Below are 144,179 nucleotides of genomic sequence, written 5' to 3' on the forward strand. Positions count from 1 at the left end.
TTTTTATCAGGAGACTTGGGGGAACGCTGGGTGGAAGGAAATTTGTGGCTCCTCTCAGATTCCAGAACTTTCTGTCACCGAAATGTGAGGAAAATGTGTTTTTTTAGCCAAATTGTGAGGTTTGCAAAGGATTCTGGATAACAGAACCTGGTCAGAGCCCCACAAGTCACCCCATCTTGGATTCCCCTAGGTCTCTAGTTTTAAAAAATGCACAGGTTTGGTAGGTTTCCCTAGGTGCGGGCTGAGCTAGAAGTCAAAATCTACAGGTAGGCACTTTGCAAAAAACAGCTGTTTTCTGTCAAAAAATGGGATGTGCCCACTTTGTGTTTTGGGACATTTCCTGTCACGGGCGCTAGGACTACCCACACAAGTGAGGTATCATTTTTATAGGGAGACTTGGGGGAACGCTGGGTGGAAGGAAATTTGTGGCTCCTCTCAGATTCCAGAACTTTCTGTCACCGAAATATGAGGAAAATGTGTTTTTTTAGCCAAATTTTGAGGTTTGCAAAGGATTCTGGGTAACAGAACCTGGTCAGAGCCCCACAAGTCACCCCATCTTGGATTTTCCCAGGTCTCTAGTTTTAAAAAATGCACAGGTTTGGTAGGTTTCCCTAGGTGCCGGCTGAGCTAGAGGCCAAAATCTACAGGTAGGCACTTTGCAAAAAACAGCTCTGTTTTCTGTGATGTGTCCACGTTGTGTTTTGGGGCATATCCTGTCGCAGGCGCTAGTTCTACCCACACAAGTGAGGTACCATTTTTATCGGGAGACTTGGGGAAACGCTCGGTGGAAGGAAATTTGTAGCTCCTCTCAGATTCCAGAACTTTCTGTCACCGAAATGTGAGAAAAATTTGTTTTTTTAACCAAATTTTGAGGTGTGCAAAGGATTCTGGGTAACAGAACCTGGTCAGCGCCCCACAAGTCACCCCATCTTGGATTCCCCTAGGTCTCTAGTTTTCAAAAATGCACAGGTTTGGTAGGTTTCCCTAGGTGCCGGCCGAGCTAGAGGCCAAAATCTACAGGTAGATTTGAGGTTTGCAAAAAACAGCTCTGTTTTCTTTCAAAAAATGGGATGTGCCCACTTTGTGTTTTGGGACATTTCCTGTCACGGGCGCTAGGACTACCCACACAAGTGAGGTATCATTTTTATCGGGAGACTTGGGGGAACGCTGGGTGGAAGGAAATTTGTGGCTCCTCTCAGATTCCAGAACTTTCTGTCACCGAAATGTGAGGAAAATTTGTTTTTTTAGCCAAAGTTTGAGGTTTGCAAAGGATTCTGGGTAACAGAACCTGGTCAGAGCCCCACAAGCCACCCCATCTTGGATTCCCCTAGGTCTCTAGTTTAAAAAAATGCACAGGTTTGGTAGGTTTCCCTAGGTGCCGGCTGAGCTAGAGGCCAAAATCTACAGGTAGGCACTTTGCAAAAAACAGCTCTGTTTTCTGTGATGTGTCCACGTTGTGTTTTGGGGCATATCCTGTCGCGGGCGCTAGGCCTTTCCACACAAGTGAGGTACCATTTTTATCGGGTGACTTGGGGGAACACTGGGTGGAAGGAAATTTGTGGCTCCTCTCAGATTCCAGAACTTTCTGTCACCGAAATGTGAGGAAAATGTGTTTTTTTAACCAGAATTTGAGGTTTGCAAAGGATTCTGGGTAACAGAACCTGGTCACAGCCCCACATGTCACCCCATCTTGGATTCCCCCAGGTCTATAGTTTTCAAAAATGCACTGGTTTGGTAGGTTTCCCTAGGTGCCGGCTGAGCTAGAGGCCAAAATCTACAGGTAGGCACTTTGCAAAAAACAGCTCTGTTTTCTGTGATGTGTCCACGTTGTGTTTTGGGGCATATCCTGTCGCGGGCGCTAGGCCTACCCACACAAGTGAGGTACCATTTTTATCGGAAGACTTGGGGAAACGCTGGGTGGAAGGAAATTTGTGGCTCCTCTCAGATTCCAGAACTTTCTGTCACCGAAATGTGAGGAAAATGTGTTTTTTTAGCCAAATTTTGAGGTTTGCAAAGGATTCTGGGTAACAGAACCTGCTCAGAGCCCCACAAGCCACCCCATCTTGGATTCCCCTAGGTCTCTAGTTTAAAAAAATGCACAGGTTTGGTAGGTTTCCCTAGGTGCCGGCTGAGCTAGAGGCCAAAATCTACAGGTAGGCACTTTGCAAAAAACAGCTCTGTTTTCTGTGATGTGTCCACGTTGTGTTTTGGGGCATATCCTGTCGCGGGCGCTAGGCCGACCCACACAAGTGAGGTACCATTTTTATCGGGAGACTTGGGGGAACGCTGGGTGGAAGGAAATTTGTGGCTCCTCTCAGATTCCAGAACTTTCTGTCACCGAAATGTGAGGAAAATGTGTTTTTTTAGCCAGAATTTGAGGTTTGCAAAGGATTCTGGGTAACAGAACCTGGTCACAGCCCCACATGTCACCCCATCTTGGATTCCCCCAGGTCTATAGTTTTTAAAAATGCACTGGTTTGGTAGGTTTCCCTAGGTGCCGGCTGAGCTAGAGGCCAAAATCTACAGGTAGGCACTTTGCAAAAAACAGCTCTGTTTTCTGTCAAAAAATGGGATGTGCCTACTTTGTGTTTTGGGACATTTCCTGTCGCGGGAGCTAGGACTACCCACACAAGTGAGGTATCATTTTTATCAGGAGACTTGTGGGAACGATGTGTGGAAGGAAATTTGTGGCTCCTCTCAGATTCCAGAACTTTCTGTCACCAAAATCTGAGGAAAATGTGTTTTTTTAGCCAAATTTTGAGGTTTGCAAAGGATTCTGGGTAACAGAACCTGGTCAGAGCCCCACAAGTCACCCCATCTTGGATTTCCCCAGGTCTCTAGTTTTAAAAAATGCACTGGTTTGGTAGGTTTCCCTAGGTGCCGGCTGAGCTAGAGGCCAAAATCTACAGGTAGGCACTTTGCAAAAAACAGCTCTGTTTTCTGTGATGTGTCCACGTTGTGTTTTGGGGCATATCTCGTCTCGGGCGCTAGGCCTACCCACACAAGTGAGGTACCATTTTTATCGGGAGACTTGGGGAAACGCTGGGTGGAAGGAAATTTGTGGCTTCTCTCAGATTCCAGAACTTTCTGTCACCGAAATGTGAGGAAAATATGTTTTTTTAGCCAAATTTTGAGGTTTGCAAAGGATTCTGTGTAACAGAACCTGGTCAGAGCCCCACAAGTCACCCCATCTTGGATTCCCCTAGGTCTCTAGTTTTCAAAAATGCACAGGTTTGGTAGGTTTCCCTAGGTCCTGGCTGAGCTAGAGGCCAAAAGCTACAGGTAGGCACTTTGCAAAAAACAGCTCTGTTTTCTTTCAAAAAATGGGATGTATCCACGTTGTGTTTTGGGGCGTCCCCTGTCGCGGCCGCTAGGCCTTCCCACAGGTGAAGTATCATTTTTATCGGGAGACTTGTGGGAACGCTGGGTGGAAGGAAATTTGTGGCTCCTCTCAGATTCCAGAACTTTCTGTCACCGAAATGTGAGGAAAATGTGTTTTTTTAGCCAAAGTTTGAGGTTTGCAAAGGATTCTGGGTAACAGAACCTGGTCAGAGCCCCACAAGTCACCCCATCTTGGATTCCCCTAGGTCTCTAGTTTTCAAAAATGCACAGGTTTGGTAGGTTTCCCTAGGTGCCGGCTGAGCTAGAGGCCAAAATCTACAGGTAAGAACTTTGCAAAAAACAGCTCTGTTTTCTGTGATGTGTCCACGTTGTGTTTTGGGGCATATCCTGTCGCGAGCGCTAGGCCTACCCACACAAGTGAGGTATAATTTTTATCAGGAGACTTGGGGGAACGCTGGGTGGAAGGAAATTTGTAGCTCCTCTCAGATTCCAGAACTTTCTGTCACCGAAATGTGAGAAAAATTTGTTTTTTTAACCAAATTTTGAGGTGTGCAAAGGATTCTGGGTAACAGAACCTGGTCAGCGCCCCACAAGTCACCCCATCTTGGATTCCCCTAGGTCTCTAGTTTTCAAAAATGCACAGGTTTGGTAGGTTTCCCTAGGTGCCGGCCGAGCTAGAGGCCAAAATCTACAGGTAGATTTGAGGTTTGCAAAAAACAGCTCTGTTTTCTGTCAAAAAATGGGATGTGCCCACTTTTTGTTTTGGGACATTTCCTGTCGCGGGCGCTAGGACTACCCACACATGTGAGGTATCATTTTTATCGGGAGACTTGGGAGAACGCTGGGTGTAAGGAAATTTGTGGCTCCTCTCAGATTCCAGAACTTTCTGTCACCGAAATGTGAGGAAAATGTGTTTTTTTAGCCAAAGATTGAGGTTTGCAAATTATTCTGGGTAACAGAACCTGGTCAGAGCCCCACAAGTCACCCCATCTTGGATTCCCCTAGGTCTCTAATTTTCAAAAATGCTCAGGTTTGGTAGGTTTCCCTAGGTGCCAGCTGAGCTAGAGGCCAAAATCTACAGGTAAGCACTTTGCAAAAAACAGCTCTGTTTTCTGTGATGTGTCCACGTTGTGTTTTGGGGCATATCCTGTAGCGGGCGCTAGGCCTACCCACACAAGTGAGGTATAATTTTTATCAGGAGACTTGGGGGAACGCTGGGTGGAAGGAAATTTGTGGCTCCTCTCAGATTCCAGAACTTTCTGTCACCGAAATGTGAGAAAAATTAGTTTTTTTAACCAAATTTTGAGGTTTGCAAAGGATTCTGGGTAACAGAACCTGGTCAGAGCCCCACAAGTCACCCCATCTTGGATTCCCCTAGGTCTCTAGTTTTCAAAAATGCACAGGTTTGGTAGGTTTCCCTAGGTGCCGGCCAAGCTAGAGGCTAAAATCTACAGGTAGATTTGAGGTTTGCAAAAAACAGCTCTGTTTTCTGTGATGTGTCTACGTTGTGTTTTGGGGCATATCCTGTCGCAGGCGCTAGGCCTACCCACACAAGTGAGGTACCATTTTTATCGGGAGAGTTGGGGGAACGCTGGGTGGAAGGAAATTTGTTGCTCCTCTCAGATTCCAGAACTTTCTGTCACCGAAATGTGAGGAAAATGTGTTTTTTTAGCCAAATTGTGAGGTTTGCAAAGGATTCTGGATAACAGAACCTGGTCAGAGCCCCACAAGTCACCCCATCTTGGATTCCCCTAGGTCTCTAGTTTTAAAAAATGCACAGGTTTGGTAGGTTTCCCTAGGTGCGGGCTGAGCTAGAAGTCAAAATCTACAGGTAGGCACTTTGCAAAAAACAGCTCTGTTTTCTGTCAAAAAATGGGATGTGCCCACTTTGTGTTTTGGGACATTTCCTGTCACAGGCGCTAGGACTACCCACACAAGTGAGGTATCATTTTTATAGGGAGACTTGGGGGAACGCTGGGTGGAAGGAAATTTGTGGCTCCTCTCAGATTCCAGAACTTTCTGTCACCGAAATATGAGGAAAATTTGTTTTTTTAGCCAAATATTGAGGTTTGCAAAGGATTCTAGATAACAGAACCTGCTCAGAGCCCCACAAGCCACCCCATCTTGGATTCCCCTAGGTCTCTTGTTTAAAAAAATGCACAGGTTTGGTAGGTTTCCTTAGGTGCCGGTTGAGCTAGAGGCCAAAATCTACAGGTAGGCACTTTGCAAAAAACAGCTCTGTTTTCTGTCAAAAAATGGGATGTGCCTACTTTGTGTTTTGGGACATTTCCTGTCGCGGGCGCTAGGACTACCCACACAAGTGAGGTATCATTTTTATCAGGAGACTTGCGGGAACGATGTGTGGAAGGAAATTTGTGGCTCCTCTCAGATTCCAGAACTTTCTGTCACCGAAATCTGAGGAAAATGTGTTTTTTTAGCCAAATTTTGAGGTTTGCAAAGGATTCTGGGTAACAGAACCTGGTCAGAGCCCCACAAGTCACCCCATCTTGGATTTCCCCAGGTCTCTAGTTTTAAAAAATGCACTGGTTTGGTAGGTTTCCCTAGGTGCCGGCTGAGCTAGAGGCCAAAATCTACAGGTAGGCACTTTGCAAAAAACAGCTCTGTTTTCTGTGATGTGTCCACGTTGTGTTTTGGGGCATATCTTGTCGCGGGCGCTAGGCCTACCCACACAAGTGACGTACCATTTTTATCGGGAGACTTGGGGAAACGCTGGGTGGAAGGAAATTTGTGGCTTCTCTCAGATTCCAGAACTTTCTGTCACCGAAATGTGAGGAAAATATGTTTTTTTAGCCAAATTTTGAGGTTTGCAAAGGATTCTGTGTAACAGAACCTGGTCAGAGCCCCACAAGTCACCCCATCTTGGATTCCCCTAGGTCTCTAGTTTTCAAAAATGCACAGGTTTGGTAGGTTTCCCTAGGTGCCGGCTGAGCTAGAGGCCAAAATCTACAGGTAGGCACTTTGCAAAAAACAGCTCTGTTTTCTTTCAAAAAATGGGATGTGTCCACGTTGTGTTTTGGGGCATCTCCTGTCGCGGCCGCTAGGCCTACCCACACAAGTGAGGTATCATTTTTATCGGGAGACTTGGGGGAACGCTGGGTGGAAGGAAATTTGTGGCTCCTCTCAGATTCCAGAACTTTCTGTCACCGAAATGTGAGGAAAATGTGTTTTTTTAACCAAAGTTTGAGGTTTGCAAAGGATTCTGGGTAACAGAACCTGGTCAGAGCCCCACAAGTCACCCCATCTTGGATTCCCCTAGGTCTCTAGTTTTCAAAAATGCACAGGTTTGGTAGGTTTCCCTAGGTGCCGGCCGAGCAAGAGGACAAAATCTACAGGTAGATTTGAGGTTTGCAAAAAACAGCTCTGTTTTCTGTCAAAAAATGGGATGTGCCCACTTTGTGTTTTGGGACATTTCCTGTCGCGGGCGCTAGGACTACCCACACAAGTGAGGTATCATTTTTATTGGGAGACTTGGGGGAACGCTGGGTGGAAGGAAATTTGTGGCTCCTCTCAGATTCCAGAACTTTCTGTCACCAAAATCTGAGGAAAATTTGTTTTTTTAGCCACATTTTGAGGTTTGCAAAGGATTCTGGATAACAGAACCTGCTCAGAGCCCCACAAGCCACCCCATCTTGGATTCCCCTAGGTCTCTAGTTTAAAAAAATGCACAGGTTTGGTAGGTTTCCTTAGGTGCCGGCTGAGCTAGAGGCCAAAATCTACAGGTAGGCACTTTGCAAAAACAGCTCTGTTTTCTGTGATGTGTCCACGTTGTGTTTTGGGGCATATCCTGTCGCGGGCGCTAGGCCTACCCACACAAGTGAGGTATAATTTTTATCAGGAGACTTGGGGGAACGCTGGGTGGAAGGAAATTTGTGGCTCCTCTCAGATTCCAGAACTTTCTGTCACCGAAATGTGAGAAAAATTTAGGTAACAGAACCTGGTAACAGAACCTGGTCAGAGCCCCACAAGTCACCCCATCTTGGATTCCCCTAGGTCTCTAGTTTTCAAAAATGCACAGGTTTGGTAGGTTTCCCTAGGTGCCGGCTGAGCTAGAGGCCAAAATCTACAGGTAAGAACTTTGCAAAAAACAGCTCTGTTTTCTGTGATGTGTCCACGTTGTGTTTTGGGGCATATCCTGTCGCGGGCGCTAGGCCTACCCACACAAGTGAGGTATAATTTTTATCAGGAGACTTGGGGGAACGCTGGGTGGAAGGAAATTTGTAGCTCCTCTCTGATTCCAGAACTTTCTGTCACCGAAATGTGAGAAAAATTTTTTTTTTAACCAAATTTTGAGGTTTGCAAAGGATTCTGGGTAACAGAACCTGGTCAGGGCCCCACAAGTCACCCCATCTTGGATTCCCCTAGGTCTCTAGTTTTCAAAAATGCACAGGTTTGGTAGGTTTCCCTAGGTGCCGGCCGAGCTAGAGGCCAAAATCTACAGGTAGATATGAGGTTTGCAAAAAACAGCTCTGTTTTCTGTCAAAAAATGGGATGTGCCAACTTTTTGTTTTGGGACATTTCCTGTCGCGGGCGCTAGGACTACCCACACATGTGAGGTATCATTTTTATCAGGAGACTTGGGAGAACGCTAGGTGGAAGGAAATTTGTGGCTCCTCTCAGATTCCAGAACTTTCTGTCACCGAAATGTGAGGAAAATGTGTTTTTTTAGCCAAAGTTTGAGGTTTGCAAAGGATTCTGGGTAACAGAACCTGGTCAGAGCCCCACAAGTCACCCCATCTTGGATTCCCCTAGGTCTCTAGTTTTCAAAAATGCACAGGTTTGGTAGGTTTTCCTAGGTGCCAGCTGAGCTAGAGGCCAAAATCCACAGGTAAGCACTTTGCAAAAAACAGCTCTGTTTTCTGTGATGTGTCCACGTTGTGTTTTGGGGCATATCTTGTAGCGGGCGCTAAACCTACCCACACAAGTGAGGTATAATTTTTATCAGGAGACTTGGGGGAACGCTGGGTGGAAGGAAATTTGTGGCTCCTCTCAGATTCCAGAACTTTCTGTCACCGAAATGTGAGAAAAATTAGTGTTTTTAACCAAATTTTGAGGTTTGCAAAGGATTCTGGGTAACAGAACCTGGTCAGAGCCCCACAAGTCACCCCATCTTGGATTCCCCTAGGTCTCTAGTTTTCAAAAATGCACAGGTTTGGTAGGTTTCCCTAGGTGCCGGCCAAGCTAGAGGCTAAAATCTACAGGTAGATTTGAGGTTTGCAAAAAACAGCTCTGTTTTCCGTGATGTGTCTACGTTGTGTTTTGGGGCATATCCTGTCGCAGGCGCTAGGCCTACCCACACAAGTGAGGTACCATTTTTATCGGGAGAGTTGGGGGAACGCTGGGTGGAAGGAAATTTGTAGCTCCTCTCTGATTCCAGAACTTTCTGTCACCGAAATGTGAGAAAAATTTGTTTTTTTAACCAAATTTTGAGGTTTGCAAAGGATTCTGGGTAACAGAACCTTGTCAGGGCCCCACAAGTCACCCCATCTTGGATTCCCCTAGGTCTCTAGTTTTCAAAAATGCACAGGTTTGGTAGGTTTCCCTAGGTGCCGGCTGAGCTAGAGGCCAAAATCTACAGGTAAGAACTTTGCAAAAAACAGCTCTGTTTTCTGTGATGTGTCCACGTTGTGTTTTGGGGCATATCTTGTCGCGGGCGCTAGGCCTACCCACACAAGTGACGTACCATTTTTATCGGGAGACTTGGGGAAACGCTGGGTGGAAGGAAATTTGTGGCTTCTCTCAGATTCCAGAACTTTCTGTCACCGAAATGTGAGGAAAATATGTTTTTTTAGCCAAATTTTGAGGTTTGCAAAGGATTCTGTGTAACAGAACCTGGTCAGAGCCCCACAAGTCACCCCATCTTGGATTCCCCTAGGTCTCTAGTTTTCAAAAATGCACAGGTTTGGTAGGTTTCCCTAGGTGCCGGCTGAGCTAGAGGCCAAAATCTACAGGTAAGAACTTTGCAAAAAACAGCTCTGTTTTCTGTGATGTGTCCACGTTGTGTTTTGGGGCATATCTTGTCGCGGGCGCTAGGCCTACCCACACAAGTGACGTACCATTTTTATCGGGAGACTTGGGGAAACGCTGGGTGGAAGGAAATTTGTGGCTCCTCTCAGATTCCAGAACTTTCTGTCACCGAAATGTGAGGAAAATGTGTTTTTTTAGCCAAAGTTTGAGGTTTGCAAAGGATTCTGGGTAACAGAACCTGGTCAGAGCCCCACAAGTCACCCCATCTTGGATTCCCCTATGTCTCTAGTTTTCAAAAATGCACAGGTTTGGTAGGTTTCCCTAGGTGCCGGCCGAGCAAGAGGACAAAATCTACAGGTAGATTTGAGGTTTGCAAAAAACAGCTCTGTTTTCTGTCAAAAAATGGGATGTGCCCACTTTGTGTTTTGGGACATTTCCTGTCGCGGGCGCTAGGACTACCCACACAAGTGAGGTATCATTTTTATTGGGAGACTTGGGGGAACGCTGGGTGGAAGGAAATTTGTGGCTCCTCTCAGATTCCAGAACTTTCTGTCACCGAAATCTGAGGAAAATTTGTTTTTTTAGCCACATTTTGAGGTTTGCAAAGGATTCTGGATAACAGAACCTGCTCAGAGCCCCACAAGCCACCCCATCTTGGATTCCCCTAGGTCTCTAGTTTTCAAAAATGCACAGGTTTGGTAGGTTTCCCTAGGTGCCGGCTGAGCTAGAGGCCAAAATCTACAGGTAAGAACTTTGCAAAAAACAGCTCTGTTTTCTGTGATGTGTCCACGTTGTGTTTTGGGGCATATCCTGTCGCGGGCGCTAGGCCTACCCACACAAGTGAGGTATAATTTTTATCAGGAGACTTGGGGGAACGCTGGGTGGAAGGAAATTTGTAGCTCCTCTCAGATTCCAGAACTTTCTGTCACCGAAATGTGAGAAAAATTTGTTTTTTTTACCAAATTTTGAGGTTTGCAAAGGATTCTGGGTAACAGAACCTGGTCAGGGCCCCACAAGTCACCCCATCTTGGATTCCCCTAGGTCTCTAGTTTTCAAAAATGCACAGATTTGGTAGGTTTCCCTAGGTGCCGGCCGAGCTAGAGGCCAAAATCTACAGGTAGATTTGAGGTTTGCAAAAAACAGCTCTGTTTTCTGTCAAAAAATGGGATGTGCCCACTTTTTGTTTTGGGACATTTCCTGTCGCGGGCGCTAGGACTACCCACACATGTGAGGTATCATTTTTATCGGGAGACTTGGGAGAACGCTGGGTGGAAGGAAATTTGTGGCTCCTCTCAGATTCCAGACCTTTCTGTCACCGAAATGTGAGGAAAATGTGTTTTTTTAGCCAAAGTTTGAGGTTTGCAAAGGATTCTGGGTAACAGAACCTGGTCAGAGCCCCACAAGTCACCCCATCTTGGATTCCCCTAGGTCTCTAGTTTTCAAAAATGCACAGGTTTGGTAGGTTTCCCTAGGTGCCAGCTGAGCTAGAGGCCAAAATCTACAGGTAAGCACTTTGCAAAAAACAGCTCTGTTTTCTGTGATGTGTCCACGTTGTGTTTTGGGGCATATCCTGTAGCGGGCGCTAGGCCTACCCACACAAGTGAGGTATAATTTTTATCAGGAGACTTGGGGGAACGCTGGGTGGAAGGAAATTTGTGGCTCCTCTCAGATTCCAGAACTTTCTGTCACCGAAATGTGAGAAAAATTAGTTTTTTTAACCAAATGTTGAGGTTTGCAAAGGATTCTGGGTAACAGAACCTGGTCAGAGCCCCACAAGTCACCCCATCTTGGATTCCCCTAGGTCTCTAGTTTTCAAAAATGCACTGGTTTGGTAGGTTTCCCTAGTTGCCGGCCAAGCTAGAGGCCAAAATCTACAGGTAGATTTGAGGTTTGCAAAAAACAGCTCTGTTTTCTGTGATGTGTCTACGTTGTGTTTTGGGGCATATCCTGTCGCAGGCGCTAGGCCTACCCACACAAGTGAGGTACCATTTTTATCGGGAGACTTGGGGGAACGCTGGGTGGAAGGAAATTTGTTGCTCCTCTCAGATTCCAGAACTTTCTGTCACCGAAATGTGAGGAAAATGTGTTTTTTTAGCCAAATTGTGAGGTTTGCAAAGGATTCTGGATAACAGAACCTGGTCAGAGCCCCACAAGTCACCCCATCTTGGATTCCCCTAGGTCTCTAGTTTTCAAAAATGCACAGGTTTGGTAGGTTTCCCTAGGTGCCGGCTGAGCTAGAGGCCAAAATCTACAGGTAGGCACTTTGCAAAAAACAGCTCTGTTTTCTTTCAAAAAATGGGATGTGTCCACGTTGTGTTTTGGGGCATCTCCTGTCGCGGCCGCTAGGACTACCCACACAAGTGAGGTATCATTTTTATAGGGAGACTTGGGGGAACGCTGGGTGGAAGGAAATTTGTGGCTCCTCTCAGATTCCAGAACTTTCTGTCACCGAAATGTGAGGAAAATGTGTTTTTTTAGCCAAATATTGAGGTTTGCAAAGGATTCTAGATAACAGAACCTGCTCAGAGCCCCACAAGCCACCCCATCTTGGATTCCCCTAGGTCTCTAGTTTAAAAAAATGCACAGGTTTGGTAGGTTTCCTTAGGTGCCGGCTGAGCTAGAGGCCAAAATCTACAGGTAGGCACTTTGCAAAAAACAGCTCTGTTTTCTGTCAAAAAATGGGATGTGCCTACTTTGTGTTTTGGGACATTTCCTGTCGCGGGCGCTAGGACTACCCACACAAGTGAGGTATCATTTTTATCAGGAGACTTGCGGGAACGATGTGTGGAAGGAAATTTGTGGCTCCTCTCAGATTCCAGAACTTTCTGTCACCGAAATCTGAGGAAAATGTGTTTTTTTAGCCAAATTTTGAGGTTTGCAAAGGATTCTGGGTAACAGAACCTGGTCAGAGCCCCACAAGTCACCTCATCTTGGATTTCCCCAGGTCTCTAGTTTTAAAAAATGCACTGGTTTGGTAGGTTTCCCTAGGTGCCGGCTGAGCTAGAGGCCAAAATCTACAGGTAGGCACTTTGCAAAAAACAGCTCTGTTTTCTGTGATGTGTCCACGTTGTGTTTTGGGGCATATCTTGTCGCGGGCGCTAGGCCTACCCACACAAGTGAGGTACCATTTTTATCGGGAGACTTGGGGAAACGCTGGGTGGAAGGAAATTTGTGGCTTCTCTCAGATTCCAGAACTTTCTGTCACCGAAATGTGAGGAAAATATGTTTTTTTAGCCAAATTTTGAGGTTTGCAAAGGATTCTGTGTAACAGAACCTGGTCAGAGCCCCACAAGTCACCCCATCTTGGATTCCCCTAGGTCTCTAGTTTTCAAAAATGCACAGGTTTGGTAGGTTTCCCTAGGTGCCGGCTGAGCTAGAGGCCAAAATCTACAGGTAGGCACTTTGCAAAAAACAGCTCTGTTTTCTTTAAAAAAATGGGATGTGTCCACGTTGTGTTTTGGGGCATCTCGTGTCGCGGCCGCTAGGCCTACCCACACAAGTGAGGTATAATTTTTATCGGGAGACTTGGGGGAACGCTGGGTGGAAGGAAATTTGTGGCTCCTCTCAGATTCCAGAACTTTCTGTCACCGAAATGTGAGGAAAATGTGTTTTTTTAGCCAAAGTTTGAGGTTTGCAAAGGATTCTGGGTAACAGAACCTGGTCAGAGCCCCACAAGTCACCCCATCTTGGATTCCCCTAGGTCTCTAGTTTTCAAAAATGCACAGGTTTGGTAGGTTTCCCTAGGTGCCGGCTGAACTAGAGGCCAAAATCTACAGGTAAGCACTTTGCAAAAAACAGCTCTGTTTTCTGTGATGTGTCCACGTTGTGTTTTGGGGCATATCCTGTCGCGGGCGCTAGGCCTACCCACACAAGTGAGGTATAATTTTTATCAGGAGACTTGGGGGAACGCTGGGTGGAAGGAAATTTGTGGCTCCTCTCAGATTCCAGAACTTTCTGTCACCGAAATGTGAGAAAAATTAGTTTTTTTAACCACATTTTGAGGTTTGCAAAGGATTCTGTGTAACAGAACCTGGTCAGAGCCCCACAAGTCACCCCATCTTGGATTCCCCTAGGTCTCTAGTTTTCAAAAATGCACAGGTTTGGTAGGTTTCCCCAGGTGCCGGCCGAGCAAGAGGCCAAAATCTACAGGTAGATTTGAGGTTTGCAAAAAACAGCTCTGTTTTCTGTCAAAAAATGGGATGTGCCCACTTTGTGTTTTGGGACATTTCCTGTCGCGGGCGCTAGGACTACCCACACAAGTGAGGTATCATTTTTATTGGAAGACTTGGGGGAACGCTGGGTGGAAGAAAATTTGTGGCTCCTCTCAGATTCCAGAACTTTCTGTCACCGAAATCTGAGGAAAATTTGTTTTTTTAGCCACATTTTGAGGTTTGCAAAGGATTCTGGATAACAGAACCTGCTCAGAGCCCCACAAGCCACCCCATCTTGGATTCCCCTAGGTCTCTAGTTTTAAAAAATGCACAGGTTTGGTAGGTTTCCTTAGGTGCCGGCTGAGCTAGAGGCCAAAATCTACAGGTAGGCACTTTGCAAAAAACAGCTCTGTTTTCTGTCAAAAAATGGGATGTGCCTACTTTGTGTTTTGGGACATTTCCTGTCGCGGGCGCTAGGACTACCCACACAAGTGAGGTATCATTTTTATCAGGAGACTTGCGGGAACGATGTGTGGAAGGAAATTTGTGGCTCCTCTCAGATTCCAGAACTTTCTGTCACCGAAATCTGAGGAAAATGTGTTTTTTTAGCCAAATTTTGAGGTTTGCAAAGGATTCTGGGTAACAGAACCTGGTCAGAGCCCCACAAGTCACCCATCTTGGATTTCCCCAGGTCTCTAGTTTTAAAAAATGCACTGGTTTGGTAGGTTTCCCTAGGTGCCGGCTGAGCTAGAGGCCAAAATCTACAGGTAGGCACTTTGCAAAAAACAGCTCTGTTTTCTGTGATGTGTCCACGTTGTGTTTTGGGGCATATCTTGTCGCGGGCGCTAGGCCTACCCACACAAGTGAGGTACCATTTTTATCGGGAGACTTGGGGAAACGCTGGGTGGAAGGAAATTTGTGGCTTCTCTCAGATTCCAGAACTTTCTGTCACCGAAATGTGAGGAAAATATGTTTTTTTAGCCAAATTTTGAGGTTTGCAAAGGATTCTGTGTAACAGAACCTGGTCAGAGCCCCACAAGTCACCCCATCTTGGATTCCCCTAGGTCTCTAGTTTTCAAAAATGCACAGGTTTGGTAGGTTTCCCTAGGTGCCGGCTGAGCTAGAGGCCAAAATCTACAGGTAGGCACTTTGCAAAAAACAGCTCTGTTTTCTTTCAAAAAATGGGATGTGTCCACGTTGTGTTTTGGGGCATCTCCTGTCGCGGCCGCTAGGGCTACCCACACAAGTGAGGTATAATTTTTATCGGGAGACTTGGGGGAACGCTGGGTGGAAGGAAATTTGTGGCTCCTCTCAGATTCCAGAACTTTCTGTCACCGAAATGTGAGGAAAATGTGTTTTTTTAGCCAAAGTTTGAGGTTTGCAAAGGATTCTGGGTAACAGAACCTGGTCAGAGCCCCACAAGTCACCCCTTCTTGGATTCCCCTAGGTCTCTAGTTTTCAAAAATGCACAGGTTTGGTAGGTTTCCCTAGGTGCCGGCTGAACTAGAGGCCAAAATCTACAGGTAAGCACTTTGCAAAAAACAGCTCTGTTTTCTGTGATGTGTCCACGTTGTGTTTTGGGGCATATCCTGTCGCGGGCGCTAGGCCTACCCACACAAGTGAGGTATAATTTTTATCAGGAGACTTGGGGGAACGCTGGGTGGAAGGAAATTTGTGGCTCCTCTCAGATTCCAGAACTTTCTGTCACCGAAATGTGAGAAAAATTAGTTTTTTTAACCAAATTTTGAGGTTTGCAAAGGATTCTGGGTAACAGAACCTGGTCAGAGCCCCACAAGTCACCCCATCTTGGATTCCCCTAGGTCTCTAGTTTTCAAAAATGCACAGGTTTGGTAGGTTTCCCCAGGTGCCGGCCGAGCAAGAGGCCAAAATCTACAGGTAGATTTGAGGTTTGCAAAAAACAGCTCTGTTTTCTGTCAATAAATGGGATGTGCCCACTTTGTGTTTTGGGACATTTCCTGTCGCGGGCGCTAGGACTACCCACACAAGTGAGGTATCATTTTTATTGGAAGACTTGGGGGAACGCTGGGTGGAAGGAAATTTGTGGCTCCTCTCAGATTCCAGAACTTTCTGTCACCGAAATGTGAGGAAAATGTGTTTTTTTAGCCAAAGTTTGAGGTTTGCAAAGGATTCTGGGTAACAGAACCTGGTCAGAGCCCCACAAGTCACCCCATCTTGGATTCCCCTAGGTCTCTAGTTTTCAAAAATGCACAGGTTTGGTAGGTTTCCCTAGGTGCCGGCTGAACTAGAGGCCAAAATCTACAGGTAAGCACTTTGCAAAAAACAGCTCTGTTTTCTGTGATGTGTCCACGTTGTGTTTTGGGGCATATCCTGTCGCGGGCGCTAGGCCTACCCACACAAGTGAGGTATAATTTTTATCAGGAGACTTGGGGGAACGCTGGGTGGAAGGAAATTTGTGGCTCCTCTCAGATTCCAGAACTTTCTGTCACCGAAATGTGAGAAAAATTAGTTTTTTTAACCAAATTTTGAGGTTTGCAAAGGATTCTGGGTAACAGAACCTGGTCAGAGCCCCACAAGTCACCCCATCTTGGATTCCCCTAGGTCTCTAGTTTTCAAAAATGCACAGGTTTGGTAGGTTTCCCCAGGTGCCGGCCGAGCAAGAGGCCAAAATCTACAGGTAGATTTGAGGTTTGCAAAAAACAGCTCTGTTTTCTGTCAATAAATGGGATGTGCCCACTTTGTGTTTTGGGACATTTCCTGTCGCGGGCGCTAGGACTACCCACACAAGTGAGGTATCATTTTTATTGGAAGACTTGGGGGAACGCTGGGTGGAAGAAAATTTGTGGCTCCTCTCAGATTCCAGAACTTTCTGTCACCGAAATATGAGGAAAATTTGTTTTTTTAGCCACATTTTGAGGTTTGCAAAGGATTCTGGATAACAGAACCTGCTCAGAGCCCCACAAGCCACCCCATCTTGGATTCCCCTAGGTCTCTAGTTCAAATAAATGCACAGGTTTGGTAGGTTTCCTTAGGTGCCGGCTGAGCTAGAGGCCAAAATCTACAGGTAGGCACTTTGCAAAAAACAGCTCTGTTTTCTGTGATGTGTCCACGTTGTGTTTTGGGGCATATCCTGTCGCGGGCGCTAGGCCTACCCACACAAGTGAGGTATAATTTTTATCAGGAGACTTGGGGGAACGCTGGGTGGAAGGAAATTTGTGGCTCCTCTCAGATTCCAGAACTTTCTGTCACCGAAATGTGAGAAAAATTAGTTTTTTAAACCAAATTTTGAGGTTTGCAAAGGATTCTGGGTAACAGAACCTGGTCAGAGCCCCACAAGTCACCCCATCCTGGATTCTCCTAGGTCTCTAGTTTTCAAAAATGCACAGGTTTGGTAGGTTTCCCTAGGTGCCGGCCGAGCTAGGGGCCAAGATCTACAGGTAGATTTGAGGTTTGCAAAAAACAGCTCTGTTTTCTGTCAAAAAATGGGATGTGCCCACTTTGTGTTTTGGGACATTTCCTGTCGCGGGCGCTAGGACTACCCACACAAGTGAGGTAGCATTTTTTATTGGGAGACTTGGGGAAACGCTGGGTGGAAGGAAATTTGTGGCTCCTCTCAGATTCCAGAACTTTCTGTCACCGAAATGTGAGGAAAATGTGTTTTTTTAGCAAAAGTTTGAGGTTTGCAAAGGATTCTGGGTAACAGAACCTGGTCAGAGCCCCACAAGTCACCCCATCTTGGATTCCCCTAGGTCTCTAGTTTTCAAAAATGCACAGGTTTGGTAGGTTTCCCTAGGTGCCGGCTGAGCTAGAGGCCAAAATCTACAGGTAAGCACTTTGCAAAAAACAGCTCTGTTTTCTGTGATGTGTCCACGTTGTGTTTTGGGGCATATCCTGTCGCGGGCGCTAGGCCTACCCACACAAGTGAGGTATAATTTTTATCAGGAGACTTGGGGGAACGCTGGGTGGAAGGAAATTTGTGGCTCCTCTCAGATTCCAGAACTTTCTGTCACCGAAATGTGAGGAAAATGTGTTTTTTTTAGCCAAATTTCGAGGTTTGCAAAGGATTCTGGGTAATAGAACCTGGTCAGAGCCCCACAAGTCACCCCATCTTGGATTCCCCTAGGTCTCTAGTTTTCAAAAATGCACAGGTTTGGTAGGTTTCCCTAGGTGCCGGCTGAGCTAGAGGCCAAAATCTACAGGTAAGCACTTTGCAAAAAACAGCTCTGTTTTCTGTGATGTGTCCACGTTGTGTTTTGGGGCATATCCTGTCGCGGGCGCTAGGCCTACCCACACAAGTGAGGTATAATTTTTATCAGGAGACTTGGGGGAACGCTGGGTGGAAGGAAATTTGTGGCTCCTCTCAGATTCCAGAACTTTCTGTCACCGAAATGTGAGGAAAATGTGTTTTTTTTAGCCAAATTTCGAGGTTTGCAAAGGATTCTGGGTAATAGAACCTGGTCAGAGCCCCACAAGTCACCCCATCTTGGATTCCCCTAGGTCTCTAGTTTTCAAAAATGCACAGGTTTGGTAGGTTTCCCTAGGTGCCGGCTGAGCTAGAGGACAAAATCTACAGGTAGGCACTTTGCAAAAGACAGCTCTGTTTTCTATGATGTGTCCACGTTGTGTTTTGGGGCATATCCTGTCGCAGGCGCTAGGCCTACCCACACAAGTGAGGTACCATTTTTATCGGGAGACTTGGGGGAACGCTGGGTGGAGGGAAATTTGTTGCTCCTCTCAGATTCCAGAACTTTCTGTCACCGAAATGTGAGGAAAATGTGTTTTTTTAGCCAAATTGTGAGGTTTGCAAAGGATTCTGGATAACAGAACCTGGTCAGAGCCACACAAGTCACCCCATCTTGGATTCCCCTAGGTCTCTAGTTTTCAAAAATGCACAGGTTTGGTAGGTTTCCCTAGGTGCGGGCTGAGCTAGAAGTCAAAATCTACAGGTAGGCATTTTGCAAAAAACAGCTCTTTTTTCTGTCAAAAAATGGGATGTGCCCACTTTGTGTTTTGGGACATTTCCTGTCACGGGCGCTAGGACTACCCACACAAGTGAGGTATCATTTTTATAGGGAGACTTGGGGGAACGCTGGGTGGAAGGAAATTTGTGGCTCCTCTCAGATTCCAGAACTTTCTGTCACCGAAATATGAGGAAAATTTGTTTTTTTAGCCACATTTTGAGGTTTGCAAAGGATTCTGGATAACAGAACCTGCTCAGAGCCCCACAAGCCACCCCATCTTGGATTCCCCTAGGTCTCTAGTTTAAAAAAATGCACAGGTTTGGTAGGTTTCCTTAGGTGCCGGCTGAGCTATCAGCCAAAATCTACAGGTAGGCACTTTGCAAAAAACAGCTCTGTTTTCTGTGATGTGTCCACGTTGTGTTTTGGGGCATATCCTGTCGCGGGCGCTAGGCCTACCAACACAAGTGAGGTATAATTTTTATCAGGAGACATGGGGGAACGCTGGGTGGAAGGAAATTTGTGGCTCCTCTCAGATTCCAGAACTTTCTGTCACCGAAATGTGAGAAAAATTAGTTTTTTTAACCAAATTTTGAGGTTTGCAAAGGATTCTGGGTAACAGAACCTGGTCAGAGCCCCACAAGTCACCCCATCTTGGATTCCCCTAGGTCTCTAGTTTTAAAAAATGCACAGGTTTGGTAGGTTTCCCTAGGTGCCGGCCGAGCTAGAGGCCAAAATCTACAGGTAGATTTGAGGTTTGCAAAAAACAGCTCTGTTTTCTGTCAAAAAATGGGATGTGCCCACTTTTTGTTTTGGGACATTTCCTGTCGCGGGCGCTAGGACTACCCACACAAGTGAGGTATCATTTTTTATCGGGAGACTTGGGGAAACGTTGGGTGGAAGGAAATGTGTGTCTCCTCTCAGATTCCAGACCTTTCTGTCACCGAAATATGAGGAAAATGTGTTTTTTTAGCCAAATTTCGAGGTTTGCAAAGGATTCTGGGTAATAGAACCTGGTCAGAGCCCCACAAGTCACCCCATCTTGGATTCCCCTAGGTCTCTAGTTTTCAAAAATGCACAGGTTTGGTAGGTTTCCCTAGGTGCCGGCTGAGCTAGAGGACAAAATCTACAGGTAGGCACTTTGCAAAAGACAGCTCTGTTTTCTGTGATGTGTGCACGTTGTGTTTTGGGGCATATCCTGTCGCAGGCGCTAGGCCTACCCACACAAGTGAGGTACCATTTTTATCGGGAGACTTGGGGGAACGCTGGGTGGAAGGAAATTTGTTGCTCCTCTCAGATTCCAGAACTTTCTGTCGCCGAAATGTGCTGAAAATGTGTTTTTTTAGCCAAATTGTGAGGTTTGCAAAGGATTCTGGATAACAGAACCTGGTCAGAGCCCCACAAGTCACCCCATCTTGGATTCCCCTAGGTCTCTAGTTTTAAAAAATGCACAGGTTTGGTAGGTTTCCCTAGGTGCGGGCTGAGCTAGAAGTCAAAATCTACAGGTAGGCACTTTGCAAAAAACAGCTCTGTTTTCTGTCAAAAAATGGGATGTGCCCACTTTGTGTTTTGGGACATTTCCTGTCACGGGCGCTAGGACTACCCACACAAGTGAGGTATCATTTTTATAGGGAGACTTGGGGGAACGCTGGGTGGAAGGAAATTTGTGGCTCCTCTCAGATTCCAGAACTTTCTGTCACCGAAATATGAGGAAAATTTGTTTTTTTAGCCAAATATTGAGGTTTGCAAAGGATTCTGGATAACAGAACCTGCTCAGAGCCCCACAAGCCACCCCATCTTGGATTCCCCTAGGTCTCTAGTTTAAAAAAATGCACAGGTTTGGTAGGTTTCCTTAGGTGCCGGCTGAGCTAGAGGCCAAAATCTACAGGTAGGCACTTTGCAAAAAACAGCTCTGTTTTCTGTCAAAAAATGGGATGTGCCTACTTTGTGTTTTGGGACATTTCCTGTCGCGGGCGCTAGGACTACCCACACAAGTGAGGTATCATTTTTATCAGGAGACTTGCGGGAACGATGTGTGGAAGGAAATTTGTGGCTCCTCTCAGATTCCAGAAGTTTCTGTCACCGAAATCTGAGGAAAATGTGTTTTTTTAGCCAAATTTTGAGGTTTGCAAAGGATTCTGGGTAACAGAACCTGGTCAGAGCCCCACAAGTCACCCCATCTTGGATTTCCCCAGGTCTCTAGTTTTAAAAAATGCACTGGTTTGGTAGGTTTCCCTAGGTGCCGGCTGAGCTAGAGGCCAAAATTTACAGGTAGGCACTTTGCAAAAAACAGCTCTGTTTTCTGTGATGTGTCCACGTTGTGTTTTGGGGCATATCTTGTCGCGGGCGCTAGGCCTACCCACACAAGTGAGGTACCATTTTTATCGGGAGACTTGGGGAAACGCTGGGTGGAAGGAAATTTGTGGCTTCTCTCAGATTCCAGAACTTTCTGTCACCGAAATGTGAGGAAAATATGTTTTTTTAGCCAAATTTTGAGGTTTGCAAAGGATTCTGTGTAACAGAACCTGGTCAGAGCCCCACAAGTCACCCCATCTTGGATTCCCCTAGGTCTCTAGTTTTCAAAAATGCACAGGTTTGGTAGGTTTCCCTAGGTGCCGGCTGAGCTAGAGGCCGAAATCTACAGGTAGGCACTTTGCAAAAAACAGCTCTGTTTTCTTTCAAAAAATGGGATGTGTCCACGTTGTGTTTTGGGGCATCTCCTGTCGCGGCCGCTAGGCCTACCCACACAAGTGAGGTATCATTTTTATCGGGAGACTTGGGGGAACGCTGGGTGGAAGGAAATTTGTGGCTCCTCACAGATTGCAGAACTTTCTGTCACCGAAATGTGAGGAAAATGTGTTTTTTTAGCCAAAGTTTGAGGTTTGCAAAGGATTCTGGGTAACAGAACCTGGTCAGAGCCCCACAAGTCACCCCATCTTGGATTCCCCTAGGTCTCTAGTTTTCAAAAATGCACAGGTTTGGTAGGTTTCCCTAGGTGCCGGCTGAGCTAGAGGCCAAAATCTACAGGTAGGCACTTTGCAAAAAACAGCTCTGTTTTCTTTCAAAAAATGGGATGTGTCCACGTTGTGTTTTGGGGCATCTCCTGTCGCGGCCGCTAGGCCTACCCACACAAGTGAGGTATAATTTTTATCGGGAGACTTGGGGGAACGCTGGGTGGAAGGAAATTTGTGGCTCCTCTCAGATTCCAGAACTTTCTGTCACCGAAATGTGAGGAAAATGTGTTTTTTTAGCCAAAGTTTGAGGTTTGCAAAGGATTCTGGGTAACAGAACCTGGTCAGAGCCCCACAAGTCACCCCATCTTGGATTCCCCTAGGTCTCTAGTTTTCAAAAATGCACAGGTTTGGTAGGTTTCCCTAGGTGCCGGCTGAACTAGAGGCCAAAATCTACAGGTAAGCACTTTGCAAAAAACAGCTCTGTTTTCTGTGATGTGTCCACGTTGTGTTTTGGGGCATATCCTGTCGCGGGCGCTAGGCCTACCCACACAAGTGAGGTATAATTTTTATCAGGAGACTTGGGGGAACGCTGGGTGGAAGGAAATTTGTGGCTCCTCTCAGATTCCAGAACTTTCTGTCACCGAAATGTGAGAAAAATTAGTTTTTTTAACCAAATTTTGAGGTTTGCAAAGGATTCTGGGTAACAGAACCTGGTCAGAGCCCCACAAGTCACCCCATCTTGGATTCCCCTAGGTCTCTAGTTTTCAAAAATGCACAGGTTTGGTAGGTTTCCCCAGGTGCCGGCCGAGCAAGAGGCCAAAATCTACAGGTAGATTTGAGGTTTGCAAAAAACAGCTCTGTTTTCTGTCAAAAAATGGGATGTGCCCACTTTGTGTTTTGGGACATTTCCTGTCGCGGGCGCTAGGACTACCCACACAAGTGAGGTATCATTTTTATTGGAAGACTTGGGGAAACGCTGGGTGGAAGAAAATTTGTGGCTCCTCTCAGATTCCAGAACTTTCTGTCACCGAAATCTGAGGAAAATGTGTTTTTTTAGCCAAATTTTGAGGTTTGCAAAGGATTCTGGGTAACAGAACCTGGTCAGAGCCCCACAAGTCACCCCATCTTGGATTTCCCCAGGTCTCTAGTTTTAAAAAATGCACTGGTTTGGTAGGTTTCCCTAGGTGCCGGCTGAGCTAGAGGCCAAAATTTACAGGTAGGCACTTTGCAAAAAACAGCTCTGTTTTCTGTGATGTGTCCACGTTGTGTTTTGGGGCATATCTTGTCGCGGGCGCTAGGCCTACCCACACAAGTGAGGTACCATTTTTATCGGGAGACTTGGGGAAACGCTGGGTGGAAGGAAATTTGTGGCTTCTCTCAGATTCCAGAACTTTCTGTCACCGAAATGTGAGGAAAATATGTTTTTTTAGCCAAATTTTGAGGTTTGCAAAGGATTCTGTGTAACAGAACCTGGTCAGAGCCCCACAAGTCACCCCATCTTGGATTCCCCTAGGTCTCTAGTTTTCAAAAATGCACAGGTTTGGTAGGTTTCCCTAGGTGCCGGCTGAGCTAGAGGCCGAAATCTACAGGTAGGCACTTTGCAAAAAACAGCTCTGTTTTCTTTCAAAAAATGGGATGTGTCCACGTTGTGTTTTGGGGCATCTCCTGTCGCGGCCGCTAGGCCTACCCACACAAGTGAGGTATCATTTTTATCGGGAGACTTGGGGGAACGCTGGGTGGAAGGAAATTTGTGGCTCCTCACAGATTCCAGAACTTTCTGTCACCGAAATGTGAGGAAAATGTGTTTTTTTAGCCAAAGTTTGAGGTTTGCAAAGGATTCTGGGTAACAGAACCTGGTCAGAGCCCCACAAGTCACCCCATCTTGGATTCCCCTAGGTCTCTAGTTTTCAAAAATGCACAGGTTTGGTAGGTTTCCCTAGGTGCCGGCTGAGCTAGAGGCCAAAATCTACAGGTAGGCACTTTGCAAAAAACAGCTCTGTTTTCTTTCAAAAAATGGGATGTGTCCACGTTGTGTTTTGGGGCATCTCCTGTCGCGGCCGCTAGGCCTACCCACACAAGTGAGGTATAATTTTTATCGGGAGACTTGGGGGAACGCTGGGTGGAAGGAAATTTGTGGCTCCTCTCAGATTCCAGAACTTTCTGTCACCGAAATGTGAGGAAAATGTGTTTTTTTAGCCAAAGTTTGAGGTTTGCAAAGGATTCTGGGTAACAGAACCTGGTCAGAGCCCCACAAGTCACCCCATCTTGGATTCCCCTAGGTCTCTAGTTTTCAAAAATGCACAGGTTTGGTAGGTTTCCCTAGGTGCCGGCTGAACTAGAGGCCAAAATCTACAGGTAAGCACTTTGCAAAAAACAGCTCTGTTTTCTGTGATGTGTCCACGTTGTGTTTTGGGGCATATCCTGTCGCGGGCGCTAGGCCTACCCACACAAGTGAGGTATAATTTTTATCAGGAGACTTGGGGGAACGCTGGGTGGAAGGAAATTTGTGGCTCCTCTCAGATTCCAGAACTTTCTGTCACCGAAATGTGAGAAAAATTAGTTTTTTAAACCAAATTTTGAGGTTTGCAAAGGATTCTGGGTAACAGAACCTGGTCAGAGCCCCACAAGTCACCCCATCTTGGATTCCCCTAGGTCTCTAGTTTTCAAAAATGCACAGGTTTGGTAGGTTTCCCTAGGTGCCGGCTGAGCTAGAGGCCAAAATCTACAGGTAAGAACTTTGCAAAAAACAGCTCTGTTTTCTGTGATGTGTCCACGTTGTGTTTTGGGGCATATCCTGTCGCGGGCGCTAGGCCTACCCACACAAGTGAGGTATAATTTTTATCAGGAGACTTGGGGGAACGCTGGGTGGAAGGAAATTTGTAGCTCCTCTCAGATTCCAGAACTTTCTGTCACCGAAATGTGAGAAATTTTTTTTTTTTTTACCAAATTTTGAGGTTTGCAAAGGATTCTGGGTAACAGAACCTGGTCAGGGCCCCACAAGTCACCCCATCTTGGATTCCCCTAGGTCTCTAGTTTTCAAAAATGCACAGATTTGGTAGGTTTCCCTAGGTGCCGGCCGAGCTAGAGGCCAAAATCTACAGGTAGATTTGAGGTTTGCAAAAAACAGCTCTGTTTTCTGTCAAAAAATGGGATGTGCCCACTTTTTGTTTTGGGACATTTCCTGTCGCGGGCGCTAGGACTACCCACACATGTGAGGTATCATTTTTATCGGGAGACTTGGGAGAACGCTGGGTGGAAGGAAATTTGTGGCTCCTCTCAGATTCCAGACCTTTCTGTCACCGAAATGTGAGGAAAATGTGTTTTTTTAGCCAAAGTTTGAGGTTTGCAAAGGATTCTGGGTAACAGAACCTGGTCAGAGCCCCACAAGTCACCCCATCTTGGATTCCCCTAGGTCTCTAGTTTTCAAAAATGCACAGGTTTGGTAGGTTTCCCTAGGTGCCAGCTGAGCTAGAGGCCAAAATCTACAGGTAAGCACTTTGCAAAAAACAGCTCTGTTTTCTGTGATGTGTCCACGTTGTGTTTTGGGGCATATCCTGTAGCGGGCGCTAGGCCTACCCACACAAGTGAGGTATAATTTTTATCAGGAGACTTGGGGGAACGCTGGGTGGAAGGAAATTTGTGGCTCCTCTCAGATTCCAGAACTTTCTGTCACCGAAATGTGAGAAAAATTAGTTTTTTTAACCAAATGTTGAGGTTTGCAAAGGATTCTGGGTAACAGAACCTGGTCAGAGCCCCACAAGTCACCCCATCTTGGATTCCCCTAGGTCTCTAGTTTTCAAAAATGCACTGGTTTGGTAGGTTTCCCTAGGTGCCGGCCAAGCTAGAGGCCAAAATCTACAGGTAGATTTGAGGTTTGCAAAAAACAGCTCTGTTTTCTGTGATGTGTCTACGTTGTGTTTTGGGGCATATCCTGTCGCAGGCGCTAGGCCTACCCACACAAGTGAGGTACCATTTTTATCGGGGGACTTGGGGGAACGCTGGGTGGAAGGAAATTTGTTGCTCCTCTCAGATTCCAGAACTTTCTGTCACCGAAATGTGAGGAAAATGTGTTTTTTTAGCCAAATTGTGAGGTTTGCAAAGGATTCTGGATAACAGAACCTGGTCAGAGCCCCACAAGTCACCCCATCTTGGATTCCCCTAGGTCTCTAGTTTTCAAAAATGCACAGGTTTGGTAGGTTTCCCTAGGTGCCGGCTGAGCTAGAGGCCAAAATCTACAGGTAGGCACTTTGCAAAAAACAGCTCTGTTTTCTTTCAAAAAATGGGATGTGTCCACGTTGTGTTTTGGGGCATCTCCTGTCGCGGCCGCTAGGACTACCCACACAAGTGAGGTATCATTTTTATAGGGAGACTTGGGGGAACGCTGGGTGGAAGGAAATTTGTGGCTCCTCTCAGATTCCAGAACTTTCTGTCACCGAAATGTGAGGAAAATGTGTTTTTTTAGCCAAATATTGAGGTTTGCAAAGGATTCTAGATAACAGAACCTGCTCAGAGCCCCACAAGCCACCCCATCTTGGATTCCCCTAGGTCTCTAGTTTAAAAAAATGCACAGGTTTGGTAGGTTTCCTTAGGTGCCGGCTGAGCTAGAGGCCAAAATCTACAGGTAGGCACTTTGCAAAAAACAGCTCTGTTTTCTGTCAAAAAATGGGATGTGCCTACTTTGTGTTTTGGGACATTTCCTGTCGCGGGCGCTAGGACTACCCACACAAGTGAGGTATCATTTTTATCAGGAGACTTGCGGGAACGATGTGTGGAAGGAAATTTGTGGCTCCTCTCAGATTCCAGAACTTTCTGTCACCGAAATCTGAGGAAAATGTGTTTTTTTAGCCAAATTTTGAGGTTTGCAAAGGATTCTGGGTAACAGAACCTGGTCAGAGCCCCACAAGTCACCTCATCTTGGATTTCCCCAGGTCTCTAGTTTTAAAAAATGCACTGGTTTGGTAGGTTTCCCTAGGTGCCGGCTGAGCTAGAGGCCAAAATCTACAGGTAGGCACTTTGCAAAAAACAGCTCTGTTTTCTGTGATGTGTCCACGTTGTGTTTTGGGGCATATCTTGTCGCGGGCGCTAGGCCTACCCACACAAGTGAGGTACCATTTTTATCGGGAGACTTGGGGAAACGCTGGGTGGAAGGAAATTTGTGGCTTCTCTCAGATTCCAGAACTTTCTGTCACCGAAATGTGAGGAAAATATGTTTTTTTAGCCAAATTTTGAGGTTTGCAAAGGATTCTGTGTAACAGAACCTGGTCAGAGCCCCACAAGTCACCCCATCTTGGATTCCCCTAGGTCTCTAGTTTTCAAAAATGCACAGGTTTGGTAGGTTTCCCTAGGTGCCGGCTGAGCTAGAGGCCAAAATCTACAGGTAGGCACTTTGCAAAAAACAGCTCTGTTTTCTTTCAAAAAATGGGATGTGTCCACGTTGTGTTTTGGGGCATCTCGTGTCGCGGCCGCTAGGCCTACCCACACAAGTGAGGTATAATTTTTATCGGGAGACTTGGGGGAACGCTGGGTGGAAGGAAATTTGTGGCTCCTCTCAGATTCCAGAACTTTCTGTCACCGAAATGTGAGGAAAATGTGTTTTTTTAGCCAAAGTTTGAGGTTTGCAAAGGATTCTGGGTAACAGAACCTGGTCAGAGCCCCACAAGTCACCCCATCTTGGATTCCCCTAGGTCTCTAGTTTTCAAAAATGCACAGGTTTGGTAGGTTTCCCTAGGTGCCGGCTGAACTAGAGGCCAAAATCTACAGGTAAGCACTTTGCAAAAAACAGCTCTGTTTTCTGTGATGTGTCCACGTTGTGTTTTGGGGCATATCCTGTCGCGGGCGCTAGGCCTACCCACACAAGTGAGGTATAATTTTTATCAGGAGACTTGGGGGAACGCTGGGTGGAAGGAAATTTGTGGCTCCTCTCAGATTCCAGAACTTTCTGTCACCGAAATGTGAGAAAAATTAGTTTTTTTAACCACATTTTGAGGTTTGCAAAGGATTCTGTGTAACAGAACCTGGTCAGAGCGCCACAAGTCACCCCATCTTGGATTCCCCTAGGTCTCTAGTTTTCAAAAATGCACAGGTTTGGTAGGTTTCCCCAGGTGCCGGCCGAGCAAGAGGCCAAAATCTACAGGTAGATTTGAGGTTTGCAAAAAACAGCTCTGTTTTCTGTCAAAAAATGGGATGTGCCCACTTTGTGTTTTGGGACATTTCCTGTCGCGGGCGCTAGGACTACCCACACAAGTGAGGTATCATTTTTATTGGAAGACTTGGGGGAACGCTGGGTGGAAGAAAATTTGTGGCTCCTCTCAGATTCCAGAACTTTCTGTCACCGAAATCTGAGGAAAATTTGTTTTTTTAGCCACATTTTGAGGTTTGCAAAGGATTCTGGATAACAGAACCTGCTCAGAGCCCCACAAGCCACCCCATCTTGGATTCCCCTAGGTCTCTAGTTTAAAAAAATGCACAGGTTTGGTAGGTTTCCTTAGGTGCCGGCTGAGCTAGAGGCCAAAATCTACAGGTAGGCACTTTGCAAAAAACAGCTCTGTTTTCTGTCAAAAAATGGGATGTGCCTACTTTGTGTTTTGGGACATTTCCTGTCGCGGGCGCTAGGACTACCCACACAAGTGAGGTATCATTTTTATCAGGAGACTTGCGGGAACGATGTGTGGAAGGAAATTTGTGGCTCCTCTCAGATTCCAGAACTTTCTGTCACCGAAATCTGAGGAAAATGTGTTTTTTTAGCCAAATTTTGAGGTTTGCAAAGGATTCTGGGTAACAGAACCTGGTCAGAGCCCCACAAGTCACCCATCTTGGATTTCCCCAGGTCTCTAGTTTTAAAAAATGCACTGGTTTGGTAGGTTTCCCTAGGTGCCGGCTGAGCTAGAGGCCAAAATCTACAGGTAGGCACTTTGCAAAAAACAGCTCTGTTTTCTGTGATGTGTCCACGTTGTGTTTTGGGGCATATCTTGTCGCGGGCGCTAGGCCTACCCACACAAGTGAGGTACCATTTTTATCGGGAGACTTGGGGAAACGCTGGGTGGAAGGAAATTTGTGGCTTCTCTCAGATTCCAGAACTTTCTGTCACCGAAATGTGAGGAAAATATGTTTTTTTAGCCAAATTTTGAGGTTTGCAAAGGATTCTGTGTAACAGAACCTGGTCAGAGCCCCACAAGTCACCCCATCTTGGATTCCCCTAGGTCTCTAGTTTTCAAAAATGCACAGGTTTGGTAGGTTTCCCTAGGTGCCGGCTGAGCTAGAGGCCAAAATCTACAGGTAGGCACTTTGCAAAAAACAGCTCTGTTTTCTTTCAAAAAATGGGATGTGTCCACGTTGTGTTTTGGGGCATCTCCTGTCGCGGCCGCTAGGCCTACCCACACAAGTGAGGTATAATTTTTATCGGGAGACTTGGGGGAACGCTGGGTGGAAGGAAATTTGTGGCTCCTCTCAGATTCCAGAACTTTCTGTCACCGAAATGTGAGGAAAATGTGTTTTTTTAGCCAAAGTTTGAGGTTTGCAAAGGATTCTGGGTAACAGAACCTGGTCAGAGCCCCACAAGTCACCCCATCTTGGATTCCCCTAGGTCTCTAGTTTTCAAAAATGCACAGGTTTGGTAGGTTTCCCTAGGTGCCGGCTGAACTAGAGGCCAAAATCTACAGGTAAGCACTTTGCAAAAAACAGCTCTGTTTTCTGTGATGTGTCCACGTTGTGTTTTGGGGCATATCCTGTCGCGGGCGCTAGGCCTACCCACACAAGTGAGGTATAATTTTTATCAGGAGACTTGGGGGAACGCTGGGTGGAAGGAAATTTGTGGCTCCTCTCAGATTCCAGAACTTTCTGTCACCGAAATGTGAGAAAAATTAGTTTTTTTAACCAAATTTTGAGGTTTGCAAAGGATTCTGGGTAACAGAACCTGGTCAGAGCCCCACAAGTCACCCCATCTTGGATTCCCCTAGGTCTCTAGTTTTCAAAAATGCACAGGTTTGGTAGGTTTCCCCAGGTGCCGGCCGAGCAAGAGGCCAAAATCTACAGGTAGATTTGAGGTTTGCAAAAAACAGCTCTGTTTTCTGTCAAAAAATGGGATGTGCCCACTTTGTGTTTTGGGACATTTCCTGTCGCGGGCGCTAGGACTACCCACACAAGTGAGGTATCATTTTTATTGGAAGACTTGGGGGAACGCTGGGTGGAAGAAAATTTGTGGCTCCTCTCAGATTCCAGAACTTTCTGTCACCGAAATATGAGGAAAATTTGTTTTTTTAGCCACATTTTGAGGTTTGCAAAGGATTCTGGATAACAGAACCTGCTCAGAGCCCCACAAGCCACCCCATCTTGGATTCCCCTAGGTCTCTAGTTTAAATAAATGCACAGGTTTGGTAGGTTTCCTTAGGTGCCGGCTGAGCTAGAGGCCAAAATCTACAGGTAGGCACTTTGCAAAAAACAGCTCTGTTTTCTGTGATGTGTCCACGTTGTGTTTTGGGGCATATCCTGTCGCGGGCGCTAGGCCTACCCACACAAGTGAGGTATAATTTTTATCAGGAGACTTGGGGGAACGCTGGGTGGAAGGAAATTTGTGGCTCCTCTCAGATTCCAGAACTTTCTGTCACCGAAATGTGAGAAAAATTAGTTTTTTAAACCAAATTTTGAGGTTTGCAAAGGATTCTGGGTAACAGAACCTGGTCAGAGCCCCACAAGTCACCCCATCCTGGATTCTCCTAGGTCTCTAGTTTTCAAAAATGCACAGGTTTGGTAGGTTTCCCTAGGTGCCGGCCGAGCTAGAGGCCAAGATCTACAGGTAGATTTGAGGTTTGCAAAAAACAGCTCTGTTTTCTGTCAAAAAATGGGATGTGCCCACTTTGTGTTTTGGGACATTTCCTGTCGCGGGCGCTAGGACTACCCACACAAGTGAGGTAGCATTTTTTATCGGGAGACTTGGGGAAACGCTGGGTGGAAGGAAATTTGTGGCTCCTCTCAGATTCCAGAACTTTCTGTCACCGAAATGTGAGGAAAATGTGTTTTTTTAGCAAAAGTTTGAGGTTTGCAAAGGATTCTGGGTAACAGAACCTGGTCAGAGCCCCACAAGTCACCCCATCTTGGATTCCCCTAGGTCTCTAGTTTTCAAAAATGCACAGGTTTGGTAGGTTTCCCTAGGTGCCGGCTGAGCTAGAGGCCAAAATCTACAGGTAAGCACTTTGCAAAAAACAGCTCTGTTTTCTGTGATGTGTCCACGTTGTGTTTTGGGGCATATCCTGTCGCGGGCGCTAGGCCTACCCACACAAGTGAGGTATAATTTTTATCAGGAGACTTGGGGGAACGCTGGGTGGAAGGAAATTTGTGGCTCCTCTCAGATTCCAGAACTTTCTGTCACCGAAATGTGAGGAAAATGTGTTTTTTTTAGCCAAATTTCGAGGTTTGCAAAGGATTCTGGGTAATAGAACCTGGTCAGAGCCCCACAAGTCACCCCATCTTGGATTCCCCTAGGTCTCTAGTTTTCAAAAATGCACAGGTTTGGTAGGTTTCCCTAGGTGCCGGCTGAGCTAGAGGCCAAAATCTACAGGTAAGCACTTTGCAAAAAACAGCTCTGTTTTCTGTGATGTGTCCACGTTGTGTTTTGGGGCATATCCTGTCGCGGGCGCTAGGCCTACCCACACAAGTGAGGTATAATTTTTATCAGGAGACTTGGGGGAACGCTGGGTGGAAGGAAATTTGTGGCTCCTCTCAGATTCCAGAACTTTCTGTCACCGAAATGTGAGGAAAATGTGTTTTTTTTAGCCAAATTTCGAGGTTTGCAAAGGATTCTGGGTAATAGAACCTGGTCAGAGCCCCACAAGTCACCCCATCTTGGATTCCCCTAGGTCTCTAGTTTTCAAAAATGCACAGGTTTGGTAGGTTTCCCTAGGTGCCGGCTGAGCTAGAGGACAAAATCTACAGGTAGGCACTTTGCAAAAGACAGCTCTGTTTTCTATGATGTGTCCACGTTGTGTTTTGGGGCATATCCTGTCGCAGGCGCTAGGCCTACCCACACAAGTGAGGTACCATTTTTATCGGGAGACTTGGGGGAACGCTGGGTGGAGGGAAATTTGTTGCTCCTCTCAGATTCCAGAACTTTCTGTCACCGAAATGTGAGGAAAATGTGTTTTTTTAGCCAAATTGTGAGGTTTGCAAAGGATTCTGGATAACAGAACCTGGTCAGAGCCACACAAGTCACCCCATCTTGGATTCCCCTAGGTCTCTAGTTTTAAAAAATGCACAGGTTTGGTAGGTTTCCCTAGGTGCGGGCTGAGCTAGAAGTCAAAATCTACAGGTAGGCATTTTGCAAAAAACAGCTCTTTTTTCTGTCAAAAAATGGGATGTGCCCACTTTGTGTTTTGGGACATTTCCTGTCACGGGCGCTAGGACTACCCACACAAGTGAGGTATCATTTTTATAGGGAGACTTGGGGGAACGCTGGGTGGAAGGAAATTTGTGGCTCCTCTCAGATTCCAGAACTTTCTGTCACCGAAATATGAGGAAAATTTGTTTTTTTAGCCACATTTTGAGGTTTGCAAAGGATTCTGGATAACAGAACCTGCTCAGAGCCCCACAAGCCACCCCATCTTGGATTCCCCTAGGTCTCTAGTTTAAAAAAATGCACAGGTTTGGTAGGTTTCCTTAGGTGCCGGCTGAGCTATCAGCCAAAATCTACAGGTAGGCACTTTGCAAAAAACAGCTCTGTTTTCTGTGATGTGTCCACGTTGTGTTTTGGGGCATATCCTGTCGCGGGCGCTAGGCCTACCAACACAAGTGAGGTATAATTTTTATCAGGAGACATGGGGGAACGCTGGGTGGAAGGAAATTTGTGGCTCCTCTCAGATTCCAGAACTTTCTGTCACCGAAATGTGAGAAAAATTAGTTTTTTTAACCAAATTTTGAGGTTTGCAAAGGATTCTGGGTAACAGAACCTGGTCAGAGCCCCACAAGTCACCCCATCTTGGATTCCCCTAGGTCTCTAGTTTTAAAAAATGCACAGGTTTGGTAGGTTTCCCTAGGTGCGGGCTGAGCTAGAAGTCAAAATCTACAGGTAGGCACTTTGCAAAAAACAGCTCTGTTTTCTGTCAAAAAATGGGATGTGCCCACTTTGTGTTTTGGGACATTTCCTGTCACGGGCGCTAGGACTACCCACACAAGTGAGGTATCATTTTTATAGGGAGACTTGGGGGAACGCTGGGTGGAAGGAAATTTGTGGCTCCTCTCAGATTCCAGAACTTTCTGTCACCGAAATATGAGGAAAATTTGTTTTTTTAGCCAAATATTGAGGTTTGCAAAGGATTCTGGATAACAGAACCTGCTCAGAGCCCCACAAGCCACCCCATCTTGGATTCCCCTAGGTCTCTAGTTTAAAAAAATGCACAGGTTTGGTAGGTTTCCTTAGGTGCCGGCTGAGCTAGAGGCCAAAATCTACAGGTAGGCACTTTGCAAAAAACAGCTCTGTTTTCTGTCAAAAAATGGGATGTGCCTACTTTGTGTTTTGGGACATTTCCTGTCGCGGGCGCTAGGACTACCCACACAAGTGAGGTATCATTTTTATCAGGAGACTTGCGGGAACGATGTGTGGAAGGAAATTTGTGGCTCCTCTCAGATTCCAGAAGTTTCTGTCACCGAAATCTGAAGAAAATGTGTTTTTTTAGCCAAATTTTGAGGTTTGCAAAGGATTCTGGGTAACAGAACCTGGTCAGAGCCCCACAAGTCACCCCATCTTGGATTTCCCCAGGTCTCTAGTTTTAAAAAATGCACTGGTTTGGTAGGTTTCCCTAGGTGCCGGCTGAGCTAGAGGCCAAAATTTACAGGTAGGCACTTTGCAAAAAACAGCTCTGTTTTCTGTGATGTGTCCACGTTGTGTTTTGGGGCATATCTTGTCGCGGGCGCTAGGCCTACCCACACAAGTGAGGTACCATTTTTATCGGGAGACTTGGGGAAACGCTGGGTGGAAGGAAATTTGTGGCTTCTCTCAGATTCCAGAACTTTCTGTCACCGAAATGTGAGGAAAATATGTTTTTTTAGCCAAATTTTGAGGTTTGCAAAGGATTCTGTGTAACAGAACCTGGTCAGAGCCCCACAAGTCACCCCATCTTGGATTCCCCTAGGTCTCTAGTTTTCAAAAATGCACAGGTTTGGTAGGTTTCCCTAGGTGCCGGCTGAGCTAGAGGCCGAAATCTACAGGTAGGCACTTTGCAAAAAACAGCTCTGTTTTCTTTCAAAAAATGGGATGTGTCCATGTTGTGTTTTGGGGCATCTCCTGTCGCGGCCGCTAGGCCTACCCACACAAGTGAGGTATCATTTTTATCGGGAGACTTGGGGGAACGCTGGGTGGAAGGAAATTTGTGGCTCCTCACAGATTCCAGAACTTTCTGTCACCGAAATGTGAGGAAAATGTGTTTTTTTAGCCAAAGTTTGAGGTTTGCAAAGGATTCTGGGTAACAGAACCTGGTCAGAGCCCCACAAGTCACCCCATCTTGGATTCCCCTAGGTCTCTAGTTTTCAAAAATGCACAGGTTTGGTAGGTTTCCCTAGGTGCCGGCTGAGCTAGAGGCCAAAATCTACAGGTAGGCACTTTGCAAAAAACAGCTCTGTTTTCTTTCAAAAAATGGGATGTGTCCACGTTGTGTTTTGGGGTATCTCCTGTCGCGGCCGCTAGGCCTACCCACACAAGTGAGGTATAATTTTTATCGGGAGACTTGGGGGAACGCTGGGTGGAAGGAAATTTGTGGCTCCTCTCAGATTCCAGAACTTTCTGTCACCGAAATGTGAGGAAAATGTGTTTTTTTAGCCAAAGTTTGAGGTTTGCAAAGGATTCTGGGTAACAGAACCTGGTCAGAGCCCCACAAGTCACCCCATCTTGGATTCCCCTAGGTCTCTAGTTTTCAAAAATGCACAGGTTTGGTAGGTTTCCCTAGGTGCCGGCTGAACTAGAGGCCAAAATCTACAGGTAAGCACTTTGCAAAAAACAGCTCTGTTTTCTGTGATGTGTCCACGTTGTGTTTTGGGGCATATCCTGTCGCGGGCGCTAGGCCTACCCACACAAGTGAGGTATAATTTTTATCAGGAGACTTGGGGGAACGCTGGGTGGAAGGAAATTTGTGGCTCCTCTCAGATTCCAGAACTTTCTGTCACCGAAATGTGAGAAAAATTAGTTTTTTTAACCAAATTTTGAGGTTTGCAAAGGATTCTGGGTAACAGAACCTGGTCAGAGCCCCACAAGTCACCCCATCTTGGATTCCCCTAGGTCTCTAGTTTTCAAAAATGCACAGGTTTGGTAGGTTTCCCCAGGTGCCGGCCGAGCAAGAGGCCAAAATCTACAGGTAGATTTGAGGTTTGCAAAAAACAGCTCTGTTTTCTGTCAAAAAATGGGATGTGCCCACTTTGTGTTTTGGGACATTTCCTGTCGCGGGCGCTAGGACTACCCACACAAGTGAGGTATCATTTTTATTGGAAGACTTGGGGGAACGCTGGGTGGAAGAAAATTTGTGGCTCCTCTCAGATTCCAGAACTTTCTGTCACCGAAATATGAGGAAAATTTGTTTTTTTAGCCACATTTTGAGGTTTGCAAAGGATTCTGGATAACAGAACCTGCTCAGAGCCCCACAAGCCACCCCATCTTGGATTCCCCTAGGTCTCTAGTTTAAATAAATGCACAGGTTTGGTAGGTTTCCTTAGGTGCCGGCTGAGCTAGAGGCCAAAATCTACAGGTAGGCACTTTGCAAAAAACAGCTCTGTTTTCTGTGATGTGTCCACGTTGTGTTTTGGGGCATATCCTGTCGCGGGCGCTAGGACTACCCACACAAGTGAGGTATCATTTTTATCAGGAGACTTGCGGGAACGATGTGTGGAAGGAAATTTGTGGCTCCTCTCAGATTCCAGAAGTTTCTGTCACCGAAATCTGAGGAAAATGTGTTTTTTTAGCCAAATTTTGAGGTTTGCAAAGGATTCTGGGTAACAGAACCTGGTCAGAGCCCCACAAGTCACCCCATCTTGGATTTCCCCAGGTCTCTAGTTTTAAAAAATGCACTGGTTTGGTAGGTTTCCCTAGGTGCCGGCTGAGCTAGAGGCCAAAATTTACAGGTAGGCACTTTGCAAAAAACAGCTCTGTTTTCTGTGATGTGTCCACGTTGTGTTTTGGGGCATATCTTGTCGCGGGCGCTAGGCCTACCCACACAAGTGAGGTACCATTTTTATCGGGAGACTTGGGGAAACGCTGGGTGGAAGGAAATTTGTGGCTTCTCTCAGATTCCAGAACTTTCTGTCACCGAAATGTGAGGAAAATATGTTTTTTTAGCCAAATTTTGAGGTTTGCAAAGGATTCTGTGTAACAGAACCTGGTCAGAGCCCCACAAGTCACCCCATCTTGGATTCCCCTAGGTCTCTAGTTTTCAAAAATGCACAGGTTTGGTAGGTTTCCCTAGGTGCCGGCTGAGCTAGAGGCCGAAATCTACAGGTAGGCACTTTGCAAAAAACAGCTCTGTTTTCTTTCAAAAAATGGGATGTGTCCACGTTGTGTTTTGGGGCATCTCCTGTCGCGGCCGCTAGGCCTACCCACACAAGTGAGGTATCATTTTTATCGGGAGACTTGGGGGAACGCTGGGTGGAAGGAAATTTGTGGCTCCTCACAGATTCCAGAACTTTCTGTCACCGAAATGTGAGGAAAATGTGTTTTTTTAGCCAAAGTTTGAGGTTTGCAAAGGATTCTGGGTAACAGAACCTGGTCAGAGCCCCACAAGTCACCCCATCTTGGATTCCCCTAGGTCTCTAGTTTTCAAAAATGCACAGGTTTGGTAGGTTTCCCTAGGTGCCGGCTGAGCTAGAGGCCAAAATCTACAGGTAGGCACTTTGCAAAAAACAGCTCTGTTTTCTTTCAAAAAATGGGATGTGTCCACGTTGTGTTTTGGGGCATCTCCTGTCGCGGCCGCTAGGCCTACCCACACAAGTGAGGTATAATTTTTATCGGGAGACTTGGGGGAACGCTGGGTGGAAGGAAATTTGTGGCTCCTCTCAGATTCCAGAACTTTCTGTCACCGAAATGTGAGGAAAATGTGTTTTTTTAGCCAAAGTTTGAGGTTTGCAAAGGATTCTGGGTAACAGAACCTGGTCAGAGCCCCACAAGTCACCCCATCTTGGATTCCCCTAGGTCTCTAGTTTTCAAAAATGCACAGGTTTGGTAGGTTTCCCTAGGTGCCGGCTGAACTAGAGGCCAAAATCTACAGGTAAGCACTTTGCAAAAAACAGCTCTGTTTTCTCTGATGTGTCCACGTTGTGTTTTGGGGCATATCCTGTCGCGGGCGCTAGGCCTACCCACACAAGTGAGGTATAATTTTTATCAGGAGACTTGGGGGAACGCTGGGTGGAAGGAAATTTGTGGCTCCTCTCAGATTCCAGAACTTTCTGTCACCGAAATGTGAGAAAAATTAGTTTTTTTAACCAAATTTTGAGGTTTGCAAAGGATTCTGGGTAACAGAACCTGGTCAGAGCCCCACAAGTCACCCCATCTTGGATTCCCCTAGGTCTCTAGTTTTCAAAAATGCACAGGTTTGGTAGGTTTCCCCAGGTGCCGGCCGAGCAAGAGGCCAAAATCTACAGGTAGATTTGAGGTTTGCAAAAAACAGCTCTGTTTTCTGTCAAAAAATGGGATGTGCCCACTTTGTGTTTTGGGACATTTCCTGTCGCGGGCGCTAGGACTACCCACACAAGTGAGGTATCATTTTTATTGGAAGACTTGGGGGAACGCTGGGTGGAAGAAAATTTGTGGCTCCTCTCAGATTCCAGAACTTTCTGTCACCGAAATATGAGGAAAATTTGTTTTTTTAGCCACATTTTGAGGTTTGCAAAGGATTCTGGATAACAGAACCTGCTCAGAGCCCCACAAGCCACCCCATCTTGGATTCCCCTAGGTCTCTAGTTTAAATAAATGCACAGGTTTGGTAGGTTTCCTTAGGTGCCGGCTGAGCTAGAGGCCAAAATCTACAGGTAGGCACTTTGCAAAAAACAGCTCTGTTTTCTGTGATGTGTCCACGTTGTGTTTTGGGGCATATCCTGTCGCGGGCGCTAGGCCTACCCACACAAGTGAGGTATAATTTTTATCAGGAGACTTGGGGGAACGCTGGGTGGAAGGAAATTTGTGGCTCCTCTCAGATTCCAGAACTTTCTGTCACCGAAATGTGAGAAAAATTAGTTTTTTAAACCAAATTTTGAGGTTTGCAAAGGATTCTGGGTAACAGAACCTGGTCAGAGCCCCACAAGTCACCCCATCCTTGATTCTCCTAGGTCTCTAGTTTTCAAAAATGCACAGGTTTGGTAGGTTTCCCTAGGTGCCGGCCGAGCTAGAGGCCAAGATCTACAGGTAGATTTGAGGTTTGCAAAAAACAGCTCTGTTTTCTGTCAAAAAATGGAATGTGCCCACTTTGTGTTTTGGGACATTTCCTGTCGCGGGCGCTAGGACTACCCACACAAGTGAGGTAGCATTTTTTATCGGGAGACTTGGGGAAACGCTGGGTGGAAGGAAATTTGTGGCTCCTCTCAGATTCCAGAACTTTCTGTCACCGAAATGTGAGGAAAATGTGTTTTTTTAGCAAAAGTTTGAGGTTTGCAAAGGATTCTGGGTAACAGAACCTGGTCAGAGCCCCACAAGTCACCCCATCTTGGATTCCACTAGGTCTCTAGTTTTCAAAAATGCACAGGTTTGGTAGGTTTCCCTAGGTGCCGGCTGAGCTAGAGGCCAAAATCTACAGGTAAGTACTTTGCAAAAAACAGCTCTGTTTTCTGTGATGTGTCCACGTTGTGTTTTGGGGCATATCCTGTCGCGGGCGCTAGGCCTACCCACACAAGTGAGGTATAATTTTTATCAGGAGACTTGGGGGAACGCTGGGTGGAAGGAAATTTGTGGCTCCTCTCAGATTCCAGAACTTTCTGTCACCGAAATGTGAGGAAAATGTGTTTTTTTTAGCCAAATTTCGAGGTTTGCAAAGGATTCTGGGTAATAGAACCTGGTCAGAGCCCCACAAGTCACCCCATCTTGGATTCCCCTAGGTCTCTAGTTTTCAAAAATGCACAGGTTTGGTAGGTTTCCCTAGGTGCCGGCTGAGCTAGAGGCCAAAATCTACAGGTAAGCACTTTGCAAAAAACAGCTCTGTTTTCTGTGATGTGTCCACGTTGTGTTTTGGGGCATATCCTGTCGCGGGCGCTAGGCCTACCCACACAAGTGAGGTATAATTTTTATCAGGAGACTTGGGGGAACGCTGGGTGGAAGGAAATTTGTGGCTCCTCTCAGATTCCAGAACTTTCTGTCACCGAAATGTGAGGAAAATGTGTTTTTTTTAGCCAAATTTCGAGGTTTGCAAAGGATTCTGGGTAATAGAACCTGGTCAGAGCCCCACAAGTCACCCCATCTTGGATTCCCCTAGGTCTCTAGTTTTCAAAAATGCACAGGTTTGGTAGGTTTCCCTAGGTGCCGGCTGAGCTAGAGGACAAAATCTACAGGTAGGCACTTTGCAAAAGACAGCTCTGTTTTCTATGATGTGTCCACGTTGTGTTTTGGGGCATATCCTGTCGCAGGCGCTAGGCCTACCCACACAAGTGAGGTACCATTTTTATCGGGAGACTTGGGGGAACGCTGGGTGGAGGGAAATTTGTTGCTCCTCTCAGATTCCAGAACTTTCTGTCACCGAAATGTGAGGAAAATGTGTTTTTTTAGCCAAATTGTGAGGTTTGCAAAGGATTCTGGATAACAGAACCTGGTCAGAGCCACACAAGTCACCCCATCTTGGATTCCCCTATGTCTCTAGTTTAAAAAAATGCACAGGTTTGGTAGGTTTCCTTAGGTGCCGGCTGAGCTATCAGCCAAAATCTACAGGTAGGCACTTTGCAAAAAACAGCTCTGTTTTCTGTGATGTGTCCACATTGTGTTTTGGGGCATATCCTGTCGCGGGCGCTAGGCCTACCCACACAAGTGAGGTATAATTTTTATCAGGAGACATGGGGGAACGCTGGGTGGAAGGAAATTTGTGGCTCCTCTCAGATTCCAGAACTTTCTGTCACCGAAATGTGAGAAAAATTAGTTTTTTTAACCAAATTTTGAGGTTTGCAAATGATTCTGGGTAACAGAACCTGGTCAGAGCCCCACAAGTCAACCCATCTTGGATTCCCCTAGGTCTCTAGTTTTAAAAAATGCACAGGTTTGGTAGGTTTCCCTAGGTGCCGGCCGAGCTAGAGGCCAAAATCTACAGGTAGATTTGAGGTTTGCAAAAAACAGCTCTGTTTTCTGTCAAAAAATGGGATGTGCCCACTTTGTGTTTTGGGACATTTCCTGTCGCGGGCGCTAGGACTACCCACACAAGTGAGGTATCATTTTTTATCGGGAGACTTGGGGAAACGTTGGGTGGAAGGAAATGTGTGTCTCCTCTCAGATTCCAGACCTTTCTGTCACCGAAATATGAGGAAAATGTGTTTTTTTAGCCAAATTTCGAGGTTTGCAAAGGATTCTGGGTAATAGAACCTGGTCAGAGCCCCACAAGTCACCCCATCTTGGATTCCCCTAGGTCTCTAGTTTTCAAAAATGCACAGGTTTGGTAGGTTTCCCTAGGTGCCGGCTGAGCTAGAGGACAAAATCTACAGGTAGGCACTTTGCAAAAGACAGCTCTGTTTTCTGTGATGTGTGCACGTTGTGTTTTGGGGCATATCCTGTCGCAGGCGCTAGGCCTACCCACACAAGTGAGGTACCATTTTTATCGGGAGACTTGGGGGAACGCTGGGTGGAAGGAAATTTGTTGCTCCTCTCAGATTCCAGAACTTTCTGTCGCCGAAATGTGCTGAAAATGTGTTTTTTTAGCCAAATTGTGAGGTTTGCAAAGGATTCTGGATAACAGAACCTGGTCAGAGCCCCACAAGTCACCCCATCTTGGATTCCCCTAGGTCTCTAGTTTTAAAAAATGCACAGGTTTGGTAGGTTTCCCTAGGTGCGGGCTGAGCTAGAAGTCAAAATCTACAGGTAGGCACTTTGCAAAAAACAGCTCTGTTTTCTGTCAAAAAATGGGATGTGCCCACTTTGTGTTTTGGGACATTTCCTGTCACGGGCGCTAGGACTACCCACACAAGTGAGGTATCATTTTTATAGGGAGACTTGGGGGAACGCTGGGTGGAAGGAAATTTGTGGCTCCTCTCAGATTCCAGAACTTTCTGTCACCGAAATATGAGGAAAATTTGTTTTTTTAGCCAAATATTGAGGTTTGCAAAGGATTCTGGATAACAGAACCTGCTCAGAGCCCCACAAGCCACCCCATCTTGGATTCCCCTAGGTCTCTAGTTTAAAAAAATGCACAGGTTTGGTAGGTTTCCTTAGGTGCCGGCTGAGCTAGAGGCCAAAATCTACAGGTAGGCACTTTGCAAAAAACAGCTCTGTTTTCTGTCAAAAAATGGGATGTGCCTACTTTGTGTTTTGGGACATTTCCTGTCGCGGGCGCTAGGACTACCCACACAAGTGAGGTATCATTTTTATCAGGAGACTTGCGGGAACGATGTGTGGAAGGAAATTTGTGGCTCCTCTCAGATTCCAGAAGTTTCTGTCACCGAAATCTGAGGAAAATGTGTTTTTTTAGCCAAATTTTGAGGTTTGCAAAGGATTCTGGGTAACAGAACCTGGTCAGAGCCCCACAAGTCACCCCATCTTGGATTTCCCCAGGTCTCTAGTTTTAAAAAATGCACTGGTTTGGTAGGTTTCCCTAGGTGCCGGCTGAGCTAGAGGCCAAAATTTACAGGTAGGCACTTTGCAAAAAACAGCTCTGTTTTCTGTGATGTGTCCACGTTGTGTTTTGGGGCATATCTTGTCGCGGGCGCTAGGCCTACCCACACAAGTGAGGTACCATTTTTATCGGGAGACTTGGGGAAACGCTGGGTGGAAGGAAATTTGTGGCTTCTCTCAGATTCCAGAACTTTCTGTCACCGAAATGTGAGGAAAATATGTTTTTTTAGCCAAATTTTGAGGTTTGCAAAGGATTCTGTGTAACAGAACCTGGTCAGAGCCCCACAAGTCACCCCATCTTGGATTCCCTTAGGTCTCTAGTTTTCAAAAATGCACAGGTTTGGTAGGTTTCCCTAGGTGCCGGCTGAGCTAGAGGCCGAAATCTACAGGTAGGCACTTTGCAAAAAACAGCTCTGTTTTCTTTCAAAAAATGGGATGTGTCCACGTTGTGTTTCGGGGCATCTCCTGTCGCGGCCGCTAGGCCTACCCACACAAGTGAGGTATCATTTTTATCGGGAGACTTGGGGGAACGCTGGGTGGAAGGAAATTTGTGGCTCCTCACAGATTCCAGAACTTTCTGTCACCGAAATGTGAGGAAAATGTGTTTTTTTAGCCAAAGTTTGAGGTTTGCAAAGGATTCTGGGTAACAGAACCTGGTCAGAGCCCCACAAGTCACCCCATCTTGGATTCCCCTAGGTCTCTAGTTTTCAAAAATGCACAGGTTTGGTAGGTTTCCCTAGGTGCCGGCCGAGCAAGAGGCCAAAATCTACAGGTAGATTTGAGGTTTGCAAAAAACAGCTCTGTTTTCTGTCAAAAAATGGGATGTGCCCACTTTGTGTTTTGGGACATTTCCTGTCGCGGGCGCTAGGACTACCCACACAAGTGAGGTATCATTTTTATTGGGAGACTTGGGGGAACGCGGGGTAGAAGGAAATTTGTGGCTCCTCTCAGATTCCAGAACTTTCTGTCACCGAAATCTGAGGAAAATTTGTTTTTTTAACCACATTTTGAGGTTTGCAAAGGATTCTGGATAACAGAACCTGCTCAGAGCCCCACAAGCCACCCCATCTTGGATTCCCCTAGGTCTCTAGTTTAAAAAAATGAACAGGTTTGGTAGGTTTCCTTAGGTGCCGGCTGAGCTAGAGGCCAAAATCTACAGGTAGGCACTTTGCAAAAAACAGCTCTGTTTTCTGTGATTTGTCCACGTTGTGTTTTGGGGCATATCCTGTCGCGGGCGCTAGGCCTACCCACACAAGTGAGGTATAATTTTTATCAGGAGACTTGGGGGAACGCTGGGTGGAAGAAAATTTGTGGCTCCTCTCAGATTCCAGAACTTTCTGTCACCGAAATGTGAGAAAAATTAGTTTTTTAAACCAAATTTTGAGGTTTGCAAAGGATTCTGGGTAACAGAACCTGGTCAGAGCCCCACAAGTCACCCCATCTTGGATTCCCCTAGGTCTCTAGTTTTCAAAAATGCACAGGTTTGGTAGGTTTCCCTAGGTGCCGGCTGAGCTAGAGGCCAAAATCTACAGGTAAGAACTTTGCAAAAAACAGCTCTGTTTTCTGTGATGTGTCCACGTTGTGTTTTGGGGCATATCCTGTTGCGGGCGCTAGGCCTACCCACACAAGTGAGGTATAATTTTTATCAGGAGACTTGGGGGAACGCTGGGTGGAAGGAAATTTGTAGCTCCTCTCAGATTCCAGAACTTTCTGTCACCGAAATGTGAGAAAAATTTGTTTTTTTAACCAAATTTTGAGGTTTGCAAAGGATTCTGGGTAACAGAACCTGGTCAGGGCCCCACAAGTCAACCCATCTTGGATTCCCCTAGGTCTCTAGTTTTCAAAAATGCACAGGTTTGTTAGGTTTCCCTAGGTGCCGGCCGAGCTAGAGGCCAAAATCTACAGGTAGATTTGAGGTTTGCAAAAAACAGCTCTGTTTTCTGTCAAAAAATGGGATGTGCCCACTTTTTGTTTTGGGACATTTCCTGTCGCGGGCGCTAGGACTACCCACACATGTGAGGTATCATTTTTATCGGGAGACTTGGGAGAACGCTGGGTGGAAGGAAATTTGTGGCTCCTCTCAGATTCCAGACCTTTCTGTCACCGAAATGTGAGGAAAATGTGTTTTTTTAGCCAAAGTTTGAGGTTTGCAAAGGATTCTGGGTAACAGAACCTGGTCAGAGCCCCACAAGTCACCCCATCTTGGATTCCCCTAGGTCTCTAGTTTTAAAAAATGCACAGGTTTGGTAGGTTTCCCTAGGTGCCAGCTGAGCTAGAGGCCAAAATCTACAGGTAAGCACTTTGCAAAAAACAGCTCTGTTTTCTGTGATGTGTCCACGTTGTGTTTTGGGGCATATCCTGTAGCGGGCGCTAGGCCTACCCACACAAGTGAGGTATAATTTTTATCAGGAGACTTGGGGGAACGCTGGGTGGAAGGAAATTTGTGGCTCCTCTCAGATTCCAGAACTTTCAGTCACCGAAATGTGAGAAAAATTAGTTTTTTTAACCAAATTTTGAGGTTTGCAAAGGATTCTGGGTAACAGAACCTGGTCAGAGCCCCACAAGTCACCCCATCTTGGATTCCCCTAGGTCTCTAGTTTTCAAAAATGCACTGGTTTGGTAGGTTTCCCTAGGTGCCGGCCAAGCTAGAGGCCAAAATCTACAGGTAGATTTGAGGTTTGCAAAAAACAGCTCTGTTTTCTGTGATGTGTCTACGTTGTGTTTTGGGGCATATCCTGTCGCAGGCGCTAGGCCTACCCACACAAGTGAGGTACCATTTTTATCGGGAGACTTGGGGGAACGCTGGGTGGAAGGAAATTTGTTGCTCCTCTCAGATTCCAGAACTTTCTGTCACCGAAATGTGAGGAAAATGTGTTTTTTTAGCCAAATTGTGAGGTTTGCAAAGGATTCTGGATAACAGAACCTGCTCAGAGCCCCACAAGCCACCCCATCTTGGATTCCCCTAGGTCTCTAGTTTAAAAAAATGGACAGGTTTGGTATGTTGCCTTAGGTGCCGGCTGAGCTAGAGGCCAAAATCTACAGGTAGGCACTTTGCAAAAAACAGCTCTGTTTTCTTTCAAAAAATGGGATGTGTCCACGTTGTGTTTTGGGGCATCTCCTGTCGCGGCCGCTAGGCCTACCCACACAAGTGAGGTATCATTTTTATAGGGAGACTTGGGGGAACGCTGGGTGGAAGGAAATTTGTGGCTCCTCTCAGATTCCAGAACTTTCTGTCACCGAAATGTGAGGAAAATGTGTTTTTTTAGCCAAATATTGAGGTTTGCAAAGGATTCTAGATAACAGAACCTGCTCAGAGCCCCACAAGCCACCCCATCTTGGATTCCCCTAGGTCTCTAGTTTAAAAAAATGGACAGGTTTGGTATGTTGCCTTAGGTGCCGGCTGAGCTAGAGGCCAAAATCTACAGGTAGGCACTTTGCAAAAAACAGCTCTGTTTTCTGTCAAAAAATGGGATGTGCCTACTTTGTGTTTTGGGACATTTCCTGTCGCGGGCGCTAGGACTACCCACACAAGTGAGGTATAATTTTTTATCGGGAGACTTGGGGAAACGCTGGGTGGAAGGAAATTTGTGGCTCCTCTCAGATTCCAGAACTTTCTGTCACCGAAATGTGAGGAAAATTTGTTTTTTTTAGCCAAATTTCGAGGTTTGCAAAGGATTCTGGGTAATAGAACCTGGTCAGAGCCCCACAAGTCACCCCATCTTGGATTCCCCTAGGTCTCTAGTTTTAAAAAATGCACAGGTTTGGTAGGTTTCCCTAGGTGCCGGCTGAGCTAGAGGACAAAATCTACAGGTAGGCACTTTGCAAAAGACAGCTCTGTTTTCTGTGATGTGTGCACGTTGTGTTTTGGGGCATATCCTGTCGCAGGCACTAGGCCTACCCACACAAGTGAGGTACCATTTTTATCGGGAGACTTGGGGGAACGCTGGGTGGAAGGAAATTTGTTGCTCCTCTCAGATTCCAGAACTTTCTGTCACCGAAATATGAGGAAAATGTGTTTTTTTAGCCAAATTGTGAGGTTTGCAAAGGATTCTGGATAACAGAACCTGGTCAGAGCCCCACAAGTCACCCCATCTTGGATTCCCCTAGGTCTCTAGTTTTAAAAAATGCACAGGTTTGGTAGGTTTCCCAGGTGCGGGCTGAGCTAGAAGTCAAAATCTACAGGTAGGCACTTTGCAAAAAACAGCTCTGTTTTCTGTCAAAAAATGGGATGTGCCCACTTTGTGTTTTGGGACATTTCCTGTCACGGGCGCTAGGACTACCCACACAAGTGAGGTATCATTTTTATAGGGAGACTTGAGGGAACGCTGGGTGGAAGGAAATTTGTGGCTCCTCTCAGATTCCAGAACTTTCTGTCACCGAAATATGAGGAAAATTTGTTTTTTTAGCCACATTTTGAGGTTTGCAAAGGATTCTGGATAACAGAACCTGCTCAGAGCCCCACAAGCCACCCCATCTTGGATTCCCCTAGGTCTCTAGTTTAAAAAAATGCACAGGTTTGGTAGGTTTCCTTAGGTGCCGGCTGAGCTAGAGGCCAAAATCTACAGGTAGGCACTTTGCAAAAAACAGCTCTGTTTTCTGTCAAAAAATGGGATGTGCCTACTTTGTGTTTTGGGACATTTCCTGTCGCGGGCGCTAGGACTACCCACACAAGTGAGGTATCATTTTTATCAGGAGACTTGCGGGAACGATGTGTGGAAGGAAATTTGTGGCTCCTCTCAGATTCCAGAACTTTCTGTCACCGAAATCTGAGGAAAATGTGTTTTTTTAGCCAAATTTTGAGGTTTGCAAAGGATTCTGGGTAACAGAACCTGGTCAGAGCCCCACAAGTCACCCCATCTTGGATTTCCCCAGGTCTCTAGTTTTAAAAAATGCACAGGTTTGGTAGGTTTCCCTAGGTGCCGGCTGAGCTAGAGGCCAAAATCTACAGGTAGGCACTTTGCAAAAAGCAGCTCAGTTTTCTGTGATGTGTCCACGTTGTGTTTTGGGGCATATCATGTCGCAGGCGCTAGTCCTACCCACACAAGTGAGGTACCATTTTTATCGGGAGACTTGGGGAAACGCTGGGTGGAAGGAAATTTGTGGCTTCTCTCAGATTCCAGAACTTTCTGTCACCGAAATGTGAGGAAAATGTGTTTTTTTAGCCAAATTTTGAGGTTTGCAAAGGATTCTGTGTAACAGAACCTGGTCAGAGCCCCACAAGTCACCCCATCTTGGATTCCCCTAGGTCTCTAGTTTTCAAAAATGCACAGGTTTGGTAGGTTTCCCTAGGTGCCGGCTGAGCTAGAGGCCAAAATCTACAGGTAGGCACTTTGCAAAAAACAGCTCTGTTTTCTTTCAAAAAATGGGATGTGCCCACTTTGTGTTTTGGGACATTTCCTGTCACGGGCGCTAGGACTACCCACACAAGTGAGGTATCATTTTTATCGGGAGACTTGGGGGAACGCTGGGTGGAAGGAAATTTGTGGCTCCTCTCAGATTCCAGAACTTTCTGTCACCGAAATGTGAGGAAAATTTGTTTTTTTAGCCAAAGTTTGAGGTTTGCAAAGGATTCTGGGTAACAGAACCTGGTCAGAGCCCCACAAGCCACCCCATCTTGGATTCCCCTAGGTCTCTAGTTTAAAAAAATGCACAGGTTTGGTAGGTTTCCCTAGGTGCCGGCTGAGCTAGAGGGCAAAATCTACAGGTAGGCACTTTGCAAAAAACAGCTCTGTTTTCTGTGATGTGTCCACGTTGTGTTTTGGGGCATATCCTGTCGCGGGGGCTAGGCCTACCCACACAAGTGAGGTACCATTTTTATCGGGAGACTTGGGGGAACGCTGGATGGAAGGAAATTTGTGGCTCCTCTCAGATTCCAGAACTTTCTGTCACCGAAATGTGAGGAAAATGTGTTTTTTTAGCGAGAATTTGAGGTTTGCAAAGGATTCTGGGTAACAGAACCTGGTCACAGCCCCACATGTCACCCCATCTTGGATTCCCCCAGGTCTATAGTTTTCAAAAATGCACTGGTTTGGTAGGTTTCCCTAGGTGCCGGCTGAGCTAGAGGCCAAAATCTACAGGTAGGCACTTTGCAAAAAACAGCTCTGTTTTCTGTGATGTGTCCACGTTGTGTTTTGGGGCATATCCTGTCGCGGGCGCTAGGCCTACCCACACAAGTGAGGTACCATTTTTATCGGGAGACTTGGGGGAACGCTGGGTGGAAGGAAATTTGTTGCTCCTCTCAGATTCCAGAACTTTCTGTCACCGAAATGTGAGGAAAATGCGTTTTTTAGCCAAATTGTGAGGTTTGCAAAGGATTCTGGATAACAGAACCTGGTCAGAGCCCCACAAGTCACCCCATCTTGGATTCCCCTAGGTCTCTAGTTTTAAAAAATGCCCAGGTTTGGTAGGTTTCCCTAGGTGCGGGCTGAGCTAGAAGTAAAATCTACAGGTAGGCACTTTGCAAAAAACAGCTCTGTTTTCTGTCAAAAAATGGGATGTGCCCACTTTGTGTTTTGGGACATTTCCTGTCACGGGCGCTAGGACTACCCACACAAGTGAGGTATAATTTTTATAGGGAGACTTGGGGGAACGCTGGGTGGAAGGAAATTTGTGGCTCCTCTCAGATTCCAGAACTTTCTGTCACCGAAATATGAGGAAAATTTGTTTTTTTAGCCAAATATTGAGGTTTGCAAAGGATTCTGGATAACAGAACCTGCTCAGAGCCCCACAAGCCACCCCATCTTGGATTCCCCTAGGTCTCTAGTTTAAAAAAATGCACAGGTTTGGTAGGTTTCCCTAGGTGCCGGCTGAGCTAGAGGCCAAAATCTACAGGTAGGCACTTTGCAAAAAACAGCTATGTTTTCTGTGATGTGTCCACGTTGTGTTTTGGGGCATATCCTGTCGCGGGCGCTAGGCCTACCCACACAAGTGAGGTACCATTTTTATCGGGAGACTTGGGGGAACGCTGGGTGGAAGGAAATTTGTGGCTCCTCTCAGATTCCAGAACTTTCTGTCACCGAAATGTGAGGAAAATGTGTTTTTTTAGCCTGAATTTGAGGTTTGCAAAGGATTCTGTGTAACAGAACCTGGTCACAGCCCCACATGTCACCCCATCTTGGATTCCCCCAGGTCTATAGTTTTCAAAAATGCACTGGTTTGGTAGGTTTCCCTAGGTGCCGGCTGAGCTAGAGGCCAAAATCTACAGGTAGGCACTTTGCAAAAAACAGCTCTGTTTTCTGTGATGTGTCCACGTTGTGTTTTGGGGCATATCCTGTCGCGGGCGCTAGGCCTACCCACACAAGTGAGGTACCATTTTCATCGGAAGACTTGGGGAAACGCTGGGTGGAAGGAAATTTGTGGCTCCTCTCAGATTCCAGAACTTTCTGTCACCGAAATGTGAGGAAAATGTGTTTTTTTAGCCAAATTTTGAGGTTTGCAAAGGATTCTGGGTAACAGAACCTGGTCACAGCCCCACATGTCACCCCATCTTGGATTCCCCTAGGTCTCTAGTTTAAAAAAATGCACTGGTTTGGTAGGTTTCCCTAGGTGCCGGCTGAGCTAGAGGCCAAAATCTACAGGTAGGCACTTTGCAAAAAACAGCTCTGTTTTCTTTCAAAAAATGGGATGTGCCCACTTTGTGTTTTGGGACATTTCCTGTCACGGGCGCTAGGACTACCCACACAAGTGAGGTATCATTTTTATCGGGAGACTTGGGGGAACGCTGGGTGGAAGGAAATTTGTGGCTCCTCTCAGATTCCAGAACTTTCTGTCACCGAAATGTGAGGAAAATTTGTTTTTTTAGCCAAAGTTTGAGGTTTGCAAAGGATTCTGGGTAACAGAACCTGGTCAGAGCCCCACAAGCCACCCCATCTTGGATTCCCCTAGGTCTCTAGTTTAAAAAAATGCACAGGTTTGGTAGGTTTCCCTAGGTGCCGGCTGAGCTAGAGGCCAAAATCTACAGGTAGGCACTTTGCAAAAAACAGCTCTGTTTTCTGTGATGTGTCCACGTTGTGTTTTGGGGCATATCCTGTCGCGGGCGCTAGGCCTACCCACACAAGTGAGGTACCATTTTTATCGGGAGACTTGGGGGAACGCTGGGTGGAAGGAAATTTGTGGCTCCTCTCAGATTCCAGAACTTTCTGTCACCGAAATGTGAGGAAAATGTGTTTTTTTAGCCAGAATTTGAGGTTTGCAAAGGATTCTGGGTAACAGAACCTGGTCACAGCCCCACATGTCACCCCATCTTGGATTCCCCCAGGTCTATAGTTTTCAAAAATGCACTGGTTTGGTAGGTTTCCCTAGGTGCCGGCTGAGCTAGAGGCCAAAATCTACAGGTAGGCACTTTGCAAAAAACAGCTCTGTTTTCTGTGATGTGTCCACGTTGTGTTTTGGGGCATATCCTGTCGCGGGCGCTAGGCCTACCCACACAAGTGAGGTACCATTTTTATCGGGAGACTTGGGGGAACGCTGGGTGGAAGGAAATTTGTTGCTCCTCTCAGATTCCAGAACTTTCTGTCACCGAAATGTGAGGAAAATGTGTTTTTTTAGCCAAATTGTGAGGTTTGCAAAGGATTCTGGATAACAGACCCTGGTCAGAGCCCCACAAGTCACCCCATCTTGGATTCCCCTAGGTCTCTAGTTTTAAAAAATGCACAGGTTTGGTAGGTTTCCCTAGGTGCGGGCTGAGCTAGAAGTAAAATCTACAGGTAGGCACTTTGCAAAAAACAGCTCTGTTTTCTGTCAAAAAATGGGATGTGCCCACTTTGTGTTTTGGGACATTTCCTGTCACGGGCGCTAGGACTACCCACACAAGTGAGGTATAATTTTTATAGGGAGACTTGGGGGAACGCTGGGTGGAAGGAAATTTGTGGCTCCTCTCAGATTCCAGAACTTTCTGTCACCGAAATATGAGGAAAATTTGTTTTTTTAGCCAAATATTGAGGTTTGCAAAGGATTCTGGATAACAGAACCTGCGCAGAGCCCCACAAGCCACCCCGTCTTGGATTCCCCTAGGTCTCTAGTTTAAAAAAATGCACAGGTTTGGTAGGTTTCCCTAGGTGCCGGCTGAGCTAGAGGCCAAAATCTACAGGTAGGCACTTTGCAAAAAACAGCTCTGTTTTCTGTGATGTGTCCACGTTGTGTTTTGGGGCATATCCTGTCGCGGGCGCTAGGCCTACCCACACAAGTGAGGTAGCATTTTTATCGGGAGACTTGGGGGAACGCTGGGTGGAAGGAAATTTGTGGCTCCTCTCAGATTCCAGAACTTTCTGTCACCGAAATGTGAGGAAAATGTGTTTTTTTAGCCAGAATTTGAGGTTTGCAAAGGATTCTGGGTAACAGAACCTGGTCACAGCCCCACATGTCACCCCATCTTGGATTCCCCCAGGTCTATAGTTTTCAAAAATGCACTGGTTTGGTAGGTTTCCCTAGGTGCCGGCTGAGCTAGAGGCCAAAATCTACAGGTAGGCACTTTGCAAAAAACAGCTCTGTTTTCTGTGATGTGTCCACGTTGTGTTTTGGGGCATATCCTGTAGCGGGCGCTAGGCCTACCCACACAAGTGAGGTACCATTTTTATCGGGAGACTTGGGGGAACGCTGGGTGGAAGGAAATTTGTGGCTCCTCTCAGATTCCAGAACTTTCTGTCACCGAAATGTGAGGAAAATGTATTTGTTTAGCCAGAATTTGAGGTTTGCAAAGGATTCTGGGTAACAGAACCTGGTCACAGCCCCACATGTCACCCCATCTTGGATTCCCCCAGGTCTATAGTTTTCATAAATGCACTGGTTTGGTAGGTTTCCCTAGGTGCCGGCTGAGCTAGAGGCCAAAATCTACAGGTAGGCACTTTGCAAAAAACAGCTCTGTTTTCTGTCAAAAAATGGGATGTGCCCACTTTGTGTTTTGGGACATTTCCTGTCACGGGCGCTAGGACTACCCACACAAGTGAGGTATAATTTTTATAGGGAGACTTGGGGGAACGCTGGGTGGAAGGAAATTTGTGGCTCCTCTCAGATTCCAGAACTTTCTGTCACCGAAATATGAGGAAAATTTGTTTTTTTAGCCAAATATTGAGGTTTGCAAAGGATTCTGGATAACAGAACCTGCTCAGAGCCCCACAAGCCACCCCATCTTGGATTCCCCTAGGTCTCTAGTTTAAAAAAATGCACAGGTTTGGTAGGTTTCCTTAGGTGCCGGCAGAGCTAGAGGCCAAAATCTACAGGTAGGCACTTTGCAAAAAACAGCTCTGTTTTCTGTCAAAAAATGGGATGTGCCTACTTTGTGTTTTGGGACATTTCCTGTCGCGGGCGCTAGGACTACCCACACAAGTGAGGTATCATTTTTATCAGGAGACTTGCGGGAACGATGTGTGGAAGGAAATTTGTGGCTCCTCTCAGATTCCAGAACTTTCTGTCACCGAAATCTGAGGAAAATGTGTTTTTTTAGCCAAATTTTGAGGTTTGCAAAGGATTCTGGGTAACAGAACCTGGTCACAGCCCCACATGTCACCCTATCTTGGATTCCCCCAGGTCTATAGTTTTCAAAAATGCACTGGTTTGGTAGGTTTCCCTATGTGCCGGCTGAGCTAGAGGCCAAAATCTACAGGTAGGCACTTTGCAAAAAACAGCTCTGTTTTCTGTGATGTGTCCACGTTGTGTTTTGGGGCATATCCTGTCGCAGGCGCTAGTCCTACCCACACAAGTGAGGTACCATTTTTATCGGGAGACATGGGGAAACGCTGGGTGGAAGGAAATTTATGGCTTCTCTCAGATTCCAGAATTCACCGAAATGTGAGGAAAATGTGTTTTTTTAGCCAAATTTTGAGGTTTGCAAAGGATTCTGTGTAACAGAACCTGGTCAGAGCCCCACAAGTCACCCCATCTTGGATTCCCCTAGGTCTCTAGTTTTCAAAAATGCACAGGTTTGGTAGGTTTCCCTAGGTGCCGGCTGAGCTAGAGGCCAAAATCTACAATTAGGCACTTTGCAAAAAACAGCTCTGTTTTCTTTCAAAAAATGGGATGTGCCCACTTTGTGTTTTGGGACATTTCCTGTCACGGGCGCTAGGACTACCCACACAAGTGAGGTATCATTTTTATCGGGAGACTTGGGGGAACGCTGGGTGGAAGGAAATTTGTGGCTCCTCTCAGATTCCAGAACTTTCTGTCACCGAAATGTGAGGAAAATTTGTTTTTTTAGCCAAAGTTTGAGGTTTGCAAAGGATTCTGGGTAACAGAACCTGGTCAGAGCCCCACAAGCCACCCCATCTTGGATTCCCCTAGGTCTCTAGTTTAAAAAATGCACAGGTTTGGTAGGTTTGCCTAGGTGCCGGCTGAGCTAGAGGCCAAAATCTACAGGTAGGCACTTTGCAAAAAACAGCTCTGTTTTCTGTGATGTGTCCACGTTGTGTTTTGGGGCATATCCTGTCGCGGGCGCTAGGCCTACCCACACAAGTGAGGTACCATTTTGATCGGGAGACTTGGGGGAACGCTGGGTGGAAGGAAATTTGTGGCTCCTCTCAGATTCCAGAACTTTCTGTCACCGAAATGTGAGGAAAATGTGTTTTTTTAGCCAGAATTTGAGGTTTGCAAAGGATTCTGGGTAACAGAACCTGGTCACATCCCCACATGTCACCCCATCTTGGATTCCCCCAGGTCTATAGTTTTCAAAAATGCACTGGTTTGGTAAGTTTCCCTAGGTGCCGGCTGAGCTAGAGGCCAAAATCTACAGGTAGGCACTTTGCAAAAAACAGCTCTGTTTTCTGTGATGTGTCCACGTTGTGTTTTGGGGCATATCCTGTCGCGGGCGCTAGGCCTACCCACACAAGTGAGGTACCATTTTTATCGGAAGACTTGGGGAAACGCTGGGTGGAAGGAAATTTGTGGCTCCTCTCAGATTCCAGAACTTTCTGTCACCGAAATGTGAGGAAAATGTGTTTTTTTAGCCAAATTTTGAGGTTTGCAAAGGATTCTGGGTAACCGAACCTGCTCAGAGCCCCACAAGCCACCCCATCTTGGATTCCCCTAGGTCTCTAGTTTAAAAAAATGCACAGGTTTGGTAGGTTTCCCTAGGTGCCGGCTGAGCTAGAGGCCAAAATCTACAGGTAGGCACTTTGCAAAAAACAGCTCTGTTTTCTGTGATGTGTCCACGTTGTGTTTTGGTGCATATCCTGTCGCGGGCGCTAGGCCTACCCACACAAGTGAGGTACCATTTTTATCGGGAGACTTGGGGGAACGCTGGGTGGAAGGAAATTTGTGGCTCCTCTCAGATTCCAGAACTTTCTGTCACCGAAATGTGAGGAAAATGTGTTTTTTTAGCCAGAATTTGAGGTTTGCAAAGGATTCTGGGTAACAGAACCTGGTCACAGCCCCACATGTCACTCCATCTTGGATTCCCCCAGGTCTCTAGTTTTTAAAAATGCACTGGTTTGGTAGGTTTCCCTAGGTGCCGGCTGAGCTAGAGGCCAAAATCTACAGGTAGGCACTTTGCAAAAAACAGCTCTGTTTTCTGTGATGTGTCCACGTTGTGTTTTGGGGCATATCCTGTCGCGGGCGCTAAGCCTACCCACACAAGTGAGGTACCATTTGTATCGGAAGACTTGGGGAAACGCTGGGTGGAAGGAAATTTGTGGCTCCTCTCAGATTCCAGAACTTTCTGTCACCGAAATGTGAGAAAAATTAGTTTTTTTAGCCAAATTTTGAGGTTTGCAAAGGATTCTGGGTAACAGAACCTGGTCAGAGCCCCACAAGTCACCCTATCTTGGATTCCCCTAGGTCTCTAGTTTTCAAAAATGCACAGGTTTGGTAGGTTTCCCTAGGTGCCGGCTGAGCTAGAGGCCAAAATCTACAGGTAGGCACTTTGCAAAAAACAGCTCTGTTTTCTGTCAAAAAATGGGATGTGCCTACTTTGTGTTTTGGGACATTTCCTGTCGTGGGAGCTAGGACTACCCACACAAGTGAGGTATCATTTTTATCAGGAGACTTGCGGGAACGATGTGTGGAAGGAAATTTGTGGCTCCTCTCAGATTCCAGAACTTTCTGTCACCGAAATTTGAGGAAAATGTGTTTTTTTAGCCAAATTTTGAGGTTTGCAAAGGATTCTGGGTAACAGAACCTGGTCAGAGCCCCACAAGTCACCCCATCTTGGATTTCCCCAGGTCTCTAGTTTTAAAAAATGCACTGGTTTGGTAGGTTTCCCTAGGTGCCGGCTGAGCTAGAGGCCAAAATCTACAGGTAGGCACTTTGCAAGAAACAGCTCTGTTTTCTGTGATGTGTCTACGTTGTGTTTTGGGGCATATCTTGTCGCGGGCGCTAGGCCTACCCACACAAGTGAGGTGCCATTTTTATCGGGAGTCTTGGGGAAACGCTGGGTGGAAGGAAATTTGTGGCTTCTCTCAGATTCCAGAACTTTCTGTCACCGAAATGTGAGGAAAATATGTTTTTTTAGCCAAATTTTGAGGTTTGCAAAGGATTCTGTGTAACAGAACCTGGTCAGAGCCCCACAAGTCACCTCATCTTGGATTCCCCTAGGTCTCTAGTTTTAAAAAATGCACAGGTTTGGTAGGTTTCCCTAGGTGCCGGCTGAGCTAGAGGCCAAAAGCTACAGGTAGGCACTTTGCAAAAAACAGCTCTGTTTTCTTTCAAAAAATGGGATGTGTCCACGTTGTGTTTTGGGGCGCATGCTGTCGCGGCCGCTAGGCCTACCCACACAGGTGAGGTATCATTTTTATCGGGAGACTTGTGGGAACGCTGGGTGGAAGGAAATTTGTGGCTCCTCTCAGATTCCAGAACTTTCTGTCACCGAAATGTGAGGAAAATGTGTTTTTTTAGCCAAAGTTTGAGGTTTGCAAAGGATTCTGGGTAACAGAACCTGGTCAGGGCCCCACAAGTCACCCCATCTTGGATTCCCCTAGGTCTCTAGTTTTCAAAAATGCACAGGTTTGGTAGGTTTCCCTAGGTGCCGGCCGAGCTAGAGGCCAAAATCTACAGGTAGATTTGAGGTTTGCAAAAAACAGCTCTGTTTTCTGTCAAAAAATGGGATGTGCCCACTTTTTGTTTTGGGACATTTCCTGTCGCGGGCGCTAGGACTACCCACACATGTGAGGTATCATTTTTATTGGGAGACTTGGGAGAACGCTGGGTGGAAGGAAATTTGTGGCTCCTCTCAGATTCCAGAACTTTCTGTCACCGAAATGTGAGGAAAATGTATTTTTTTTAACCAAATTTTGAGGTTTGCAAAGGATTCTGGGTAACAGAACCTGGTCAGAGCCCCACAAGTCACCCCATCTTGGATTCCCCTAGGTCTCTAGTTTTCAGAAATGCACAGGTTTGGTAGGTTTCCCTAGGTGCCAGCTGAGCTAGAGGCCAAAATCTAAAGGTAAGCACTTTGCAAAAAACAGCTCTGTTTTCTGTGATGTGTCCACGTTGTGTTTTGGGGCATATCCTGTAGCGGGCGCTAGGCCTACCCACACAAGTGAGGTATAATTTTTATCAGGAGACTTGGGGGAACGCTGGGTGGAAGGAAATTTGTGGCTCCTCTCAGATTCCAGAACTTTCTGTCACCGAAATGTGAGAAAAATTATTTTTTTTAACCAAATTTTGAGGTTTGCAAACGATTCTGGGTAACAGAACCTGGTCAGAGCCCCACAAGTCACCCCATCTTGGATTCCACTAGGTCTCTAGTTTTAAAAAATGAACAGGTTTGGTAGGTTTCCCTAGGTGCCGGCCGAGCTAGAGGCCAAAATCTAAAGGTAGATTTGAGGTTTGCAAAAAACAGCTCTGTTTTCTGTGATGTGTCTACGTTGTGTTTTGGGGCATATCCTGTCGCAGGCGCTAGGCCTACCCACACAAGTGAGGTACCATTTTTATCGGGAGACTTGGGGGAACGCTGGGTGGAAGGAAATTTGTTGCTCCTCTCAGATTCCAGAACTTTCTGTCACCGAAATGTGAGGAAAATGTGTTTTTTTAGCCAAATTGTGAGGTTTGCAAAGGATTCTGGATAACAGAACCTGGTCAGAGCCCCACAAGTCACCCCATCTTGGATTCCCCTAGGTCTCTAGTTTTAAAAAATGCACAGGTTTGGTAGGTTTCCCTAGGTGCGGGCTGAGCTAGAAGTCAAAATCTACAGGTAGGCACTTTGCAAAAAACAGCTCTGTTTTCTGTCAAAAAATGGGATGTGCCCACTTTGTGTTTTGGGACATTTCCTGTCACGGGCGCTAGGACTACCCACACAAGTGAGGTATCATTTTTATAGGGAGACTTGGGGGAACGCTGGGTGGAAGGAAATTTGTGGCTCCTCTCAGATTCCAGAACTTTCTGTCACCGAAATATGAGGAAAATTTGTTTTTTTAGCCAAATATTGAGGTTTGCAAAGGATTCTAGATAACAGAACCTGCTCAGAGCCCCACAAGCCACCCCATCTTGTATTCCCCTAGGTCTCTAGTTTAAAAAAATGCACAGGTTTGGTAGGTTTCCTTAGGTGCCGGCTGAGCTAGAGGCCAAAATCTACAGGTAGATTTGAGGTTTGCAAAAAACAGCTCTGTTTTCTGTCAAAAAATGGGATGTGCCCACTTTGTGTTTTGGGACATTTCCTGTCACGGGCGCTAGGACTACCCACACAAGTGAGGTATCATTTTTATAGGGAGACTTGAGGGAAAGCTGGGTGGAAGGAAATTTGTGGCTCCTCTCAGATTCCAGAACTTTCTGTCACCGAAATATGAGGAAAATTTGTTTTTTTAGCCACATTTTGAGGTTTGCAAAGGATTCTGGATAACAGAACCTGCTCAGAGCCCCACAAGCCACCCCATCTTGGATTCCCCTAGGTCTCTAGTTTAAAAAAATGCACAGGTTTGGTAGGTTTCCTTAGGTGCCGGCTGAGCTAGAGGCCAAAATCTACAGGTAGGCACTTTGCAAAAAACAGCTCTGTTTTCTGTCAAAAAATGGGATGTGCCTACTTTGTGTTTTGGGACATTTCCTGTCGCGGGCGCTAGGACTACCCACACAAGTGAGGTATCATTTTTATCAGGAGACTTGCGGGAACGATGTGTGGAAGGAAATTTGTGGCTCCTCTCAGATTCCAGAACTTTCTGTCACCGAAATCTGAGGAAAATGTGTTTTTTTAGCCAAATTTTGAGGTTTGCAAAGGATTCTGGGTAACAGAACCTGGTCAGAGCCCCACAAGTCACCCCATCTTGGATTTCCCCAGGTCTCTAGTTTTAAAAAATGCACAGGTTTGGTAGGTTTCCCTAGGTGCCGGCTGAGCTAGAGGCCAAAATCTACAGGTAGGCACTTTGCAAAAAGCAGCTCAGTTTTCTGTGATGTGTCCACGTTGTGTTTTGGGGCATATCATGTCGCAGGCGCTAGTCCTACCCACACAAGTGAGGTACCATTTTTATCGGGAGACTGGGGAAACGCTGGGTGGAAGGAAATTTGTGGCTTCTCTCAGATTCCAGAACTTTCTGTCACCGAAATGTGAGGAAAATGTGTTTTTTTAGCCAAATTTTGAGGTTTGCAAAGGATTCTGTGTAACAGAACCTGGTCAGAGCCCCACAAGTCACCCCATCTTGGATTCCCCTAGGTCTCTAGTTTTCAAAAATGCACAGGTTTGGTAGGTTTCCCTAGGTGCCGGCTGAGCTAGAGGCCAAAATCTACAGGTAGGCACTTTGCAAAAAACAGCTCTGTTTTCTTTCAAAAAATGGGATGTGCCCACTTTGTGTTTTGGGACATTTCCTGTCACGGGCGCTAGGACTACCCACACAAGTGAGGTATCATTTTTATCGGGAAACTTGGGGGAACGCTGGGTGGAAGGAAATTTGTGGCTCCTCTCAGATTCCAGAACTTTCTGTCACCGAAATGTGAGGAAAATTTGTTTTTTTAGCCAAAGTTTGAGATTTGCAAAGGATTCTGGGTAACAGAACCTGGTCAGAGCCCCACAAGCCACCCCATCTTGGATTCCCCTAGGTCTCTAGTTTAAAAAAATGCACAGGTTTGGTAGGTTTCCCTAGGTGCCGGCTGAGCTAGAGGGCAAAATCTACAGGTAGGCACTTTGCAAAAAACAGCTCTGTTTTCTGTGATGTGTCCACGTTGTGTTTTGGGGCATATCCTGTCGCGGGCGCTAGGCCTACCCACACAAGTGAGGTACCATTTTTATCGGGAGACTTGGGGGAACGCTGGGTGGAAGGAAATTTGTGGCTCCTCTCAGATTCCAGAACTTTCTGTCACCGAAATGTGAGGAAAATGTGTTTTTTTAGCCAGAATTTGAGGTTTGCAAAGGATTCTGGGTAACAGAACCTGGTCACAGCCCCACATGTCACCCCATCTTGGATTCCCCCAGGTCTATAGTTTTCAAAAATGCACTGGTTTGGTAGGTTTCCCTAGGTGCCGGCTGAGCTAGAGGCCAAAATCTACAGGTAGGCACTTTGCAAAAAACAGCTCTGTTTTCTGTGATGTGTCCACGTTGTGTTTTGGGGCATATCCTGTCGCGGGCGCTAGGCCTACCCACACAAGTGAGGTACCATTTTTATCGGGAGACTTGGGGGAACGCTGGGTGGAAGGAAATTTGTTGCTCCTCTCAGATTCCAGAACTTTCTGTCACCGAAATGTGAGGAAAATGCGTTTTTTAGCCAAATTGTGAGGTTTGCAAAGGATTCTGGATAACAGAACCTGGTCAGAGCCCCACAAGTCACCCCATCTTGGATTCCCCTAGGTCTCTAGTTTAAAAAAATGCACAGGTTTGGTAGGTTTCCCTAGGTGCGGGCTGAGCTAGAAGTAAAATCTACAGGTAGGCACTTTGCAAAAAACAGCTCTGTTTTCTGTCAAAAAATGGGATGTGCCCACTTTGTGTTTTGGGACATTTCCTGTCACGGGCGCTAGGACTACCCACACAAGTGAGGTATAATTTTTATAGGGAGACTTGGGGGAACGCTGGGTGGAAGGAAATTTGTGGCTCCTCTCAGATTCCAGAACTTTCTGTCACCGAAATATGAGGAAAATTTGTTTTTTTAGCCAAATATTGAGGTTTGCAAAGGATTCTGGATAACAGAACCTGCTCAGAGCCCCACAAGCCACCCCATCTTGGATTCCCCTAGGTCTCTAGTTTAAAAAAATGCACAGGTTTGGTAGGTTTCCCTAGGTGCCGGCTGAGCTAGAGGCCAAAATCTACAGGTAGGCACTTTGCAAAAAACAGCTCTGTTTTCTGTGATGTGTCCACGTTGTGTTTTGGGGCATATCCTGTCGCGGGCGCTAGGCCTACCCACACAAGTGAGGTACCATTTTTATCGGGAGACTTGGGGGAACGCTGGGTGGAAGGAAATTTGTGGCTCCTCTCAGATTCCAGAACTTTCTGTCACCGAAATGTGAGGAAAATGTGTTTTTTTAGCCAGAATTTGAGGTTTGCAAAGGATTCTGTGTAACAGAACCTGGTCACAGCCCCACATGTCACCCCATCTTGGATTCCCCCAGGTCTATAGTTTTCAAAAATGCACTGGTTTGATAGGTTTCCCTAGGTGCCGGCTGAGCTAGAGGCCAAAATCTACAGGTAGGCACTTTGCAAAAAACAGCTCTGTTTTCTGTGATGTGTCCACGTTGTGTTTTGGGGCATATCCTGTCGCGGGCGCTAGGCCTACCCACACAAGTGAGGTACCATTTTCATCGGAAGACTTGGGGAAACGCTGGGTGGAAGGAAATTTGTGGCTCCTCTCAGATTCCAGAACTTTCTGTCACCGAAATGTGAGGAAAATGTGTTTTTTTAGCCAAATTTTGAGGTTTGCAAAGGATTCTGGGTAACAGAACCTGGTCACAGCCCCACATATCACCCCATCTTGGATTCCCCTAGGTCTCTAGTTTAAAAAAATGCACTGGTTTGGTAGGTTTCCCTAGGTGCCGGCTGAGCTAGAGGCCAAAATCTACAGGTAGGCACTTTGCAAAAAACAGCTCTGTTTTCTTTCAAAAAATGGGATGTGCCCACTTTGTGTTTTGGGACATTTCCTGTCACGGGCGCTAGGACTACCCACACAAGTGAGGTATCATTTTTATCGGGAGACTTGGGGGAACGCTGGGTGGAAGGAAATTTGTGGCTCCTCTCAGATTCCAGAACTTTCTGTCACCGAAATGTGAGGAAAATTTGTTTTTTTAGCCAAAGTTTGAGGTTTGCAAAGGATTCTGGGTAACAGAACCTGGTCAGAGCCCCACAAGCCACCCCATCTTGGATTCCCCTAGGTCTCTAGTTTAAAAAAATGCACAGGTTTGGTAGGTTTCCCTAGGTGCCGGCTGAGCTAGAGGCCAAAATCTACAGGTAGGCACTTTGCAAAAAACAGCTCTGTTTTCTGTGATGTGTCCACGTTGTGTTTTGGGGCATATCCTGTCGCGGGCGCTAGGCCTACCCACACAAGTGAGGTACCATTTTTATCGGGAGACTTGGGGGAACGCTGGGTGGAAGGAAATTTGTGGCTCCTCTCAGATTCCAGAACTTTCTGTCACCGAAATGTGAGGAAAATGTGTTTTTTTAGCCAGAATTTGAGGTTTGCAAAGGATTCTGGGTAACCGAACCTGCTCAGAGCCCCACAAGCCACCCCATCTTGGATTCCCCTAGGTCTCTAGTTTAAAAAAATGCACAGGTTTGGTAGGTTTCCCTAGGTGCCGGCTGAGCTAGAGGCCAAAATCTACAGGTAGGCACTTTGCAAAAAACAGCTCTGTTTTCTGTGATGTGTCCACGTTGTGTTTTGGTGCATATCCTGTCGCGGGCGCTAGGCCTACCCACACAAGTGAGGTACCATTTTTATCGGGAGACTTGGGGGAACGCTGGGTGGAAGGAAATTTGTGGCTCCTCTCAGATTCCAGAACTTTCTGTCACCGAAATGTGAGGAAAATGTGTTTTTTTAGCCAGAATTTGAGGTTTGCAAAGGATTCTGGGTAACAGAACCTGGTCACAGCCCCACATGTCACTCCATCTTGGATTCCCCCAGGTCTCTAGTTTTTAAAAATGCACTGGTTTGGTAGGTTTCCCTAGGTGCCGGCTGAGCTAGAGGCCAAAATCTACAGGTAGGCACTTTGCAAAAAACAGCTCTGTTTTCTGTGATGTGTCCACGTTGTGTTTTGGGGCATATCCTGTCGCGGGCGCTAAGCCTACCCACACAAGTGAGGTACCATTTGTATCGGAAGACTTGGGGAAACGCTGGGTGGAAGGAAATTTGTGGCTCCTCTCAGATTCCAGAACTTTCTGTCACCGAAATGTGAGAAAAATTAGTTTTTTTAGCCAAATTTTGAGGTTTGCAAAGGATTCTGGGTAACAGAACCTGGTCAGAGCCCCACAAGTCACCCTATCTTGGATTCCCCTAGGTCTCTAGTTTTCAAAAATGCACAGGTTTGGTAGGTTTCCCTAGGTGCCGGCTGAGCTAGAGGCCAAAATCTACAGGTAGGCACTTTGCAAAAAACAGCTCTGTTTTCTGTCAAAAAATGGGATGTGCCTACTTTGTGTTTTGGGACATTTCCTGTCGCGGGAGCTAGGACTACCCACACAAGTGAGGTATCATTTTTATCAGGAGACTTGCGGGAACGATGTGTGGAAGGAAATTTGTGGCTCCTCTCAGATTCCAGAACTTTCTGTCACCGAAATTTGAGGAAAATGTGTTTTTTTAGCCAAATTTTGAGGTTTGCAAAGGATTCTGGGTAACAGAACCTGGTCAGAGCCCCACAAGTCACCCCATCTTGGATTCCCCCAGGTCTATAGTTTTCAAAAATGCACTGGTTTGGTAGGTTTCCCTAGGTGCCGGCTGAGCTAGAGGCCAAAATCTACAGGTAGGCACTTTGCAAAAAACAGCTCTGTTTTCTTTCAAAAAATGGGATGTGCCCACTTTGTGTTTTGGGACATTTCCTGTCACGGGCGCTAGGACTACCCACACAAGTGAGGTATCATTTTTATCGGGAGACTTGGGGGAACGCTGGGTGGAAGGAAATTTGTGGCTCCTCTCAGATTCCAGAACTTTCTGTCACCGAAATGTGAGGAAAATTTGTTTTTTTAGCCAAAGTTTGAGGTTTGCAAAGGATTCTGGGTAACAGAACCTGGTCAGAGCCCCACAAGCCACCCCATCTTGGATTCCCCTAGGTCTCTAGTTTAAAAAAATGCACAGGTTTGGTAGGTTTCCCTAGGTGCCGGCTGAGCTAGAGGCCAAAATCTACAGGTAGGCACTTTGCAAAAAACAGCTCTGTTTTCTGTGATGTGTCCACGTTGTGTTTTGGGGCATATCCTGTCGCGGGCGCTAGGCCTACCCACACAAGTGAGGTACCATTTTTATCGGGAGACTTGGGGGAACGCTGGGTGGAAGGAAATTTGTGGCTCCTCTCAGATTCCAGAACTTTCTGTCACCGAAATGTGAGGAAAATGTGTTTTTTTAGCCAGAATTTGAGGTTTGCAAAGGATTCTGGGTAACAGAACCTGGTCACAGCCCCACATGTCACCCCATCTTGGATTCCCCCAGGTCTATAGTTTTAAAAAATGCACTGGTTTGGTAGGTTTCCCTAGGTGCCGGCTGAGCTAGAGGCCAAAATCTACAGGTAGGCACTTTGCAAAAAACAGCTCTGTTTTCTGTGATGTGTCCACGTTGTGTTTTGGGGCATATCCTGTCGCGGGCGCTAGGCCTACCCACACAAGTGAGGTACCATTTTTATCGGGAGACTTGGGGGAACGCTGGGTGGAAGGAAATTTGTTGCTCCTCTCAGATTCCAGAACTTTCTGTCACCGAAATGTGAGGAAAATGCGTTTTTTAGCCAAATTGTGAGGTTTGCAAAGGATTCTGGATAACAGAACCTGGTCAGAGCCCCACAAGTCACCCCATCTTGGATTCCCCTAGGTCTCTAGTTTTAAAAAATGCACAGGTTTGGTAGGTTTCCCTAGGTGCGGGCTGAGCTAGAAGTAAAATCTACAGGTAGGCACTTTGCAAAAAACAGCTCTGTTTTCTGTCAAAAAATGGGATGTGCCCACTTTGTGTTTTGGGACATTTCCTGTCACGGGCGCTAGGACTACCCACACAAGTGAGGTATAATTTTTATAGGGAGACTTGGGGGAACGCTGGGTGGAAGGAAATTTGTGGCTCCTCTCAGATTCCAGAACTTTCTGTCACCGAAATATGAGGAAAATTTGTTTTTTTAGCCAAATATTGAGGTTTGCAAAGGATTCTGGATAACAGAACCTGCTCAGAGCCCCACAAGCCACCCCATCTTGGATTCCCCTAGGTCTCTAGTTTAAATAAATGCACAGGTTTGGTAGGTTTCCCTAGGTGCCGGCTGAGCTAGAGGCCAAAATCTACAGGTAGGCACTTTGCAAAAAACAGCTCTGTTTTCTGTGATGTGTCCACGTTGTGTTTTGGGGCATATCCTGTCGCGGGCGCTAGGCCTACCCACACAAGTGAGGTACCATTTTTATCGGGAGACTTGGGGGAACGCTGGGTGGAAGGAAATTTGTGGCTCCTCTCAGATTCCAGAACTTTCTGTCACCGAAATGTGAGGAAAATGTGTTTTTTTAGCCAGAATTTGAGGTTTGCAAAGGATTCTGTGTAACAGAACCTGGTCACAGCCCCACATGTCACCCCATCTTGGATTCCCCCAGGTCTATAGTTTTCAAAAATGCACTGGTTTGGTAGGTTTCCCTAGGTGCCGGCTGAGCTAGAGGCCAAAATCTACAGGTAGGCACTTTGCAAAAAACAGCTCTGTTTTCTGTGATGTGTCCACGTTGTGTTTTGGGGCATATCCTGTCGCGGGCGCTAGGCCTACCCACACAAGTGAGGTACCATTTTCATCGGAAGACTTGGGGAAACGCTGGGTGGAAGGAAATTTGTGGCTCCTCTCAGATTCCAGAACTTTCTGTCACCGAAATGTGAGGAAAATGTGTTTTTTTAGCCAAATTTTGAGGTTTGCAAAGGATTCTGGGTAACAGAACCTGGTCACAGCCCCACATGTCACCCCATCTTGGATTCCCCTAGGTCTCTAGTTTAAAAAAATGCACTGGTTTGGTAGGTTTCCCTAGGTGCCGGCTGAGCTAGAGGCCAAAATCTACAGGTAGGCACTTTGCAAAAAACAGCTCTGTTTTCTTTCAAAAAATGGGATGTGCCCACTTTGTGTTTTGGGACATTTCCTGTCACGGGCGCTAGGACTACCCACACAAGTGAGGTATCATTTTTATCGGGAGACTTGGGGGAACGCTGGGTGGAAGGAAATTTGTGGCTCCTCTCAGATTCCAGAACTTTCTGTCACCGAAATGTGAGGAAAATTTGTTTTTTTAGCCAAAGTTTGAGGTTTGCAAAGGATTCTGGGTAACAGAACCTGGTCAGAGCCCCACAAGCCACCCCATCTTGGATTCCCCTAGGTCTCTAGTTTAAAAAAATGCACAGGTTTGGTAGGTTTCCCTAGGTGCCGGCTGAGCTAGAGGCCAAAATCTACAGGTAGGCACTTTGCAAAAAACAGCTCTGTTTTCTGTGATGTGTCCACGTTGTGTTTTGGGGCATATCCTGTCGCGGGCGCTAGGCCTACCCACACAAGTGAGGTACCATTTTTATCGGGAGACTTGGGGGAACGCTGGGTGGAAGGAAATTTGTGGCTCCTCTCAGATTCCAGAACTTTCTGTCACCGAAATGTGAGGAAAATGTGTTTTTTTAGCCAGAATTTGAGGTTTGCAAAGGATTCTGGGTAACCGAACCTGCTCAGAGCCCCACAAGCCACCCCATCTTGGATTCCCCTAGGTCTCTAGTTTAAAAAAATGCACAGGTTTGGTAGGTTTCCCTAGGTGCCGGCTGAGCTAGAGGCCAAAATCTACAGGTAGGCACTTTGCAAAAAACAGCTCTGTTTTCTGTGATGTGTCCACGTTGTGTTTTGGTGCATATCCTGTCGCGGGCGCTAGGCCTACCCACACAAGTGAGGTACCATTTTTATCGGGAGACTTGGGGGAACGCTGGGTGGAAGGAAATTTGTGGCTCCTCTCAGATTCCAGAACTTTCTGTCACCGAAATGTGAGGAAAATGTGTTTTTTTAGCCAGAATTTGAGGTTTGCAAAGGATTCTGGGTAACAGAACCTGGTCACAGCCCCACATGTCACTCCATCTTGGATTCCCCCAGGTCTCTAGTTTTTAAAAATGCACTGGTTTGGTAGGTTTCCCTAGGTGCCGGCTGAGCTAGAGGCCAAAATCTACAGGTAGGCACTTTGCAAAAAACAGCTCTGTTTTCTGTGATGTGTCCACGTTGTGTTTTGGGGCATATCCTGTCGCGGGCGCTAAGCCTACCCACACAAGTGAGGTACCATTTGTATCGGAAGACTTGGGGAAACGCTGGGTGGAAGGAAATTTGTGGCTCCTCTCAGATTCCAGAACTTTCTGTCACCGAAATGTGAGAAAAATTAGTTTTTTTAGCCAAATTTTGAGGTTTGCAAAGGATTCTGGGTAACAGAACCTGGTCAGAGCCCCACAAGTCACCCTATCTTGGATTCCCCTAGGTCTCTAGTTTTCAAAAATGCACAGGTTTGGTAGGTTTCCCTAGGTGCCGGCTGAGCTAGAGGCCAAAATCTACAGGTAGGCACTTTGCAAAAAACAGCTCTGTTTTCTGTCAAAAAATGGGATGTGCCTACTTTGTGTTTTGGGACATTTCCTGTCGCGGGAGCTAGGACTACCCACACAAGTGAGGTATCATTTTTATCAGGAGACTTGCGGGAACGATGTGTGGAAGGAAATTTGTGGCTCCTCTCAGATTCCAGAACTTTCTGTCACCGAAATTTGAGGAAAATGTGTTTTTTTAGCCAAATTTTGAGGTTTGCAAAGGATTCTGGGTAACAGAACCTGGTCAGAGCCCCACAAGTCACCCCATCTTGGATTTCCCCAGGTCTCTAGTTTTAAAAAATGCACTGGTTTGGTAGGTTTCCCTAGGTGCCGGCTGAGCTAGAGGCCAAAATCTACAGGTAGTCACTTTGCAAGAAACAGCTCTGTTTTCTGTGATGTGTCCACGTTGTGTTTTGGGGCATATCTTGTCGCGGGCGCTAGGCCTACCCACACAAGTGAGGTACCATTTTTATCGGGAGTCTTGGGGAAACGCTGGGTGGAAGGAAATTTGTGGCTTCTCTCAGATTCCAGAACTTTCTGTCACCGAAATGTGAGGAAAATATGTTTTTTTAGCCAAATTTTGAGGTTTGCAAAGGATTCTGTGTAACAGAACCTGGTCAGAGCCCCACAAGTCACCTCATCTTGGATTCCCCTAGGTCTCTAGTTTTAAAAAATGCACAGGTTTGGTAGGTTTCCCTAGGTGCCGGCCGAGCTAGAGGCCAAAATCTACAGGTAGATTTGAGGTTTGCAAAAAACAGCTCTGTTTTCTGTCAAAAAATGGGATGTGCCCACTTTTTGTTTTGGGACATTTCCTGTCGCGGGCGCTAGGACTACCCACACATGTGAGGTATCATTTTTATTGGGAGACTTGGGAGAACGCTGGGTGGAAGGAAATTTGTGGCTCCTCTCAGATTCCAGAACTTTCTGTCACCGAAATGTGAGGAAAATGTGTTTTTTTAGCCAAAGTTTGAGGTTTGCAAAGGATTCTGGGTAACAGAACCTGGTCAGAGCCCCACAAGTCACCCCATCTTGGATTCCCCTAGGTCTCTAGTTTTCAAAAATGCACAGGTTTGGTAGGTTTCCCTAGGTGCCAGCTGAGCTAGAGGCCAAAATCTAAAGGTAAGCACTTTGCAAAAAACAGCTCTGTTTTCTGTGATGTGTCCACGTTGTGTTTTGGGGCATATCCTGTAGCGGGCGCTAGGCCTACCCACACAAGTGAGGTATAATTTTTATCAGGAGACTTGGGGGAACGCTGGGTGGAAGGAAATTTGTGGCTCCTCTCAGATTCCAGAACTTTCTGTCACCGAAATGTGAGAAAAATTATTTTTTTTAACCAAATTTTGAGGTTTGCAAACGATTCTGGGTAACAGAACCTGGTCAGAGCCCCACAAGTCACCCCATCTTGGATTCCACTAGGTCTCTAGTTTTCAAAAATGCACAGGTTTGGTAGGTTTCCCTAGGTGCCGGCCGAGCTAGAGGCCAAAATCTACAGGTAGATTTGAGGTTTGCAAAAAACAGCTCTGTTTTCTGTGATGTGTCTACGTTGTGTTTTGGGGCATATCCTGTCGCAGGCGCTAGGCCTACCCACACAAGTGAGGTACCATTTTTATCGGGAGACTTGGGGGAACGCTGGGTGGAAGGAAATTTGTTGCTCCTCTCAGATTCCAGAACTTTCTGTCACCGAAATGTGAGGAAAATGTGTTTTTTTAGCCAAATTGTGAGGTTTGCAAAGGATTCTGGATAACAGAACCTGGTCAGAGCCCCACAAGTCACCCCATCTTGGATTCCCCTAGGTCTCTAGTTTTAAAAAATGCACAGGTTTGGTAGGTTTCCCTAGGTGCGGGCTGAGCTAGAAGTCAAAATCTACAGGTAGGCACTTTGCAAAAAACAGCTCTGTTTTCTGTCAAAAAATGGGATGTGCCCACTTTGTGTTTTGGGACATTTCCTGTCACGGGCGCTAGGACTACCCACACAAGTGAGGTATCATTTTTATAGGGAGACTTGGGGGAACGCTGGGTGGAAGGAAATTTGTGGCTCCTCTCAGATTCCAGAACTTTCTGTCACCGAAATATGAGGAAAATTTGTTTTTTTAGCCAAATATTGAGGTTTGCAAAGGATTCTAGATAACAGAACCTGCTCAGAGCCCCACAAGCCACCCCATCTTGTATTCCCCTAGGTCTCTAGTTTAAAAAAATGCACAGGTTTGGTAGGTTTCCTTAGGTGCCGGCTGAGCTAGAGGCCAAAATCTACAGGTAGATTTGAGGTTTGCAAAAAACAGCTCTGTTTTCTGTCAAAAAATGGGATGTGCCCACTTTGTGTTTTGGGACATTTCCTGTCACGGGCGCTAGGACTACCCACACAAGTGAGGTATCATTTTTATAGGGAGACTTGAGGGAAAGCTGGGTGGAAGGAAATTTGTGGCTCCTCTCAGATTCCAGAACTTTCTGTCACCGAAATATGAGGAAAATTTGTTTTTTTAGCCACATTTTGAGGTTTGCAAAGGATTCTGGATAACAGAACCTGCTCAGAGCCCCACAAGCCACCCCATCTTGGATTCCCCTAGGTCTCTAGTTTAAAAAAATGCACAGGTTTGGTAGGTTTCCTTAGGTGCCGGCTGAGCTAGAGGCCAAAATCTACAGGTAGGCACTTTGCAAAAAACAGCTCTGTTTTCTGTCAAAAAATGGGATGTGCCTACTTTGTGTTTTGGGACATTTCCTGTCGCGGGCGCTAGGACTACCCACACAAGTGAGGTATCATTTTTATCAGGAGACTTGCGGGAACGATGTGTGGAAGGAAATTTGTGGCTCCTCTCAGATTCCAGAACTTTCTGTCACCGAAATCTGAGGAAAATGTGTTTTTTTAGCCAAATTTTGAGGTTTGCAAAGGATTCTGGGTAACAGAACCTGGTCAGAGCCCCACAAGTCACCCCATCTTGGATTTCCCCAGGTCTCTAGTTTTAAAAAATGCACAGGTTTGGTAGGTTTCCCTAGGTGCCGGCTGAGCTAGAGGCCAAAATCTACAGGTAGGCACTTTGCAAAAAGCAGCTCAGTTTTCTGTGATGTGTCCACGTTGTGTTTTGGGGCATATCATGTCGCAGGCGCTAGTCCTACCCACACAAGTGAGGTACCATTTTTATCGGGAGACTTGGGGAAACGCTGGGTGGAAGGAAATTTGTGGCTTCTCTCAGATTCCAGAACTTTCTGTCACCGAAATGTGAGGAAAATGTGTTTTTTTAGCCAAATTTTGAGGTTTGCAAAGGATTCTGTGTAACAGAACCTGGTCAGAGCCCCACAAGTCACCCCATCTTGGATTCCCCTAGGTCTCTAGTTTTCAAAAATGCACAGGTTTGGTAGGTTTCCCTAGGTGCCGGCTGAGCTAGAGGCCAAAATCTACAGGTAGGCACTTTGCAAAAAACAGCTCTGTTTTCTTTCAAAAAATGGGATGTGCCCACTTTGTGTTTTGGGACATTTCCTGTCACGGGCGCTAGGACTACCCACACAAGTGAGGTATCATTTTTATCGGGAGACTTGGGGGAACGCTGGGTGGAAGGAAATTTGTGGCTCCTCTCAGATTCCAGAACTTTCTGTCACTGAAATGTGAGGAAAATTTGTTTTTTTAGCCAAAGTTTGAGGTTTGCAAAGGATTCTGGGTAACAGAACCTGGTCAGAGCCCCACAAGCCACCCCATCTTGGATTCCCCTAGGTCTCTAGTTTAAAAAAATGCACAGGTTTGGTAGGTTTCCCTAGGTGCCGGCTGAGCTAGAGGGCAAAATCTACAGGTAGGCACTTTGCAAAAAACAGCTCTGTTTTCTGTGATGTGTCCACGTTGTGTTTTGGGGCATATCCTGTCGCGGGCGCTAGGCCTACCCACACAAGTGAGGTACCATTTTTATCGGGAGACTTGGGGGAACGCTGGGTGGAAGGAAATTTGTGGCTCCTCTCAGATTCCAGAACTTTCTGTCACCGAAATGTGAGGAAAATGTGTTTTTTTAGCCAGAATTTGAGGTTTGCAAAGGATTCTGGGTAACAGAACCTGGTCACAGCCCCACATGTCACCCCATCTTGGATTCCCCCAGGTCTATAGTTTTCAAAAATGCACTGGTTTGGTAGGTTTCCCTAGGTGCCGGCTGAGCTAGAGGCCAAAATCTACAGGTAGGCACTTTGCAAAAAACAGCTCTGTTTTCTGTGATGTGTCCACGTTGTGTTTTGGGGCATATCCTGTCGCGGGCGCTAGGCCTACCCACACAAGTGAGGTACCATTTTTATCGGGAGACTTGGGGGAACGCTGGGTGGAAGGAAATTTGTTGCTCCTCTCAGATTCCAGAACTTTCTGTCACCGAAATGTGAGGAAAATGCGTTTTTTAGCCAAATTGTGAGGTTTGCAAAGGATTCTGGATAACAGAACCTGGTCAGAGCCCCACAAGTCACCCCATCTTGGATTCCCCTAGGTCTCTAGTTTTAAAAAATGCACAGGTTTGGTAGGTTTCCCTAGGTGCGGGCTGAGCTAGAAGTAAAATCTACAGGTAGGCACTTTGCAAAAAACAGCTCTGTTTTCTGTCAAAAAATGGGATGTGCCCACTTTGTGTTTTGGGACATTTCCTGTCACGGGCGCTAGGACTACCCACACAAGTGAGGTATAATTTTTATAGGGAGACTTGGGGGAACGCTGGGTGGAAGGAAATTTGTGGCTCCTCTCAGATTCCAGAACTTTCTGTCACCGAAATATGAGGAAAATTTGTTTTTTTATCCAAATATTGAAGTTTTCAAAGGATTCTGGATAACAGAACCTGCTCAGAGCCCCACAAGCCACCCCATATTGGATTCCCCTAGGTCTCTAGTTTAAAAAAATGCACAGGTTTGGTAGGTTTCCCTGGGTGCCGGCTGAGCTAGAGGCCAAAATCTACAGGTAGGCACTTTGCAAAAAACAGCTCTGTTTTCTGTGATGTGTCCACGTTGTGTTTTGGGGCATATCCTGTCGCGGGCGCTAGGCCTACCCACACAAGTGAGGTACCATTTTTATCGGGAGACTTGGGGGAACGCTGGGTGGAAGGAAATTTGTGGCTCCTCTCAGATTCCAGAACTTTCTGTCACCGAAATGTGAGGAAAATGTGTTTTTTTAGCCAGAATTTGAGGTTTGCAAAGGATTCTGTGTAACAGAACCTGGTCACAGCCCCACATGTCACCCCATCTTGGATTCCCCCAGGTCTATAGTTTTCAAAAATGCACTGGTTTGGTAGGTTTCCCTAGGTGCCGGCTGAGCTAGAGGCCAAAATCTACAGGTAGGCACTTTGCAAAAAACAGCTCTGTTTTCTGTGATGTGTCCACGTTGTGTTTTGGGGCATATCCTGTCGCGGGCGCTAGGCCTACCCACACAAGTGAGGTACCATTTTCATCGGAAGACTTGGGGAAACGCTGGGTGGAAGGAAATTTGTGGCTCCTCTCAGATTCCAGAACTTTCTGTCACCGAAATGTGAGGAAAATGTGTTTTTTTAGCCAAATTTTGAGGTTTGCAAAGGATTCTGGGTAACAGAACCTGGTCACAGCCCCACATGTCACCCCATCTTGGATTCCCCTAGGTCTCTAGTTTAAAAAAATGCACTGGTTTGGTAGGTTTCCCTAGGTGCCGGCTGAGCTAGAGGCCAAAATCTACAGGTAGGCACTTTGCAAAAAACAGCTCTGTTTTCTTTCAAAAAATGGGATGTGCCCACTTTGTGTTTTGGGACATTTCCTGTCACGGGCGCTAGGACTACCCACACAAGTGAGGTATCATTTTTATCGGGAGACTTGGGGGAACGCTGGGTGGAAGGAAATTTGTGGCTCCTCTCAGATTCCAGAACTTTCTGTCACCGAAATGTGAGGAAAATTTGTTTTTTTAGCCAAAGTTTGAGGTTTGCAAAGGATTCTGGGTAACAGAACCTGGTCAGAGCCCCACAAGCCACCCCATCTTGGATTCCCCTAGGTCTCTAGTTTAAAAAAATGCACAGGTTTGGTAGGTTTCCCTAGGTGCCGGCTGAGCTAGAGGCCAAAATCTACAGGTAGGCACTTTGCAAAAAACAGCTCTGTTTTCTGTGATGTGTCCACGTTGTGTTTTGGGGCATATCCTGTCGCGGGCGCTAGGCCTACCCACACAAGTGAGGTACCATTTTTATCGGGAGACTTGGGGGAACGCTGGGTGGAAGGAAATTTGTGGCTCCTCTCAGATTCCAGAACTTTCTGTCACCGAAATGTGAGGAAAATGTGTTTTTTTAGCCAGAATTTGAGGTTTGCAAAGGATTCTGGGTAACAGAACCTGGTCACAGCCCCACATGTCACCCCATCTTGGATTCCCCCAGGTCTATAGTTTTCAAAAATGCACTGGTTTGGTAGGTTTCCCTAGGTGCCGGCTGAGCTAGAGGCCAAAATCTACAGGTAGGCACTTTGCAAAAAACAGCTCTGTTTTCTGTGATGTGTCCACGTTGTGTTTTGGGGCATATCCTGTCTCGGGCCCTAGGCCTACCCACACAAGTGAGGTACCATTTTTATCGGGAGACTTGGGGGAACGCTGGGTGGAAGGAAATTTGTTGCTCCTCTCAGATTCCAGAACTTTCTGTCACCGAAATGTGAGGAAAATGTGTTTTTTTAGCCAAATTGTGAGGTTTGCAAAGGATTCTGGATAACAGAACCTGGTCAGAGCCCCACAAGTCACCCCATCTTGGATTCCCCTAGGTCTCTAGTTTTAAAAAATGCACAGGTTTGGTAGGTTTCCCTAGGTGCGGGCTGAGCTAGAAGTAAAATCTACAGGTAGGCACTTTGCAAAAAACAGCTCTGTTTTCTGTCAAAAAATGGGATGTGCCCACTTTGTGTTTTGGGACATTTCCTGTCACGGGCGCTAGGACTACCCACACAAGTGAGGTATAATTTTTATAGGGAGACTTGGGGGAACGCTGGGTGGAAGGAAATTTGTGGCTCCTCTCAGATTCCAGAACTTTCTGTCACCGAAATATGAGGAAAATTTGTTTTTTTAGCCAAATATTGAGGTTTGCAAAGGATTCTGGATAACAGAACCTGCTCAGAGCCCCACAAGCCACCCCATCTTGGATTCCCCTAGGTCTCTAGTTTAAAAAAATGCACAGGTTTGGTAGGTTTCCCTAGGTGCCGGCTGAGCTAGAGGCCAAAATCTACAGGTAGGCACTTTGCAAAAAACAGCTCTGTTTTCTGTGATGTGTCCACGTTGTGTTTTGGGGCATATCCTGTCGCGGGCGCTAGGCCTACCCACACAAGTGAGGTACCATTTTTATCGGGAGACTTGGGGGAACGCTGGGTGGAAGGAAATTTGTGGCTCCTCTCAGATTCCAGAACTTTCTGTCACCGAAATGTGAGGAAAATGTGTTTTTTTAGCCAGAATTTGAGGTTTGCAAAGGATTCTGGGTAACAGAACCTGGTCACAGCCCCACATGTCACCCCATCTTGGATTCCCCCAGGTCTATAGTTTTCAAAAATGCACTGGTTTGGTAGGTTTCCCTAGGTGCCGGCTGAGCTAGAGGCCAAAATCTACAGGTAGGCACTTTGCAAAAAACAGCTCTGTTTTCTGTGATGTGTCCACGTTGTGTTTTGGGGCATATCCTGTAGCGGGCGCTAGGCCTACCCACACAAGTGAGGTACCATTTTTATCGGGAGACTTGGGGGAACGCTGGGTGGAAGGAAATTTGTGGCTCCTCTCAGATTCCAGAACTTTCTGTCACCGAAATGTGAGGAAAATGTATTTTTTTAGCCAGAATTTGAGGTTTGCAAAGGATTCTGGGTAACAGAACCTGGTCACAGCCCCACATGTCACCCCATCTTGGATTCCCCCAGGTCTATAGTTTTCAAAAATGCACTGGTTTGGTAGGTTTCCCTAGGTGCCGGCTGAGCTAGAGGCCAAAATCTACAGGTAGGCACTTTGCAAAAAACAGCTCTGTTTTCTGTCAAAAAATGGGATGTGCCCACTTTGTGTTTTGGGACATTTCCTGTCACGGGCGCTAGGACTACCCACACAAGTGAGGTATAATTTTTATAGGGAGACTTGGGGGAACGCTGGGTGGAAGGAAATTTGTGGCTCCTCTCAGATTCCAGAACTTTCTGTCACCGAAATATGAGGAAAATTTGTTTTTTTAGCCAAATATTGAGGTTTGCAAAGGATTCTGGATAACAGAACCTGCTCAGAGCCCCACAAGCCACCCCATCTTGGATTCCCCTAGGTCTCTAGTTTAAAAAAATGCACAGGTTTGGTAGGTTTCCTTAGGTGCCGGCAGAGCTAGAGGCCAAAATCTACAGGTAGGCACTTTGCAAAAAACAGCTCTGTTTTCTGTCAAAAAATGGGATGTGCCTACTTTGTGTTTTGGGACATTTCCTGTCGCGGGCGCTAGGACTACCCACACAAGTGAGGTATCATTTTTATCAGGAGACTTGCGGGAACGATGTGTGGAAGGAAATTTGTGGCTCCTCTCAGATTCCAGAACTTTCTGTCACCGAAATCTGAGGAAAATGTGTTTTTTTAGCCAAATTTTGAGGTTTGCAAAGGATTCTGGGTAACAGAACCTGGTCACAGCCCCACATGTCACCCCATCTTGGATTCCCCCAGGTCTATAGTTTTCAAAAATGCACTGGTTTGGTAGGTTTCCCTATGTGCCGGCTGAGCTAGAGGCCAAAATCTACAGGTAGGCACTTTGCAAAAAACAGCTCTGTTTTCTGTGATGTGTCCACGTTGTGTTTTGGGGCATATCCTGTCGCAGGCGCTAGTCCTACCCACACAAGTGAGGTACCATTTTTATCGGGAGACTTGGGGAAACGCTGGGTGGAAGGAAATTTATGGCTTCTCTCAGATTCCAGAACTTTCTGTCACCGAAATGTGAGGAAAATGTGTTTTTTTAGCCAAATTTTGAGGTTTGCAAAGGATTCTGTGTAACAGAACCTGGTCAGAGCCCCACAAGTCACCCCATCTTGGATTCCCCTAGGTCTCTAGTTTTCAAAAATGCACAGGTTTGGTAGGTTTCCCTAGGTGCCGGCTGAGCTAGAGGCCAAAATCTACAGGTAGGCACTTTGCAAAAAACAGCTCTGTTTTCTTTCAAAAAATGGGATGTGCCCACTTTGTGTTTTGGGACATTTCCTGTCACGGGCGCTAGGACTACCCACACAAGTGAGGTATCATTTTTATCGGGAGACTTGGGGGAACGCTGGGTGGAAGGAAATTTGTGGCTCCTCTCAGATTCCAGAACTTTCTGTCACCGAAATGTGAGGAAAATTTGTTTTTTTAGCCAAAGTTTGAGGTTTGCAAAGGATTCTGGGTAACAGAACCTGGTCAGAGCCCCACAAGCCACCCCATCTTGGATTCCCCTAGGTCTCTAGTTTAAAAAAATGCACAGGTTTGGTAGGTTTGCCTAGGTGCCGGCTGAGCTAGAGGCCAAAATCTACAGGTAGGCACTTTGCAAAAAACAGCTCTGTTTTCTGTGATGTGTCCACGTTGTGTTTTGGGGCATATCCTGTCGCGGGCGCTAGGCCTACCCACACAAGTGAGGTACCATTTTGATCGGGAGACTTGGGGGAACGCTGGGTGGAAGGAAATTTGTGGCTCCTCTCAGATTCCAGAACTTTCTGTCACCGAAATGTGAGGAAAATGTGTTTTTTTAGCCAGAATTTGAGGTTTGCAAAGGATTCTGGGTAACAGAACCTGGTCACATCCCCACATGTCACCCCATCTTGGATTCCCCCAGGTCTATAGTTTTCAAAAATGCACTGGTTTGGTAAGTTTCCCTAGGTGCCGGCTGAGCTAGAGGCCAAAATCTACAGGTAGGCACTTTGCAAAAAACAGCTCTGTTTTCTGTGATGTGTCCACGTTGTGTTTTGGGGCATATCCTGTCGCGGGCGCCAAGCCTACCCACACAAGTGAGGTACCATTTTTATCGGAAGACTTGGGGAAACGCTGGGTGGAAGGAAATTTGTGGCTCCTCTCAGATTCCAGAACTTTCTGTCACCGAAATGTGAGGAAAATGTGTTTTTTTATCCAAATTTTGAGGTTTGCAAAGGATTCTGGGTAACAGAACCTGCTCAGAGCCCCACAAGCCACCCCATCTTGGATTCCCCTAGGTCTCTAGTTTAAAAAAATGCACAGGTTTGGTAGGTTTCCCTAGGTGCCGGCTGAGCTAGAGGCCAAAATCTACAGGTAGGCACTTTGCAAAAAACAGCTCTGTTTTCTGTGATGTGTCCACGTTGTGTTTTGGTGCATATCCTGTCGCGGGCGCTAGGCCTACCCACACAAGTGAGGTACCATTTTTATCGGGAGACTTGGGGGAACGCTGGGTGGAAGGAAATTTGTGGCTCCTCTCAGATTCCAGAACTTTCTGTCACCGAAATGTGAGGAAAATGTGTTTTTTTAGCCAGAATTTGAGGTTTGCAAAGGATTCTGGGTAACAGAACCTGGTCACAGCCCCACATGTCACTCCATCTTGGATTCCCCCAGGTCTCTAGTTTTTAAAAATGCACTGGTTTGGTAGGTTTCCCTAGGTGCCGGCTGAGCTAGAGGCCAAAATCTACAGGTAGGCACTTTGCAAAAAACAGCTCTGTTTTCTGTGATGTGTCCACGTTGTGTTTTGGGGCATATCCTGTCGCGGGCGCTAAGCCTACCCACACAAGTGAGGTACCATTTGTATCGGAAGACTTGGGGAAACGCTGGGTGGAAGGAAATTTGTGGCTCCTCTCAGATTCCAGAACTTTCTGTCACCGAAATGTGAGAAAAATTAGTTTTTTTAGCCAAATTTTGAGGTTTGCAAAGGATTCTGGGTAACAGAACCTGGTCAGAGCCCCACAAGTCACCCTATTTTGGATTCCCCTAGGTCTCTAGTTTTCAAAAATGCACAGGTTTGGTAGGTTTCCCTAGGTGCCGGCTGAGCTAGAGGCCAAAATCTACAGGTAGGCACTTTGCAAAAAACAGCTCTGTTTTCTGTCAAAAAATGGGATGTGCCTACTTTGTGTTTTGGGACATTTCCTGTCGCGGGAGCTAGGACTACCCACACAAGTGAGGTATCATTTTTATCAGGAGACTTGCGGGAACGATGTGTGGAAGGAAATTTGTGGCTCCTCTCAGATTCCAGAACTTTCTGTCACCGAAATCTGAGGAAAATGTGTTTTTTTAGCCAAATTTTGAGGTTTGCAAAGGATTCTGGGTAACAGAACCTGGTCAGAGCCCCACAAGTCACCCCATCTTGGATTTCCCCAGGTCTCTAGTTTTAAAAAATGCACTGGTTTGGTAGGTTTCCCTAGGTGCCGGCTGAGCTAGAGGCCAAAATCTACAGGTAGGCACTTTGCAAGAAACAGCTCTGTTTTCTGTGATGTGTCCACGTTGTGTTTTGGGGCATATCTTGTCGCGGGCGCTAGGCCTACCCACACAAGTGAGGTACCATTTTTATCGGGAGTCTTGGGGAAACGCTGGGTGGAAGGAAATTTGTGGCTTCTCTCAGATTCCAGAACTTTCTGTCACCGAAATGTGAGGAAAATATGTTTTTTTAGCCAAATTTTGAGGTTTGCAAAGGATTCTGTGTAACAGAACCTGGTCAGAGCCCCACAAGTCACCTCATCTTGGATTCCCCTAGGTCTCTAGTTTTCAAAAATGCACAGGTTTGGTAGGTTTCCCTAGGTGCCGGCTGAGCTAGAGGCCAAAAGCTACAGGTAGGCACTTTGCAAAAAACAGCTCTGTTTTCTTTCAAAAAATGGGATGTGTCCACGTTGTGTTTTGGGGCGCATGCTGTCGCGGCCGCTAGGCCTACCCACACAGGTGAGGTATCATTTTTATCGGGAGACTTGTGGGAACGCTGGGTGGAAGGAAATTTGTGGCTCCTCTCAGATTCCAGAACTTTCTGTCACCGAAATGTGAGGAAAATGTGTTTTTTTAGCCAAAGTTTGAGGTTTGCAAAGGATTCTGGGTAACAGAACCTGGTCAGGGCCCCACAAGTCACCCCATCTTGGATTCCCCTAGGTCTCTAGTTTTCAAAAATGCACAGGTTTGGTAGGTTTCCCTAGGTGCCGGCCGAGCTAGAGGCCAAAATCTACAGGTAGATTTGAGGTTTGCAAAAAACAGCTCTGTTTTCTGTCAAAAAATGGGATGTGCCCACTTTTTGTTTTGGGACATTTCCTGTCGTGGGCGCTAGGACTACCCACACATGTGAGGTATCATTTTTATCGGGAGACTTGGGAGAACGCTGGGTGGAAGGAAATTTGTGGCTCCTCTCAGATTCCAGAACTTTCTGTCACCGAAATGTGAGGAAAATGTGTTTTTTTAGCCAAAGTTTGAGGTTTGCAAAGGATTCTGGGTAACAGAACCTGGTCAGAGCCCCACAAGTCACCCAATCTTGGATTCCCCTAGGTCTCTAGTTTTCAAAAATGCACAGGTTTGGTAGGTTTCCCTAGGTGCCAGCTGAGCTAGAGGCCAAAATCTACAGGTAAGCACTTTGCAAAAAACAGCTCTGTTTTCTGTGATGTGTCCACGTTGTGTTTTGGGGCATATCCTGTAGCGGGCGCTAGGCCTACCCACACAAGTGAGGTATAATTTTTATCAGGAGACTTGGGGGAACGCTGGGTGGAAGGAAATTTGTGGCTCCTCTCAGATTCCAGAACTTTCTGTCACCGAAATGTGAGAAAAATTAGTTTTTTTAACCAAATTTTGAGGTTTGCAAAGGATTCTGGGTAACAGAACCTGGTCAGAGCCCCACAAGTCACCACATCTTGGACTCCCCTAGGTCTCTAGTTTTCAAAAATGCACAGGTTTGGTAGGTTTCCCTAGGTGCCGGCCGAGCTAGAGGCCAAAATCTACAGGTAGGCACTTTGCAAAAAACAGCTCTGTTTTCTGTGATGTGTCCACGTTGTGTTTTGGGGCATATCCTGTCGCGGGCGCTAAGCCTACCCACACAAGTGAGGTACCATTTTTATCGGAAGACTTGGGGAAACGCTGGGTGGAAGGAAATTTGTGGCTCCTCTCAGATTCCAGAACTTTCTGTCACCGAAATGTGAGAAAAATTAGTTTTTTTAGCCAAATTTTGAGGTTTGCAAAGGATTCTGGGTAACAGAACCTGGTCAGAGCCCCACAAGTCACCCTATCTTGGATTCCCCTAGGTCTCTAGTTTTCAAAAATGCACAGGTTTGGTAGGTTTCCCTAGGTGCCGGCTGAGCTAGAGGCCAAAATCTACAGGTAGGCACTTTGCAAAAAACAGCTCTGTTTTCTGTCAAAAAATGGGATGTGCCTACTTTGTGTTTTGGGACATTTCCTGTCGCGGGAGCTAGGACTACCCACACAAGTGAGGTATCATTTTTATCAGGAGACTTGCGGGAACGATGTGTGGAAGGAAATTTGTGGCTCCTCTCAGATTCCAGAACTTTCTGTCACCGAAATTTGAGGAAAATGTGTTTTTTTAGCCAAATTTTGAGGTTTGCAAAGGATTCTGGGTAACAGAACCTGGTCAGAGCCCCACAAGTCACCCCATCTTGGATTTCCCCAGGTCTCTAGTTTTAAAAAATGCACTGGTTTGGTAGGTTTCCCTAGGTGCCGGCTGAGCTAGAGGCCAAAATCTACAGGTAGGCACTTTGCAAGAAACAGCTCTGTTTTCTGTGATGTGTCCACGTTGTGTTTTGGGGCATATCTTGTCGCGGGCGCTAGGCCTACCCACACAAGTGAGGTACCATTTTTATCGGGAGTCTTGGGGAAACGCTGGGTGGAAGGAAATTTGTGGCTTCTCTCAGATTCCAGAACTTTCTGTCACCGAAATGTGAGGAAAATATGTTTTTTTAGCCAAATTTTGAGGTTTGCAAAGGATTCTGTGTAACAGAACCTGGTCAGAGCCCCACAAGTCACCTCATCTTGGATTCCCCTAGGTCTCTAGTTTTAAAAAATGCACAGGTTTGGTAGGTTTCCCTAGGTGCCGGCTGAGCTAGAGGCCAAAAGCTACAGGTAGGCACTTTTCAAAAAACAGCTCTGTTTTCTTTCAAAAAATGGGATGTGTCCACGTTGTGTTTTGGGGCGCATCCTGTTGCGGCCGCTAGGCCTACCCACACAGGTGAGGTATCATTTTTATCGGGAGACTTGTGGGAACGCTGGGTAGAAGGAAATTTGTGGCTCCTCTCCGATTCCAGAACTTTCTGTCACCGAAATGTGAGGAAAATGTGTTTTTTTAGCCAAAGTTTGAGGTTTGCAAAGGATTCTGCGTAACAGAACCTGGTCAGAGCCCCACAAGTCACCCCATCTTGGATTCCCCTAGGTCTCTAGTTTTCAAAAATGCACAGGTTTGGTAGGTTTCCCTAGGTGCCGGCTGAGCTAGAGGCCAAAATCTACAGGTAAGCACTTTGCAAAAACAGCTCTGTTTTCTGTGATGTGTCCACGTTGTGTTTTGGGGCATATCCTGTCGCGGGCGCTAGGCCTACCCACACAAGTGAGGTATAATTTTTATCAGGAGACTTGGGGGAACGCTGGGTGGAAGGAAATTTGTAGCTCCTCTCAGATTCCAGAACTTTGTCACCGAAATGTGAGAAAAATTAGTTTTTTTAACCAAATTTTGAGGTTTGCAAAGGATTCTGGGTAACAGAACCTGGTCAGGGCCCCACAAGTCACCCCATCTTGGATTCCCCTAGGTCTCTAGTTTTCAAAAATGCACAGGTTTGGTAGGTTTCCCTAGGTGCCGGCCGAGCTAGAGGCCAAAATCTACAGGTAGATTTGAGGTTTGCAAAAAACAGCTCTGTTTTCTGTCAAAAAATGGGATGTGCCCACTTTTTGTTTTGGGACATTTCCTGTCGCGGGCGCTAGGACTACCCACACATGTGAGGTATCATTTTTATCGGGAGACTTGGGAGAACGCTGGGTGGAAGGAAATTTGTGGCTCCTCTCAGATTCCAGAACTTTCTGTCACCGAAATGTGAGGAAAATGTGTTTTTTTAGCCAAAGTTTGAGGTTTGCAAAGGATTCTGGGTAACAGAACCTGGTCAGAGCCCCACAAGTCACCCCATCTTGGATTCCCCTAGGTCTCTAGTTTTCAAAAATGCACAGGTTTGGTAGGTTTCCCTAGGTGCCAGCTGAGCTAGAGGCCAAAATCTAAAGGTAAGCACTTTGCAAAAAACAGCTCTGTTTTCTGTGATGTGTCCACGTTGTGTTTTGGGGCATATCCTGTAGCGGGCGCTAGGCCTACCCACACAAGTGAGGTATAATTTTTATCAGGAGACTTGGGGGAACGCTGGGTGGAAGGAAATTTGTGGCTCCTCTCAGATTCCAGAACTTTCTGTCACCGAAATGTGAGAAAAATTATTTTTTTTAACCAAATTTTGAGGTTTGCAAACGATTCTGGGTAACAGAACCTGGTCAGAGCCCCACAAGTCACCCCATCTTGGATTCCACTAGGTCTCTAGTTTTCAAAAATGCACAGGTTTGGTAGGTTTCCCTAGGTGCCGGCCGAGCTAGAGGCCAAAATCTACAGGTAGATTTGAGGTTTGCAAAAAACAGCTCTGTTTTCTGTGATGTGTCTACGTTGTGTTTTGGGGCATATCCTGTCGCAGGCGCTAGGCCTACCCACACAAGTGAGGTACCATTTTTATCGGGAGACTTGGGGGAACGCTGGGTGGAAGGAAATTTGTTGCTCCTCTCAGATTCCAGAACTTTCTGTCACCGAAATGTGAGGAAAATGTGTTTTTTTAGCCAAATTGTGAGGTTTGCAAAGGATTCTGGATAACAGAACCTGGTCAGAGCCCCACAAGTCACCCCATCTTGGATTCCCCTAGGTCTCTAGTTTTAAAAAATGCACAGGTTTGGTAGGTTTCCCTAGGTGCGGGCTGAGCTAGAAGTCAAAATCTACAGGTAGGCACTTTGCAAAAAACAGCTCTGTTTTCTGTCAAAAAATGGGATGTGCCCACTTTGTGTTTTGGGACATTTCCTGTCACGGGCGCTAGGACTACCCACACAAGTGAGGTATCATTTTTATAGGGAGACTTGGGGGAACGCTGGGTGGAAGGAAATTTGTGGCTCCTCTCAGATTCCAGAACTTTCTGTCACCGAAATATGAGGAAAATTTGTTTTTTTAGCCAAATATTGAGGTTTGCAAAGGATTCTAGATAACAGAACCTGCTCAGAGCCCCACAAGCCACCCCATCTTGTATTCCCCTAGGTCTCTAGTTTAAAAAAATGCACAGGTTTGGTAGGTTTCCTTAGGTGCCGGCTGAGCTAGAGGCCAAAATCTACAGGTAGGCACTTTGCAAAAAACAGCTCTGTTTTCTGTCAAAAAATGGGATGGGCCTACTTTGTGTTTTGGGACATTTCCTGTCGCGGGCGCTAGGACTACCCACACAAGTGAGGTATCATTTTTATCAGGAGACTTGCGGGAACGATGTGTGGAAGGAAATTTGTGGCTCCTCTCAGATTCCAGAACTTTCTGTCACCGAAATCTGAGGAAAATGTGTTTTTTTAGCCAAATTTTGAGGTTTGCAAAGGATTCTGGGTAACAGAACCTGGTCAGAGCCCCACAAGTCTCCCCATCTTGGATTTCCCCAGGTCTCTAGTTTTAAAAAATGCACTGGTTTGGTAGGTTTCCCTAGGTGCCGGTTGAGCTAGAGGCCAAAATCTACAGGTAGGCACTTTGCAAAAAACAGCTCTGTTTTCTGTGATGTGTCCACGTTGTGTTTTTGGGCATATCTTGTCGCGGGCGCTAGGCCTACCCACACAAGTGAGGTACCATTTTTATCGGGAGACTTGGGGAAACGCTGGGTGGAAGGAAATTTGTGGCTTCTCTCAGATTCCAGAACTTTCTGTCACCGAAATGTGAGGAAAATATGTTTTTTTAGCCAAATTTTGAGGTTTGCAAAGGATTCTGTGTAACAGAACCTGGTCAGAGCCCCACAAGCCACCCCATCTTGGATTCCCCTGGTCTCTAGTTTAAAAAAATGCACAGGTTTGGTAGGTTTCCTTAGGTGCCGGCTGAGCTAGAGGCCAAAATCTACAGGTAGGCACTTTGCAAAAAACAGCTATGTTTTCTGTGATGTGTCCACGTTGTGTTTTGGGGCATATCCTGTCGCGGGCGCTAGGCCTACCCACACAAGTGAGGTATAATTTTTATCAGGAGACTTGGGGGAAAGCTGGGTGGAAGGAAATTTGTGGCTCCTCTCAGATTCCATAACTTTCTGTCACCGAAATGTGAGAAAAATTAGTTTTTTTAACCAAATTTTGAGGTTTGCAAAGGATTCTGGGTAACAGAACCTGGTCAGAGCCCCACAAGTCACCCCATCTTGGATTCCCCTAGGTCTCTAGTTTTAAAAAATGCACAGGTTTGGTAGGTTTCCCTAGGTGCCGGCCGAGCTAGAGGCCAAAATCTACAGGTAGATTTGAGGTTTGCAAAAAACAGCCCTGTTTTCTGTCAAAAAATGGGATGTGCCCACTTTGTGTTTTGGGACCTTTCCTGTCGCGGGCGCTAGGACTACCCACACAAGTGAGGTATCATTTTTTATCGGGAGACTTGGGGAAACGCTGGATGGAAGGAAATTTGTGGCTCCTCTCAGATTCCAGACCTTTCTGTCACCGAAATATGAGGAAAATGTGTTTTTTTTAGCCAAATTTCGAGGTTTGCAAAGGATTCTGGGTAATAGAACCTGGTCAGAGCCCCACAAGTCACCCCATCTTGGATTCCCCTAGGTCTCTAGTTTTCAAAAATGCACAGGTTTGGTAGGTTTCCCTAGGTGCCGGCTGAGCTAGAGGACAAAATCTACAGGTAGGCACTTTGCAAAAGACAGCTCTGTTTTCTGTGATGTGTCCACGTTGTGTTTTGGGGCATATCCTGTCGCAGGCGCTAGGCCTACCCACACAAGTGAGGTGCCATTTTTATCGGGAGACTTGGGGGAACGCTGGGTGGAAGGAAATTTGTTGCTCCTCTCAGATTCCAGAACTTTCTGTCACCGAAATGTGAGGAAAATGTGTTTTTTTAGCCAAATTGTGAGGTTTGCAAAGGATTCTGGATAACAGAACCTGGTCAGAGCCCCACAAGTCACCCCGTCTTGGATTCCCCTAGGTCTCTAGTTTTAAAAAATGCACAGGTTTGGTAGGTTTCCCTAGGTGCGGACTGAGCTAGAAGTCAAAATCTACAGGTAGGCACTTTGCAAAAAACAGCTCTGTTTTCTGTCAAAAAATGGGATGTGCCCACTTTGTGTTTTGGGACATTTCCTGTCACGGGCGCTAGGACTACCCACACAAGTGAGGTATCATTTGTATAGGGAGACTTGGGGGAACGCTGGGTGGAAGGAAATTTGTGGCTCCTCTCAGATTCCAGAACTTTCTGTCACCGAAATATGAGGAAAATTTGTTTTTTTAGCCACATTTTGAGGTTTGCAAAGGATTCTGGATAACAGAACCTGCTCAGAGCCCCACAAGCCACCCCATCTTGGATTCCCCTAGGTCTCTAGTTTAAAAAAATGCACAGGTTTGGTAGGTTTCCCTCGGTGCCGGCTGAGCTAGAGGCCAAAATCTACAGGTAGGCACTTTGCAAAAAACAGCTCTGTTTTCTGTGATGTGTCCATGTTGTGTTTTGGGGCATATCCTGTCGCGGGCGCTAGGCCTACCCACACAAGTGAGGTACCATTTCTATCGGGAGACTTGGGGGAATGCTGGGTGGGTGGAAATTTGTGGCACCTCTCAGATTCCAGAACTTTCTGTCACCGAAATCTGAGTAAAATATGTTTTTTTAGCCAACTTTTGAGGTTTGCAAAGGATTCTGTGTAGCAGAACCTGGTCAGAGCCCCACAAGTCACCCCATCGTGGATTCCCCTAGGTCTCTAGTTTTAAAAAATGCAAAGGTTTGGTAGGTTTCCCTAGGTGCCGGCTGAGCTAGAGGCCAAAATCTACAGGTAGGCACTTTGCAAAAAACAGCTCTGTTTTCTGTGATGTGTCCACGTTGTGTTTTGGGGCATATTCTGTTGCGGGCGCTAGGCCTACCCACACAAGTGAGGTACCATTTTTATCGGGAGACTTGGGGGAACGCTGGGTGGAAGGAAAATTGTTGCTCCTCTCAGATTCCAGGACTTTCTGTCACCGAAATGTGAGGAAAATGTGTTTTTTTAGCCAAATTTTGAGGTTTGAAAAGGATTCTGGATAACAGAACCTGGTCAGAGCACCACAAGTCACCCCATCTTGGATTCCCCTAGGTCTCTAGTTTTAAAAAGTGCACAGGTTTGGTAGGTTTCCCTAGGTGCCGGCTGAGCTAGAGGTCAAAATCTACAGGTAGGCACTTTGCACAAAACAGCTCTGTTTTCTGTCAAAAAATGGGATGTGCTCACTTTGTGTTTTGGGACATTTCCTGTCACGGGCGCTAGGACTACCCACACAAGTGAGGTATCATTTTTATAGGGAGACTTGGGGGAACGCTGGGTGGAAGGATATTTGTGGCTCCTCTCAGATTCCAGAACTTTCTGTCACCGAAATATGAGGAAAATTTTTTTTTTAGCCAAATTTTGAGGTTTGCAAAGGATTCTGGATAACAGAACCTGGTCAGAGCCCCACAAGTCACCCCATCTTGGATTCCCCTAGGTCTCTAGTTTTAAAAAATGCAAAGGTTTGGTAGGTTTCCCTAGGTGCCGGCTGAGCTAGAGGCCAAAATCTACAGGTAGGCACTTTGCAAAAAACAGCTCTGTTTTCTGTGATGTGTCCACGTTGTGTTTTGGGGCATATCCTGTCGCGGGCGCTAGGCCTACCCACACAAGTGAGGTACCATTTTTATCGGGAGACTTGTGGGAACGCTGAGTGGAAGGAAATTTGTTGCTCCTCTCAGATTCCAGAACTTTATGTCACCGAAATGTGAGGAAAATGTGTTTTTTTAGCCAAATTTTGAGGTTTGCATAGGATTCGGGGTAACAGAACCTGGTCAGAGCTCCACAAGTCACCCCATCTTGGATTCCCCTAGGTCTCTAGTTTTCAAAAATGCACAGGTTTCGTAGGTTTCCCTAGGTGCCGGCTGAGCTAGAGGCCAGAATCTACAGGTAGGCACTTTGCAAAAAACAGCTCTGTTTTCTGTGGTGTGTTCACGTTGTGTTTTGGGGCATATCCTGTCGCGGCCGCTAGGTCTACCCACACAAGTGAGGTATCATTTTTATCGGGAGACTTGGGGGAACATAGGATAGCAAAACAAGTGTTATTTCCCCTTGTCTTTCTCTACATTTTTCCCTTCCAAATGTAAGACAGTGTGTAAAAAAGACATCTATTTGAGAAATGCCCTGTAATTCACATGCTAGTATGGGCACCCCGGAATTCAGAGATGTGCAAATAACCACTGCTTCTCAACACCTTATCTTGTGCCCATTTTGGAAATACAAAGGTTTTCTTGATAGCTATTTTTTACTCTTTATATTTCAGCAAATGAATTGCTGTATACCCGGTATAGAATGAAAACCCACTGCAGGGTGCAGGTCATTTATTGGCTCTGGGTACCTAGAGTTCTTGATGAACCTACAAGCCCTATATATCCCCGCAACCAGAAGAGTCCAGCAGACGTAACGGTATATTGCTTTCGAAAATCTGACATTGCAGGAAAAAGTTACAGAGTAAAACGTAGAGAAACATTTATGCTTTTTTCACCTCAATTTCAATATTTTTCTTTTCAGTTGTTATTTTCTGTAGGAAACCCTTGTAGGATCTACACAAATTACCCCTTGCTGAATTCAGAATGTTGTCTACTTTTCAGAAATGTTGCGGTTTCTGGGATCCAGTATTGGTTTCATGCCCATTTCTGTCACTGACTGGAAGGAGGCTGAAAGCACAAAAAATCGTAAACATGGGGTATGTCCCAGTAAAATGCCAAAATTGTGTTGAAAAATTGGGTTTCTCATTCAAGTCTGCCTGTTCCTGAAAGCTGGGAAGCTGATGATTTTAGCACCGCAAACCCTTTGTTGATGCCCTTTTCAGGGAAAAAACCACAAGCCTTCTTCTGCAGCCCCTTTTTCCCTTTTTTTTAATAAAAAAACGAAATTTTCTCTGTATTTTGGCTAATTTCTTAGCCTCCTTCTGGGGAACCCACAAAGTCTGGGTACCTCTAGAATCCCTAGGATGTTGGAAAAAAAGGACACAAATTTGGCTTGGCTCGCTTATGTGGACAAAAAGATATGAGGGCCTAAGCGCGAACTGCCCCAAATAGCCAAAAAAAGGCTTGGCACAGGAGGGGGAAAAGGCCTGGCAGCGAAGGGGTTAATAACGATGTTTGCTTTTGAAGTGGTCCTTTTCGTATATAGAGTAAGGTGGTATTGAGGTGTTTATTTTCTTTCCCTTTTAGTGTTTTTTTAAAAAAAAATTAGAGGATGCACCTGTATTTTGGAGAGAAAAAAAATGTAGCACAGTTTTATTTGTGATGTCAATATGCATTAAGTTACATAATAACTTTGCTAGCTTTCATTTGCTTCCATACCTACTGTGTTTGTATTATTTAGTGGCTTGTTGAAGTGTTGCAGTCTTCTTTAATAGGTTTGCTATCTTGCAGAGGGACGATATCCTACTCTTACTCTTTTTTTAATGCAGCATTTTGTTGTGCCTTTTGATGGCCTTTTTTATACATTTTGCTAATTGAAAAAAGTATTTCTATTTGTTAATGGTTCATAAGTTCATAAGTTCAATTTGATATGTTGGTAAGAGGATAGTTTGATTTTTATCTGCACCATGTGTTGGAGTCTGGTTATTAGTAGAGATAAGTACACACCTACCAATAATTCCCCAATCCAATGCTCAGCCTCTAGAAGCTTGACAACGAACACGTAGGCTTAACTTAAGAGACAAGTATGTAAAGCATTTACACCGATACAGTGAATAAGTAAGACACAACACACAATCAAAATCCCACATCAATTTATAATTTATCCTTAAAATGACACCAAAACAACAAAAATACAATATAGGGAACCAGAGATACACATTTTTGAAAATTAAATTAAAAATGTAATTTCTAGTGCTTAGAAATCAATAGTATCAACCAGGGACATCTGGTCGCGCTTGACAGGGACAAAGTCAAAGTATGATGCTGCCTGCAACTCAGCCCTCCTCGGGTACACTGAGTGGGAGGCCTCAGTCAAAATGTTACCTTCACACTTGAGACTTTTCGGGAGCTTTTTTCTCTCAAAATTGGATAGTCCTCTCCAGTAAGTCAGTTTTAATGCAATGTCATTGTGCTGCTTTTCTTTGAGTCCCTAGTCAAATCCTGGAAGTCAGGAGCTTCGTAGCTTTCAGCAGACAAACCTGAAATTCAGGCCGCTTTGTGGTTGAAGGTATTCGACTTGACTCACAACATTGGTTCGGTCCACTTATGTTTCCAAAAATTGTCCCAGACTTCTTGAACTTCTCCCAGAAGTTCCTCTTGAGGGGTCAAAGTGTTCAAAACGCAAATTCAAGGGTCTAGATGCTCTGAGATGGTGCTTGGCAGTTTAGGACTACAATTCCCACAATGTACCTGACCCAATCCTTAAATTTCCTCTGGATGCACTCCAGGCTGGGAACTTCTGTGATAGTTAGTGCTATCATGTTGCTTTCAGGGAGTCCACTCCTGAGACCTTTTTGAAGCAAAGCAAAGTTGTTAAAACTGTTGTTCCAGTGTACGACAGGAGGGGTACTTCAGAGTACAGTCGTTGATGTGTAGACCAGGGTCCCAGCAGGGCAGTCTTTCATGTTCTTGTGGTTTTAGCCAGCAGATCTGAGTTTCAATGCAGCTCAGCCATATTTATTCAGTTATCTTGGGAGACAAGCAGGGGGGCACCCCTGTCTAATGAGCTACATGGTGCCACCCTAAAGCATGACAGGTTCCTCCAAAGTGTGTCATTTTCTTGCCCCATAAAGCACTGCACTTTAAAATCCAAAATGGAAGATTTTCCTACAGAGGACCAAGACCTGGTTAAAAGTAACCTACTGGTGTGGCTCACTTCTACTAACACTGCCCCTACAGACCATCAGCAAATTCCTTTCCCGGGCATGTTATCTATCTGTGGGCTACAGGATGAGAGGACAGGCCTGGATGGCATTTCTTTCTGCCCTGCTCCCTTTGAAGGCCATTTTTATTTAGCCACCCCTTCCTGCTCTTGGCTCCCCAGCTACAGACCTCCCCATCAGATAACCTCTGCTCAGTGCAGGCCATATTACCTCATCAAAGCAACCTGGCTAATTCTGTTAAGGCTGACCAATCAGGTGAGGCCACTAACAAGTTGAATTGTGGCTTACAGGAAAGAAAGTCATGTAACTAATTTTCTGTATTAGTTATTATACATTCAACAGTGGCAAGTTATTGGATTCATCATTAGCAATCTTTTGAGTCCTTTCATGACTCATGTAACTCCTTCCTAGCAACACCTATGTGAAATATTTACATGTTATTCTATAGAGCTAAGTATCTACAATGAGGAAAAATAAAGGGGCAGTTTTTTTATTCACAGGGCATATAAAACATATTTTATAATGTCCCTGCTTCTAGCTACATAGCACCCCACCCCTGGGACACCTAGGGGAGACCTTAGCGGTGACATATGCCATGTCAGCCTGCACTAGCAGCCTGATGCTCAAGTGAGACTCTGCCCACACCAGGTGCAGGCAGAGTCCCTGTTACTGTCCATGAACAGATATGCCACCACTAAGGCCGCCCCCTCTAGCCCAGGGGGCAGGATGCACTGTCCCATGAGTAAGGACATTTTTGCAAGAGCACATATGCCTCCATGCTGGCATCTAAAATGCGATGCCAGTCCGAGTAACCGGCGGTCCTTTGGATAATATCGGCTGCCATCTGACCACTGCTCAGATGTCCAGCTCTGCAATGGCCCAGCCAAATTCTATTGCGTTTGGTATCAAACACTAAGGCCCATATTTATACTTTTTGACGCAAAACGGCGCTAACGCAGTTTTGCGTCAAAAAAATTAGCGCCGGCTAATGCCATTCTGAAGCGCCATGCGGGTGCCGTATTTATTGAATGACGTTAGCCGGCGTTAGCCGCCGGCGCCGTCCTGTGTGCGTTAAAAAATAACACGTACACCAGGCAGCGCCGGCGTAGGGGGATATGGGGCTTGGGCGTCAAGAAATGGGGCAAGTCAGGTTGAGGCAATTTTTTCGCCTCAACCCGATTTGCGCCATTTTTTTTTCACTCCTAACCCCCATAGAAATGACTCCTGTCTTAGCAATGACAGGAGTCATGCCCCCTTGCCCAATGGCCATGCCCAGGGGACTTCTGTCCCCTGGGCATGGTCATTGGGCATAGTGGCATGTAGGGGGGCACAAATCAGGCCCCCCTATGCCACAAAAAATGTTTTTTAAAAAACTTACCTGAACTTACCTTAATGTCCCTGGGATGGGTCCCTCCAGCCTTGGGTGTCCTCCTGGGGTGGGTAAGGGTGACAGGGGGGGTCCCTGGGGGCATGGGAGGGCACCTCTGGGCTCCTTCAGAGCCCACAGGTCCCTTAACGCCTGCCTTTTGCAGGCGCTAAAAAACGGCGCAAAAGCGGCCGTACGTCATTTTTTTTGACCCGCCCACTCCCGGGCGTGAATTTTGCCCGGGAGTATAAATCCGACGCACATGCCTCGGAGTCGATTTTTTAGACGGGAACGCCTACCTTGCACATAATTAACGCAAAGTAGGTGTCCACGCTAAAAAATGACGCAAACTCCATGGACTTTGGCGCTAGACGCGTCTAACGCCAAAGTATAAATATGGAGTTAGTTTTGCGTCGGAATTGCGTAAAAAAAAAAAACGCAATTCCGGCGCAAACAGAGTATAAATATGCCCCTAAGCTTTTTAACCCAGACCATGATGCTCAAGTTTAGGATTGAAAACCAGATTCCCAGGTGGCACCCTTAGAGGGTGCCCACCAAGTTACCCCGTTCATTGCTGTTTTGGAGGGCTCTCCCGAGCTACTGCCACCACAAACAGAAGTCTGACTATAAGAATTTAAGACAAAGGGCCTGAGAAGGAAGGAGGCCACACCTCCTCCCATCCAGGTTGGTTAGTGAGAAATGCATCAGGGGGTGAGCCTCAAATGCTTCACCCACCTCTGATCTGCAAGTAGCTGTCCCCCAAGAGGAGGACAAAGCCCTACCTGCCCTACTCGGATGAGCAGGTGGGAAATTAGTTATGCAAGAGGCCTGTACCTCCATCAAACTAGCCATACCTTTGAGGTGGGTTAGGTGATCTGCATAGTCAAGGAAGGGTCTTGCCATGTTGGTAGACCCTAAGAGTAGTGGGTTCTGGGTAAAACAGTACCATACTCCCACAGGAAGTCATCACTTTAAGGGCGGACTAGCTGCAGGGACAGTAGCCCATTGTCCACTGTCTCTCACACCTTTAAACACCCCCTAAACCAGGATTTAAGGGGCTTCCCTGGCACCAGAACTCAGATCTTAACTGGAAAAGAAGAAAGAAGCACAAAGAGAGTCTGCATCAACAAAAAGACTTGGACTCCAGCTGGAAAGTTATTTATTTATCAGAATGAACTAATATGTCACTTGATCTACTTTTAATATTGAATGTATGCCTAATTTTTCATTTTGCATGATATCATATTGGACAGATGAAGTGATGCTTCTCTAATAAAAAAAAACAATAGTGCTTATTTAAAGTTCCTTAGATAGCAGGTTATCCTGTGGTATAAGCCTCTAAATGACCATGTTGATAATCTGACAAATATTGACACAAAATGCACACTGTTTAAATAAATATTTTGAAGGTGGGTGGTCAACACCCATGAGCAAGGTGAGTTTCAGTAGGCAGACTTTTATCTTTTGGATTAATGTAATTGTGCCAATTCAGATCTTCAAAGAAATTCTAGAATCATTTTGCCATAAATCATTCTGTAAGAGACACTGTATGGCACCAGTATTTCAAAATTGCCTTGAAGAGATAAGCTCATAAATTTGTTCAGAGCGAAGGAAATTCATTTTGCTGGCTTCTCCCTTGTGAGTGTTTGTAACCTGTCAACATATGAATGAATGCTGCAACTACACCTCCTCTGTGATTGTTAAGCATGTCTTCATCACTTTGGCTACAGTTTAGGGCCTGATTACATGTTTGGCTGTCAATGCACCACCATTGTGGCGGCAGTCCGACCGCCATCGGCTTCTCGATCGGAACACTGTACTATGATGTTGGCAGGCCTATAAAGCAAAGACCACCGCGGTCCTGCCAATGCAGGGCAAACAGGTCAGCAGAGCCAGTGTTTCTGATGCACTCATTATGATGTTGCACACCGCCAATGTGACCATGGTGGTCCAACCACTATATCCAAGCTGGCTGGAATGGAGACCATAAAGGAAGAAACTCACCTGCAGGCAGTGTAACATATTCTGTGTCACCATGGAGCCCATCACACACATCCTGCCGCTGGTAATTGAAGGTGCTCAAAATACACGCAACTTATGGTAAGTACACACAACTACCTGTGTCATTAATCTCAACAACAGATTATCGCGCCGTCAACCACATGATATGGGCCCATGCTACTGGCACCAAGTACATGTGTTATTGTGTCCACATTCAGAGCCATTCACAGAGAAGGACACAGTCACAGCCACAAAATACCCCCTTTAGGCAGGTCACTGACACTACACTGCAACACTCCACAAAAACACACGTCTGACCGTCTGAGACACAGGGACACCTAAGTGTACTCAATATTGTGTTGTGTCACACAACAGCAACAATACGTCAACATCACATCTATCAATACAATGGACACCGTCACATTGCACACATTGCACAAACTGTTGTTAGATTGAACACACATATGTATAGGTGTGTCACCCACATGATTAAAAACACTGCTTCATTGACACAGCCCTGTAATGGACCCACTCATCTCCAACTTTGCAACACAATGAAAGGAAAATGAGATGCACAATAGCTTGAGAGACAAATATCCAAGGTTCTGTATACAAACAATACCTGCATTGTAGGGATGAGACATCAGGAACACTAATGGAAGGATGATGTCCTGGGACTCATTACACCTTGCACACATCCCTAAAACAACATTTGCACAGGAACTGGTCTTTCAGATCTCACAGGGACAGACAGTAGTAGAGCCACGAACATGCCTATCTGCATAATGTAAGAGTGGAAGTCAAGAAAGCAAATACAACAGCAACAGCAACAGCATTGGCCATATGTATATATAAAGTAGCTGCAAGCTACACATATCAAAATGGGCACATGCATAGTCAAATGTCAAGTAAGCTTGCATAGTTGAATGCCCTCCATGTGTGGACAAACAAAATTCAACTTCCACACATTAGACAAATGTACAATCCATATCAGGGGACAGGTCTAACACCATACATGCTGACATTGGACAATACAAGATAAAAATACTCACCATACCAAGCATACCACAATCCAATGACACCCCAATTGCATTAACACCCACATATCCATACAGACAACATCTACCTTTGTCTTGAGTGACACCAGCACTGCCCACAAACTCAGATGTTTCAAACAGCAGCAAATAGATGAGCAGTCAGGGTGAAACACACACAACTGCAAGACTACAGCACAAGTTACTCAAGAACAACATAAAGGGAGAAAAGGAATTGAAGAGCAAATGTGTACCCCAAAAAAAACAACAACTCTTGAGTGAATTTTCTCCAAATTATTTAAAACAAAGGCCATTGGCCTGACAATTGGCCATCACTGTGCCCACACTTGATTCCAATCATTGCCAGGGAACCTCTATAGGAAGGGGCATCAGGGAGGCAGACAGGCATCACATGGATCGTCCTTGAGTGGGGTAGGTTCAGATGTGGGATGGATGGGTTGGTGTTGGGAGGGGGATCTTTCACTTTTTAGGGGTGGGCTCCTTCTTTTGGGGGAGGAGTATGTGTGCTTGCAGGATCTCAGGTGTGACAGGGAAGGACTTCAATATGAAAGGGATGGTTTGGGAGGTGGGTAGGGGCCTCTTGGGTGCTAGAGGGGGCTGGATGGAACAGGGGAAAGGGCAAGCTCAAAAGGGCAACTCTCACTGGAAAAACAAGGAAGGTCTGCAGAAGGGGTTGGTGGTTTGATGGCTTAGGGAGTTGTCTTGTTTATGGGTGTGAGGTATGCTTGTTTTGGTCCATGGGTTGCATATGTGAATGTGAGCATTTTCTCATCATGGGGGTTGGGAGGTGGATGTGTTAGGTGATGGATTGGTGAATGTGTGTGTGTCTGTTGGAGTGGTGTCTGCAGGTATGCTGATGTGGTGGATGTGTCTGTGTGTGTTGTGTTGGTGTCTGGGTGTGTGGTGAGTGTTGTGGATGTTTCACTGGCTGTTGTGGTGTCTGTGGGTATGCTGCATGTGGTATTTGGGTCAGCGGGGGTGGAGGGTGTGCCTGGTGAAGTGGTAGCTGATGTGGCATTTGTGGTTGTGTGTTGAGTGCCGGTGTGTCATGTGGTGTTTGTGCCGATGTGCTGTTTGGGTGTGTACAGATGTGTCTGTGTATTTGGGACAGGTGGGGGAATAGGGGATTTGGACTGGTAAGCGGAAGGTGGAGGCGGAGGAATGTGGGGGGTGACTGGCTGCCATTCTCAGATCTCAGATACCTGCAATTGCATGGCTGAAGTTGTGCAATCACATTAACTATTGAACAAGTAGAATACCACATCATCATCAATGATTTGTCTCACAGAGCATACCCCAGTTACCTGGTGCACACAATAGGAGGCCGATGCCAACTTTATTCCCACAGATCCCACACAAGGTCATGCAGCCATCTATTTGTCACATACACATTAATACAGAAATATGAAATGAAACTCCTAAAACCTTCCATTTTGCTGACAACAGTACAGTAGCCTGGAGATGGTGACATGGAAATACTCATGTCACACTGGAAACATTTCAACAATGCACACTTCACCATGTTCAATTTGTGGTAATTCAGTCATGGAGCTAGTACTAATATTGCTCAGATATGCTACACATTTCGCATGGATCTGCACACTGTAGACAAAATGTACAAATTATCATGGAGAAATGTTCCTAAAATCCACAGCACAATGAATCAGCAAGCCTCAGGGAACTCGCCACTAATTTCTAGTGCCCCTTACAATGTCATTGTCTGATTGCATCTGTATTCACCATTAGTCTTTTATATGCTGGAGATGCCCTGAGGTTTGCCATCAATTGTAGAATGCCCTCAACATGTTGCCCACTGGGAAGCTACAATACTGTCTCCATGTTGGTCCTCCTGACCCAGATGTCTGTGGTTGAATGGCTGTACCCTACCACATATGATTCCAACATAACTGTGAGTCACTTTATGATGCATGCCAACAGCCAGATAACAAACCTTACCCATTACACATGTGCAGATCATTTTTCATATGGTGCCACATCAATGGCATGGAAATGCACATTGTGTGTAAAAACTCTAGTCCTAACTGGTGACACATTTCTGTTTGTGGCACCATATAAAATGTGGGCCAGTAGCACATGTTTAATTCAAAACACAGGTTCTAATGCACATATATGTGAAGGAATACAGGAATCATCCCAAAACCATGTATGAAACAGCAGTGTATACATTCTGTCAAAAGAGGAAGGGACACATGCTAACATGAATGTTGTCAAGAGTCATGGCACATAAATCATGTCAATGGACATTCCTGACTTATCAAGGGAAACTATTGATCTACAGCTGACCCAAAGAACAATGTATTCTCTGTCACATGTACAATGGGCATCTTCACATTATAGAGAGTGGTAAGGCACCAGCACTTGTCGCACACTGAAAACAAGTGGCCACTGAGGGGTCAGATGCCAATTTACTCATTTGACCAGACACATGGCTGAGGACAGTGATCCAACACTTCTTTTTCTTTGGCCTGAAACACTGAGGAGTATTTGTCTGAAGCATAGGATTAACACCTACAATAACAACAAACATTACTTGATTGATCAATGTTGTTAGAAATGGGGTCTCTGGTTGGCAGTCAGTTTGCACTCTGGCCAATCAGGGACTCCCACGATAGTCAGGGAAAAGGAGATACACACTTAGACAACCCCTGCTCACCCCTTGGTAGCTTGGCACAACCAGTCAGAATTATCTCAAAGGCAATGTGTAAAGTATTTGTACCAACTCACACAGTAACACTACAAAATGGACACTACACCAGTTTAGAAAAATATCCAATATTTATATAAATCAAACAAGAACAAAACAACCAAAATCCAACATTCACAAATCAAGATATGAATTTTCAAAAAATAAAATCTTACTCCATAGAAAACAAAAGAAATGTACCTGGTTTGCGTACTAAATAAGCCGCACAGATGAGAGTGCATCGGAAAAGTGAGGGACGCATTGATTTCCAGACAGGTTCATGTTTATTTTGATGCCCAGTGATGATGCGCCCCAGCAAAAGTCATAGAGAAAATTGTCAAAAAACAACTGACCCATCCCATCTGGATTCCGCAGAAACCACAGCACCGAAACCACCCTCATTGCTGCCACCGATGATTTCAGGACCATGCTTGACAACGGTGAAGCCGTGGCCCTCATTCTCAGGCGCATTCAACACCATCTGCTACCACACCCTACGCACACACCTCAATGATGCAGGGATTCGCAACAGAGCCTTGGACTGGATCACCTCCTTTCTCACTGGCAGAACTCAGAGAGTCTGCGTCCCTCCATTCAACTCTGAAGCCACCAAATCATTTGTGGCATACCCCAGGGATCGTCCCTCAGCCCGACCCTCTTTAATGTCCACATGGCGCCGCTCGCAAGTATTGCCCGATCTCAAAACCTCAACATCTCATGCACCAATGTCCCCCGGCTGATCTTCTCTCTCACCAAGGACCCTGCCACTGCCAAAACCACCCTCCATGATGGAATGAAGACCATCGTCAAATGGATGAAGAACAGCTGCCTGAAACTGACAAAACTGAGGTCCTCATCTTCGGCTCCACTCCCTCCGCATGGGACGACTCCTGGTGGCCTGCCACACTGGGAACCGCACCGACACCCACCGACCACACATGCATGCTGGACTCATCTCTATCAGTGAACCAGTAAGTCACTGCTGTCTCTTCCTCCTGCTTCAACACCGTCCGCATGCTTCAGAAGACTTACAAATGGATCCCCACTGAAACGAGAAGGACGGTCACCCAAGCCCTCGTAAGCAGCAACCTCGACTATGGCAATGCCCTCTAGGCAGGAATCACACCCAAGCTTCACAAAATACTGCAACACATGCAGAATGCCTCCACACACCTCATCCTGGAGAGACCTGCACTGGCTCCCTGTCAACAAGAGAATCATGTTTAAACTCCTCACCCATGCTCACAAGGCACTACACAACACCGGACCAGAATACCTCAACAGATGGCTCTCCTTCTACACCCCGACCCGACAGCTTCACTCCGCTGACCTTGCCCTCACCACCATAGCACGCATCCACAGAACGACTACAGGTGGCAGATCGTTCTCTCACCTCGCTGCCAAGACGTGGAACACTCTTTCCACCCACCAGTGACAGACACAAGACCTACTTACCTTCAGGAGACACCTCAAGACTTGGCTGTTTGATCAGTAGCAGCCCCCCCATCAGCGTCTTGAGACCTGTAGGGGTGAGTAGTGCGCTTTACAAATGCTGTTGTTGATTGATGCATGTAAAATCCGGCTGCACTGAGCTGGAAGTCACGCTGCGTGGAGTTTGTTTCATTTTCAGCAGCTGCAAGCGGGTGTTGTGTCATTTCACCAGCCGTGAAGCAGGTGATGTGTTTATTTCCCAGCTGCGATGCAGGCGGTGCATCAAAATGTTCCCTGCACAGCGTTTGTGTGTGGATTTCTCTCCTCATTCTACCAGCTTCACCTTTCAAAGGCCCAGGGACATGGGAATACACAAGCAGACACAGAATGGTTTAAGCAAGAAAATGCAAGAAAAGTGGCATTTTTAAACTGACAATTTAAAAAACAACTTTACCAAAAGATGTAAAAATTGTGATTTCAGAGACACCAAACGTCCAGCTCAATCTGCTCCCAAAGTGAACTGAAATTAAAAGACACTTAAAGGCAGCCCCCATCTTAACCCATGAGGGAGATAAGCCTTGCAAAAGTAAAAAACAGATTTGGCAGTATTTCACTTTTAGGACATGTAAAACACATCAGTACATATCCCACCTTTAACATACACTGACCCTGCCCATGGGACTGCCTAGGGCCTACAATTTGGCAGTTTAAAACTGCACACATAGACACTGCAGTGGCAGGTCTGATCCATGTTTACAGAGCTACTTATGTGGGTGGCACAACCAGTGCTGCAAGCCCACTAGTAGCATTTGATTTCCAAGTCCTGGGCACCTTTAATGGACTTTACTAGGGACTTTCTAGTAAATCAAATATGCCAATAATGGAAAAGCCAATTACATATACAACTTACATAGGCATCACTTGCACTTTAGCACTGGTCAGCAGTGGTAAGGTGCCCAGAGTACCAAAAACAGGAAAAACAAGTCAAGCACACAGTCACAACATAGGAAGGAGAGGCAAAAAAGTCAGGGGAGACGACGCCAAGGATGTCAGGTCACATACATGTGTTGTCCCTTGAGAGAAAATAGGTTGTGGATTTTACACAGTTGTGTCCAAGGTCCCTGTGCCAATAGACAAGGCACATCAGTATGCACCACATTACATACCTACACAAACAGTTAGTCATCTACTGTTTCACACAGGCCTCATCTCTAATCATCAGGCAGAGATGTTACATTGACATCGAAGACCTCACACTTACTGCCCCCCCTTGCGCCTTGAGACCCTAGCGGGTGACCAGTCACACTCTACAAGTATTATGATTGATTGATTGAGATGTCAGAGCTTAATTTATTAACTTAGCAATGTAACAGGCAGGAATATGCCCTATACTCACCCCATGTGCCTGCTGTGTTTCCCACAAACACCCATCAAGGTCCAGGTATGCGACCACCGGAATGTGGCTCTTTAGGGGGGGTCATGGTCCAGTGTGCTCCCTGTCAATTTTGGGAGGACAGCCCCAGCTAGACCTCCGTGATGTTCTGGGCCCAGCATCTCAGGTCCTCACTACTCTTGTGACAGTGGGCGCTCCACCAGCTGTGGAACCCCAGGGTCTTCCGGGAGATGGCTCTCCATATCTCCTTCTTCTGATGGGTGTTTACCTGTATGGATGCAAGAGACAAATCAAGCAATTACAGTCACAAATGGTTTCCCAAAAGGTTGTGTCACACACATGTCAGAAACACCAAGCAAAAAATTGTAAATTTGTCAACACACCACAAGTGTAAAGCAGATGCAGACTAATCCACTATCCTGCTCATGGCCTGAAATGACTAAGCCAACCTTACTCACATCGGGTAGCCCATGAGCCAGCAACATGTACTGCAATGTGAGCCACAATGAAACACTACACACCTATGTTGCTTCTGAAGGGTATACTCCTTAGCCCTTACCAGACCAATACATTTACAATCTGCGAGATTGACTCACTGAATACAGTGCCTACAGCCAACTTCCATAGTACAGTCTTCACTCTTACATTTGAGTGATAATGAAGGGGCTAGCTTGGTGCATACTGGCAGTGTCTTCCTTGTGCATGTGTGTTCATGTGGATTTGTCAAATGCAGTCTCATGCCACTTCAAGGTAGGTTACTGTGGTATGTACCTGTACCACAGAAAACTGCTTTGGACCTATGTGTCTAAACTACAGAGATGGCATCCAACATACAAAGGTATACATTGTTCAATGTAAGGTATGTAACAAAGCTACTGAGTCACTTGTCATGGCCTCCAAGTAATCAATACACTATCTTTACTGTGGGTCTGACATTTGTGCAATAAGCCTGTACAGGACAAATATGACTTCTATGAAGGTGATAACAGAGCTGTGGGAGTAAGGGACGAGTCATGAGACAAGGAGACACATTGACAATGATTCACAATGCGGTTTTGGACTATTTCTATGATGCACCTCTAAACCCATTCCTAATCGAGTCAGTGGACTGAGGCATTCAGGGCAAGTGTTGCAACTAGAGAGTCATATTGGCCACATGATAGGTTCTGCTGGTGTACAGGGAGTGGGCATAGTGTCACAGCTGCATAGTCACAAAGACTCTCCCCCAGTCTGGATTATGTACCCTACTGGGAGATAAATTTGACAGGCCCTGGTCTCTGCAGGCTGAGCATACAGAACCTACGTCACTCACAGTTCCATCACTTCCATGCATGACAGTACATCATGTGGTCATCATTAATGTGGTTTGTGTGGCAACATGAAGGGCAAAGTGAGTCATGATATGCCTTCCAGACAACAGTTTTGCAAGGCCAGATGTGGGTTGAAAGATCGGTGGCACACATTGCTTACAAGATCCTTAAATGACTCAGACAAGATGCATACACAGCTCATGCTGTCATGCACATACATGTTGGATGACAGTAACAGTAAAGTCCCCTTGCCTAGCGAAGTGCATCAAACACAATGAGGCTCTAGGGCCCCACAAAACGTCACATAACACAATGTTAATGAACACAACGTATAGTACTGGTCACCAATACCTGTACCGTGTACATCCCATTGATTCCACACAGACTGCAACAACAGGCACACAACTGGTGCACAGAGTCACATTGTAGCCTGTCAGGAGGGAAAGTATGGTGCTAAACAGAGTCAATTGTGCACATGAGGTACTGACCTGATCCTCTGGTGAGCCAAAGATCTCTCCGACAGGGGAAAGACCTCATTCACAACCCTCTCCAGCTCCTCTGGAGAGAAGGCAAGGTCATCACCACAACTGACACAACCACTGGGCCGTGACTGCCACAGGCAACAACATTAATGTATGGGTGTTCTCGCCATGGTTTGAACTGTGTACCATGCAGACGAGTTCTGCCAGCGGTCGTGGGCAGTTCCTAATGGCCAGTGCAGTAGGTCAGGCATCCGTCATTTTGGCGGTCTGAAATACTGTATATGGCTTTGTAAACTGCATCACATCTACTAGATACGTATTTTGGATCATCACAAACATCCTTATTAGGATTTGTTATGTAGATCCTACTACACAACCACCAGTATAGTGTTTTACAGGGCACAAATAGCATATGATGGCTGTGCATGGTCAACTACCACCAAAGGTATTTTTGACGGTCAGAAAACACAGTCAAATTTGGAGGAGCAATTGTATAGCAGATAGTTAGGTTTCACCCAAATCCATGTTGTGGACACTTGTGTTGACAAACATGGTCACATATGACCGATGCGTACTTGTCAGCTGAGTTGTGTACTGGTTGTCATGTCTATCCAGTCATAAATGCGTTGTTATGTGATATTGTTGGCATGCATCATGTATGGTGCTGTAGACACACTGACTAATGTTACAAATCATGTCTTGCCACACATTGGTTCCCTGGGAGAGGGAGGATATGACAATCTTCTGTCTACTGTCCACTACCGGACCTTGAGACCATGGAGGAACGCCATGTCACCCAGTTTTACCACTGGATAGGCAAACAATACTGGACTTATACTGTCAGTTAGAGCTAGATCTGATGCCAGCTAACGGTAATCCAACCTGCATACCACCCATTGTACAAGTCATATCAGTATTGTACTTCCTGGCCACAGGGTCCTTCTAACATACAGTGGCCCTATCTGCTTGTATGTCCCAGCCTATTTCTGGTATTGGAGGATTTCCTCTCAGCAATGTGCAACACATTGACAGCTATACCAGGTTCCCCCGATGTGAGGATTTAGCCAATGTGAAGGCTGACTGTTATAGTTTTGACCACCTCCCCCATGTGCTGTGGGCTATTAATGGCACACACGTGGGCTAGATGCCACCGCAGGCCACTGAACAAGTCTATTGCAACTGAAAGAACTTCCAATCCATCAAAGTGCAAGTTATCTGTTTGGAAGATCTCTACATCTCTAATGTGATCTATTTTCTGACAAGAGAACACTGTGCTGGTGTTTAGAGTTACAGAACAGGGGGTGCTGGGAGTTGCAGTTAGGTCACTCCTTCTACCACACACACTTGACAAATGTTCTCTCCCCATCCCTCAGGTGATTAGACTTCATTAGTGAGTTGACAAACAGATGTATATGGGCAAATGAACACTGAGGGGGTTATTCCAACTTTGGAGGAAGTGGTAATCCGTCCCAAAAGTGACGGTAAAGTGACGGATATACCACCAGCCGTATTACAAGTCCATTATATCCTATGGAACTCGTAATACGGCTGGTGGTAAATCCGTCACATTTGGGACGGATTACCACCTCCTCCAAAGTTGGAATAACCCCCTGAGTTCCTGAAATAGGGCCTTCTGGGAATTGCAGTCAGGCCACTTCTCTAGCCTCCCAACACTTGACAACTACTGTGTATTACACATCTGTAGGCAGGCTGTATTTATGTTTGAGCGCACATTTTCAGTTTGGGACATACCATGGATTGTGGAATGTGTTTTTGTTAGTTTGAGATTTTCAGGCCCCATTGGGACATATGGCATGTGATGGGTCTTGGTAGTTGTGATCTTGGGTCCAATGATACACATTGGGAGTGTTAAAACTCAGATACTCTGTATATTGAATGTTAGTGAGGTACATGTACAAGACACTGGCAAGAGGTAGGTTGTGAGCATGCATGACATTGCATTTTTGTGACATTTTTTGTGTTGGATCTCCTTTCCCTGGGTAGTCCTGTCAACTTCTCAGGATGCAGGATGACCAAAACCTTCTCCTTCCAGGGAAAGAGCATTCATGGGGCATTGGGAAGGGCCACCGTCAGACTTCTTGGCCCGCAGCTGGGGTCTGGAGATCAGGGATGGAACCTTGCCCCTGAGGTCATTCCACATTTCCTAAAGTCGTCCTTTGTGCACAGGATGGTGGCTACAGCATTCACTCTTTTGAGGATCATGTCCCACATTTCAATTTTCCCACTGGGAAGAACAATTGTGTCTCTACTTTAATGATTTAATCTACCATGACCCCTAACTCAACTTCAGAAAAACAGGGATTTTTTTATGTGATATAGTGGGAAAAAAAAGAAAAAGGTGACAAGGACTCACTCAACAGGGGAAGTGCAATAGAGTGTGAACGGTCAATAGTTTGTGCAAGGTGTTCTTTTGGATGGTGAAATAAAGGGATGCCTAATCTATGTACTCTACAATAAAAGATGCTCTGACTTCGTTGCCTTCCAGTGGAAAGGCAAAGGATTGTAGTCTGTGAAAAGGTGTGTTTTATAGCTTTACAGTTGTGTCCACTTTGCCAATGACTGTCAGATGTGTCATTTTTTAATTCATCCAATGTGCAGTTGTCTGTTACTTTGCTGACCGTGGACAGCGTGGTCAACTGCCATTGTCAAACCACCACGAGGAGAATGCCAAGGCAAATGTATGATTGTAATATGCTTGTTCGTTGGCCGCGGTGCTGATGGTGCTGGACGTCAGACCACCTATATCCAAGCCACTGCATCACCGGTAGTCTGCCTTTTTTGCTTGGTGGTCAGCAATTCTGCCTCTATAACTCATAATATGGCGGTCTGGTGGACCACCAGCATGGCAGTCTTTTCAGAACCACCAACATGATGGTCTGGCGAACCAACTGCAAAACTCGTAATGATGCTCTTAGTAAGATTTAACACAGTGCAGCTTTGTGTCAAAAGGAGAAAGAACAGCACCACCTTTACTGAGATATAGTGCTGCCACACTCTCCTCTCATGTTAGCACAAAATTGGCTGCTTTGCACTATACACATGCACTTGGATCATATTGCAAGGGTGTCTTCATGATGTCTAAAGTAGGTTTTCTACTGAAAAGGTACCTTTCTAGTACACAATAATATGTGCAGATATAATAAAAAGGTTTTTTAACCTTGTATGCCTGCACACCAGCAACATGTAAACAGAAGTGTTTTGAGAAAAGACAGCTTTCCTCGTTATGCCTTCCTCAAGGAAGTGTTATTTTCCAACCTAAATCCCTCCACTTTTTTCAGAAGATGGGGTGTTGCATCAAGAACCAATGGTGGGCCATGCGTTGTAGCAGGGGAACACCCAAGTACCACCTATAGTACACCCACCCATAGTACACCCCCTTGAAGCTAAGGAGTACAGGGTAGCGCATAATGCTACTTTGTGTTACTTTTGGCTACTTTCAAGTGAAAAAGGGATTTGCACTGGAAAGATAATACCAAAGCAACACTTTGCAGCAGGTTATGTCACTTTTATGACACGATGCTAGCGCAAAGTGTTATTAAGGGTCTGATTTAGAACTTGGCGGATGGGTTACACCATCACAAAGGTAACTGCTATCCCACCTGCTGAAATCTAAATCCCATTATATTCAATGTGATTTAGATTTCGGCAGACAGCATTACCATCAGAGTAACCTCTTAGCCAACATATAAATTAGATCCTAAGGGGCATATTTATACTTTTTCACACAGAACTGCGCTAAAGCAATTTTGCGTGAAAACGTATAGTGCCGGCTAGCATCATTCCAAGACGCCTCCAAGGTGTCATATTACTGGAATAACGGTAGCCGGCGGTAAGGCCCAGCTAGAGTCATGAAAAAGGACACTAACCGGGTGGGGGAGATGTAGGGAGTACAGGATGTTGTGTGTGAAAGGATTACTAGCATAATGTTTTCCGTAAAACCCCCATGGACATGACTCCTGTCTTAATAAAGACAAAAGTCATGCCCACCACCCCAATGGCCATGCCCAGGGGGCATATGTCCCCTAGGCAGGCATGGCCATCGGGCCCAGTGCCATGAAGGGGAGCCCAATTTAGGTCCCCTATGGCAACATAAACAATACTTAGGTGTACTTACCTTACTTACCCGGGATGGGGTTCCCCCATCCTCTGGTGTGCGTGGGGGTGTCCCTGGGGCTGGGGAAGGGCACCTGTGGGCCCATTCGATGGTCTCTGACCATGGAAATAGGCGCACAGGTCCCCTAACGCCTGCCCTGAACCAGGCGTTAAATAATGGTGCTAAGCAAGCTCAGTGACATTATTTAAGGTCCCCTTACCCCTGAGCTTTATTTTAGCACGGGGCGATAAATATCGCGCTCAGGCCATATCGTCATTTTTTGCCCAGGAACGCCTATCTTGTATCTCATTGACGAAAGGTAGTTTCCCGCTGGCAAAAAAATACTTTAACTCACAAACTTTAGCGCTAGACAGGTCTAGCGCCAAATTGTAAATTTGGAGTTAGGTTTGCGTCAAATTTTCGTTAAAAAATGACGCAAATTCTTCGCAAAGCAAATATAAGTCTAGGCCTAAATTTGCTCCTAAATGCTGTACAATTAGAAACGGGGAGAACAATGCAATCAACATTTTGAAAACATGGCAATAATTGCGTTATCTTTTAAGTGATTTAACTCTTCAATCGATTGAGTGAATGTCCATTTTGACATCTAATCATTTTCGTTGCACCACAATTCTGTTTACATTATTATTCCGTTTAGCCACAGTACGCAAAACATGCTATTTCTGAACTACCTGCCAGTGTATTTTTACTTAATAATGGCGATGAATAGAAATACATTCTGTTAGTTCAGGCGACAACTTCGGCGTGAACACTTCATTTTTGTTCATAAACTCAGCATTCAGCTGAAGAAGAACTTGTAGAGCATTTTTTTGCTTTTAATAAAAATAGCAAACTCAGCTGCAAGGTTAAATGTTACGTCAGCCTTCAGCAGCTACTTTTTGATGTGCTTCACGCTAGAAGCCAGACACAAGTCTTCCCTGCGTTGCATTATTTAAACCTTTCTCAGAGCCAAGGCATTTTGATGGTATGTGTAAGGCAGCAATATTCTGCTTGTTGGTCTCTCTTCTCCCTAGAGGTTGTTTTTACGCAAAATGTTCAATCAAACTGCGGCAGAATGAACTGCAGGTGATAGGAACTGCTGTGCTTTCTGTATGATACCAATATAGTGCTTTTGAACTCTGTTACAGCGTGCCTCTGCATATATCACAAGCAGGCCTCAAACAAACTGTTTAGTAGGAGGTTTACAGATATACATACACTAGAATGAAACGTTTCAAGTAAACGTAAAACGTCATTTATTAAAGCACATTGCTGATGTATAATTCATGAATTCATGTTCCGGATACAGAAGGTTGAATGATGGCAAATGTCATGCCTGTAAAATTTCAGACATCCAATTGTTTTACTTTTGATGAAAATTCATAACAACTGCACTGTCTACTGCTAAATGGCAAGAGACAGGCAAAGTGCACAGTTTATTCTCCATTACAAGAATGTGTCATGCTTCACTATAGACTTGCCTTTTGAGTAACTACAACCATTTGTTCCCTTAGTAATTGATGTTTGCTGCCTCATCTGCATATAAGAAATAACATTGCTGGGCTACTGGTACATGCATCAGCTGTAGGCATCTCAAGGTGGAAAGCTATTTGATATCAACAATTTTCTTTTCTATATGAACCATAAATCCTCTTTTTCTCTTCTCTTCTCTTGTTCAGAGCAACAGTGCAGGTGTAGAGATTCCCTGGTACTAAGGTGCCCTGGAAGATCAATCCAGTCCCCTTAAGCCCTACTTAAAGTACCGGAAGTGCTATCCTCTACCAATCACGCTCAGGCAAACACCTTCATCTAATGTAACTAATTAAATAACCCCGCACCCTTATCACCACTGTTAGGACAACTCTTCCAGGCCATTTCACAAAGGTAAAGTTACCTTTGTGAATTGGGCCTTCCCATTTTTCAATCTGAAAAGAAAATACTTCTACCCTGCCACCATACTTACCTAACCTCAGTAGTACCTTCTCCTCATCCTTTCATTCACTGCAAAGAAGCATTGACAATGTCAATTGATCAAGGGTGTAACTGAAAGAACTACTCCAGTCATTGATGACTTCGGTACTCAATAAGTCATTATAGATGCACACTGCCAATCATCCTTGCACTCATACATCCAGTACTTAATTTACAAAAGAATGAGTGCTGCGCCTGAAACTGTGCTGTGAAGCCAGTAACCTCTGCCAATAAATGTTGGTGCACTAAATACCAAGGCTGCATTGTCTTGATTTTAACTCATGCCACTTTAATCCACCACCAGCCATTCCGTGACCCTTTATCACATTCTTGTTGGACCTTGCATTCTCCCTATGTGACAGGTTTTCCACCCTTCCCTTTCTGCTGCTATTTGTATGTTTTCCCTCTCTTGCTGTAGGTCAATATCTATAGAACAAAACTAAGTACTGCCCCTAAAAAATGAGTGCACAGACATCCATTCATTCACCCACTGTTTTATACTTACATACCCCACTTACTCATCCACAATAAAACAGTCACAGTAGTTTAGCTAACCAAATAAAATGAGAATAAACTCGTTTAAAATTGATAACAAAATCAAACTTGGCAGGTAGCCTCTGTTTTGCAATGGTATTGTCAATAGCATAACATTGTTTAAAGTTCCAAAATATCTGTCATCTTTAGAGCAAAGTATTGGCCATCTTGGAATGGTAAACAATGATACATCGTGCACAATACCAGAATGGCTGCCAGTAAACATTACACTGCGATGCCAAATTTGAACGGTAAAATGCATAGGCTAACCATCCTGTACTGATCCAATTCAGCCAACTTAGTTATTCTAAATATGGTGGCTGTTAGACCTGCCAGCCTTAGGGTGGTCTTCCCCCCAATTTTTTGCCTCTCCTCCTCCATTTTGCTGAACTTTTTTTTGTTGGTCTTAAGACTCTGAGGGCCAGATGTAGGAAGCCGTTTGCATGGCGCAAACTGCGAAAATCGCAGTTTGCGCCATGAAAACAGCCTTCTGCGATGCACATTCACAATTTGCAAGTCAGTACCGACTCGCAAATTGTGAATGCGACTCGCAAATAGGAAGGGGTGTTCCCTTCCTATTTGTGACTCGCATCGCAATGCAGAATTGCTTTGTGACCGCGAATGCGGTCGCAAAGCAATTCGCAGTTACCACCAGTGTCACACTGGTGGTAACTCATTCGCAAAAGGGAAGGGGTCCCCATGGGACCCCTTCCCCTTTGTGAATGTGGGCAAAAAGGTTTTTTCAGAGCATGCAGTGGTCCAATGGACCACTGCCTACACTGAAAAAACGAAACCAAATGGTTTTGTTGTTTTTTTTATTTTGCAACTCGTTTTCCTTTAAGCAAAAAGGGCTGCAAAATAAATTTAAAAAACTGCTTTATTTAAAAAGCAGTCACGGACATGGAGGTCTGCTGACTTCAGCAGGCCACCATCCCTGTGAGTGCAGGGACTTGCTATGGGGTCGCAAAATGCGACCCACCTCATTAATATTAATGAGGTGGGTTTTTGCAACCCCATAGCGAGTCGCAGACGGTGTCTGAAACACCGTTCTGCATCAGAATTTGCGATTCGGAAATTGCGAGTCGCACCGACTCGCAATTTCCGAATCGCAAATTTGGACCTTGCTACATCTGGCCCTGAGTACTTTACCACTCTAACCAGTGCAAAAGTGCTTGTGCTCACTCCCCTAAAACATAGTTAAATAGGCTTATACCCAATTGTCATAATTCATTAAGCTGCAAGTCTCTTGTACAGTGGTACACCATATACCCATGGCCTGTAAATGAAATGCTACTACTGAGCCTGCAACATTTATTGTGCCACTCACTTAAGTAGAACATTAAAGCATGATCAAGGCCTGCCAATGCAGCCTGAAAGCAATTTTAAACTGATATGTCAACTTGACATTTAAACCCTTTTGCCAAGCCTTTAACTCCACTTTTATTTCAAATAAGTCACCCAAGGTAGGCCCTAATAGCCCAATAGGCAGGGCGCTGTGTAATTTAAAGGTTAGACATGTACTTTTAAGGTTTACATATCCTGGCTGTGAAAAGCTCTTAAATTTGTTTTCCACCACTCTGAGGCCAGTCCCTTCCATGGGACACTATTGGGGAGTTCTTATTACATTTAATACATTATAATTTCCAATTGGGAACCTGTAACTATATCATTTTTGATGTCTATGAACCTGTAATGATAAACTCTCTTTAATGGAAAACTCAGATTTTTGGTAACAGTTTTGAAAATTGCATTTTTATACAGTGGGTATTTTTCTGTCTTTTATGTCTGCAACGTGTCGTGGGTTACATGACTGAGTGTAACTGCTATTAGACTTTCTGAACCCCTCCCAGAATCTCACTCAATAGTGGGATTAGTTGTGCCTCAATGGGTGATCTACTGGCAGTACTGAGGGGAGGACCTTGGCAGAACCCCACTTGCAACTGAATAGGGTGTGCTCTGCCTTTATACTAACACCCCCACCTTGTCAGTGCAGCCAGATTGGAGCTAAGGTAGGGCATCAGGAAATTCTATGCCACTGTCTGAAAGCTTCTGCCACCTTCCAGAAGGAGGGCACCAGGGTTTGAAATAGGGAATTCTAACAAAGTAGGAGGGCAAAATGTATAATTTAAATTCAATGCATATCCATGGAATATGAAGTGTCAATTAAGCCACATAGATGGCTCTGACATAAAATTATGTAGAAAGCCAGTCATCACATATCTGGCCATTTCATATGTCTTTAATTACAAGTATTCTCCTATTGAACAAGGACTTAGCCAAAACATTTTGTTCCAAATGTGGGGACTTCATCAGGTCAAAACATAATCTTCTTAGCAAAATGCAGCCTTTTTTTGTTGTTTTGATATCAAATAATTTGGTAAAATGTACTTTATTGTTCTAAATTGCTTTGGGATTTTTCTTGTGTTGTGTTTTCACTTTATTATTGTTTGTATGCTGCATAAATACTTTACACATGAGTAACGCATGACTGCTTTTTGCAACAGTCTACCCAGGGCTAAACGCAGGTTAATTTAGTGACTTATCGTGGTTCACCCCGCAAGGGATTGTGGCTGTTACTTGACCAGGGCTCACACCCCAATAAACGAACAGCCCAATTTCTCACATTAGTGACAGAGGTGGGTCAGAACGTGTGTTTGTGCAATACCGTACAGTGATTTGTGTTACACAAAAGTCCTGTGTAAATAACTTGACATCAGAATGACCCCGTTTAAATACTTCCTTAGTTTGTCTTTTTCTCCCTTTTCTAAATTTTATGTGCCATACTGTTCATTTTTACCATGGATATAGATGCCTACAACCTTGACAATCTCAATAAGGCTCAGCTGCTGAAACTCTGCAAATGGAAGGGACTGAAAGCACACTAGAAGGATAGCAAGCTAGATGTCTAGGTAGCCCTCATGGACTTTAAGGAGGTGCAAAGATGGCAGGCCACGGAGGAGGATGAGGTGGAGGACAGTGAGTGGAGGGAGCACAAGCAGAGAAGGAGCAGAGAGAGGATCCAGTTGAATAATCTGAACTTCCAGGAGAGCCCAACTGGACCCCAGCAGATTACCTGAATGCTTGGGATAGAACAGAGAGCAGTGTGTCTGCCAGGGGTCTTACCCAGAGGAGCTGGTGGATAAGAAGGAGGATAGGAAACCCAAACTGGTGCTGGACAAACTAAGGATGAAAGAGGAAAGGGTGATCCACAAGCTCAAAATCAAGGAACTGTACATACAAACCAGGCAAGTGGAAACCAGAAGTAATGGTGGCAGCACACTGACAGGGATATTGATAAATAGTTTTCAGCTTATGAAGTGGCCGGGAGAGTAGACAAGGTCCCAGAGGAATACTGAGGTGGTAGTTTATGGAGATACATGCCCACGGTGGGGAGGGACAAATTCCTGACACTAAAGGTAGAGGGCCAGACCAAGTATGCCCCCATGAAGGCCATTTTTCTTTCTAAATTTGGGCTGACCCAAGAGTGATGCAGACAAAGATTCAGAGACAGCCACAAACTCCCGAACCAGTCCTGGGTAGACTTCTTAGATTATGCCTGCAAGGCACTGAGGGGCTGTGTGAGGGGCAGCAAGGTAGATGATTTCAATGGGCTATAAGGTTCCCCAGATATTCATGTCCATCGATTTGCTTATAAATAGACCAGTAAATTATGGGATATGTTGACACATGCTGGATCATGAAACACGCCACAGACAGAACAACAAAACTTATGGGATCTACTACCCATCACTGGCCAGCACCCCTGTGGGACCTGTAGTGTCTATCACCTAGCAAAACCGACTAAAGAGATAGTGTTAGACAACACACGCACCTGGACACTGAAGAGCTATACAAACTGCACTGCTAAGAATTGTATTTACAAAATAACATATTCATGTGGTCTCAGGAACATTGGCATGATCATTAGATCTGTAAAAGTTTGTATAAACAAACATCGAAGTAGCATAAGATGCAGAAATATAACCATAAAGATGAGCACACATTTTTGAGATATGAATCACACCCCAGATGATGTAAACTGGGTTATCTTGGAAACACAGCGTAGCCCAAGCAAGAATGTTTTGCTCTACAGAGAGCAAAACTGGTTGTTTCATCTGCAAATTCACATCACTGGCCTCAATGACAACATTTCTTCGAGTGAACTGGAGCAGCGCTGATCTTTTGAGGTATAGTTGACACCCCACCCCATGATATCCCTCTCTATACTTTGCACAACATTAAAATCAGCAACATTCCTTGCCTGTTTGGTAAGGGCCTGCTTTTCCACACTCAAATAAGGAATGGTGCGGGTTAGCTGCCATCCTTTTTAGATTAGTTTTTTTTTTTTTCATAGAATTTCTATGTTGGGTTATTTATTCTCTTTTTCCTCTGAAATTACTGTGAAACAGGAGATCCCAATATGTCTTCTCTGCCTTGGTGCTACATATTAGCTTTATGGGTGCATACTCCATTGACCATCCACTCCAAGGTATCTCTCTTCTGTACATTGCACAACATTCAATTTGGCAACATTTCTTGCCTGTTTGATATAATCCTTCTCACAAGTACCATGTGCCTGGACATCTTTTCTATATTTTATGTTTGAGTCTTATAGCACTTCAAGGCTGCTCTATTAATTTTTGCCTTCTCTTTGATATTACTGTGAAATGAGACACTGCAATATGGCAAACCCATTTTCCTTGCCTTGTTGCAAAAAGTTAGCTTCACAAATGCCCATTCTTGTGGCTCTGCCCACTGACCCGAACGGCTCTGCCCACTGACCCGAACGTGTGGCGCACACAGTTACATCTTAAGCCGGGACCTCCCTTTCTCAGTTACCTGTTGGACAGCAGAGAGGGGATGGTCGCCGGCATTTGACCATGCATGATGCCATAAGTACTTTTCTCATCTTCCTGTCTGGAATGCCTTTTTCTGTTGGAGTTGATGCTGACCTTGACATTATTTCTTTGACTTTCACAAAAACTGCAATGCTTTTTTTCCTGCAACCCCTCAGGGGCATATACTATTTTCTCACAGAGTTAAAAATTATATATGATTTATGAACTCCCATTCAGTATATATAGACACAGTGGGTTTGCAGTGACTTTCATTATATTTTTAGTATGTGTTTCATCCTGTCTATAATTTTGGATGGCACCATAAACAGGATCTGTTTGCCACATCACAACGCCTTGCATCTTTATCATGATATCCTAATGAAGATGCTTATTTAATGTCACACGTTCTATGTTTGTATAGCCCACTGCAGGCATTAAAGGTTGCACTTTCCTTTAGGATTGTGTACCAGTTAATACGCTATTGCACTACTGTGTGGGAATACGTATACCAATAATGGTTATGTGTATAGACTTGTTCCTTCTCTTTTTTACAGGATGGACTTTCCCTCATTTGACTAGTTTACAAGAGGTATTAGTTTCACCACACTTTCTAGGTGGTTTTCGGATTCGGACCCTGAGCAATTTAGACCAAGGTCCTGATCTTAAATTGCCTTAGATCATGCATGGCTACTCTGTTAGCAAGATACATGTTCACTTCCACTCAAATTAATCCCTTGAGATACAAAGGAACATTAGATCATTCACAGTTTCACATTGTTTTTAGACATGACAAGGTAACCATCATAATAAACTAGTCATTAGGTTGCCCTTAGTGATTTTTATACTTTCCCTCTCAAATCTATGCATTCAGTACCCTCACTTCAGGCTCATCATGGTAAACACATCTTAAAAGATCTTCCACAAAGAGCCCCCTTGAAGCCTCTGTTAGGAATTGCATGGCGGCCCTAAGGAGGAGCTGCCGAATGATGAAGCATGCCACCCAATTGTGTGGGTTAGGGCTTTTGCTCCTGAATATTCATATTCCTCCAACCTTTCTTGGGATGGGTGTGATACCAATGGTATTCCCATCATATGAATTTAGGAACTGCATACTCTTTGTACAATGATTCATACAAGGGTACTGTAAATGCTGGACCTTAATAGTTCCTAGTCCCTCTCTTTTTGTAGGTAGCCAGGAAAAATAACCCAGACAGCTGCCAAGACAGAGAAAGATAATGGACATGAGCCTACTGTGGAGGATATTGAATCCCTTGGTGACCTGCATGAGCTTGTTCAATAGCAAGGACATTGGGGTTCCACCAGGGAAGTTCTTTTAAGGTATAGAGAGAGTGCCCAACCCTGGAGGCCATGATGCAACAGGCTGAAGCCCAGACTTCTGGTGATACCGCTGGAAATCACTCCATCTATTGGGAGAATGACCTCCTAAATAGTGAGCCTAAGGCACATGTGCATGTGGCAATATGGTCACTGGTAGTTCCCCAGTCCTAACATCTTTGGCAGGCTTGTCCCCCACTTTTTTATTCGCCCTGGATGAGAATTTCATCAGATACTATCTGTAGAACTTGCTTGACCTGCAAGGCCTGTGGCAATACAGGAAAAAAACCTGAAGGTCCCCTGAATCTCCAATCTGTCACTGGCATCCCCTTTGAAGGAGTGGGCATCAACATTATTGGGTCCCTTTACACCAAGGCAGCGTCTGGCAACAGGTGAATCCAGGTCTTGGTGGACCATGCAACATAATCCCCAGATTCAATACGTCTGAGGACTACAACTGCACCTGCAGTAGCTAGGGCCTTAATGAGGATTTTTACAGAGTGGGTTTTCTCAAAAAGTGGTTTATGACAGGGGACACCAACTTTTTATCTATCTTGCTACATGCAGTCAGTGTTGACAAATGAGTTATTTAGTAGTTTTCCACATACTATCATCCACAAGCAATGAGCTTGTTGAAAGGTTCAACAAGACCCTGAAGGTCAAGAGCTGGAAGTGGGAGGTCCTCCTATCATGCCTGTTTTTTGCTTACAGGGAAGTGCCACAGAAGGGGGATGGATTTAGCCCCTTTGAACTTCTGCATGGTCATCCTGTGCGGGGACCTCTCAGTCTGATTAGGAAACAGTGGGAGCAAACTCCCAAGAAGCTTCCCCAGGATGTGGTTAGCTACTTTCTAGCCCTCAGGAACCACATGGTCAAGTACTGGAAGAAGGTTCTGAGAAATTTGAGGCCAGTCAGGAGGTGATGAGGCAGTGGTATGACCAGAAGGCATTCCTGTGGAATTGCAGCCAGGGCAACAAGTATGGGTGGAAGAGCCAGTAGAGCCCAGGGCCTCCGTGACCGTTGGACTCAACTTTATGAGATATTTGAGAGAAATGAAAATCCATCTACTTGGTGGCTCTCAAGACCCCCAAGACACCCCCCAAAGGATCCTCCATATCAACAGTCTTAAACTGAGGTCTTAGGTCACCATGTTGTTGGCGACAGATGACGGGGAGGAGGAGGAGAGTGAACCTCTCCTTGACCTCTTGTCATCAAAAGAAAAAAATGGGTCAGTGAGTGGTGTAGTTTGATTCTCTGTTTACCCTCTTTCCTGGGCTTACACATCTGTGCACTTATGACATAGATACAGGAGACAGACTCTGTGTCAAAAACAAAGTTCACAGGCTGTCAAACAAAGAGACGGCCAGCATCAAAGAGGAAGTCTCTAAGAGGGTTAGCCCTCCTGTAGCCCTTGGACGTGCCCTGTGGTGCTGGTACCAAAAGCTGCCCTACCTGCTGCCACCTCAGAACTCCGGATCTCTGTGGGCTATAGGGGATTAAAATCAGCCACTAAGACTGATGCTCATTCCATTCCTAGAGCTGATGAGCTCATAGATTGGTTAGGGGCTGCCATGTTATGGAGCACTCTGATCTTAGGCTACTGGCATTTTGCCCTAATTAGAGAGACTAAGAAGAGGCCACTTTCAGTTTAAAGTGTTGCCCTTTGAATTGAAAAATGCTTATGCCACCTTCCAGAGGCTGGGAAAACAGGTTTTGGCTAGGGTGGAGCCTTTCATTGCTGCTTAATTAAATGACATCGCTTTCTAAGTAGCAGCTGGAAGGACCACCTCTTTCACCTCCAGGAAGTGCTTCAGACCTGACTATCAGGGCCACTAAGTATAAGATAGGGCATGGGTGTGAGGTGCAATTGGGACAACTGGTGGGGCAGAGGTAAGGTGTAGGCCTCACTAGGCCAAAATACAGACCACTTTGGCCTAGTAGTCACCAAAACCTGAAACAGAAGTGAGGATCTTTCTGAGTTGTAAAAATTAAAAACTGTAAAACTAAACTTTGTACTTGTATAGCACACTACTCACCCGTTAGGGTCTCAAGGTGCTGAATGCATACCACTGTGGAACCCCTCTTGGATTTTCCCTGTGAGGAACCCACTCCTAGACAGCCCAAGGGTGAAACGAAGTGCCATTGTGGAGATCAAGCAAGCTATTGCCCAGAGGGGGACCCATTAATTTATTTAGGCACTGAGACAGGAATTATCTGGTCCAAAGGAATTGAGCCCAAGACCCTCTGAGGTGGGAATTGAACGCTGGTCCCAGACCAGATCTCTGCATCAGGGTCTGCTGCTCTAACCATTGTGCCACATTTCTCCACATGCTAGTGCCAGAAGTTTGTCAAGGGATATGCACCATTGTTGCACTCTCAAATACGTTGCCTTCTAAGAAGCAGTCAAAAAAGGTGATCTGGACAGAGGCTTGCCAGAAAGCCTTTCACTCCTTAAAACAGGCCATGCCTCTTGTGCTCAAAGCCCCTGCCTTTTCCAAGAAGTTCATAGTTCACACAGATGCCTCAGAGAATGGCAGAGGGACAGTCCTATCACACCTAAATGAGTAAATCCGTGGGCTAATGGTTACAGTTAGAAGATTCTTTTCCTACCAGCTATAGGTTCTAGTCCAGGTGTGTCTGTTGTCATTTCCCTTCTCTAATTTCTTTTAAACTTAAACAAATTAAGGTTCAGTCTGAAAGGTGATCTCACTCATTTCAAATGACAAATACACTTTTCTTTTTGATTTGTGCTAAAATATCTCATTCATCAAAGCCCAAAACACTTCTCACCTGCCCTCCCACTTTGTCTCTCAAGTTCTCTCTCTGTCAACCTCTTTTAATTGCTCTCCCTCTCTCTCAATCTCTCACTTTCTGTGTGTGTGTCTCTCTCTCTTATATCCTGTAATAGAATGGAGGAGAGAGAGAGGGAGAGAGATTGTTATTTCATTGGTCTCGCCATACAATGACTTCAAGGAGTCAGATTAGCAAGATTTTTAGTACGAATGTTATAGTTACTTTTGGATGCAGAGCAGAACAGAGTCACTTCTAACCTAATGGGCAAGCTCTTGTTTGTCAGTCAGTAGAATGAAGGTTCAAATACAAGTATTTCTCTGCAGTGTGTTTGCTTATTTACTAGTGTTTTGTCTGTTCTTCCTAGTGATAGAATGTTCATGTTTCCTTTAGCTCACATGTGGGTTGAATGTCATAGGTATGACTAGAAAATGATTTTCAGCAAGTCTTGTGTGACCTCTTGGTTAAGATCCCTGACCCACACACTGACAGTTGAGGGTTCTACTCCAGAGGTGATTGCCATCATTTCCTTTCATCAATTCCTTTTAAACTTCAAAAGTTTAAGGTTGTTACTGAAAGGTGATCTCACCCATTTTAAATGATAAATACACTATTCTTTTTAATTTGTCCTAAAATATCTCATTTTACGTATATTATTTATGTCACCCATCATAGCCTAAATAAACTTCTCTCTCCCTCTTTCAAGTTCTCTATGTCAATCTCTTTTCCTTAATTTCTCTCCCTTTCTCTCAATCTCTCAATTTCTGACTCTCTATCACTATCTCTCCCATCCCCTAATAGGACAGTGGGGGGTGGAGGGAGAGATAGAGAGATTGCTATTGCAATGGTCTCTTCTTAGAATGACTTCAAAAAGTCAGACTAGCAAGATGTTTGATACAAATGTTACGGTTATGTTTGGATGCAGAGCAGAACAGAGTCACTTCTGGTCTAATGGTCAAGTTCTTGTAATGTCACTCGGTAGACTAGAGGTTCAAATTCTAGAATTGTTTGACAGTTAGTGTTTTGACTGTTAAACCTTCCTAGTAATGGAACATTAGTGTTTCTTTCCTCTCACAAGTGTGAGCTGCATACCATAGGTATGTCTGAAAGAGTAAGTCATTGAGTCACCTGTGGCCTAATGTTTAAGGTCACAAACCCTCACCCTAAAACCTACAGGTTCTGGTACAGCTGTAAATGAGGTTATGTTCATTCTTTAATTTCTTTTACATTTTGAAAGATTCAGGTTCTTACTGGAAGGTGTTTTCACCCATTTTACAGGATAAATACACTATTCCTTTTAGTGTGTCCTAAAATATATCATTTTACGTATATAATTTATGTCATCCATGAAAGCCTAAACAACTTTTCTCTCTCCCTCTCAAGCTCTCTCTGTCAATCTCTTTTCCTTAATTTCTCTCCCTTTCTCACAATCTCTCACTTTCTGATTCTCTCTCTCTCTTCCATCCTCTATAATGGGATGGCAAGAGAGAGAGAGAGAGAGAGAGAGAGAGAGAGAGAGAGAGAGAGAGGGAGAGCTAGAGAGAGAGAGAGAGAGAGAAAGAGATTGTTATTGCAATGGTTTCTTCATATAATACCTTCAAGGAGTCAAACTAACAAGATGTGTAGTACGAATGCAATAGTTTGGATGCAGAGCAGAACAGAGTCACTTCTGCCTTAATGGTTTGGTTCTTGTACTGTCACTCCGTAGGCTGAAGGTTGAAATCCTAGTATCTCTCAGCAGTGTGTTTGCTTATTTACTAATGTTTTGACTGTTAAAACATCCTAGTAAAAGAACAATCATGTTTCTTTTCTCCCACATTTGTGGCTTTCATGTCATATTTATGTCTGGAAGTAGCACATTAAGGAGTTACCTGAGGCCTAAAGGTTAAGGTCAGAGACACTCACTTGAAAAGTTGAGGGTTCTTCTCTGGCTGTGGTCTTTTCCCTTCTTCAAAAGTTGAAGTTTCATACTAAAAGGTGATCTCACTAATTTTAAATGACAAATGCACTTTTCTTTTTAATTTGTCCTAAAATATCTCCTTCTACTTATATCATTCACCAAAGCCTCAATAATGCCTCACCCGCTCGCTCTCCCTCTCTCTCAAGTTCTCTTTGTCAATCTCTTTCTCTTAATTTCTGTCCCTCGCTTTCAGTCTCTCACTTTCTGTGTCTCTCTCTTTCTCGCTATAATGGAACGGAAGAGAGAAAGATTGTTATTTCAATGGTCTCTCCATACAGTGAGTTCAAGGAGTTAGACTAGCAAGATGTTTGGTATGAATGTTATAGTTACGTTTGGAGGGAGGACAGGACAGAGAGCCAGATGTATCAAGCTCCCGGTTTGCATTTCTTAAATAGCTAATTTTAAGAAATCAATACTTTAGAAATGCAAAATGGGCTGTCTGAAAATTGTGAGTCAGTAATAGCGTTTTTTTTAAATTTGCAATCTCAATTTGCGAGTTGCAACTACCGAATCGCAAAAAATAGCGAATCGATTTTTGCAAATCGCAAATTATGAAAATGGCAACCTGGATCAGCCTGATGACATTACAACCAGGAAGTGAGTCCATGCTGTTTCCAGAAGCCCCACCTACAGGAGCAGGCAAATGGACCCAGACAAGCACCAGAGAGGCAGTCTTGAGAGCCAGCCAGGACCAAACAGAATTATGGCTACTGATGGGAATGTGAAGGAGAAAGGAGACAGGAAGCGCAAACTCAAATTCAGTGAGCAGCAATTGGAGGTGCTCAACAAGGAGGTGGTCAGGAACCACAACAAACTTTTTGGAAAAAACTCACTACAGGTTCTGAATGTGAGAAGAGGAAACTGTGGTCAGACATCCTAACCAAAATATACAAAGTGGGTTTTGTGCAGCGCTCCATCGAGAAGATACGCAAGCGATGGTACGACTTGCTTTAACATGCCAAAGAGAGGGTAGCAAGCAGGCTGAAGGAGGCAAGGAGCACCGGAACAAGACCACCCACCCAGACACCGTCTACACCAATGGAAGACATGGTGGAGTCCACACTGCTTCCTGAAGCTGTCAGTGGTGTCACTGACACTGACACCTCGGCACACCCAGCACCAGCAAAGGTAAGGGCAGTAATGATGTGTTTCCCCATATGTGCATCTACAAATACCCTTTAGAAAATAGCAATGGCACTATGCAGTGTGATAAGTAGTCCATGCCACATCTTACATAGAACACCCCTATGCCTTATGTGAGTGGTAGGCCACAACCCTAAAGTGCAACAACCACAGAAATAGCAAGGTAGTGTAAAAACAAACAGAGAAACAACACAAAAGACTCTCAATGATACTATGCCAGTGTAAATTTAATACTATTACGCAACTATTTCATCCAAGAATGACATGCTGCATGATGTTGTTGCAGATGTTCCGGACCCTGACACAGCAGAAGGTGGAAATGTGGGGGATGGTGAAACTCAGCCATAGTCGAACTCAAACACCAGTGAGTCCTTCATACAAGCTCCAACTAGACGCAGGGCAAGAGTCCTCCCTCTCCCTGAGTATACCCTGTACTCTGATGAAATGCCAGATGAAGTATCCACACCACCCCCTGAGGCTACAAGCACTGACAGATGGCAGTCCCTGCCCCAGCATCAGTCCACTTCCCTTAGGAGGTGTTTTGCGAAGCAGGCAGACAGTGCACAGAGGAAGGTGAGGGCCCATCACTGTTTGGTGGCCTTGAGGCTTCCATGCTGAAAGTGCAGCCCTGCAATGTAAACACAGGCAGTTGGTGTCAATCGATCATAACACGGGTGCAATGCACAGGCAGTTTGAGTTTCACAATGACAACATGGGATCAATGCACAAGCAGGTGGATGCACTCAATGAAAACATGGGATCAATGCACAAGCAATTCGAGTCTCTCAATGAAAACATGTGCAAGCTGCATGAGTGACAGCAAACGGCAGGAGAAAATGCAAAAGAGATGACAAACTCCATTAGGGAAATCTGCACTGTGATGCAGCAGGAGAATGTCAGCCACTGTGGGTGCCATCACCAATTGATGGGGAGGTTAGATGGGTTCTGCAGATCTGTCAATTGACTCACAACCACAACTGCTTTGGTATCATGATGTGCTGTGGGCATACAAGTGGATATAGCACATTGCAGTCGGGACGTTGCACAAAGATTGGTGCAAATCACCAATATTTTGGAGACAATGCAGTTAGCACAGAGTGCTACAAACAGTGAACTGGGTGGTGGGGATAGTGAGGAGCTCTCTAGCCTCAGCAGTCTCACAGGCCCTGTGATGGATCCAGGACTTCGCAGTACCAGACACAGTACTGTCTTGGAATCCGTAACAAGAGGTGCCACCGAGACCACTGAGCACTCAAGTGGAGTGCGTGGATGTAGGAAGTAATGTTGAGAGGTATAGGGGACTTGCATATCAGGTAGCAAAGCAGTGATGCTATGATGCTAATAGAGTGGCACTGCAACTAGGACTTGTTTGTGTATTGTATTGTATTGTATTGTAATAGTATTTATATAGCGCTTACTACCCCTGACGAGGCGTCAAAGCACTTTTTGGCGAGTAGCACGCTACTCCGGAACCCAACAAGAATTAGTAATGGATTAGTATCTGGAAATATGAGTACAGTTTTAGTATTATAATGAGTTAATTTGAGCCGCGGCTATGAGAGTTTGTTAGTTAGATTGACTGGAGTAATGGAGGGGGGGAGGAGGAAAGAAATCTAGAAATGTTAATTGGGAGTATATTCCTCATTTACTCATCCCAAAGGCTTGGGATGAGTAAAGGGGGATGGAGGGCGTAAGAGTCTGTGGAAGGGTTAAGGAGATCATAGTAGCAGGGTGAGATAAATTAGGGAGAATTTAGTAGGGTTGTTTGGGAGGTCATGGTAGTAGAGTGAGGTTTGGTGAGTTAGATGTGGAAGTAGAGGGAAGAGCTTAGGCAGAGTTATTTAGGAGATGAAAGTAGTAGAATGGATTTGGAATGAGTCAGAGTGGGAATAGAGGATAGATTGATAGAGACATGACATATGATGATGGGTAGATAAGTGTGATAAGATGAAAACAGGGATTCATAGATGTCTAGTATAACAACCCACCCAGGAGCCATGCAATGACCCACGAACATGCCAAGCACAGAACAAAATACACACATACATACATATATATATATACATACACACTTACACACACACATACATACACACATGAATACACACACATATGCACACATATATGTACATACAATACATAATTAGAACCATGGGTAAATATACTTAGTCAAACAGGTTTAAAGAGTGTGTGTGTATTTGATTGTTATGACATAGTAGCAATATATATTTTCTCAAGAACTATACATAACTAGACATTGACACATAATCAGAAAACATAATTATCAACATAGGCATTTGCAGTCCATAGTGTTATGAAGGAAAGAGCCAACCCTTGAGTAGTTTTCTGAAGACAAGAAAGTTATCTGTGGCTCTTATAGTTGGGGGTAATTAATTCCATAGTTTGGCTGCTTGAATGGAGAAGGATGTGCCACCTATAGTCTTTTTCTTGAATGGTGGTGTTCTAAGGCGGAGTGCCAATCTTGAGCGGAGGTTTCTTTGTTGGATGTATTTGGTTATTTTGTTTCTGATAAAAAGCGGTCCTGTTCCATGTATAGCTTTGTGGGTGATACAAAGCAGCTTGAAAGTGCATCTTCTGGCAATGGGGAACCAGTGTAGTGATCTCAAGGAAGGGGAGATGTGGGCTTGTAGCTTTACATGTAATAGTAGCCTGGCAGCGGAGTTCTGAATACGTTGTAGTTTTTTCATAATAGATAGAGATGATCCATGGTAGAGGCCATTGGCATAATCCAGTTTGGATAGTACAAGCGAGATAATAGCTTGCACCTTGTGTGGGAATCCGAGGTGGGGGAAGATGCGTCGTAGAGTCTTCAAGGTGATGAAGCTTGTTCGTGCTAATTTGTCCACTTGGGCATTCATAGTTAACTTGGAATCCATGATGATTCCAAGGTTTTTAACTTCCTTGGTCCGAGATCATCAGGCCAGACGCACAGAGGGTCATAACTTTTCCAGTCACCACATATGAGTATTTCTGTTTTGGAGGTATTTAGTTTGAGATGGCTCAAGGTCATTCACTGATCAACAACGGCTCTGAGGCAACTGAAGATTTCTGAGTTTTCAATGTTTTTGGGGCATTCTAATTTAAGTAGTATTTGTGTGTCCTCTGCATACTTGTAGCATGTGTAATGGAAATCATTGATCAGTTCTGGTAATTATATCACGTAGATGTTGAAAAGCAAAGGTGAGATGATTGATCCTTGGGGGACCCCTGCTTTTGTGAGGTAGGGTTTGGACGAGAAGAGGGGCGAGTAGATGATATTAGATCTTTTTTGAAGGTAGGAAGCAATCCAGTCAAGAGCAGTCCCTTGTATGCCGGCTTCGTGGAGTCTTTGAATTAGGGTGTCATGGTCAACCATATCAAAGGCAGCTGAGAGAGCTAAGAGAAGTAGTGCAGCAACTGCATTGCGGTCGACTGTGTTTTTAAGACCATCTCAGATTGCTATGAGTGCCGATTCAGTGCCTCTTCCTCGGCGGAATCCAGTTTGGAAGTCTGAAAGTATAGAATTGTCTTCAATTAATTGTGACATCTGGGCGAATGCTGCTCTTTCTATCAATTTGCCCAGAAAAGGTCAATTTGTGATTGGTCTGTAGTTGTTGGGGTCTTGCGGGTCTAGGTTTGTTTTCTTTAATAACGGTCATCTGTATACCTTTTTTAAGGTCTACAGGAAAAGTTCCTGTAGTTAAAGAGTTGTTGATGATTCTTCTTACAGGTGTGGCAGCAGAAGTAGATGGAAGAATGTTCTTGAAGATTTGTGGTGGGCAAGGGTCAGAAGGGCAACCGGAAGGTCTGCTTGCTTTGACCAAATCCATAAATTCAACGTGGGATATTGGTTGGAAGGACTGTAGAGGCTTGGTTGGTTTATTCTTAGAGGGTATTTTAGGAAAGGGTTTGGTACTGATGGTTTTCTTCTGTTTTAAATAGGAGTCCAATGTGTCTGCCTTGGTTGTGTAGTGAGTTGACAATTTGTTTGTGAAATCTTGAGTAGTAGGATGACGTCCTTCCATGCATGTAGGTTTTCGAAATTCATACAGAATTTTATAAAATTCGTTGGTTGTAGATTGAGCATTTTGAATTCTGTCTGAGTAGTACCTTTTTTTTAGCTTTTTTGATTGATGATTTATATATTCTGTTAAGTTTGTGTAGCTGAAATTTGTCTTGACTGTTGTTTGTTTTAAGCCAGGTCTGCTTCAACTGTCTAATTTGTTGCTTTATCTTTTTAAGTTCTGTGTTTCTCCAAGGTGTTAGTTTTCTTTTGTCATGTTTAGTTTTTCTGAGTGGTATTAGGATATCAAAAGCTTCCTGTAGAATTAATTGTATCTAGATCTGTGTTGGCTGTTAGTTGTGTTTCTAAGTCATCAAAACTGAGTTTGCTCCATGGTCGATAGGTGCATGTATGTAAGTAGTTGTGGGGTGTGTTGATTTGTGGAGTTTTGTGTCGGAAAGTTATCAAAAGGTGGTCTGACCAGGTGATTGGCATGATGCTATGAACGGTAACTATTCAGGCTTAGCAAAAATGACATCTAGGATATGTCCAGCAATATGTGTGGGATTGTGTACAATCTGATGTAGATTCAATGCGACTAGGCCAGTGGTGATAGCTTTTGGATGGGGCATATTGGTTTTGTCAAACCAAATGTTTAGATCCCAAAGAATGCAAAGGTTGGAGTATAGTGTAATAAGGTTTGAGACTGTATCTAGAAAAGCATCTGGGAATGTGGAGTTGTTAGGTGGAGGTCTGTAGAGGATTAGAAAGTTATAGGAGGAAGTTGGAGTAGGGTGGCATCTGGTGAGGAGGGCTTCACAACCTTGTATGGAAATGTTGTATGTTTTTCTGAGTTTATTGCCTGTTTGAATATAATAGCTAGTCCACCTCCTGTCTTGCCTATATGGTTTTGTGTGATGGTTTGATAGCCCGGGGGAAGGGTTCCGTGCAACACTGGGGACATGTCATCTCCCAACCAGGATTCTGTTATGAATAGTAAGTCAGGTTGTGTGTCTGTGAGCAGGTCACAGATGTGGTGCTTGTTTTCTGAGAGTCATTGAGCATTTATGAGCTGGCAGTTTAGAAAAGGTGTGTTAGTGGTAGTGTTGTTTTGTTTAGGAGAAGGGTAAGTAGTATAATATGGGCTTGAACCAGGAGTGTTGTTAGTTGTGATAACTGTGTGAGGCTCACCATAATCTTTCTTTTTAATATAGTGTTCCTCTTCTAGAAGGTTAAGGAGGCATTTTGTTGGGTCTGTGTGTGTGGGTGGTGGACTTGGTGGCAGAGAGAGACATGAAGAGTGTTCTGTTTTTTTAAGGTAGTCTTATTATGTAATAGACAATGGGATGCGAGGTTGTTCAGAGTGGCATGCTGTTCTTTCGTTTGTGTCTATTTAGGGTGGATGGAGTATGGGTTAAGGGTGGTGGAGGAGAATGTGGATCATGATGTAAGGCTATAAATTGTGCAATGGAGGAGAGGCAAGTGAATGAAAGTTGCTGGGTTGGGGTGCTTGTGGTAGGTGTTTGTGAAGAGTGAGAAAGTAGGGGTAAAGATAGGACAGGACTTGTATTCTTTGTGTAGTTCTGAGGTTGGGAGTGGGTGTAATGAAAGTTTGTGTTGATTGGATGTTCTGATGTTTGTGGTCTGTATTGTTTTTGTGGAATAGTGAGAAGGGATATTTATGATGTTGTTTTTGGTGAGGGATTTGTATGTGAGATAGTGCTGGTGAGTGGAATTAGAGTGTTAGATGGGGTGTTGATGTGTTTTGGAGATGAATGTGCGAGGTGTGTGAGAGGCGATGGATGTGTGTCAGGGGAGTTAGTGTTAGTTGTGATGACTGGAAGAGGTAATATCTGTGGTGGAGTGAAGTGTGGGGATTGTATGGTTGTGTGTAATTGGTGAAGGGAGGGGAAGGGTGTTTGTAGATGGTCTGTTGGAAGGCTGGGTTTGGGCATTTTTATGATGAAAGGTGGTCTGTGTGGAGGAAACAGAGGATAGTGTTGTTGATTACTATGAACAGGGAGTGTGTTTCTGGAAGGCTGAGACTGAGAGAAATACATAATGTGGTTTTGTGGGTGATGGCAGGTTGCGTTAGTGGGAGTAGACAGAGTAGTGTTTGTTGTGAGAATGCAGGTGTTTGACTGTTGTAGTTGTGGCGGATATGTGTATATGTGTTGTATAATGGGTATTGTGTTGGGTGATGGGACATTGCAATCTGTCTGCGGTCAATTTGTGATGCATGAGTTGGATGTCTTTGCATATAATGTGTTTGCATATTGATGGATGTGTAGGGACTGAACTCAATCCTGGTCAATGGTGAATTGGACAGCATTTCTGGCCCTAGACCCTAGTCCCCAGTCCCTACCTGTCCGGAACAGGCCCAAACAGTCAACTGCCCTTGTCCTTTCCACCCTTTGCCTTGATGTCCGGGCTGAGACATCCTGAGTCCTAGGCTTAAATAGCCCTACTGGCCAATAGGGACCTGGTCCTAACCCTAACCAATCCAATTTCAAACCCTGATTCAAACAACTAATGGGAGACCCAGCCCTAATCACCAATTATAGCCCTAATCCTGACCACCAATCACAGCCCCAGCCCTAGAACCAACAGCCAATCAGAATCTCAGCCCTATCCACCAATCACAGCCCTAGAACCAACAGCCAATCAGAATCTCAGCCCTATCCACCAATCACAGCTCTAGAACGAACAGCCAATAAGATTCTCAGCCCTATTCACCAATCACAGCCCTAGAGCCAACAGCCAATCTGAATCTCAGCCCTATCCACCAATCACAGCCCTAGAACCAACAGCCAATCAGATTCTTAGCCCTATCCACCAATCATAGCCCCAGCCCTGGAGCCATCAACCAATGGAAAGACCAGCTCCCAACAACCTATCACAACAACATATGCAACAACCAATAGGAACTTATGTAAGGAACAAGTTAACTGATGTCCAGTCCCTGTGGCCAGGGAGGAGGCAGCTGCTGCTCTATTCAGAATCTCCTTGGATACAGACAGGCTGAATCCACACTTCCAAGCTAGCAGAGTCTACTTTCCAGGTAAGGGAGAGATTGTTTAAAAACAAAACCCAGAATACTGCTGGTCTCACACTCAGAAATGTGGCTTTTTTTAAGGCAAAAAACAGGGGGAGCAGACAGTTTCTAAACACAATTTAAATCACAGAAACAGATAAAAACAGTCTCCTAAAACACACTCTGCAAGATGTATGTAGCCTTTTTACTTAGAAAAGGGGGGGGGGGGGGGTTATGGAGGCATGTGCCACAAACCAGCAAGGTAATTCACACAATCACGGCAAAAACTAATTAAAAAAAATCACCACTTTAAAAAGGCCAGGCCCCCTGAAACACAGAGAGTCCACAGTAAAACAGGCACAGGTAGCTGAAATAAACACTTTTGAACAAATAATACTATTTACTCAGAAAAGTCTGGCGGCTCCTTACCTAGGTCTTTTTGCAATCCTTGAACATTGGGCTGTATTAGGACACAGGGAAGATGCTCAGGCTCACAAAATGGAGGTGGCTGTCTTGGGCTTCCCTCCACAAACGTAAGGGGCCAGAGCAGGTGTGGGGAGGAGGGCTCAGGTTCACAGGGACTCAGAGAGCCAATGCATAGTGCATATCTATGTCCTAATCACACATATATTACCTGAAGTTAAGGCAATAAAGATGCTACCTACAGCAATACATACAATTAGACATGGTGTTGTCATTACTTAAATCAGAAATAGTTGCGCGTGATCTCAGCACGTCTATGTCTGTCCTCTGCTGCACTGCTTCTGTCTGTTGGCTGAAGGGGTGGCAAGGGATCATCATCCTCATCTGAGTCAGGCTCGGTGGGTTCCACAGGTATTCCCCTCGTTGTTGCAATGTTGTGCAACATGGCGTAAGTAGTCACTATTTTGCATGTGGTTTCAGGGCTGTATTGTAGTGCACCACCACTCTTGTGTAGGCATCTGAAACAGCTCTTCAGCAGGCCAAAGGTCCTCTCAACAATGCTGCTGGTCATCCTGTGAGAAGCATTGTACCTCCTTTTGGCTGGAGTTGCAGGATTCAGATAGGGCATCAGTATGACGGACCACACGGCCTAGGCACTGTCTTCTAGGATGACATTAGAGTAAAATGAGTGATTGTAATCCATGACATCACATAGACATCAAGGCGACATTGTCAACTATAACATTACCAAGTAGGTATCCTTCACCAAACTCCCCAGCAAGTAGTCTCTTGTACATTCTACTGTGCTGAAAGATGTAGGAGTCATGAGTGCTACCTGGGTATCTGGCCACGAGATCGTTATAATGTTGGAGGCATTGCTAATTACTTGTATGTTCATGGAATCTGTACTTTTTCGGTTCGGATAAACATACTCTGTGGTCGATGGTGGACAGATAGCTACATGTGTCTCATCGATGGCACCTACTACATGTGGGAATTGGGCAATCTGGTAGAAACTGAATTTTGTTTGTAGTAATTACTGTGGAGTGTTGGGAAATCTTATGTGCTGTTGAATTGTGCTCAGCATGGCATTGAGAAATGCATTAAAGAAGCATGAGAGAACACTCTGTGAGACACCTCCTGCTGCTAGTATGACCCCTTGATAGCTCCCTGAGGCTAATAGGTGCAGGGAGCATAATACCTGACATGGGTGGTTATGCTATTGGTCCTGTGTGTGTTTCGCTGCAGTAGGGGTTGTAGATCAGCTATCAGGTCAAGTATCATGGCTGAGCTTAACCTATACTTATCATATATCTCTTCCTCTGTCTGGTCAAAAACTGTAATGCCACTCTAAACAGGAGCTCCTATCTCCTCCTCCGTCTCCTCAAACCTGCCAGGATCCTCATTCTCCTCGCCATCATGTAGAGTGCAGCCATTGTGGAAAAGAGGCTGAGTCATTCTAGGCCTCTTTATATAGGTTGCTCCTGTTTACCACCAGATTTCACTTTGTGGTAATTTGCACGTGCAAAAAGCCATTCTGTGAATAATCGCAAATTGTGAATTTGTGATACATTGCATTGAAAATTCACGTTGCTATTTGCGATTCGCACACTGCGATTCGCAAATTCACATCTATATTTGCAAATCACAGTATCTGATTTGCATTTACTCGTCACAGTTGCAAGGAATCATTATTTTAGTGATTCCTTCTATTTGTACAGTGAATCCCTTTCATACATCCTGAAAGGCGATTTTGCATTTGCAAATGGTGGAATTTACTGATTCGCACTGTTTGCAAATGCAAAATCCTTTGATACATCTGGCCCAGAGTCACTTCTAACCTAATGGTCAAGTTCTTGTACCGTCCCTCAGTAGGTTGAAAGTTTCAAATCCTAGTGTCCCTTGGCAGGGTATTTACTTATTTTCTAGTGCTTTCCCTGTTAAACCTCACAGACCCTCACCATGGAAGTTGAGAGTTTTACTCCAGATATGTAAGAGATCATTCTCCTTCTTTAATTTATTTTAAACTTCAAAGTTTTATCTGTCAGTCTCTCCTAATTTATATCCCTCTGTTTCAATCTCTCCCTTACTGTCCCTCTCTCTTTCATCTCATAATAGGATGGAAGAAAGATAGAGAGAAAAAGAGATTGTTATTGCAATGGCCTTGCCATTCAATGACTTCAAGGAGTCAGACTAGCAAGAGGTTTAGTGCAAATTTATAGTTACATTTGGATGCAGCGGAGAGTCAGTTCTAACCTACTGGTCAATTTCTTGTACTGTCACTCGGTAGATTGAAGGTTTAAATCCTAGGATCCCTTGGCCGTGTGTTCACTTATTTACTAGTGTTTTGACTGTTAAGCCTTTCTAGTGATGGAAATTCACATTTCTTTCTGCTCACATGTGAGGGTTGCAAGTCATAGGTATGCTGAAAACCTGTAGGCAAATGGTTAGGTTCACAGACTCTCTCACTGAAAGTTGAGGGTTTTACTCCAGGTGTGTGTGCAATTATTCCCCTCATTTAATTTCTTTTAAACTTCAAAAGTTTAAGGTTCATACTTAAAGGTGATCTCAGTCATTTTCAGTGACAATACTTTTCTTCTTAATTTGTCTGAAAATATCTCATTCTACATATATCATTCATCAAAGCCTAAAAACCTTCTTTCCCTCTCTCTTTATCTTTCTCAAGTTCCCTCTGTCAATCTCTTTCTCTTAATTTCTCTCCCATTCATCCAATCTCTCACTTTCTGTCTTTCTCTCTCTCACAAAGTGCCCCCTTTTTAGATGATCACTATTAGAAATGGGGTTTCTAATTGGCAGAGGTATACACCCTTGTCCCAATAGGGACCACAATCCTAGTCAGGGTAAGCTACAACACAGTCCTAATTGTCCTTTGCCCACCCTCTGGTACCTTGGCACTGAGTAGTCTGGCTTAATTTAGAAGGCAATGTATAAAGTATTTGTGCAATAAATCATACAGTAACACAGTGAAGACACCACAAAAATACACCACACAGTATTGGAAAAATCGATAATATTTATTTGAATAACATAAGATCAAAACAACCAAAGATCCAATAAGCACAAGTTGGAATATCACTTTTAAAAGGTTTAAAAAACTCTCAATCCTTAGAAATCAATAGTATTTTCTTGGTTACACACAGTAGCTGGGATGCATCAAAAATAATGAATCATGGAGACCACAGAGGAGGATTTGCATGGAAACATAAGGTGTAGCCTCATATTTTCTTGTGCAGCACTGAAAATGCATTATTACTTTCCACACTGCAAGAGGTTGCGTCATGTTTCGGATATGCAGTCTTGGTTCCTCACTGCGATGCAGGGATATTTTGGTGCCCAGGAATGATCCTTTAAAAATCCCAGATGCATTGGAAGAAGGAGCAAGCACTGCGTCAGTCCGGTAGGTGATGCGTAGAATTTTCCATCGCAAGGCAGCAGCTGCATCGAATTTCCAGTTGGGAAGTCAGTGCTGCATTGTTCTGGTTGGTGGTGTGGTGATTTCTCAGCTGCGGTGGAGGCTTTGCCTTTCAAGTAGGGGACACCAAAGAGTAGTTTTGAAGTGCACAAGTGCCCCTTTTTACCCAGTCCTGTCGGCCAGGATCTCTGTGGGGGGGTTATCAGTCCTCTGTGTGAGGGCAGGCCACTGGCCTTTGATATGTAAGTGTGAACTCTTTACCGTTCCTGCCCAGGGAGAACAACTCAGTATGCAGATGAATGCAGATGTGACTGTGTTTATGGTTGTCTGGGTGGAATGCACAAGGGGAGTTGGCAACCAGCACAGACCAGACGTGCATTGTAGACAGGCTATAAGGCACAGATGGCAGTAAGTACAGAGAAATGCCCACTTTCTAAAAGTGGCATTTCTAAAATAGCAATATTGGAAGCAGGATTTTCTATTACCATTCTGACAATACCAAACAAGACATGGCTACTCCTTCCATATTGCAATATACCACTTAAGCGTATTTGAGGGCACTTCTAATAGGAGCAGGTCTCACAGTAGTAGAAAATACATTTATGAGGTTTTCACTACTAGTACATGTACAACACATAAGTACATGTCCTGCCTTTTACCTACATAGTACCCTGCCCTATGGGCTACCTAGGGCCTACTTTAGGGGTGACCTATATGTAGAAAAGGGGTGTTTAAGGCTTGGCAAGTAGTTTTAGATGCCAAGTCGAAGTGGCAGTGAAACTGCACACACAGGCCTTCTGATGGCAGGATTCAGACATAGTTAAGGTGCTACTTATGTGGGTGGCACAATCAGTACTGCAGGCCCACAGGTATAATTTAATTTACAGGCCCTGGGCACAAGTATTGCACTTTACTAGGGACTTACAGGTAAATTAAATATGCCAATTGGGTAGGGACCAATGTTACCATGTTTAAGGGAGAGAGCATATGCACTTGAGCACTGGACAGCAGTGGTAAAGGCTAGAGAGTCATAAAACTAGCAAAAACAGTATCAGAAAAATGGAGGGAGGAAGGCAAAAAGTTGGGGGATGGACACCCTAAGTCTGTCAGGTCTAACAGTCACCCCCATTTTTTGCTGCCAGATGATGTGGTTTTTGACCTTTTAGTGTACTGTGGCCAGCTAACCAGGTCCCACTACCATTGCTCTTTCCCTTAAAGTATATGTTGAAATGCATGGGTCAGTTGGCAAGCACCTTACCACCCCTGTAAGCCCTGAGTAAATGATACTCAGGGCATGGGTGGTAAAGAGGGTACCATGGCTGAAGAGCTGACTGTGCCACCCTGAGTTCCCCAAGTAAAAAGAAAGACTGCAGAGCTGCCATGTCAGCCTGCATGAGCAGTCTGCTGCTTGAGTGAGACTCTTCCCATACCAGGTGCGGGCAGGGTCCCTGTTACGGCCCATGGACAGGCCAGTCACCCCTAAGACAGGACCCCATGATATCCAATGGACCTCCAGTTTCTCGGGCTGGCATCGCATTTTAGATGCCGGTACAGGGCATATGTGCTCCTACACATATACCGTCCCTCATGGAGCAGTGCACCCTGCCCCCTGGGCTCAAGGGGTCCTGTCTTAGGGGTGACTGGCCTGTCCATGGGCCGTAACAGGGACCCTGCCCGCACCTGGTATGGGAAGAGTCTCACTCAAGCAGCAGACTGCTCATGCAGGCTGACATGGCAGCTCTGCAGTCTTTCTTTTTACTTGGGGAACTCAGGGTGGCACAGTCAGCTCTTCAGCCATGGTACCCTCTTTACCACCCTTGCCCTGAGTATCATTTACTCAGGGCTTACAGGGGTGGTAAGGTGCTTGCCAACTGACCCATGCATTTCAACATATACTTTAAGGGAAAGAGCAATGGTAGTGGGACCTGGTTAGCTGGCCACAGTACACTAAAAGGTCAAAAACCACATCATCTGGCAGCAAAAAATGGGGGTGACTGTTAGACCTGACAGACTTAGGGTGTCCATCCCCCAACTTTTTGCCTTCCTCCCTCCATTTTTCTGATACTGTTTTTGCTAGTTTTATGACTCTCTAGCCTTTACCACTGCTGTCCAGTGCTCAAGTGCATATGCTCTCTCCCTTGAACATGGTAACATTGGTCCCTACCCAATTGGCATATTTAATTTACCTGTAAGTCCCTAGAATAGTGGGTTCTGGTTAGAAAGTGACATAGACCCCACAGGAAGTCATCATTGCAGGAGCTGACTAGCCACAGGGACAGTAGCCCTTTGGCCACTGTATCTCACACTCTTTAACACCCCCTAAACCAGGATTTAGGGGGCTCTCCTCACAAGAAGAAAGAAGAGACATCTACACCAACAACAGGACCTGAAATCCCACCCCACCATGAAGAAGAGGACACAGAATGACCTACAGAGACCAGTACTGGAACTGAGTGCCCGACATATGCTAAAGGTGAAAACTCATTGGTCCCAACCAGAGGGATTTCTGTTGACACGAATACTCCAGGGAAGACTCACGTGGCTTACAGCACCAGCCCCCTGTAAATCACAGGATTAAAGAAGTGCTGATGTCAAAGACAGGCTATAAGTACCTGAACCCAAAGGAATTTAGGGGGTTATTCTAACTTTGGAGGAGGTGTTAATCCGTCCCAAAAGTGACGGAAAAGTGACGGATTTACCACCAGCCGTATTACGAGTCCATTATATCCTATGGAACTCGTAATACGGCTGGTGGTATATCTGTCACTTTACCGTCACTTTTGGGACGGATTAACACTCCTCCAAAGTTAGAATAACCCCCTTAGTGTCTAGCATCTAAGGTGTGGCGATGAGGCCTGTGCCAAGATTCAAGCCTCTACTCTTCACCAAGTGGCCTCCAGGCACCAGAAAGGCCATGAACCACACTTGCAGCTACCACGGCTTGCCTGCATGGAAACCGACAGCCACACGATGTTCACCGATTCCAGGGCACCCCCCCAGGAAACAGGCCAATGTCGCCAGTGACCCCTCTCTGCAGTCTGAAGGATGTGACTTTGACTGAGGCAGAAAAACATCTTTGGCATGACCAGCCCGGTGATTAACAGCTAGGAGCTACTTCTGCACCCAGAGCCACTGGATGAGGTGGTGAAGATCAAAGCTTTGATCCCTGGTTCTGGCCCCCCAAAGACCTCTATATCCGAAGGGTAGAGTGTGAGTCCACTTACAAGTCCAGTTTTTCAAAGAGTGCAAAACGTGCCAGCCACTGTGAACTGTTCAGATCGAAAGACAGCCAAGTCATCTCTGACACCAGAATCCCTGGGTAAGGTAACAAAAGTCGGAGTGTTGAATCTTGGTTTAGGTCCTACAGAGCCTTCAGTTCCCATGGGTTCATTGGAACTCACCCTTCAAGTACCAGAGTGCACACTGCTATTTTCCCCATTGACTTCAATGGAAGCCCTTTAAATCTGCAAAGTACTGTATTTTCTAAAGACTTATAAAATCACAATTCTGGTTGCTGAAAAGCTAAAAAAATTATTTTGGTGTCTAAATTAAGAATAAAATGTAATTTATTTTTCTAAATTGGTGTTGAATTTCTGTTGAGGCGTGTCATTTACTTAACGTTCAAGTTGATCATGTGAACTGCTTTACACATATTTGTAGCCTGCTTGCTTTTCGCCACACAAGCACGACTGAGCTAGGGCTTGCTGAGAGTGAATCCGAGGCCCACTAGTGCATATTGTGTTGGTACTCCATGGTAAAACTACCTAGTCATACCATATAATTCCATCATCTTGCTACACTGGTGACAGATCGGTATGGATCTTGAACTTGTCTTTCACTGAGAGATAAGTATGTTTTTGAGTACAAGAGAAATCCTCAATTGACTTGTACACTCAAAAAGTATTTTTGGGAGGTTTTTTCTAAAAAGCAGGGTGATTGGAATTGCAAGGCCATGTGTTACATCCCTATTCCAATAGGCCATACATATTTACAAAAGAATTCTCAGATGTGCTAAGGTAGTTAGGTAAAACAGTTTTCAAAAGTTTAAAAAGTTCCCAGCTCCTTAGGTAAACTAGTGCACAATGGAGAGTGTCCTGAACCTAGATCAGCCTATCATCTCCATCCTCAGGATCAATGATCTGAGGACAATATGCAAAGCTAGGATCATCAGCTTTAGAGCTACTGCCAAGAGAGGAGACCTTGTAGAGGCCCTCACCTCTTTTGATAAGGAAAGAAACAGAGAAGAGGCATCCTCTGCAGAACCAGAGTATGTAGGAGAGAAGGGGAGACCCTAATGTCCCCAAATGAATAGTCTCAACATGTAGTGCAGGAGATGACATAGACAAATGGTTTGCTGAATTTGAGAGATGCTGTAGAATGAGGAAGATTTGTGCACAGCACTGGGGATCTCTACTTTGGGAGTTATTCCTAGTGAAGGGCAGAGATAGGCTTCTAACCCTATCTGAGGTAGTGGTTGAGTCCTATCCCATAAGAAATAGATCCTCATGAAGAGTTTAGACTCACCACAACGGAGTACAGGATCAAGTTTAGGGACACCTGAAAAAGGCCAAGACCAAACCTGAGTGAACTTTGTAGACTCCTCTGTCAAAGCATTAGAGGGCTGGATATAGGGCAATAAAGTTGACATTTATGAACAGCTACATAATATTTGATGAAAGAGCATATCCTGCCTAATTGTTACACAGAGAAATTGCGACTGCATTTGGTAGTTTCTGAGTTGTCTTCTCCCAGAGGGCTGGTAAAAATAGCTGACAAATGGGTTAGGTCCAGTGTAACCCAGACAAAATCCCAAGGTGGAAGTGACTCTAAGAAGGGTGAACAAACTTCTCACCAGGGGAAGGGAAATGGCACTAACAAGGTTAAAACAGCAGAGTCCCCACCATGCCCCCAAAAAACTCCAAGGAGAGTGGGTCCTGAGACTCTTCCCAGACCAAAGTAAAAGGGATATCAGGATAAGTACTGGGATTTCAAGAAGGCTGGGGAATCCTTTGACTGTGGTCAGCCAGGGCATAAGAGAGGTGAATCAGTTTGTACCAAGAAGTCCCACACTTAGGGGCAGTCCAAGGGCATTGTTAGTGTAGAGTTGGGAGTAGCAGTGTACTCTGGAGAGGCCTGAGATTACACTGAGGCTACCTTGGTTTCCCTGTGTGGGGTGGACATTGAACCCTTGCCTGTCTCATCTTCTAACTTGGAAAAGTATAGATAGTGGCCAAGAATCAATGGGATTGAGGTAGAGGCTCCGAGCGATACAGGTGCCAGTGTCACTATGGTAACAGCCAAACAGTTCAAAGTGATCTTTGGTGAGAATCACCTTACTTTTAATCCTGATAAGGAGACTAGGTCACATCCAATGGCTTTTGTGAATCTAGAGTGGAGAGAAGTAACTGGTCCAAAGAAGGTGGTGTGTCTCCTGCCATCCCAGTAGAAAGTCTGTTGAGAAATGATTTGGAAACTTCTGTCTGGGCAGAAGTTGAGAATAAGGTGCATGTAGAAATGCTTGGTCTTCGTTGGTAGGTGTATGTGACAACAAGGGCACAGGTAGAATGTCAGGGCAAAGCTAAGGAACTGGAGCCTGAATCTATGATCCAGCACCTTAAGAGCAAGAGGAAGGGTCCTGGAGACTAAAATTGTGTGAACTCTTTATTGGTCGACCTGTTTTGGGGAGGTTGTCACCATAGAATTACCCTGTTGAAGTTGCAATTTCCCCCTGATGAGGGAGTGCTGGGTGCCCCAAATTTCAAGGCCTATTGTAAAGCAAAGCAATTACAATTGTTGGCATACTGGTTGGCTGGTCAAAATCTGGGAGAAATTCATTATACCACGATTATGCTAAGGAAGGGCCTACTCCCCCGTTTGCTTTGCCCAGCCCCACCCAAGCTACCAATAGCCACTACTCTGCTGCTATGTGTGGCCTGGTATCCTGAAAAATAGCACTGAGATATACTGTCTCACCTCTCCCATATACACCAAATATGCCATTATGTGGTCTCCCCACTCCCTCAGGTACTATAACAGCCGCCATGTTATGTATCTGGGACCAGGAAGGCATCTGCACCCTGGATGACTTGTTCGAGGATGGCATGTTAATATCACAATCAGACTTTGTGCAGGCACATGGCATGACTGAGACTTTGTTCTTCACCCATGCTAAAATCCTTGGCTATGTTCGCAAACACCTGCCGCCTGCAGGCTTAGAAATGGAAAAACACAAATTCCTCCAATCTTTTCATACCATGGGACACGGCAAACACCTCACATGCCTGCTATACCGCACACTCCGTACACACCTCAAAACCTCATTGGATCCACTAAAAATTAAAGGGCCATGGACATCGGGCAAGACATTACACCTAAGGAGTGGATCTTTTTGCTACAATACCCAAAGAAAGTTTCCTGCAATTCCAGATTTTAAACTACTACAATTCTTTTTTTTTCATCAAGCATATCTTATACCGCTTAGGCTCCATACAATCTACCCTTCAGCGCTGGCCCAATTTCCTCGATGTCACACTAATGATGCTGACCTTACACACATGCTATCGACATGTTCCTCACTTTCAGGATACTGGTCTAGTATAGTGGAGTCATTGATGGACCTAACAGGCGTCACGCTAGAGCAAACACCAGATCAATATATATTAGACTTATATCCCAGACCTGAGGTTCCAAAGTCACTCAGACTTTGTGCAGGCACATGGCGTGCCTGAGACTTTGTTCTTCATCCATGCTAAAATCCTTGGCTATGTTTTCAAACACCGGCCGCCTGCAGGCTTAGAAATGGAAATACACAAATTCCTCCAATCCTTTCATACCATGGGACACGGCAAACACCTCACCTGCCTGCTATACCGCACACTCCGTACACACCTCAAAACCTCATTGGATCCACTAAAAATTAAAGGTCCATGGACATCGGGCAAGACATTACACCTAAGGAGTGGATCTTTTTGCTACAATACCCAAAGAAAGTTTCCTGCAATTCCAGATTTTAAACTACTACAATTCTTTTTTTTTCATCAAGCATATCTTACACCACATAGGCTCCATACAATCTACCCTTCAGCGCTGGCCCAATTTCCTCAATGTCACACTAATGATGCTGACCTTACACACATGCTATCGACATGTTCCTCACTCTCAGGATACTGGTCTAGCATAGTGGAGTCATTAATGGACCTAACAGGCATCACACTAGAGCAAACACCAGATCAATATATATTAGACTTATATCCCAGACCCGAGGCTCCAAAGTCACTTGCTTCATATTCTTGGTTTTGCTTTTAGAGAAACAACTACTAATTAAGCATTGGAAATCATTCCGGGCTCCTCCAGCTCACATATTGGAGGGAGGAGGTATTACACTGGGGTCAGGCAGAGGGCATGGCACTCCGCCATGAGGAATATAGATAGCTATGATGGAAATTAATATCAATGGAGTGGGACCCCTTATTAATTTTGTGCACAAGACAGAGATGAGGAGATGAAGTATTCAGGGCAACTAAATCCCTCTAGGGAAACTCCGGGTCATTGCAATTGCTTAAACCCATAACTCTTTTGCCGAGTAGCTTGCTGAACTTCACACCGTTTCCAATCCCCCCACACCAATGTGACATTACTACAACTTAGCCTTCTATTCGCAGCCTCTGAAGTCTCCACTGTCCCCAGAGATGCTCATTTCTTCTTACGCCTATTGAGATTAATGACCCATACATTGGTCAGCTACAAATTGTACATAAATTTCAAATTTTTGTATGGGGGAGGGAATGGGACGGTTCTACAGACCACAACAATGTTGGACTGTAATGTTGACGTTTTATCTTTATTATATATACTTTACACAAATACTGTATTACTAATGTAGCCTCTTTCTAGCCTTGTTACCCCCACTTTTGGCCTGTTTGTGAGAATATGTCAGGGAGTTTTTACTGTTTCACTGGGATCCTGCTAGCCATGACCCCAGTGCTCATAGTGAAAACCCTATTTGCCAGTGTGTTTTATATGTCCGACTGGGACCCTGCTAGACATGACCTGTATGTAGCTTCACAATGGTAACTCCGAATATGGCCATTTAACATGTCTAAGATCATGGAATTGTCCCCCCATGCCAAATTTGGTATTGGGGTGCCAATCCCATGCATCCACGGGGCTCCAGCATGGACCACGGGTACTGCCAAACTAGCTCTCTGGGGTTTTCACTGCAGCTACCGCTACTGCCAACCCACAGATAGGCTACTGCCCTCCTGGGGTCTGGGCAGCCCAGTCCCAGGAAGGCAGAACAAAGGCTTTCCTCTGAGAGAGGGTGTTACACCTTCTCCCTTTGGAAATAGGTGTTAAGGGCTGGGTAGGAGTAGCCTCCCCCAGCCTCTGGGAATGCTTTGAAGGGAACTGATGGCTTCCTCCTTGCATATGCCAGTCTACACCAGTGCAGTGATCCCCCAGCCCCTGCTCTGGCGTGAAACTAGACAAAGGAAAGGGGAGTGACCACTCCCCTGTCCATCACCACCCCATGTGTGGTGCCTGGAGCTCATCCAGTGTGTCTCAGACCTCTGCCATCTTGAATGCGGAGGTGTGAGGCCACAATGGAGGCCTCTGAGTGGCCAGTGCCAGCAGGTGATGTCAGAGACCCCTCCTGATAGGTGCTTACCTGGTTAGGTGGCCAATCCTCCTCTGAGGGTTATTTAGGGTCTCTCCTGTGGGTTTATCTTCAGATAACAAATGCAAGAGCTCACCAGAATTCCACTGCATCTCTCTCTTCGACTTCTGCCAAGGATCGACTGCTGAGTGCTCCAGGACACCTGCAAAACCGCAACAAAGTTTCAAGACGACTACCAGCAACATTGTAGCACCTAATCCTACCGGCTTTCTTGACTCTTTCCTGGTAGTGCATGCTCTGGGGGCTGCCTGCCTTCACCCTGCACTGGAAGCCAAGAAGAAATCTCCCGTGGGTCGACAGAATAACGCAGGCACCAAACTTCTGCATCACCAGTCCTCTAGCTCCCCTCTCATCTTGACCCAGACATCTACTGCAGGTGGGAGAGGATCCCAGGCACCAGGCAGCAACACTGACATGGTGCCTGCACAAGGTGCATCAAGGAAGAGCAAGGAGGCACCACCAGCAGTCTTGGAAGGGCAAGGAGGCACCTCCAGCTGCAGGAGGGAAGGTGAAGGAGGCACCACCAGCAGTGTCTAGGAAGGGCAAAGAGGCACCACCAGCTGCAGGAGGGAACGGCAGGGGCAATCCCCGGCTGCCGAAAGGAAGGGCAATGGGCCTGCAGGGAAGAAGGACAGGAGGCCTCTTGCTAGGCCTCATTCTGAGCCTCCACCACCAACTATGGTGGTTGAGCCATCCAAGGCTGCAGGGAAGGGCTGGAGCCTCCCCCCACCACTGCCAGCACTGACACCAGCACCAGCACCACCACCAGCACCACTGCCAGCAGCAGCAGCCCCAGTGGGCAGCCGTCTGAAGGCTGCAGGGGAAGGGCTGGAGCCTCCCCGACCACTGCTAGCGCCACCACCAGCACCACTGCCAGCAGCAGCAGCCCCAGTGGGCAGCTGTCCGAGGCTGCAGGGGATGGGCTGGAGCCTCCCCCCCCCACTGCTAGCACCGACACGAGCCCCACCACTGAGCAGCCGTCACCACCAGCGGACAGTGTGTAGTCCTGCCTCCATGGGCTGCTGTGCGTCCTAACCCCTGCAAATCCTGTGGGTCTGACATCCAGGTGAGAGACTGCGACCTTGCACTCCACACCATCTACATCACAGGGCACAATGCCCCCTCCAGAAACAATTGAAGAAGCCATGCACTCACCCTTTCCTTCCCAGGATGAAGCACACTAGGCACAAGGCCCCCTCCAGAACCAGTGGAAGAAGCCATCCACTCACCCCATCCTTCCCAGGATGAAGAACACTGGGCACAAGGCCCCCTTCAGAACCACTGGAGAAGCCATCCACTCGCCCCATCCTTCCCAGGATGAAGCACACTGGGCACAAGGACCCCTCCAGAACCAGAGGAGAAGCCATCCACTTGAGAGACTGTGGCCTTGCACTCCCTATGACCAAGCTGTGGGAAACCCACCCACTTGAGTGACTGTGGCCTTGCACTCCCTAGGACCAAGCAGTGGGCAAACTATCCACTTGAGAGACTGTGGCCTTGCACTCCCCAGGACTAAGCAGTGGGCAGACCACCGACTTGAGAGACTTTGGCCTTGCACTCCCTAGGACCATACAGAGGGCATGTAGCCCCCTCCTGGGCCAGAGGTGTTGTACCATCTTCCGGCTGAGGTGCCCCCCCATTCCCCATCCCACTGAGGTGCCTGTGTATTTTCGACCTAATGCCCCTGCAGTGTTCTCTCCGTGTTGTTGCAGGAGTGAGGTGGGGCCTTGGCCTATGTGATGTGGCCCTGTGCCCCATGGACATTGAGGACTGGGCAGTGTCCCTACATTTGCAAATATGTATATACATTTATCATATTACACTCACTTTCTTCAAATCATTTTGTCCTTGCATTATTCCTGAGGCATACGGGGTGGATATGTAATGTTACTGCATCTGGGTGTGTGTATGGTGTTGGGGTGGGGTATTGTGTTTTGCGTGTGTGTGTGTCACTCTCTTTTTCCTCCCCTCCTCCCTGTGTGCTAGGCCGCAGTACTCACTGTGGTTGTCTTCGTCGGCATTGGTGTTCATAATGCAGGAAAACTTAGACAAGCATGGGAAATATGTGCAACTCGGGCTCCATGCATTGTGGTTGTTCCTTGAGTCTCCACAGGTGAGTCCTTTGACTTCTGCGTTCTGTTTCTGCCCTCTTTGGTAACGCTCCGGAAAAGGTGGCGGATAGGCCTGTCATAATAGTGTGGGCGATACATTGTCTTCCGCCTGGCTCTTGGTGGTTACCGACGTGGTGCTTGTTGATACCGCTGTGGCGGTCGGTGTGCTAAAGTGGCTGTCTGTCTGAGCGGTTTCCAAGTGGTCAGAATTCCATTTTTTTTACCACTGGCCTGTTGGCAGTATTACCGCCGCTTTATCACTGACCACCAGGGTTGTAATGAGGGCCTAAGTGACTTAGATGGTTGAGTGTTGGATGATGATACACAGAAGGACTTTTTGGTCTTTATGGATTTTGAATTGGATAGGACAATCCCTAATTCTTTTAGACCTAAATCAAAATACATCCCCAACACTCCCCTTGATAACATTGATACCTTCCATGAGGTTGTGGTTGGGGATCTTTTAAGAATATGGAAAGAAAGTCAAAATCACTATGCGAGAAATTTGAGCGGGTCTCAGAAACTAGCCTTGGAAACATTGACACATGACCCTACTATTGTTATCAAGCCCTGTGATAAAGGAGGCAATGTAGTTCCATGGGATGTTCAAAGGTACATACAGGAGGCGAATAAGCAACTAAGCAAGGTAAAAGATTATGAGATATCGAGGTATCAAGATTACAAAGTATCTGTTGTACAATATCATAGTCTTTTGAGTGAATGGAGAGGCCTCTTGAGTACTGAAGAATTTCAGTTCTTGTATATCCAGAAACCTGTGGGGACTTGCTTTTAGATGCTTCCCAAGATTCATAAGAAGAGGGTTACTCATCCGGGCAGACCTATTATTTCACCTAATGAAAGTCTTTTAGAATCTACTACTATGTATTAAATTTTTTATCTGTTACCGTGCGGTCTAAACTTATCCTCCTATTGTAGAGACAGTGCTGATTTCATGGCTAAAATTGAGAATATATGCTGGCAGCCCACATATCTGATGGTGATTATTGATGGGGTTTTATTGTATACATGTATTGACAATGCATTAGGGATTGTGGCCTGTTGGTTTTTCTTTCGTGACAAGGCTATTTTCTTATATGATCACACAATGATGTTTTTGGATATGTTAAAGTTTTGTTTGGAGAACAATTCTTTTCTATTAAATGATCAGTGGTATAGACAAGTCACTAGTACTGCGATGGGCAGTTGCTTTGCTCCAAGTTTTGCAGGTATCTTTATGGGGTTGTGGAATGAGCAACATATGTGGACAGAGGAGAACATTAGATGGACTAAACATATAATACTTTGGACCAGGTACATTGAAGATTTCTTTGTGATATTGGATGGTCCAAAGAGTCAGTTGCTAGGATTCCTGGAATATATTTCACATAATGAGTTAAGTCTGGCATTCACGAAGTAGATACATAGTATGGAAATAGATTTTTTGGATGTACATGTGGAGATAAAAGGTGATAAAGTATGCACTTCTCTTTTCCTGAAGAAAACAGAAGGTAATAGTTTATTACATGCGAATAGTCACCATCCCATTAATCTTAAATGGCGTATCCCCTATGGAGAGCTCCTGAGAGCCAAACGCAACTGCAGTATTGTGGAGGCATTTGTGAAAGAAGAGAAACCTATGCTAGACAATTTTAGAGCTAGAGGTTAACCTGGGCATGTATTAAAGGCTGCAAAAGAGCGAGTGAAAACGCAAAGTAGACAAGACCTTTTCACCCAGAGAATTAACATTAAAGATGTAGACTAGGCAGTAAGATTAATTACTACTTACAACTCGGAATCAGTTAAGACTAAGAGACTGCTCACAAAATGCTGGTATTTGGTTAGGTCTGATCCTTTTATTGGGAAGAAGATCTCACAATATCCACTGATCACTTATCACAAATCCAAGTCTTTGAGAGATATGCTAGTGCAGAGTAATTTATGTATGAAAACTAAACAGGAAGGTTGGCTATCAGAACAGAGAGTTTTCCACAAATGTGGCAAGTGTAAAGCATGCAGAGGTAGCAAAAATGTAAAAACTTTTGTATTACCAAATAGATAGAGTAATAGAATTGATAAATTCATTACATGTAATAGCGATTTTTGTGTTTATGTCCTCACTTGCCCATGTGGTTTAATACATGTGGGAAGTACTATCTTTCCTGTAAAAAAGTGAGTTCTTGAACATCTGAGGGCAATAAAGAATTATGATCAGTATCACACTGTAGCAAGACATTGGAAAGCAAAGCATCTTCAAAACACTGACTTGCTCTCATTTATTGGCATTGATAGGGTACTGCTTTCTGCTAGAGGTGGCGACAGGGAGAAGAGGTTACGTGTTATGGAATCAGAATATATCGTCCATCTTAATAGCAAGACCCTGAACGGGTTTAATGTGCATGAAGAGCTTTAGGTATACGTATGTTGAGTCTCAAACGTTTAGTAAAAATCAGATGTGTTTTGCACTTAATCATTTGTGTTTGGTTTTCTCTATGAAAATTATTGTGGGCACTGGGCCAATGAAAATTCAAAAGAAGATATGGGAAAAGTTCTTTGGATTCATCATATCTAGAATTCACTTTTTTTCGTGAATGTAAAATATTTTCTATACAAAATAGGAATGGGAAGAAATTAGATGAAATAGTCAATCAATGTGCCAATATTATTATGGAATTAATTATTTGATGGGACATTATTTTTATTTTTTATTTATGTTAAATATGACACAAATGATTTTCTATTTTTAATTAATTAATAACTTTTTGTGTTTAGAAAAATTCTTTGTGTTTTCTATCACATATAATTTTTTTATTGTTAAAGTGAATTAAAGTTGAATTAATACACATTTTTTATGTCTTGAAATAATGATGTTTATAGATTTTTCTGGGATGATTGTTATCCTTAATTTTCAATTGAGAATATATGACCAGATTTAGTCGCACTCAGTACTTTTACTATGTTTATGTGTGGGTGTTTGATGTCTCTTTAAATGGGTTGGAGCACTATGGGTAGCATAGGCTATGAGGAAGATCTGTTGATCGAAACGCGTCGCCATTAAAATTTGCTTTGCATCTGAAATTTTTTGTTTTATATATATATATATAAATATATATATATATACATATATATATATATATATATATATATATATATATATATATATATATATGTATATTTAAAGAGACTTTAAGGATTATCAGTCAGGTCGCATCTTAACTTTTCATCGCAAGTATGACCATATGTACAAGGATGAGGTGTCTGAAGTGAGTTTGAAAAATTTGGATATGACAGCTATTTCCACAGAGGAACAAGTGGAGAGTGATGTCTCGGATGGCAATTTGTCGGATGTGTCGGATACAATATTATCTAGAGGTTTGGTGCCTGATATGGGAATTGAGAGATCTAATTTTTTTAAACAATTTCGACTTTTGATTCATGGTCGAACAGACCAGTACAAGGATTC

Source organism: Pleurodeles waltl, chromosome 5, assembly GCF_031143425.1.
Source record: "Pleurodeles waltl isolate 20211129_DDA chromosome 5, aPleWal1.hap1.20221129, whole genome shotgun sequence".
NCBI classification, from domain to species: domain Eukaryota; kingdom Metazoa; phylum Chordata; class Amphibia; order Caudata; family Salamandridae; genus Pleurodeles; species Pleurodeles waltl.